The sequence below is a fragment of the Manacus vitellinus genome, unplaced genomic scaffold (assembly GCF_001715985.3).
Source record: "Manacus vitellinus isolate BGI_N305 unplaced genomic scaffold, ASM171598v3 scaffold_38_pilon, whole genome shotgun sequence".
Classification (NCBI taxonomy): domain Eukaryota; kingdom Metazoa; phylum Chordata; class Aves; order Passeriformes; family Pipridae; genus Manacus; species Manacus vitellinus.
In genome coordinates this window covers 2,422,994-2,545,762 of record NW_021940526.1, presented here as the reverse complement: position 1 = coordinate 2,545,762, position 122,769 = coordinate 2,422,994, and the positions used below count along the sequence as shown (strand labels likewise).

The 122,769-nt window shown below is 41.1% G+C and overlaps 2 protein-coding genes across 2 annotated transcripts; one reads left to right on the top strand and one right to left on the bottom strand.

Annotated features, from left to right (window-relative positions):
* Positions 1 to 1,102: 1,102 nt before the first annotated feature.
* SLX4IP (SLX4 interacting protein) lies at positions 1,103 to 69,997 on the top strand. The gene is given in 9 exon segments (XM_018077557.2): positions 1,103 to 1,181; positions 4,537 to 4,585; positions 34,742 to 34,831; positions 37,400 to 37,523; positions 52,664 to 52,741; positions 54,598 to 54,686; positions 66,994 to 67,103; positions 68,259 to 68,683; positions 68,686 to 69,997. Coding segments are annotated over 8 exon segments (1,332 nt in total). The 5' UTR covers positions 1,103 to 1,181; positions 4,537 to 4,558; the 3' UTR covers positions 69,075 to 69,997.
* Positions 69,998 to 75,961: 5,964 nt separating this feature from the next.
* Positions 75,962 to 112,168, bottom strand: JAG1 (jagged canonical Notch ligand 1). Its single transcript, XM_029961632.1, has 27 exons — positions 112,162 to 112,168; positions 111,590 to 111,741; positions 110,465 to 110,770; positions 99,683 to 99,734; positions 94,027 to 94,281; positions 92,963 to 93,023; positions 89,012 to 89,142; positions 88,627 to 88,746; positions 88,203 to 88,316; positions 87,539 to 87,652; positions 86,676 to 86,789; positions 86,237 to 86,283; positions 85,570 to 85,743; positions 84,937 to 85,087; positions 84,272 to 84,436; positions 83,656 to 83,769; positions 82,914 to 83,027; positions 82,702 to 82,815; positions 82,461 to 82,577; positions 81,921 to 81,948; positions 81,727 to 81,812; positions 80,825 to 80,938; positions 80,439 to 80,548; positions 80,121 to 80,357; positions 79,660 to 79,791; positions 79,062 to 79,212; positions 75,962 to 78,757 (listed from the first exon to the last, which is right to left on the bottom strand). Exons 1-27 carry the CDS (start codon positions 112,166 to 112,168, stop codon positions 78,300 to 78,302), a joined length of 3,738 nt encoding a protein of 1,245 aa, XP_029817492.1. The 3' UTR covers positions 75,962 to 78,299.
* Between the last annotated feature and the right edge of the window lie 10,601 nt (positions 112,169 to 122,769).

The following is a 122,769-nucleotide window of genomic DNA, read 5'->3' as shown; positions in this document are numbered from 1 at the left end:
GGGTCGCTCCGGCGCCGCCCCCCGCGGCTCATCCCTGCCCGACCGCTCTTAAAAATATGCATATATCTCTCAGAACTTCTTCCTTGCTTACCTCCTGTTGCAGTCACTCCGCTTTACACGAGCGCCCAGCCGTCTGAGCTTTCCTGTGGGCGGGCGAAGGTGCTCTGGCCAAAACAAGATCAAAAGAACTTCGTTCCCTGACCTCAGTGTTTCCTTAGCTCTTCCTTCTACTTCACTCTTCTACCACGCTTTTCTGGTATTCACTCCTATGGCTGCAGGAATACTTTTCCTGTATTCACTCTTCTCCTCACCATGCTCACTGCTGTCAAGAATCTCGTTTTATATTCACGTGTTAATGGATGAGTTTGTTTTCAATTTTGTTTATAGTTGTAGAGTTTATAACTGTAGCCAAAAGACAAGTATTTAATGCCTAATCTCCACGCGAAAGGGAGAATCATGATTTTTTTTTCATTGTATGATAATTTTTTTCATTGTTCATTGCATTCAACTGTTCACAAAAGTTAAAAAAAGAGGTATTTATCAGTGCAAAAAGGTAACAGCCAGCACCTGTCTGTGACAGCCCTCTGATGTTCCTCAGAACCTCTCCTTCCTCTAATTCTGTGCAGTGGTGGGTGAGGTGAGTGGGTAATGTCTTTGAAATTGTTGAACTTTAGAGGTGAATGGGCAGTTCCCGAATGAAGGAGTGTGGATAACGATGAGGTAAAAAGATGCTGACTTGTTGGAAGAGTAGTTTTCAAGGGTTAAGTGGAGCAATTGGCCACAGCGGGCATAAAAAGCCTGAAATGGCAAAATTGTGAAGATTGTGATATGTCTTTTCAGGACTACAAATGCTTTACTAGATATGTGAGTAGCTGAGTATTGCACTGCTCATCCTAAGCTTCTGATCTGCTCCTAAAACTGATGAGTGCTGGACAGTGTTTGACTACAATACCTATGGACTAAGGAAAAGTTCAGGAAACTCCTTTGTGATAGTTCATCTTGAACTACAAAAACGAACTACAGAAATAGTTAATATCAAATTGTGTCACAGACTTCCTTATTCAGCATTTATGTGTTTGTTTGTGCTGTTTTTTCAGGTGTCCACCTCGCCCCACTCGAGGCAAAGGCACCCAGAGATGGGCAGTGTGTGAATAGTTTGCTGCTGTATCTTCAAGCATCTGGTACGAGTTTTCAGTTCCTCGTTCCCTTTGAGTTCCAAATTCCCTCGCCACGGGAAGCTGCTTCTTTTCTAGGGTAAGATGCTGTTCCTCAGCTGGCAGAGAACACTTCCACTCACTCTGTGGGAGGCCATGAGGCACTGCCTTCTCCTGAGTGTCTACATTCCCCTTGGCATCAAATTTAGAAAAGAAAGATATCGTGCCACATTATTTTTTCAGTGTGTCTCACTCTAGCCACAGGCAACCTACGTGTTTAACTCTGAATCATGTTTTCTTGTACACACTGTCTATGAAAACTTTCACGTTCAAAGTTTTTTTTTTTACAAACACCACATCAAGACTTAAAAATATTTTTTTAATAGATACAGTTTCTGAGAGGAGTTTTTCTGCCTTATTTTATCTTTACGTTTCCTTATTTAGAGTTTCCTTTAGAGGTTTGCAACAGAAACGTTATTCCATGAGAAACAGTCTTGTTGCCAAACAGTAGCAAGTGTAATAATATCTGTGATTTTGGTGGGGTTTTTTTTCAACACAGAAAATGGCAAAGTGTTTTGGGGCTAGTTGGCTTTTTCTTGTACAGTTGCTGGATGCTTTGGCCCATTTTGTGATGTCTCAGTATTGGGTCCTTTTTCACCTGTGTCACTCCAGTGACCTTCCTGATGGCTCACACATGAGGTGTGTTCTTTCTTGTTTTCTGAGGATTTGCTTACATTTATTCTGTCTGCTGTATTTCCTTTCCTTTATCTATATGGTCAGTGCAAAGAACGGGATAGCTGGCAAACTCCAGGAAGAGCAAATTGAACCAAAGTTACCTTTTTTTTTTGCCATCTTTTTCCTTTTAATGTTTTTCTTCTATTATTTTGTAAATTAGATTTGGAGGGGATTTCAGCCTGTGGGCAGTTCCTCTCACAACAGTAGTAGCAGGATTGTTGTAACAATATTGTTCTGGAAGGCAAATGGTTACAAAAAGGTGCTGGCAGGGTCAGTTCAGCTGATTCGCTCATGTGCTTTGTTTGCTCTCAAGGAGAACATGAGCATTTGGACAAAGAGGTGATGCTCTGGCACGTTTTGTTGCAACTCTTCTTTGTATTATTCCTCCTGTAAAAATTAATGAGAAGACGTTACCAGTCCAAATATTGTTCTTCAGGAGCAATGTTATAAGGAGCTGAGAAGCTCAGATGGTTTTCACTTGGTGGCTGCCATTTCCCTTCAGCATCTCTTCTGAACTAGTTCTGGCAGCTGCTCTTTCAGTGATTTCTGAGTTCCATCTCCTGCTGGGATTCTTCTTATAGTTTCTCTTCTATGTTTACTTCTATAGAGTGGCACTTACTGCCTGGCTGAACTGAAATACGGTGTCTCAGGTGGTGCAGAGCACTGTCCCTTGCATTGTGCTTCTCAAAATCAGTAAAGGTGTCAGGGTTTACTCTGATAAGATTGGAAAGCTTCCAGGGCTGTTTTGTGCAAGAGAGAATGATAGTGGTGTGGCACAAGCCATGATGGTATTCCAATGGTTTTTTTCTGTTATTTTAAAATTTAATTTATTTTATGCATCTTTCTGCTTACTATTACTGTACAGCTGATAAAAGCTCTAATTTTGACCTTTTTTTCAGGACAGAGCTGAAACATTTTATTAACTATATTAAAGGTTATTTTCAGTAGTTACTTGGAGAGTGGTTCTCAGTTCAAACTCATTTTAACCTGGTTACTGTAATGGCCACTTTACTTCTCACTGTTTGCCATCCTTTTACTGATTTTATATCTTACTGCTTGGATATTAATATGATATTTAGAAAAAAAATCATGTAAGTAATTGGGAGTTTTCCTTCAGCCAGTACATGGAATTGTGCCCTCATTACTTTCACATTTTCTCATAGTTATTTTGAAATCTTCGGTCTCAGCATTTGAATATTTGGAATGGAAGCCCTGTGTTTATTGAGTTCAACATGGTTACTATTGAATCTTAAGATCAAGATTACCTGTGCTATGTTGTGTAGCTGTAAAGTGGGTGTTTGTCTTGTTTTGCACTTATTTGAAGCTAAATAGGCATAATGACTGCATTTTGAAACATTTAAGTTGTAGTGCCTGATAGAGACACATATCCCCAACCTGCCTTTTGTCCTGAAATTTTGACAGCTCTGTCTCAGTACTTACCAATAACTTGAAGTATGCAGTGACAAATGTGTAGGTCTTCCTCAGTTTTTAGTATTTTCCTACACCTCTCGTACAAAATTGACCAGATTTGTCCATCTTAAGAGACTAATGCTTTAGGAAACTTTAGGACATAAAAGGCAGCTCTATTCTCCGTGTGGTTTCTGTTGCAGTTCATCTATTGCAGGCAGAAGCTCCTGACACTGGTTTTCTGTTTTGATTTGGAAGCTTGAACTGTGTTGTTTGGGTGCTCTGTCTCCTGCCATCACACTGAGACCCCATTTCACCTGACTTCTGCCCAGTCCAAGTCTCTTCTTTGTCTGTTCCCTCTCTTCCTGTCCTGTGTGAAGATGGAATGTATTTTATTTTTTTTATTCCTAGTTTTTTGTAGGTATTAATTTGGTATCTTAGGACCCACTGCGTGTCTTCTGAATCCCAACTCTGTGTGGTTGGCTGGAAAGACTTTCATGAGTTTAACCTAATTTTCTACTTTTGACAAGTGAATGTTTAGCTCCTGTTTGTGTGGAGGATGATGAGCTTCCCAAGTAGCTTCAGTGCTTTGACATTAATTGTTGTCAGTTTGGAAAAAAATCTTGGCAATTAATTGAACGTTTCTTCTTGAGCCCAAGGGAGGGTGTGTTTAATTTCCAGCATGAATTAATGCTTCCTGAGTTCCTTGGAATGGTCTGAGGCAGGGTCAGGGGCTGTGCAGCTGAATGCACTTCACTCAGGGTCCCAAATTAAGCAACCTAGTTCATATTTGGGATAAGCAAGAGAAGAGGATCTCTGAAGTTCACTTTACTTTTGTGCAACCACAATAAGGCTCAGGTTATGTTGCTTTAAGTGTGTTGTAGTCTAAAATTTTAAGTATACATGTGTATGTGTTTATATAATTATATATATATATATGTATGCATCTTCTGTGCGCCAAAAGCCGTAGTTTGTTACTTAAGAGTTCTAACTTTGTATTTCATATGGTAGATGTGAAGTGCCCGAACAGTTATGAAGTTCACTAAAAGAAATCAACACAGGTAGCTAAGTAATTCTCCTTTAAATACGAATTTTCCTTGGATTTCTTAAAGCAAAGAGTAGGGTTTGAAGAACAGCAGTGCTGAAAAAAATGAGTAATAGATGTAAAAATCCTTCTTGATTGGTGTAGAGATCTGAGTGTTTCTCCAGTGCTGATCACTGTTAATTGATATTTTTATAGGACCAGCTTACTTTGACCTATCATGGCATCCAACAAATTTGTCATTAAGGTAAGTAGAATGTCATAGCTTTAAAAAAAAAATCTGTAATATTCCTTAGAATATATATGTTGATTTTAAAAGTTAATGATGAAGAGATGCATCCTTCAGGCTTCTGGTCATAGTAACGTGCTCTGTATCACCTTTTCTCTCTGGAAGCAAAGTTTGAATCATTTCTGTGTCATGGCAGAGTGTGTCTGAGGTCAGCTGAAGATTAAAATCATGTAACCAAAAGTGATTAGTTGTGTGGTTAAAATTAGAAACTGCGTGAATTTTCAGTGAAACAGTACTTGCTACCTGAAATAAAATTCTTTTCTTACTGTAGTGTTGTTTTTTGTGTACTTCCCAGGTAATCTAAGTTCCTGGTTTTAAGGTGTAGCAATGTTCTGAAACTATTTATCATGCTTGACACTTTATTTGCCTCTTTTTTTTGCCTCTTTTCCCATTTTCAGGGATTAGTTGTTTCACATCCAGTAAAATGCCATTGAAGTTTATTTTGCAAACAGTCCCAGACTCTTGATTACGTATCTGAAGCCTAATGCTTTTCAAAACATTCTGTTATAAACATAGCACTTCATAATTCCTCTCCTGTAACTGTATCAGTTTATCAATAAATAACACTAATTGGGATTAGCACAATATATTATTCTCTTGGAAATGTTTTTTCAAGGAATTTTCTGAACAGAAGAGGCTTTTTCCTTTGTGGATAAGCTTGGGGTTTTTTGGAGGGCAGCTACAAAATCCTTGCTGAGTGATGAGGGTGTGGAAGCTGTTGAAGCTTGGTTTTGTGGGTAACCAACCTGTTCAACACGCAGACCAAGCGCTTAATTTTTTGTGTGCTGCGTGTTCTTTTCCAAGGAAAACTACTGTCATTTAGTGAGATTTTACTGCTTAACAGGATGGTAAACCTTTCATTGACAGTATCATGTCTATGTTATTCAGTGCTGCTGAGCTGATAGAGGAGTTAGGAGAAATATCTTTGATTTAGAGCACATTTTAGCTGATACTCTGAGTCTGTAGACCACTGGTGGGGGAACAACAGGAGCTGCAGGCTGAGGGGATTTGCTTTTCTCAGCTGAGAACCCTTGATGTCATCAAAATGAATGTAAATGCCCAAGAAAACAAGTGGTGTGAGTTGAAATGTCCTCACTGGGTAAAAAGCATTAAGATACTTTGTTGCTGACCTGCATCATTACAAGTTCATTAATGAGCACAGACATGTTACTTTTCAATCACCCAGCGTTTCAACATCCCTGCCTGCCTGAGCAATGGGCAGTGCTCACTGAGCAGGTGTTTGTGGGTAAGCAGCACCACAGACACAGCTTTTGAGACTGCCAATGAGACACAACTTTTGCTTTCTGGTGGTATTTGAGAAATAAGGGTAAGTTTTTGCATTTTTCAGCAAATGTTGAAAATTAGCTTCGCCTTGACCTGATTGACATTCACTTTGTACACAGGTGTGTAACATTCTACTTGTTAGAGCAGGGATTTTGTGTGTCAGGTTTTGCTTCTTTACATTCACTGGATTTGTATTTAATGTGAATATTCTCTTTTTTAAGACTGTCCAACTTTCACATAAGTTTTATGAGGAATATCCATGTGTAGAAGATCCTCCATTAAAACCCAAAAAATTCTCACCCTTCTCTGCAGTGGGAGTACAGAAAATATTCTTAATTTTATGTGTTTGAAATTGATAGGATCATTTTACTGAGTCTGAAAATGTTCAGGACAGACCTGTTAGAGGTGAGTCTACAGGAGGGCCATGAAGATGATACAGGGATGGAGCACCTCTCCTATGAGGAAAGGCTGAGAGGACTGGGATTGTTCAGCCTGGAAAAGAGAAGGCTTTGGGGTCACCTAATTACTGCCTTCCATTACCTGAAGGGGGCCAACAAAAAAGATGGAGAGGAACTATTTACAAGGGCCTGGAGTGACAGGACAAGGGAGAATGGCTTCAAACTGAGAGCAGGTTTGGATTAGGTATCAGGAAGAAATTCTTCTCTGTGAGGGTGGTGAGTCACTGGCACAGGTTGCCCAGAGAAGCTGTGGCTGCCCCATCCCTGGAAGTGTTCAAGGCCAGGTTGGATGGGGCTCTGAGCAACCTGATCTAGTGGGAGGTGTCCCTGCCCATGGTACAGGGGTTGGAATAAGGTCTCTTCCAACCCAAACCATTCTGGATTCTATGTCTCACACACACCTCGCCTCATTTTCTACAGTCTGTATCTTTTAAGTTTTTAGAATCTGTAAATGTGTGTATGTTAATCTTTTTGGTAAGAAAGCGAAAATTACAACTTATCAATCTTTCAGGTCTTAGCTGACTGGCAAGTAATTAAGTGGGAAACCCCTCTAATGTGTTTAATGAGTTGTTACCAATTTTATCTGGGAATCTCCGTACCCCGGTGTGATGGCCCCTTATTACCAGTAGAGGGAGCAGTTGGCCTGTTTTTGAGAGGCGATCTAAGCTTGGCTTTATGGGCAATTAAGAGGGATTGAAATAAACTAATTGATGCAGTAAAATACCTTTAAACCTTAGTACAAAAACTACAGTTAGGTCCTAAACACACTTTCTTCACCTTCCAAGTGGCTGCATTCTGCAGTGTTGTGATTTGCAGTAGGTAATATTTTATGCAAATTAATTTGATCAGCAATTGTCAATTTTAGGAAATATTGATACATATATAAAGCATTGCGTGGTAAAATACCCCCAACATATGAATTTAATTAAGCTTTCTTTTTGTGTTGCTAAAATATTTTACTGCTGTTCTGGGAAATAAATCTTAACTTTAATTGGTTAGGCTTAAAGCAAAATCATGAACCCTATATGGATTTCAAAAATAATATCACTAGGGCCCTGTTTAAACCTTTGGACAAAGTAGAAAGAGTTGCTCTTCCAGAATTGTGTAAATTGACTTTATTCATGCCAAGCTGCAGAACTAAATATAGTAATTTTTATGGCTGCAATAGAAAAATTTCATTTACTGTTTTCTGCAATTTGTTCATTTGCCAAACACAGAAGACTTTAAGTTGTTACTACATTTTAATAACTCAGCTCAAAGGGAAGCTTTTTTTATTCTACTGTTTCCTACTTTGAGAAATGTGGAGCTCTGTTCTGTCTCAGATTTGTAGGCTCTTGCAAGCACATAGATAAGCTAATTATAGTTTCAGTGTTCTCTCTGGTCATCCAGCTCACTCTGCAATTGATTTTTCAGCAGTGTTGCTCCTCGTTATCAATCTAAATTATTGCATGCTGGACATATATACGTAACTTTTTTGATCCTTTCTCCTTCAAACTTCTTGCTTGCTTTAAATGGCAAGTTCATTTGAAACAGCAAGCACAGTTTTCTGTTTTATATTGGGAACACAGATGAGATGACTGGACAGCAAAATGACAGTGGGAGTGTAATGGGATCACTTTTCCCCTTCATTTTGCCTCTGTGTGTGTGTGTGTCATGTTCTTTATTTTATGTTGATTTATCTTAATGTAATTGTTAAGATACTGACTTATAACCAAAGGCATCTTAACATCTGTCTTTGGATATGTTAGAAGTGCTCCATGAAAGGAAGTGTGTGTAGCAAGAACACTGATTATAGGCCCTAACATTAGGAAGAAGGAACTGTCCCATCAGACAACGCTCCAGTATGGATTCAGTGCTGTCCAGGTCATTTTAGGGCCTTTTCACAGACCTGTAGATGGTCTTGGGTCTGGAATGAGAAAATGAGAAGTTTATTTTGAAGTTTATTTTGATATTTCAAGTGCTTTCTTTTTTTAGCTAATGGTAGAAATGTAATACTGTGACAGCGTGATCAGCTCTGCCTGTCTGGATGATTCTTGGGTGATGTCTAGGCTTGACAGGTTAAATTTCTCATTTCTGTGAAGTGTGTCCATTGATTCAACTGATCAATATTTCTGTAAATATTTGCTATTAAACACAACAAATATTTTTGTAAGAAAGTGATGTGTTTGCTTCTTCTTGGGAGTTGTTTGGAGAGTAAGAAACTAGGGAGATGAGTAGGTTTTCTTACCTGATTTTGTTATTTATCTCTGATCCCATATAATGAGTGATGAGGGACAATAGATATGTTTACTGCTTAGATTAAGTCCATGGACACATGACTGCAGTGCTCTCAGGTGGAGAATAAGGAATGGTGTTTGTATTTAAGATAATTTTTTGTGTGTTGTGGCTGCTCTGTTATTAGACTGATAGCACAGCTGCTTGTTCTACATACAGAGCTGGGAACTTGTTAGCATTCTGATTTCTGGTTTTAGCTAGATAAGGTTTTGGGTTTCTTTGAGAGTACTTACTTAAATTAACTAATAAATACAATGTTTTCTGATGTTCATTTCTTTTCCCCATTCAAAACCAAGACATTTGTATGTGAAATTCGTCTGGTTGGAGTACTGACAAATATTTCAAAGGAAACAAGCTAAGATTAGGTTTCTGTGATTAGATAAAATTTGTAGAAATATTTTAAATTTTAAAACTAAGGTACCGGTTCTCCAAACTGATTAAAGGTTACTGAATTTTATATGTGCTGTGTGTCTTTAAAAATGAATAAATAGCCATATTAACCATTAAATAATGATTTTTCTAGAGCAGGGGTTTCCCTAAAGCAGCATTGCTCAGAATAGGAGTGGTTGGGTGGTTGGAATTGATACTATCAAGGAACATCTCACACTTCACTCAGCTGTCAGGTTTGTTTCTGTGTGAATGCATAAAGTATAATAATTATCTAAAAGGGCTTAAAAGTCTTAAGGGAGATGATGAAAAAGAGGCAGGGAGGGATATGATTTAAAATAGGAAGTACAAACAATAATAATGGATGGAGGGACATCTATTTAGTTCTCTTTCTTAATGCTCCACTTAATTCCCAATTTCATGGGACCAGATATGGAATGGCTAAAGTGATGAGTAAATAAGTTCCAGAAGAAAGAAAAGAGGAAGTTGGGAAGTAGAGGAGGGAGGAAAATTAAGTGTACAATCTAATTCTAAATCTCCTGGAGTCAATGGAAGTTTCCTCACTGACCTCAGAGGATTAATTTTCAAGCCTAGGGAAATGATGAGTGGATGAAGAGTTGAGAGATTAAAGTGTTAGCTGAAGGAGAAAGGAGTAGGAAGCCAGAGGGATAAACATCAATAGTGAAAACACTGCTTTCATGGGGATCACTTCAAATAAGGAATAAAAGGATGGTTCAACTTGCATTACTTTTTTTGGTAATTCAAATCTGATTAGTTTTGAAAGGACCACTTGTGCCTGAAAATTAGGTTTTCGCTAATTCTGAGCACTACACTATTGTGGCAGTGATATGGGATTCTAAATACACACCATACTAAGTAATACTATTTTTTGAAATGTAATTATTTCCATGCTATTTGCCATGTGCCTAATTTCTGCCCAGCACTTACCAGAGTTTACACCTCTGCTGTTGTGCTGCACAGAGATCTTGGTGGTACAGCCTGCTTGACCCCACAGTCCAGCCCTGGAGCAGGAAGGGATGGGAAACTTAGAAGGAGACTTGAATCTCTCTTGAGTCCAGCAAAACATCAGGGCTTAGCAAAGATACTGTGTGGGGTCACCAAGTGTCTTTAGGTCCTGGGAGAGGCTTCAGCTTGTGCTGTAGGTGAAATTCTTCAATTCTTTCCAGTGGGTTCAGAAGGAGGTTAGTAAGCTGGGAGGTAAAGGAGTCCACATTTTGTGTAGTACCTGGGACAGTTTAATGATGCAGTTTTTGCTCTTGATGTTATGATCATGAAAATTTAATATAAATTTTTTTGGGCATTGTTTTATGTGGCCTCTCCCCACTTTGGGCAATGTAGGTGGATTCTAATATGTGGAAGTTATCTGAGTATTTGATGTATGACTGTGTTCTGACAGGATTATGGAGTAAAAGGGAGAAGAATGACTGACAACACATTTTTATTCTTTCCTGATGTTTCATCCGTGTAGTTCACAACTTCCTTAAAAGGCATCTGTTTTTAAAAGCAAAATTATCACTTAGTTTCAATTCTCAAATAAAAGCTTTGTTTCTGGACATTGTGTGTTCCAGTTTCGGGACACTTTGTGTTCCCTGCAGCACTTATTCAACCATGACTTCGCAGTATTTTTCTTGAGTCAGTGGCCAAACTTTTCCTTCAAGAAATGGTACCACAGGACATGGCAGAAAATAATGTTTACTTCTTGTGCTGCAGTCAGTGCTGAGCGCGAGCCCCGATGACGCTCAGCTATTGTGAAAACCCTCTAAACTGCTGATAAAATGATGACTCATGGTCACCTGATGAAAACACATTCATTACCATGACTCCAGAAAGTTTAGCTCCCATGGAAGTGTTTCACTTCCCACACTAGTTCTTCTAAAAGAGATGATGATGCAGTTATTTTCTAACAGTTGACAGCTGCTCAATTAAGCTGTGACAGTGTGGTTGGCAAAAACTGTGAATTCCAGACTTTTTAAAATAATAGTTTAAGGAACTAAAATCTGTATGAGCTGTGAAGGAGTCACTAACTTTCTTCACAGTGTTACTTGGAGTGATTTCTAATCAAATTATATACTTTAGATTTCATTTACCACTACTGATTGAAGTTCTTTTTACAGTGGATCTGACTCAAACCTCACTGATGTCAATGGGCTTTGGATCAGAGCCTGTAGGAGTATATTGGTAGCACTGTAGCTTAACTAAGGACATACTAATTTATCCTTAGATCAGTTTATCTATGTTTTTAATGTATTATGTTTGTCTATAATGTTTAAAGAAGTTAGTTTGGAAAAATATGGACAAGTGATACAGCCAAATAATAAAATATAAATCAATTGTAATTCCAGTATGAGAAGAGTAAAATTAAATCCCATGTACTGCTTACTTGTGATTATCCAGAGACTGTGAAAAGATGGATTAAAGATGGAAAAAAGAACTATGAAAAAACATTGCATTAGACTTTAGATGTGTATGTTTTTATGTTATAAAGAAGAAAAAGGTTCTCAGCAAGTAATTGAATGTAAGGTAGTGCAAGATGGTCCATTCACTCTTGAACGATCAGCAGTTTGCCTGGTGATTTTTGTCTTGCACTAATTTCCCTCTTTTCACTGGAAATATTTTTAAGTCACAGTGCTTAAGAAAGGCAACATATTAAGGGATTTAAATTGTGAATGATTGAAACTTTTTTTAGAATGGATAGTGAGAAATATAAAAAGTACTACTTTCTTTTTAAACAGGTGTTGACTAAGTAAAATTCATGCTTTAAAATTTAGCATGCAGAATCCTACAATTTTTTTTAAATTATATCTTCACTTCTATTTGTTTTTTTTCCGTTTATTTTCTAACTGACTCATTTTAAACTGAAATGAACATTATGTATTTGTTCTGTGCCAAAAACTGGGACTTGTCCAGTTTGAAAAATAATAATGTCATCAGAGTTGAAAATTAACTTCAGATATTAAGGAAAAAAAGGTAGAAACAAGACAGGGTTCCTAAATGTTGTAATATCAGTCATCCAAACTTTGTCAACAAATTACATATGGAAAAGTCATGGCTTGTTTGTGTGGTGGTGTTTTTTTCCCTGAAAATCTCTCCACTGTTTTTATTACCACAAGCAGTGTCGTAATGAAAAGGCAAAGTGTTGCAGATTTAATAACGAAATTAAGTAATAATGTTTGAAAATCCTTTGAAACACCTCTTCAATCCATATTGTGGCTTGTATCTTCAGTGACAAAAGAGAACTTTGAATGAGGCCTGCACAGGAGACAACTCTCCCTTCTTGCAACAAAACAGTGTTTGTAGGAGTGTTTCACTTGGGAAAGTGGGAAAAGAATAGTTTGTGGTCTTGATCATGTGCAGATGTTGTTGAACCAAAGTCTTCACATCAGTGATTTGAGTGTTTCAAGGTGATCTTTTCCTGTGCCTGTTAACACTTTGCTAGGGAAGTACAGCCCATTTGTGAAGCCTTAAGGGCAAGTTTCATCTTTCTTGGGTTTGTAGCTTCACTGAGGGTTCTTTGCTGTTTCTGGTGCTGGTGTGTTTTACAGACAGATCCTCAATCTCCAAGCTTCAGCAAAACAGATTTTATTCCTTGCTCTGTGTACCTTCTGTGTGCGTATGAAACAGCATTCGAGTGGGGAATCACTGTAAAAGGGTTGCATCAAAGCTGGTTGGACAGTTGTCAGTTGTGAGTCTCGAGGGAGAGCGAGGAAAAGAACAGAGATAAGGAAGAATGACACAGTGGTTTCCACACAAGAAAATGTGTCATAGCCACAGAACGTTTTCTCAGCATTTTTGTATCATTGATGACTGAGGTTTGTAAAGTTACTTCAACAATTCTATCCTCATTTTACTCCAAAAGGTTGTGCAATAACTAAGCTAAACTAAGCTCTGTCTCATGTGCAAGGTCCTCTTTGCAAGGTCCTGCTTAGTTTCCAGGAACTAGTAAGGTGCCTGGCATATCTGGCACCACTCAGCTGGTGAAATAATAGTTTATGTAAGATATAGTTGAATGCAACCTTTCAAGCTCAAGCCAATATTCTCCTGTTTTAAACTCAGAGGGTTGTCTTTGTTCCTTGTGAATATACCAGTGATTTCATAACACTCATAATGGACCAAATATACATGGTTGTGGTTTATCCTGCTTTGTATCATACAGATAAAGGCTGATAGAAAAGCAACATATAGCTCTGAACAGAAAATATTTGCTGAACTAAAGAGGTGGGAAAGAGCTGAGTCTTGGGCCCTTAAAGAGGATCTGTTCAATGCCAAGATCCTAGGATTTGACAGTTGGTAGGGTCATGTAGAATATAACTGTCCCTCTTTTCTTTTTACATTCCTATAGCAAAAAAAATAAGAAGGAGAGTAATTTAAGTAGCTCTAACAGAGTGTGTTCTCCTGCCATAATAAGGTAAGTTTTCCAGTTCAGCAGTGGAAAACAAACTTAGAGTTTTTCCCTTTGTGGCATTGTCTGCAAGTCTCTGGTTCTCATTTGGCTGGGTGTTAAACTGACACAGTCACAGTCCATGGCTCAGGGAATGTACAAACAGCTTGGATGATAGGAGTAAGCCTGACACATCAAAAGTTGAAAATGAAACCCATAATTTAAAAAAGCAATCAAACAACAACATATTCTCATCCCTACCAGTGAGCACTGAGTGTCTGTAGTACAACATTAAATAGCTGAGTAGCAGTGAGTGGTGATTAAATAATTGTTGGCTGCCATGGATGGAATAAAAGACCAACATTGGTTTATAGATTTCTTCAGCAAATTGATAGAACTTGTCATTAGTTTTAAATGTTTGTCAATTTATGCATGTTTCAGTAAATTGAATAGAATATTTAATTTCGCTTTTATTGTGTGGTGAAAACAAAGTGGTGTCTAGAGATGACCTCAAAAGACAGAAAAGTGTTAAGGAAAATGTGTCTTTGTCTATATCCCTTCACCCTGATAATTGCAGGAATTTTGATTTGTGGAATATTTGGAGGGTACAACTGGGGTACTTGCTGATTATGAACTGGAAAGAGATTTAATTACAGATGCTCAGCATATTCTACATAGTTCAGAAAACTCTTTGCTAATTTGAAGCCATTTTCTGTAGGGCTATTAGAGATGGTTCATTTGTTGTTGCTATTTTGGAGAGGCCTACATTACTGAGCAGGAACTGCTGGGATTTAACCTGATTTTGTAAATTCCTATTTGAACTACGATACAAATTTTAGGAAGGAAAAACCCAGTGATGAAGAATACAATACAAATACTGGAATTTCAGAAGTGAAATGATACTCAGATATTTAGAACCTGCCTCTTTGAATCTTTTGCAAGCATCAAGGGATCTCATAGTATTTCAAGCTGTACACCTAGAAAATCACTTAAAGCTTGCAAGGTGAGGTAAATTATTCAAGTACCATTATGAGGCAGCATTCACACTCCAGGCAGAGAAAATTCAGGTGGCAAAATACAATTTCCAGATTTGTAAGTAGGCCAGGCCATTTGTTACAAAGTGTTATGAATAGCACTGGTGAGCACAGATTCTCAAAACATAAGAGAAAGTTTGATCTTCACCGTGGACCACAAATTCAAAACTAGTTGAGAAGGAGAAAACACTTCTAGGATTTTATCTGCAGAGATCCTGGTGACTTTGGGTTGACACAAATGACAGTTTCAGAATAGGCAACATAATGGTGCTTGAAAAGGGAAGCTCATTCCCCATGAGCATCTACTCTGTAGTAATGCCCAAATCAAAATCATCCCTGTTGCTGCTGGCTGTCGTCATGTTGGTGCTTGGTGTTTGAAATCCTACATTTGACCATCTGCAAGTCAGTTCAGTGACCCTCAAGATGTTTAGATTAGTTTCCTTGTGTTTTCAGTAGTGCTTTGGATCTTCTCAAAAATGTCAGTATGCTACATGTTTAGATATCAAAGCAGTGAGACATTAGTCCAAATCTGTTAAAATATAGTTTAAATGCTGTGTTATCCATTACATTACTAGTGTGGTAAAATCCAGCAAGGTTTCGCAGTTTTCTTGTGAGCTGCATGATGGAGGTTCCCATGTATTTAGGGTGAAGATTCCAGGCTTTTCCACAAAGTGAAAACACTATGAAAATTCCTTTCTGTGGGAGCTCATTCTCAGCAGCAAAGATCTCCTTTGCTTTTAGGTTCGTGTTTACAGCAGCTGTATAGACCTTACAAATCAGACAGAAATAGGAAAAGGAGTAAAGTAACAAGTGGCAGGGTTGTGGAACAGGCTGAGGAGGGTCAGTGTCCTATTGGGGTGGGAGCCACTTTGGCATAAGCTCTTACTTGTATAACTGTTATAGAATAGCAGGGGGAATGTGTTTAACTTTTTTAATTGCAGCTAAATGCAGATTACAAGGATGAAAATGCAAAAATGTACCATTTATTTTCTGAGGAACAGATTGCACAAGAACAGGTGATGGGATTGGAATGATTATGCTGCTACCTAAAGAGAAAGGCAACCTGGCACTGAATATTTGTGCACTCTGGAGTTTCCCTCTGTGACTTCCACAGGAAGGTTTTGCAGTCTGCCATTGTACAAAATAAATTCTCAGCCTTTCTTTGTTGTTTGCAGCTGTCTTCAACCAATCCCTTAATGTTTCTGGACTAGAGCAAAAGCTGAATGTTTACAAATAATTCCCCACAGAAGAAATGCATAGCATAATGCTTTATTTAGCTGAAAAAACCCAGGCTCAAATAGCCTGGTAGAGCCATGGATATCCAGTGAGGCTGCTTGGGATGTGCCTCTCTGGGACACTTCAGATAAAGAGCCCCCTCTTCCAAGGAAGAGATGTGGAAAGTGGTGTTAGTGCACTGAAGTTCTGCCTGGTTACAGAGCCTTTCTGCTTCCTCCAGGAAACTCAGAAGGACCCCTTTCAAGGGTCATTTACTGTTTGTTTTTGTAGTGAATTACCCTTCATACAGATTTCTTTTCGATTGGCTCCTTGGTCATTTCTCTAATTTGGGAAGTGTACTTTTAAAGACTTTGGGTGACATGTTTATTTTTCCTAAATGCCTATGGAACAGAAATGCAGCCTCATGAGGCAAGTGTGTCCCAAGTGGAATTAGAATGGTCCCACAGTGTTAATTCTGTTCATCCATTATGTTCCTTAATTTTTCCCTTCTAATTTTAATCCTGTAATTTTAGAGAAGAAACTCTTTTGAGGACTTTGCTTTCTGTGCACACATTAAAAATATCAATAGGATATAAGCATGTGGAAAACTTAATAGGCAGTTTCTCCTTCCCCCTTCACCTTCTCACATGTGCAAATTAACAATGGGGGGAAGGCAAATAGGACCAGGAATCTGTCTCTAACCTTTCTGCACCTTGATAACAACCTTGTACTTTCCATTTGTCTTTTTTTTTCACTGAAATCTCAGGAATTTAAGCCATGGGTAGTGAGGTTCTCAGATAGATGCTGAAAGGGTGGTGGCCTCTGCTTTTTATTGCTGGCTGTGGCAGGAAGTCTCAATTAGTGTGAAAATACTGACAGTTCTTAAATTAAGCAATTGAGGAAAATATTTTTATTTATGCTGCACACTTGCCTTTTAAAATTCCATGTTTGATTGCTAGACAGAGAATGGGAAGCCATATGAGCCAGCTTGATATACTTTACCTATGGCAATCTTTAGCTGTGTGTGAGTGCTAAAGCTACTAATTGATCTCTCTCTGTTACAAATATCTGCAATCTTCTTTTCCCCAATGATTTCACAGTGCTCTCTCCTTGGTAAAGCATGAGAGGAGTAAGGCTTTGTTTTCTCTTAAAAAAAAGAAAAAAAAAAAGTAGTTACAGGAGATTTTCCCAGTGGTTTCTAAGTAGATTAGCAACATCAATTTGCAGCAAAAATTAGCTAAGAACTAGCAAGTTAGAGATTTAAGACATTTATGTACTAGAGCTGTGATATAATAGTTACACTTGTATCAAAATTAAAGAAATTTAATACCTTGGTGTGATTAAAGAATACAAGCAAAATTACCATAGTTTCAGAATGTCTTGGCTTTTAGCGATGACAATGTTTGTTATTTTTAATTTATTGATTTTTTTTTCTCCTTTCTAAACAATGTAAAGGGAAGAAAAATTAACTTTTCTGCAACGCAAATCCTCTGTTTACTTTTAGAAAAGCTTTGTTTCAATTCATTTATTAATTACTTTTAGAAAAGGAAGCAAAGACGTAGGTATAATATGTTGTAATGCTCATTTTCAGAACCTTAAATCTCAATGCTTCTAATATTTGCAGTCTGGCATTGATTGTAAGTATAATAGGTTATTTCATGCTGCTTGTCTTTATATTCATGGTTATGATACTGAAATGTTAAGACCACACACAGACAACAAGATCTCCAGCCACTTACACATGTAAACAGTCTGGCTTTTTACAAAGTGGAAAAATATTTCTTGTGCAGTATTTTAACATGATCAGCATGTTAAGGCTCAATCTGCAACTGTGTCAACATTTCTTTGGCTGTAACCATTAATTCTGTAGCCTCTTGATAATATGTAAAATGTGAGACTGGTTTGTTTACTACTGGGATTTGTCAGCAATTACTGTCTGCATTTAGCTTAGTGCTTTCAAATATATAATAGATCAAAGACTTATTTTGCATCATCACTGTGGTTTTAGTAAAACAAAGGATTTTTTTTTTTCCCCCCAGCTGGCTTTGGGCTCTTCAAAGGGCCATGGAGCAATAACTTTCATAAACATTGTTCTTATACCTGTTTGATATTAGGAGGCACAGGTACAATACATTAAATAACCTTCTATAACTGCTGGTGCACATGAATTTAGCTCTAGAGACAGGAACATGCATCCCTTTCTTGAGTTATCTTGAGACCTGGCATGGCCTCAACAGAGCTGGGAATCTTTGTTTTGTTTATTTTTGTGTAATCAATGCATGTTTTCAGCATTCTTATTACCATCAGGAACTGCAAGTGCTGTGGTCATGTGCGATATTATCTAAGCCCCACTTAATTTCCAGCACAAAGAGTTGTGAGGATTGCAAGTTCTCATTTGGTTATAGCTAATAAGAGTAAGATGGCACAGAAGCATTTTAATGGACATCAGATCTGTTCAAATAATAAGTATTTGGGTTTCTTATATCTCTGTTATCAAAGTCTTTATAATATATTTATGAATTTAGTTTCAGGGTATTTTTGAGGTTTTACAGGTATCAAAAAACCCTCAAAAATCCCAAACTTATTAGACAAATCTGCAGAACTCTGGTAAGGATTTTTTCTTTAGTTAAAAGCAGGCTGTGAAATCACTAAAACTTGCCACTGCTCCTGAGAAGGTTGCCATTAATTAATTCCATTATCTCAGGGGCACTAGGTTAAAATATTTCACCTGAACTTTTCTTATAATTTTGTACAACTCAGAAGTTGCTGGTTTTTTAATGAGTATTTTCTTTAAGACATAAAAATAATGACACACCAATCCATAAGGCTGACCCTTTAAAAATTCCAAAATGCAGATATTGCAATATGGATGAGGTGAATTACTGGGGGGAAGTTCAGTCTTAGAAGTAGCTGACAGAATAAAACTTTTAAAAGGCAAACTTGCATTTTTAAATTCACTATTATAAAGTGTTTAATAAATGTGTCACTGTCAGTATGGGAGATTAGGAAAGCTTTCAGTTTGGAGATCACTGTCTGTTAGTTTTTAAGACTTGAATGCTTTTTGCTGCTTAAATTCTGTTGCCATTACTGAACACCACTCAAATCAGATGTTTTTCTGAAATTTGAATGAATCTTTTGTCCAGTAAAACCCAAACACACTGTTCTCCCAAAAAGCATATGAACAAAGAGAATGGATGTATTTCATCATTCCTGCTCTGCTGTCTGGCCCAGCTTCATTTCCTTGGATGGAAAAACAATAAATATAAATTTAAGTGAGGCAGCAAGTGGTCTTTATCAGTTAGTTAAAACTAAGTTCTCGATACTAGTTTTGTTTTCGAAGATTTTAAACATTGAACTTTTATTGTGAATTTTGTGTGAAGAATTGGTTTAATACAATAATTGGAACAGAATTTTTTACTAGGTTTTTTTCCCTGCAAAGGTTTTATTTTGGACATACCTACCAGGTACGTATCCAAGTCTTTTGAATGGTAACAAATCCCAGGCTTTAAGAAGCAGCAGTAATTGTAATTTGAGTTTTGTGATGAGCCCTTTGCCCTTGGCTCAGAAATCTCCCCACTAAGTTGTACACATCTGGGAAAAACAGTTTACATTTATTCAGTAGATTCAATTTTTAGTTGGGAAAACCCTCTACTGAGAGGGAATCTCCAGTGAACTGAGTGGCCCCTGCTGCACTGGAGGTGAGAGGGGGGAAGAGGGAGCCCGTCCAATCTGAAAGTAAAGAAAAGAAAGGATGTGATGACTTGAACAAAAAACCCCAACAACAACAAAAAGCAAACAAACCAGAAACTGCTGAAGGTCCCTGTTATTTATGGGGCAGGGACTGGGGGTGGCTGGTGTCAGAAGGGCTCCAGGGATTTGGTAATTTGGGCAAGGAATGGAGACTGGTAGGAGAGCAGTGGAGCAGGAATGAGGAGAAAATTCCTGTTGGATGTCAGTGCTGGAGCAGGGGTGTGCAGGTGGTGTCAAGCTGAGAGCTGAACTAAGAGGTGATGTGGAGAGAAGGGTAGGAACAGGACAATAGTGTCCTGCTTACCCTCTCTTTTCCCAAGGTGTGGAGCAGCAGGACTAAACAGGAATTACCGATGGCTTGATAATGAGATGAGGATTAGGAGCAGTAAATTATATTCAAACTGATGGGAAATCTTGAGTGGCAAGATTAAGTGTTTTTGGCAGCTTGAAATAGGGAAGTGATTAGGAATATCCAGATGCTGGGAAGCATAAATTTTGCGGGATGATGAGCACAATTGTCTGCTTTATGTTTTGTGTTCCCCTTTGCACCCTGGGAGGAGAACCTGCAGCCCCTGAGGTGACGCAGAGACACAAAATGTTTTATCCTTCCCAGTGCTAATCCAAAGAAAGGCTGATGGTTTACTGCAGGTTAATTGTATTGATTCAGTGGGGGCAGATGTCTGTGGTGCTTCCCATCCAGCTGATTTCCCTGTGGGAGTCAGCGTGTCACCATATGGGAGATTTTCCTTAATCAGTTTTCCACCTGCCCTTACCAAGGTCGTGTTCAGAAACTGTTTAACTTCCCAAATGTTCCTGCGGTTTCCAGGAGCGTGTGTGGTGTCCGGGACCTTTTCTGGAGTCTTTCTGTAGTATTTTGTGGTTTGTGTTTTGTTATGTCACTGCTTCACTCTGTGCATTTTTATACAGTTAGATAAAATATTTTATATGAAGAGGGTGTATTTCTCATAATGGCTTGTAAACACCTGATTTTTTCAGAAATACTTGGTTGATAAAAATCAAAGATTTTTTTGTAAGTTTATTTTTTTTTTGGTGTTTCTTTGAAAACCTAATGAAGGGAGGTTGGAGGCCATATTGAAAGACTTTAAAGCCAGCAAGATTTGGAGCATCAAATACTCTTATCATGTTACAGTAATTAATATTAATGAATTAAAATGTTTACACACCCTGATCTCCAGTGCTCTCTTTGATGTTAATTACTTTTCAGTAGATCATGAGTTCATTCTTCATATCAGGCAAGTAAGGAAATATTTCCTCTTCATTTATCTGTGTCCCTTAGCAACACAATAGGTGTTAGTAGTTGATGAATAACATATATTTTTGCTGTATTTGTTATATGGAAATGCTTGTTTTCTCTCTTTTTAAAAAACTCTGAGTGGAACTTTGTTACTAAATTCAAGCAAAATATAATATAAAGATACAAATACTTGGCCATGGGTAAATATAATGAAGCTTAACAGTGTTCTTGGATGTGTTAAAACCAAGTTGGTTTGTTTTCTTGCTCATGTGAATCAGATAAAAAGGACTTCACTCGTTCCTGTCGCTGTGGTTCCTGATGTCCAGGAGCTGTGATCTGTCATGTGCTGCCATCTCTGTTCCTTTTAGCAGACAGTTGTGCAGCTATCATGCTATCAATTTTTTTAATTAAAAAATGAGCTGTTGCTTTCCAAAGCATAATTCCCTCTCAGTCTGTAAAAGGGCAATTGCCTCTCAATCTGTAAAGTAGATGTGTTGTTTTTTTTCCTGTTGAAATCCATGGAGGAAAAAGTAGTTTTTAACTTAATTTATAGAGTGGAGTCCTTCCTGTGTGGCTCTTGATAAAGATGCAGACTTGTAGGAAGTGAAAACTCAGCCACAGCTGTTCCAGCTCTGCAGGTATTGTTGAAGTTCCTTAGTTGGCACAGTCCTGTCTTTGGCAGGTGATTCTCGCAGCATGTGAGGGTTCATCCTTTGGTTTTGTTCCTGTGATTTTCACACTTAATTGTATGACAGTGTTGGGTTTTTGACCAGTGAAATCACATTATATCAGTAGCATCTGTTATCATGTATTTCAGTGTAAGATTTGTGACTTCTAGTAGACATTGCTTGGGTTCTATCAGAAATGTTCTTGCTGTGTACAAAGGGACCTTTCTGTCTTGTCAACTTGTCTTTTTGAACTCTGTGGATTTCCAGTAGTTTGGGCACAGGTGAGTATTGTAACTGGGAGAAAAGAGACTTTCTGCCCTGCAATATGATCTGTCTGTTGGAAGGATGGTTCATAGATCTGTTTATCTGCTCCGAATTTGACCTCGTCTTTTAAAATATGTTCTTTTCCATTGCTACTCCTATTGGTGATACCCTTAATTTCTGCAGCTGAGATGGACATTTTAAAAATACAATTTTTTCTTAAGCAACTGTAACCAGAAATACATCCAGGAATCTTTCCTGTTTTAAAAGGGATTGTGAAAACAAGGTAATTAAACATAATGCAGCATTGTAAAGACCGTAGTCTTAAAAAACTGCTTCTGTATTATGCAAAATTGATTTTTAGTTCTGCTTTCTGTGTGAGTAAAGGTGCTATTGGCAGATATGGTTTTCAGCTCTGGATTCCTTTTCTTCTAAAATTCCAACACTTTCTTGTAATATTGAACTGTAAGGATATTTAAAGCAGTTATTATTTAATTTCCCATGCATATGAAGTGAGAGTGCTTTTTAAAAACCCTTGGAAAGCAGACCTAAATACGAATCTTGTAACATTAAAACTTCAATGGGCTCTGGCAGGTTACATTTCTTTCATACTTTTGTGTTTCCTTTGAAAGAAAAACTTTCCCAGATGGTCAATGCAGGGTACTGAGTGTGACCAGTAATTTCGTGTAAGTTCATAGCCCTGTCAGAATTCCTTATTTGGATACTGAATTCTTTGCAGAGGCTTTTTCATTTTTATCTTTACACTATTAAATGAAGGCAAGTTGAGGGTAAGATTATCTGCAAGGTCACAGAGAAACTCAAAGCATGATGGACAAAGTATCCTCACCGAGTTGGAACTAGAAATAAACACACAGAAGAAAGTATATGGCCATACTGATAGTTATAAATGAAGTGTCAAGGTTTCAAATCTGGGAAAGTATCATCAGAATTTATAAAGTTCTACTTAAATAGTCCATTCTCCTCACTTCAGACATCTGTTACTGGTTATTGTTTGAGTGACCACCATGTACATTATACAAAAAGGAATGTGTTCTTTGTAAGATCTCTGCTAATGTGGCAGATAGAATCCCAGTGTTTGATAGCAGTGCCAAAGGGCAAAGAGGTGCTGAACAATATTCCTCATCTTTACCATAACTTTCCTTCCTGGAAAAACAGGCTTTGACAGTGGGAAAATGAAGAGTGAGATAAGGAGAGGTGGAAAGAGGCTTGGGAACTGAGAGTGATACAGACCAGAAGCAGGGGAAAAGTCTCCTCTTAGGCCGATGCACCAATAATTATTTTTCTTGTTGATTACAAATAGGAGTTATATCTCCATGCTATGGCCATAAGTTAAAAGGACTAGCAAGTTAAGGAAGACTTGTTTTTGTTGGCATGTAGTGTAATCTGGGCCTAGTTTTTGCATCTCTAGCAACTGGTTGTTGCCTTTTTTTAAAGCAAAATACACTGTTTTGATTAATGCAAAATGCTGCATCAGTCTCAAAATTTCATTTTTCAGAGAATCAAATTATAATGATGGAACTGATGGAAATGATTTACTCCTTGTGAGATATGAAGCAGTTGGCATTGAAGGTTCTCTTGTTTTTATTGATTATGGGTGTTAAATGACAGTGCAGCTGGTGGGGATGTTGTTATCTGTAAACTTTATTTCTTTCCCCCTTGCAGAGCTAAGCAGGTGGATACAGGTTATGGAAAATTAGATTTTATTGCAGACATGTTAAGTAATTCAGTTTTAATTTTCCATTTTAACATCTTGCTGGGTAGACACAAACATTGCAATTAAGCAAGATTTAATTCAGCCAGGTGACATCTTAGATGCCCCATAATAGATGGCAAAAGCTCAAGTTATTGAGCTGCTTTCTGCTGTCAGTAAAACTGACAGCACTTGCCTGTTTAGAAGATGCATTAAGGAGGAACTGTGACCTTGGCAGGTGTGGAGAAAGTTTTGAATGATGAATTTAAATTCAGGAAAAATGTCATGAAGAATTAGGAGACTTGTGGCAGGGTTTCTGAGATAGATTTACTGATAGAGCAAGGAGAAAAAGAATGGTAAATATAGAAATACATGTAATTTTGGATAGAAAATTATAAAAATAGAAGAATTTTAAGAGACTGTTTTATACAGTTGTTAGCTTATGTACAGAAGGTGGGTTTTTTTTCCAGCAGTTTGGTTGAGTATGGGGGGAATCTGGGAGACAAGTGAAGTAGAACGAGTTACCTAAGGGAGAAGGCACTGGCTTGAGCAAGATTCTCTGTATTTGCACACAATGGGAGAGGGTGCCAAGATGCATTTGCAGAGTTTTGCTATTTACTGATGTGTTAAAAAGCTGAAATTTTTGAAACAGATGCATTAACAGATGCATTAACTAATTGTCCAGTTTCATAGTGTTCTTAGCTGCAAAAGAAACAATAGATATTAATGTAGTTGTTTGTTTTAGTCAGTCTGTACTCTGCACTGGAAGAAGAACACAGCCAGATTTTACCATATGTGAGAATAATAAACTTTGGCAGATGTTGCTCTTATTAAACTGCCCTAGTTCCATGTATGTGTGAGTGCCTGCTGTGATAGGACTAAGAAAATTGTCAGATCAATGTCTAAATCTGTATTGGCCAATTAACACAAACTCCATTGGGGCAGAATTAATGGATACCTGGATTTGGGTAGTACAGTGGGGGAAAAGTCAAAATACCCATTGCAAGGAGAAGTCATGCACCATGACCTTGTGGAGTCTTTACAGGAATTAGTGAGTGTAAGGAACAGGGAGATCTGGCTGCTGTAACTCATTCAGATTCTCCACAAGGTGCTTCACCAAAGGCTCTTTAAATGGGCTGATAAAGAAGGTCCTTACACAGATTCCCTGGCTGAAGGATAAAGGGGGGTAGAGGCAAAACTGGAGTTGGACAGGGAACTCTGGGGCAGACACTGTGTTTTAAAGGACCTGAGAAACAGAGCTTACAGTGCAGGTTGGCAAAAAAATCAGAGTATTGAGTGACTGTACAATTAAATGACAGAGAATTGATCAAATGCAATGTATGTGTGGGTGAGGGAGAACAGCTTCAAACTGAAGGGTGTGATTGATGGGTTCTGAACACAGGACCAGCACACAGGAATGACTTCTTGAAGTTCATGGTATTTTCTGGAAGCGTCAGCTCCATTCACAGCAGCATTTAAAAAAAAATAATCAAAATCAATTTTGGGAATTAGGAACTGAGTGAAGCAAACACAAGTAAAATCATCACTGTGCCATGGTACAAATGAGGGCACAACCTCTTTTCAAACACTACCTTTGCTGATAGTTCTCCATAGTGGAATTAAGAGCAATAATGTGAGGTAGGGAACTTCTTCAGTATAAGGAGCAATTTAACACTCTTAGGCTTGGAAGAGAGAAAGCTGGAGGTGAGTGGATAGGGAATAACAGTGGCCTGTTAAATTGTGGATGAGAGGAATAGATAAATAAGAAATGTCTGTTTGTTCTAATTTAACAACCAAGAGTATTTAATTAAATCAACATGATGGTTTGAAATGAACTAGAACATACAATTCCTGATGAGTGTGTTATTGGTTTTGGGGGACTGCTTGCCACAGGATTTTGTGGATACAAGAATTCAAGCAGTTTTATAAACCAGTTTAACAAATTCTGGGAGAAGACAGTTGCTGGTGACTTCCAAATACAGATGCAGCCTCTAAAACCTCAGAATCTCATGTTGACAAATGTCTAATACATCTACTGAGTAAACTATCATTATTTGCTTATGTTTTTTAAGCTTTTCCTGTAGACTTCTAATACTTGTTACTGTCAGAGCAGAGGGGTCATTATGGATCTATGGATCTTTGGACTGACCCAATGTACCTTTTTATATATTTAATGTCTGCATTTTGTTGCATAAAGTCAACACTATTTATAATTTTCAATGATTTTAATGTTTTCCACGTGTGTTAGGATTGCTGCTAATTATCACTGGAATTTTTATAAACATAAATGTGGGAAATATTTCCCACATATTCCCAATTAGTAACATAATCCACAGGAAATTTGGAAAAAAAAAAAAAAAGAAAAAAAGAAAAAGGCTTTGAAATGTAAAACTTCTCTGAAATCTTGGGAGCCTGTTGTTTCTATTATTCTTCATAATAGGTGAAAATGAGCAATAGTGTCTGTACATTGTGTTTTTCACAAGTGTTTTTCCTTGGGTTTTCATTTTGTGATTGACCACATGTGAATATGATACCTATCAGTGCACTTGGTGTGAAAAAGAATTATAGAAACCCACAAAACCACAGCTGTAGGTTAAGCTGTATGTATGTAAAATACTGAGTTTATTTCTTTGAATATTTGTTTTATGTTAGAAAGAATCACAATTAGTTTGGATCCTTCCTCTGTTAGAAGAGACTGGAGTCAATTAGCTAATTTTTATAAAACTTTAGGAGCAAAATGGTTGGCACTTCACCTCTCCCAACCTGAGAAGCTGAGTTGTGGGAAGAGAAATATTTGCAGAAGAAATCACTGTGTTACAACTTTTGGCTGTGCTTGCAGGGTGCATGTAAATACTGATTAATGTCACACCTGCCTTCCCTGTAGGTCAGGGAGATGTTCCTGGTGCCTCCTGAAGGGCTGCTCTTGGAACACAGTCAGGTGCACTTTTCCAGCTGCATCTGATTCCAGTTAAGGTCTTGTCATCCCCACCTGCTTTTCATTGATTGCCCTGTTCTCCTCCCAGAGGTTACCATTTTGGTGTGCCAGGAGAGATATAGGAATAGTCTCTTCCTATTTATTTCTGTCAGACTCAGTAGTTTTTAGGATGCATTTTAAAACAGATGTTGAACCGATGCTGGTTTAGGTGGGGGACAGTTATACCTGTTCAGTTCTGGAAGAAGTAAGATGGAGGCAGACTGGAGCAAGGACAGGAAACCTTCCTTAGCAGGTTAAGTTTTAGTCCAAGCAGCCTTTCTGGTGACAAACACACCACCAGGAATCAGTGATACTTTTCACAACTTGTTGTTGCTTGTCGCCAACCCTTCAGTGTTCAACTGTGTTAATATTTTACATATTTTTATAAATGGCTTGTTTCTCCTATTCCTTTTGTATCCATTTTTCTTTATGCACAAAGTCTATTTATTATATACTCTGTTCAATGCCAGATGAAAAGAATTCTTTTCCATGGATATCAAAAAAACCCTTATATTCCTTTACTTGCCAGCTGGTAATTGCTTGGGGTTTGTGCTGATCATTTTGAAATGTGATGTATTCTCTGTCATCTGATTCTGCTTTTTCAGCAACAAGATTTAGAGCATTACTTATTCACTTGAAAGACTCATCTGTTTCTCTCCCTGTACTTTTGTAGATAAAGCATTGAATATTTTGTGGAACTCTCCTCTCCCTCTGCCCTGTGTTGACATATATACTCCCACTTAATAGAGGGATTTTGTGCAAAGGGTGTCACTTTTGTAATGTGCCTTTTTCAGCAGTGAATCACTTTTTTCTTATGGTTTTTCTGAAAAAGCTTTCTTGCAGTTCTGTAACTTTCCTGGCTTAGCTTAGACAAATTAGTTAAAGCACAGAGTTAAAAAGTACTTCTTTTATGTACTTGGAAAATGCAACATTTCAACCACTTAAGCAAGTTTAGCACTATTAAGAAGTTTGGCTTGATAATACTTTGGGTTTTTTTGCAAATAAAAACCACTTTTGCTTTATGTATTTGTGTTAAAGTATGAGCATCTGTAATCAATGCATCTTCAATCTGTTAAGTTATTTTGGCATAAAGATTTAGCATCTGCAAATATTTTATATTGAAACGTGCTGCAGATGTTGGGTTTGGTTTTCAGTTGCAGTAGCTGCATGTGGTAGGTAATGTTTTCATGAGAGGGAGGGCAGGGAGTGAATTTCTGAGCAGGTGAGACCTTGTCTTTTAGAATTAAAAGGAATCCAAAACAATTGCAAAGTTGGGGGACAGGGAACAGTTTCCTGTGCTGGACCTGCCCTCACTTCCCCGTTCTGTTTTTGGGAGAGGGAAGTCAGCCCATCCCTGCAGCTGTTGTACAATAAACTTGGGAAATATCTTCCTGGTGCATCATGTGCTGGGGAACTGCTGCTCCCTTCATCAGAAGATACTGAGGGTGGTGTCTTTTTGCCTTAATTTTATTTCACTTAATTTTCTAGTCATGACCAGCATATGCAGAAACATAAAATCAGAAGGTACATTACTAAGCTCCTCAGCCCTTCTGTATGGTGGCTCTTTTCATGCTGAACATATCCCTCAGTAGCTTCCAGTACATACTTGATGACCTTTTGTTGATACTTTAAAGTTTGGCTCATTAATATTAAAATGTAGCGTGTACAGCATGTATGTGAAAACCTGTGAAAATTGTTTAACAAGTTAAAGGTCTGAAAAAAACCCTCAAGCCTTTTTATTACTGGCTGTGATTTCTTCAGAAAATTATATTGTTGTGTTACTGGTGGTGATCCTTAGATTTTTGGAAGCTTTAGTCATCACTGATTTTTCTTAGCAGGCCTCAAGCAAGCCCTTGTATGTATTATGAACCTCTAATCATTCTAATTGTTTTGATACCTGTTACAGTTGCATTTGATAATTACAAAATAAGTAATTCAGATGTGCAGAGTGTTTTGCATAGGCTGTGTGCTAGTTCCTTTGTCTTTCCACCAGGGCAAGAAATTAAATCCCAGCACTGACTTTCTGCAACCACAGAGAATGTCCCGTGTTCCAGTTTAGTACAGCACCTCCAAGGCAATTCTTCTCCTCATGAATCACTCTCATAATCCCTAACTTTTGTTGTTTATAGCTCAGGGGGAGGGCCAGGGAAGGAAATAATCTTTACTTGCCCCCACTTACCGGTGATCAGGTGATGCACTACAATGTGTTAACCTGTGTCTGAGCCCTAGGAAATGTCCTTAACATTTACAATTACAAATTAATGGCATTCAGGTAGGTTGTGAATATGCTCAGCTCTCCAGTGAATATGGCTGCTCACCCTTCCCAGCCCCAAGTGCCATGAAAGCAGGTTGCTGCAGAGAAGGGTGTTTCATCATCGCTTCCTAGCTATGATTGAAAAAATACCATCGTTTTTACAATAATATTTTATAACAAAAGGCTGAAAGCAGCTTGTTGGAATCTCAGCTTATCTTTTTTTATTATCTTGAACAAATACTGTGCTGCTATTTCTGTTTTTCTGGATCAGTCCTGACACAGGCAGGGACATGGTGAATATCCTTTCAAAACAATGGTGAGATTGCACTGTTACTTGGAGACTTTGCCCCAAGGAAAAACTTGCTTTTTGCAATTGTTTGAGCTCCAGCTCCACGGCTCCTTTCAATACGTGGGCTACAAAACCTCCTACGGAACTGGGATCAGACCAGCACAGATTGACAACCGAAATTAAGCTTAATTCTCTCATGCAATTTAGGCCTCTTTTTCAACATTGTACCTGATAGAGCAGTTCTCCAAGCCCAGTTCAGATGTTTAGATTAAGTAATTGCTGCTTAGCCTGACTGTGGGTGATGAACTGAAGGGCTCTGTTTGCACTGCAGGATTCTTACGTTGCTAAAAACATTCAGGTCCTTTACCTGGGCACATACTGAGGGTTTTCTGAAGGAGTTGTCTTCGTTAATTTATTTTAATCTGTTGATTTGGGTGGATCTCTTGCAATTATGTGCTTTAACAACAGCATATTAGTCCTTAATTTGGAAGTCTCCACTATCATACACAGCTCCCTCAGGTTTCAAACTCCTTAGATTTTTTTTTTTTATGTTTTCCTAAGGGTTGAATCATTCACAAGTATTTCTTGTTTTCTTTTTCCCATCATTTCTTAAGTTTAATATCCTGTCCATCTGCATCTGTTAAGAGTCTAAAATGCTGCCTTGATGTTGCATCCGAGTTTCATGTGTTGTCAGAGCACATTTATCAAAGGTTTGTTCTAAAGGCTTGTTCTCTGCTTACACCTCTTTGCTTGGCATGGGAACCTCTCAGTGTGATCTTAATGTGCCTATAGCTTATTGATTCAATTTTCAGATAACTACTTCTTTTCTTCCATTCAGATACCAGAAAATTAAACACTCCTCCTTTTAGGAATTTCTCATTCATAAACTCTACTCCTAAAAAAAAAAGCAAGCCAAACACTTGTGAAAGATTAGTTAGATATAACCCATATTCAGGTTATAAAAGGGGGAATTTCCTCCCTGCTTTTGGAAAGTCTGAATGCATTTTAGGTTGTCCAATTCCTGCTGAATCTATGTATAATTTAGTACAGCTATTTTTAAGGATTGATCTGCAAGTTACCCTTGCCCTTGATTTGCTGCTCCCTCTTTACTGTTGCAGAGTGACCCCATAGATCTTTGAAAGCAGGGAATTTAAAAGATCTAGGTGATGTTAGCTGATGGCTATAACCCTTTAACAAGAAGGATTTATTTGTCAAAATTATTCTACAACTTTCATAAATTAATTTCTGACAAAGTACAAGCCTTGTACAATTTCCAGAACCAAGCAGTTCTTATCCAGAAGAGAGAAAAGGTCAAAAGTGGAATATACCTTTTTTTTTTCCCCTGGCATTTGCATCATATTTCTTGAGCATTCTGAAGAATGGGCTTGTGTCATAAATAATTCCTAGAGGGATCTTGCTTGTGGCTCCTTCTGGAGCCTTCTCTCTGATCTGTTATGCTCTGCTTCTGAATCAGCTGGTGAGGAATCCTTTTACAATTACCAGTTCCTCTCATTAGGTGACCTTCTGATTAATCTCATGGCAGTAAAACCACTCACTGGTGACCTGATGGTTTCTAAACACCCTTGAAATAGAGAGTTGAAAAAACACCTTGCTTTGAGCAGTAACCAGGGAAACACTGTTTCTGTGCAGCTTGACTGTATGGTGACAAATAAAAGGTCAATTATTGCTGTAGAACAGAAAAAGTCAAAATATTGAAAGTCATTGGTGGTAAAAGTACAACCAGAAGGAAGACACATCATTTTCTTTGGGGTCAGAAAGATTAAGGAGGAGAACAAACTTTTTTTTCCTGAAAAACCTGGAAAAAGTGAATTTTGTCATATTATAGTTGGCACAGTGCATAGGCCAGTGACAATACAGAGTTATACTTAATGCTGTAGATGTTTGAACTCACTTGACTCAGTGTAGAACATTTACTGATTTTCAGAAAGAAAAAGGATGGAAAATATTTAAATTTTCCTCTTTGTTTTAAGTCAAGATATTTCACATAAGGTCCTTGTGTATGTTTTATTTTAATTTTTTTTCCCCAAAATCTCTTGGCTGTGCTTTTGCCACCTGGAGATTGATGCTGCCTCCTATCAGTTATGTCACAACACCAAAAAAGGGCTTCCAAAGACATTTTTGAGTGGTCACTGGGATCTAGTCTATTTTTTTTTTTAACTGTTGACATCATCTGAGACTGTAACTAATTACCACTGTGATTAATTAGCCCACTTCTCAGGGAAGAGGAAACAGTAGAAAGAAACAGTCCCTACATGTTTATCCTGAAGAACTCAAGTTGTGCAGTGTAGGACACGCTTCTCTCCCAGTAGAACTGGGAAACGTGGTTCAAAATTGACTTTATTCAAATTGATTGTAAGCAAAGCAAGGCTTATAAACAAAGTCCCCAAGCTTTTGGTACCACAAAGACCATTCTGAGATGAAGCAGAGATGGCAAACTTTGGGCCAACTCCTGCTGCCACCCTGGGGGTGTCACCTGTGTCTGCAGCTCTCCTGGGGGGAAGGAAAAGCAGGGTGACACTTCCAGCTCGGCTCCTTCCCGCCCAGCCCCAAATCCAGCCAAACCATCAGATGTTTCTGTTTTAGCTAAGCTACAATTAATTCTGACCCTGCAGCCCACATCTGCAGAGTAATCCCAGAAGTGGGAAACACTAATATGTGTCATGGGAAGCTGTTTCTCCAGCCCTGTCTGCTTTAATGATGCAGCACATTTGGAGTGGTGTCACCGAACACAAACTCACCGTGTTTATCCCCAGCAGCCCAAGTATTTTTTGTTTATAAGGGCTGGTTTTATGCTGTTTGAAGTGATGCAGTTTAAAGAAATGAGAGCACCACGTAGGAGCCCACTGATTGTAAAAATCAGTATAGCAATAAAAAGTCCTTATTTGGGTGATTTGCAAAAATAGTTCACCATCTAATATGTGTTTGTTTCAAGGTTTGAACAGGTTATGAGCAGATGACTTCCCTTGACTGACTTAGCCCTGTGTTGGTTTTTATTCTGTTTATGTTACATGACTGGTTATCCTTTCAACATGCAGAATCTATGAAGTGTTTGATGTATTTGTATAAACAATTTGATTTCTGAAAGCATGTTCTGAATTAGATGCCGTTACTGTACAACAATACACTGACAACATTCTGAGAGCATTTAAAGCCCTTTGTTTAGTGACACAATGAATGTCATCAGACTGTTTCAGTAAGAATGCAGACATTAAAAACAGCTTGTAAAAATGAAGAGTTTTTGAATTCTAGAATTATGGGGGATATCAAATGAGCGCATCTGTTTCTATCTTTAATTTTTCAGTGAAATGTTTTCCTATTGATTTTTGACAAATGTTTTTTTCCCATCAAATCAGGCACTCTCAGGTTTCAGTTTTGACCATCACACCTCTAAAAACAATATTCAGTGCAAATTTTGAGATTGATGTTTGAAAGCATGAAATGAAAGGTTGCTGTTCTTTTTGTTTGCCTTTCGGTTGTGGTACTTACGAATCACGAGTTGCTTCTTGCAGCCACACTGACTGGAAACACTTCATTTCCTCTCAAAGAAAAGCTACTATTTGCATGGAACGAAATGTCATCAGAATAAAAATAAAAATTGCTTAGAAACTTCTATAAGATCATCAAATCTATTAATATAAACAATGTACATTTTTCTTCCACTTTCTTCTGTTCCTCTCAATTATTTCTGTTGGCATTTGGTCTGTACTGTTTGAAGTGTGACAAGTGTTTGGTGTGTTTGTAGTATCTTAATTTTAACTGTTCCATTATATAATTTCAAATATGGTTCGTTATTTTCTTTTTTTCCATTTGTTTCAAGATTGGCAACTGAGACAAGCGTTGCCATTCAGAAGAAAATAATTACAAACTTTATCTCTTCTTGAAAAACAGGTCTGTACTTTGCATCTGTATCTATATATAAAGTTTCTGGAGTCAATAGAAAATGATGCCAGTTAACATGTAGCATTTGATAATTTGAATTTTCTTGATGTATCAAATACTTGTTGGTTGTTATAAGTGCTGAGCCATGAATAATTTACTGGCTTTCACTTTATAATCTGCAGCGTCTGCTGACTTTGAAGTTCAGTAGTCAACTTAAAGTTTGCTGGAGCTGACTAATGATTCACCAGAGATTTTGGAGAGATATTTTGTCATCCATTTAAAGCTTGGAAAGGTTTGCTGTTGCAGCCATCTGGTAATTCTTGGTTCTCTGGAGGAAAGAGAAGCCTTTTGATACAATAGATCAAAGCATTCTGCTCTTTCAGTGACTGATACCTATAAGTAACTTAGAAGTTTCTCAAAATGATTTCCCAATGCCTGTCTCATTTGCCAAACTTTTGCATTCTAGCTACGTTCCAATATTGGTCATGAATTAGATTTCAACTGTATTTGAATCATTATTTTAATACCTTTGCTCATAATTTACAGATCTAAGTGTTTTGTAAACCCAGAGGTTTTTAATTTACCAAATATGCTGTCGTGGTTAATAAAGTTGATGGTAAATCTTGTTCTTTGTGCTAATTGCACACCAACAACTGTACTTGTGTTATACCATAAACCTGACTTAGAGACTGTGGGTGATGTACAACTAAAACTGTATATCACACCATTTTTAGAGCTAATTCTGTTAGCAGTTGGAATTCTGAGGTTGGGGTGTGCAGATGTTTGGCAGGGAAGGGCAAACATGGAGAGACTGAGTGAGGACAGGAAGGGAGCCCTGCAATGGCCACTTGAAAGGAGCCAAATCTCCCTCTGGATGGTTGGGGCACATTTGAGGTCTGTCTGGAATCAGGATGTTGTTTCTGTTCCATCAGACATTCTGGATGTGCAATTGCCATGACCACACATGTCCAGTCTTCTCGAAGAGGGAGTTTATTGCATCACAGGCAGCCAAACCAGAATGATGAAATTCTCTTTTCCCTTCCCTCTTGTTTGATTCAGGGGTGTCTGACTGAGATTTGGTGCTGAGTTAGAGTAGGAAAAAGGACCCATTAGTTTGAAATGCTCCCTATCCCTGTGCAGGGAAAGAGGCAGGGATGAGTTAGTGCCCAGTGGAACTGGGATGTGTTTGTGCCATTCACTCTTCCTTGTATTAGTTCATTGTAATGACTGATGTACTGAAGAAAGAAAAGAATTAAACCTCATGTGTCACATTGTCCTCAATGAAAGTTAATCAAGGAACTTCAGAAATAGCTGATATGCCTTGGGATGTCACCTATATCATCCTAATAACTATAACTATATATATAACTACATATAACTATAGTAACTATAACATCCTAACAACTCTATATAGTGTATATAGGGGGAGCCTTATTATTTAACCATTCAAAGGATAGCATTGCCTAAATGACAGATGTGGTAACTGCCTAATATTCATTGATAAATCCTTCAAAGTTACTGTTCTTTACATTAGGTAGGTTAGAGAGGAAAAGACCTCCAATAGGCCGAATTTTTAAAGAATTAGTACAATTAAAATGCAAACTAGATGACTAATATGGTACCAGATTTTCAGAAAATAGAGTGATGGGAGTTTGGTGAAGGAAATTAAACAAAATTAAAATTTGCTTGAACTCAGATTTAAAAATGTCATTTAGATAGCAGGAGAAAATTCCATGTTCTTATGCTTGTTGCTATTGTTTAAAGTTTTCAGTGAGCTCTGGTGCTCTTGTTTCTTACGAAGTCCACAAACAATGATAAAGTTGTAATTCCATACTTCATAAACTTCCACAGTTGAATGTTCTGCCTGCTGTATCTTGGAATCAGATGGGTATGCTTACCTGCTTGTTTATCTCCTTGTCTGTGTCTGTTCCACATGTGCTTCCTGGCAGCTCCAGTTCAACTTTTTTTTTGTCTGTTTTTTTTTTGTTTTTTTTTTTCTAGTGTGGGAACTTTGCTGTCCTGGTGGATGTTCATATTTTGCCTCAAGGCTCCAGTAAAGACACCAGCTGGTTTTCAGATCATGAGAAAGAGGTACAACAAGTATCAGTTCTACTTCAAAAGCATGTGGCTGCAGGGAAAAAGTTGGATTGCCTTGAACTGTTCAGAATTTTCCAAGGCTTTGAGAATATTGTTACTTATACCTTGCCATCAACGATTGCTGTGGGACCCCTTAGTCAGCCATATGTGCTTTTTGAGCCACTCATGACCACTTTAAATTTGCTTTTTAATTTTTAAACTCTGTGGGTGTACACATACATGTGTATGCTGTTTGAATTCTTGTGACTTCTCATTTTAAAAGCACATTTTTCATGAATGTTTATAAATTATCCTGAGTGATATAAAGCAGATTGTGACAACATGACAGGTATCGTTTGTTGGCGAAATATCTTTATATTAATTGTTTTTTTCTCATTCTGAGAAGTGTGAATGGGTGCAAGAAAACCCAGTAAGTATGAATGATAAACTATAGTAGAACCATTGCATCACATGAAAAGAAACTTTTTAAGTGTATCATTTGTGTATCCTGACGAAACGGTGGAAAATCACAATTCTGACTGTAACTTTCATCAGGCTGTGTGTGATTTCTGCTCCAGTCTTGTGATGAGTTACTGGCAGGAGTTTTCCCCCATGTCAGCCTGTGTGGGAACTTGAGAAGTTCCCTATTGAAAACGAAGGCAGGACATGTTTGGGATGCCTGTGGACTTTCCCGCAAGTCTCCGTTACGGTAATTTTCAGCAGATACTTTTCCTAATAATGCCGTAATTAACCTGTCACTGCAGAGCGTCCCTGGACCTCTCTAAGTTTAAATAAAATTAAAAGAAACAATAAATTAATATCCTGAGGGAGCAGAATATTTAGCAGCATGTGGGTCATCAGATTTGTGCTTTATTAAGCAGAGAAATAAGAAAATAGGGGGGAATCTTTTAGACTTCTTTTTTTCTGCCTAAACGAAGGCTCGTTACGCCTTCTATTTATAACCAGTTTTGCTCTCTGAGTTTTAAACGTTTTCAAAATGTATTTTGTAAGGCTGCCAAGACAAAAGATATGAATTTCAGGAAATTAGATCATGATTGATTTAATAAAGAGGCATGACAGGGCAGCCTTCATCGCGTTTCTGGGGCCGCACGTTTCGAGAGAAGCACAAAGGTTGCATATTTTCAGCAACTGAGAAGTGGGAGTCCAATAGCTTTGCATTTGCTTCCTCCAAGTCCCAGGCAGGATCTTAATGTAAGTGGGGCAAAAAGGTCTTAAAGAAGAAATATGCCTTTATATATATATATTTTTTTTTTTTTAATGAGAGCTTCCATGTGCTCATCACAAGTGGTTTTGAAAGATCTTTGCGCTCTTAGGTCTGTGTAGTTCTTTGTGGAGAACCATTTAAATAATGTTTCCATGAGCATAAAAGCTAAAATATGTTCCATGTAAATGAAGGAAGTGCATGGTGATGTTTATTGGTGCAGAAGGAACCAAATACACACCATGTTTCTGCTGCTTTCTAGGCCTTTTCATTCTAACCTGAACACAGAGTCCTGTGCAGGAATGTGTAATGGGATCACTTTAATGAGTTAAACAGAAGAATAAGTAAATATAGTATTTTATAATTAGACTCTACAAGCAGAAAGGAAAATGTATTTCTTACTGTAAGGAGAAAATACTGGCTGTGGTTGACCAATATATTGCCCTGCTTTCATTAAGAGCAATGCATTAAAAATTTGTTACTCTGCATACTTTCTACATTAACCAAAAGGAAATTTCAGGCCAAGATATTTAATTTAGATACTGCTAATATAATTTTGTCATTACCCAAACACAATAAAAAGGTAAAATTGTAGTTTTGTGTGCCACCAAGTATCATTTCTGTGAGGAAATAGTTATGAAGAATGGAAAATGAGAATACTGAGGGAAAAGTCTCAAATATGCGTGTGAGTATCAAACTGAAAACTTATTCTGGTATTCGAGAGATTAATTTTTGTTTTTACTCCAAGTTATTCTTTTTTTATGGTTATTCTGGCTGAAGAGTTTGTTCTCCCTGAGTTGTATGTGGTTTCACTGTGCTTTCTTGAAGAAGGTATGAGAAATATGAACAGTTATGTTTAGGAGCAGAAAAATCAAAATGAATTAGAGAAATTAAGTTGCTGTGACCTAATTTGCTCCAAGTCTTCCTCCCCCCAAATTACACTGAATTGAAGCAAAATATCTGTTGTGGATTGTAAGGATTCTTGCAGAGAAATAGTGTCTTGACAATTCCTGGGAGGATTTTAGTAATATTTTTCTCAAATACCTAATGTTGTGATACATTTTAACGTGTATTTTTTCCTACATTGGCTGCATGTGAAACCAATTTCTGATTAAAAAACTAATAGTACTGTAATATAATGTATTTCATCTGCCAAGTGAGAATTTCATCGTGTACTTCCTCTCTTGTTTTATAGAGAAATGGTTTCATTCCCTCCTTGTTCCCATTTGTTTCCTAATTTATGTGCTTCTCCCCTCAGTACTGACTTGCAGATGATGTTTTTCCTTTTAATGTGAAAGAGGGTGATTTTGTATCGATTTCTGTAAATTTAGATCTAAGCAGGCCACTGGTTACTCTTCCAGGAGCTCTGCAAGCTGCTGGAAGAAGTTGTTGCTTCAAGAGTCCAACTCTACTTGGAAGCACGAAAACAACGTGGTCAGTGGAAATCAGTGGAACGTGGAGCATCTGCTCCTTTGTTTCTCACAGGTGAAAGAAATTATTTGACTTGTCATGAAATAAAGGAAGGTAAAGTATAGTGGAAAGTACTGCTCTTTATTTTTTCTAGGAGAAATTTGCCATCAGGAAGATTTTAATTTAGAAATAATATCTTTGCTTCTCCCTCTTGTGGCAACGTATCCAGTCTCGAAGAGTTGCTGTGATGTGATAAATGACCTTCTGACTTCACCAGTGGAACTGCAGCCCCAATGACCTTGGGAGTGCAGGAGAGAACAGGATTAAGAACTTTTACCCAAATGGAACTGATTTTTTTGTGTGTGTGAGGGTGGTGAGACTAATAAGTGCAATTTCAGTATATCCACCTTTCAAACCAAAGATAATGATCACTGGAGCTTGTGCTCTGTTACATCAGCTTGGGGGCTAAATGACTTGCCAATTTTTGTTTAATATCATTTCATTGCAGTCATAATGGTAGGTTTTACAGTTGATAGGCTTATCTGTTGGTCTTATATCATAAAAGCAATTTATTTTTAAGTAGTTCTTTGGAAAAAAATGACTTTTTTTTTTTATTACTAGCACGAAGCATGTTATAAACTTGTCACAGAAAAAAGGGCTGGCCACGGTTTGTCACATTCCTTAAATATATTGAGATGGATCACTACTGAGCTATGGCTTCTGCAGTGAATATTGTTACATACTTACAATATCTGATCACTATACTCATAAATGGTAAACTCGATGTATGTTATATTACCAATTTTAATTCTGAACAAATTGTTTGCTTCTCATAATGTTTTCCATTATTGAAAAGGTATATTCCTATGGAATTCCAGTTGGTGGTTGCAGCTTTAAATGCTATTGTCAACAATAATGGGTGGTTTTAATGAAGAAAATGTGGGTTGCATACTGTATGGTTGGCTTATTATTGCAAAATTTTAGGCATATATGGGAGCCAGATTGTTATGGCACAACAGGAGGGCCTTTTCCCACCCCCAGGAACACAAAACTGCATGAGCAAAAGATGCTTCTGATCACTAAAGAATTTCTAAACCCTTTTTTCCTTTCAAGTTGTAACTACATTTTATCCCTTTAAAATATTATTGATGTTTGTCAAACACAGGAACTTTCAGACCTTTTCTGGTTTTTAGTGAACAAATAGAATTTTCTTGCAGTGAAAGCAGAGGGACGTTACAGAAGGTGGGATCAGAATTTCTAAGACTTGTTGAGGTTTTTCTGTGTTTTCTTTTATTGAGGGATGTTTTTTATTCTTTGTTTTTTAAAGTTTCCTGCCTCAGTAAAAAGTAGGTTTTTCAAACCAGTGGTTTTATAAGGTAAAACTACCAGCCACAATAATTGTTTTTATATATGCAGACAGATGCAACACTGATTTGTGGGTGTTTGTGAAACTTTAGGGTCTTACATTTTCTTTTATGTCATGAACTTTTCAGTAAAAATACTGGTATGCTGTCCCAGGGTTGTGAACTGATCTTCTGCTCGACTCTTCCCCTTGTTTCCTGAAAATGAAAAACTTAAGGATATGCATTTGAGGAGGTCATCAGTAATATCAGTGACAGTTTTAGATTAAAGATATTTACTTTGGATGAGGCAGAATTACTGTTCCATCAGTTTTCTGCTGTTAACCTCCCCGTCATTAATTAACAATAAAGAACCATAGGAAGAAAACAGGCTGTGATAACGAACGTTCATGTTCAACTTCATTTCCAAATCCAGCTCTTTCCTCTTCTCTCAGCCTGCTTTGCTCAGGGCTGTAATTTGTAAGAAAGGAGTGCTTTGTTCAGGTCCAAGAGTCAAGTTTATTCAAGTTCCGCTCAAGTCTGTTCTTACCTGGGAAGGAAATAACAGAAGAGGTGGGTGTTCACTGGGACCTCCCTCTGGGGACTGTTTCAGGTGAGCCCGTTGCCTTCACTCAAACATCCCCAAACCTCTTGTGTTCCCCCTTCCTCTCTGGGGTCAGGGGTTCTCTTTGTGGAGGACAGTGAGATGGGTTTGTGTTTGTCACGGAGAGGTGAATCCCAGCTCCCAGGCCAGCCTTTGCCTGGGGTTTTGTAGCATCCCAAGAAGTGTGTGTGGCTCACCGGGGGCACACGCTGAAGGTGCTGCTGGGGAGATGTTTGAGCTGCAGCTTTTGCTGCATTTGGAGGTTATTAAAACTTCTTGAGCTCCTCAAGCCGAATATGGTTTCTTTTTGCTCAAAGTTATGCAAGTCTGTGTTGAGTTTCCCTGCTGTAAAACCCCTGCTATTGCCAGGAAGTTTGTTTCTGGAGGAGGAACCTTAGGATGGCTATTAACTGGTTATTTACTATTTTGAGTATCCCAGGCCAGCATTCCACCCCCATTTGAAGTCACATCTTTTCAGGTCAGTTTTAATGTGCACATTGCAGGATGTATTCAAAATTTAGTTGAAAGAGAATTATTGGACCCGTATTAATAAGATTTTAGACTACCTTTTATGTCAAGGCATGATGTATTAGGATTCATTTCAGAACTAGAAGCCAAGCTATCTTACTTCAATGAGCAGATCTTATCCTTCTAGATCTGTTGAGCAGAGGAGACTTGTTATACTATTTTGAAGAGAAAATTTTCACCTATCACAATTTATTTTTAACATTAGTGTCTGTAATATTATAATATTACGTTTAATGTTAATGCTATTTAATACCACTTTTCAGTTTTGTGGCACTTAATATAAATATCCATGCAAGTTACTTGTTAATTTAGGTTTCTTTTTCATTTAAGTTACACCCACACTGCAGTGTGTGGTGGGTCTCATACTGTCTCATTAGGAAATCTGTGGGTGTTACACACAGGAGAAGAAAGAAAGAAGGAAAGAATGGAAAAATGAGAGAAGTAGCCAAGACAAGCAAGTTCTTCCTATTCTTCCTTCTGTCTGAACAATTTCCCCACCCCTCCCAAATGGCCAGTATGAACAATTTGCCAAAGTAAGCTTTAATTTAGTCTTTGGACATAGATTTTGGTATAAACTCTCTGTTTCCTGTGTTTAATTAATGCCCAAACGTGTTTGACTTTGGTTTATTTTTATTTTTAAGAGAAACTTAAAATGGGGAGGATTTTCACAGGTTGGATTTTGCCTGGATGGCCAAAATCATGCAAGAAGGGCTTTGGCCAGGTATGGTTTGTGGTTGCATTATTTCAAATTTCCTTACAAAATGGCTGGTTTTGCTCAGGAGCAATGAGAATGAAGAGGAGACTATAAAGAGGCTTGAGTATTAAATACAGGAGAATGGCAGAGGGAGGGCTGTGAAAAATAAGGAAGGAACAAGGTTTACATGGGCACAGAGGAAACAGAAAGGAGAAGTGGAAAGAAAATATGGCTGGTACAAATGGTAAGGTTAGAAATGGAAGGAAGGAAGAAGGGATATTGTAAACTGACCTTCTTCCCCCTCTTGAGGGAGGAAAAAGTTAACTGTGTTTATCATACAAGTAATTTTCAGATCTATTCTCATTCCTTCCCGAGCATCCCTGTTGTTTTTCTTGGCTTGGGGGTGGAACATTTTTGCTCTGATTTCAGATCTTTTTATTGTACAGTCTCTTCTGCAGTGAAAATAATTAGAGAGCTGTCACAGGGCACAAGGAGCTCCCAGCTTGATTTTATCTGCTTTCCCTGGGATTGTGGATATTGGTTTTTTATATTTTTAACTTTCATTTCTAAGGGAACGGGGCTTATTGTGATCATGTTTTCTCTGTCCATCTTTTCTCCCAGTTGCTTTTTGCAAAAGTGATTGTACTTTATTAACAGGTAGAAGTCTCAAATGTTAATTTTTCAGACATTAATTTTTGACAAACTTACTAAAATGAAAAACTGAAGAAAGTACAGAGCTATTTTGAGTAGTTCAGCCTTACAAAGATCTGGAGTCAAAGTTCATGTCTTATTTAGTATAAAGAAAAATGCATAAGATGCAGTTTCATAAGAAAATACATTTCTCTTGCTTATGAAAGGATTTTTTTGGCTCCTGCAAGCGCACAAAAAATATACAATAAATCATGGTGGTAAATATTCCAAACTCTTTTGGCCTTGCATTTTAGTTTGAACATTATGATGTTTTTAAGGGAAACACCCTTTTCAGGCTGCCCCAGTTTGCTTTAGGAGTGTTCACTGTTACTGTAGGACATGAGATGTGTAAAATATTCGTAGGGTTTGTTCCACATTTCAATCCTGTAGCAGCAAAACTGATTTATTCCCACCCTCCCTGCTGTTAACTCTCACTCCTCTGCTGGGAAACAGTGATTTGTTTGGGTTTAACCTGCATCTTTTCACCTGTCTTGCTTAAAGAGCAGCTCTACAACAATTTGATGGGTGCAAGTAGAGGGAGAAGATAAGCACAGGGCACTGAGGAGGAGTCTCTTAAATGACCTTTGATATTTGCAGTTGCACACTGTAATATCTGTCTCTCAAAAGAAATATACTGCAGCTTCTCTGCAGTGCACTCACTTATGATTTGTGGCCAAGTCCTGCAGATCTGTGTGAACTTTAAACTTACATTCATCTGTCTGTGACAGCAGAGCCTCATAGCTCTCTGAAGTATGCAGTAACTTATGCAATAACTTAGGAAAAATGTTTTAATTTTAATTACTTTTTTTCCCATTTTTTTACAGGCAGTTAATGGGGACTAAGGGCATCTTCTTTCACCGAAGCTTTTCTTTCTAGAAGATCAAGGTTATAATCTGACTTCTTATTCTTGTTTTTGTTCTCAAGGTAGAGGATATTTGGCAAGAACAAAAAAATCTCCCCATACTTATGTGCTGTTTGGGTGTTTTCTTTTTTGTGAGGTGTTTTTTTTTCCTTGCTTTAGATTGTAATACAATAGAATTGGGAAAAACTCCAAGAAGGACAACAGAGATGATCTCAAATGAGGAAATGCAATAGAGGGAACAGTTAAGTGTGCAGGGACTCTTCAGCCTGGAAAAGTATTTTTATATAGTTAGTATTGTATTGAAAACAACCCGAGAATTGTTTAATTTGTTGTATTCTTGTGAAAAAGGAAGAATTTGATGTTGGTTTTGAAAACAGCCTTGACCTGTAACCTTTAATTATTATCTGCCTTAATGCATTGTGTTGCTTTTTCTTGTTTCCATCTTGTTGCCATCTTTTGTCTCTTGCTTCCATATAATTTTTTTTCAGTTTATGAAAAGAAAAAAACAGTATGAAAATTACTCCTGAGTATGTGTGTGCAAAAAAACCCTGTGTTTACATGCACAAACAGCTATTATCTTACACATCTATATAACCTATAAAGGTCTTTCTTTATCATCCAAGTAGTTCTGCATAGGAATTTTGCTGTTAGTACTTGAGTTTATGCAAAGACATGTATATTTATGCAAATTTAAAGTTTATCTTTGGGGTTTTCCTTCTATAGTTAGGCAAAAAATCAGCATCCATTAATCATGTGTCTTTACAAAGGGGAATTATGGCTCAGTTTCTCAAAGCTGGCTTGAAGTTAATAGGCAATTAATCTCTATCAGTTAAAAATGAAGTTTAGGGGACTGCTTTGATTCAGGTGCTGCCAGTTAGGCAAGATGAACCCCACCTTTAATTTCTGATTTGATACTCACCTGAGAATATCAAAGTGATTCCCATCTAGGCCAAGGAACATACCTTTTGAGAGAGCCCTTGGCATCCTTGTCCCAGGTGGGAATTCAGCAATTTTGGAGTGCACATGAAGTGAATTTGAAGATCTGTCCCTAAGCACTTGCTATTCCTTGTTTGACTGCCTGATTCTTTGCAACATCTGTTCCTCCTGGAGATGCTCTTTCACGTGTTCTCTATGTAGATTTTAAAGCTTCTGGATTTCCTTGGAAGCAGGAATGCAGAGGATATCACTGTGGAAGTGTTTTAGCACTAGGCACAACTGGAATAGGAAGCAGATATGTTTGTGAGTAATTTTTGAGTGCTCACTGTTTGTGATGAAATTTTCTGATCAATAAATTTGGCTTTAATCTATCTTCTCTCATCCTCTGTGAACATGGCAGGTAGGATTCCTGCCAGAAGCATTTTAGAGATTCTGTGGTCTGAACTCAGTGTTCAAACCCCTTGTGCTGGAATGTCTCAAATCCCAGAGAAGAACTGATGTGGTCACTTTGATAGACCTGACTTTCCTCAGCTGCCTGACCTTTACAAATATGTGTGTGGGATATCTGGAACACTCTCCTGCCTTGGAACATCCACAGATAAATAGTGAGGGCAGTTTAGCATCATAGCTGCATTCTGCTGAAGGAAAGCATTTGTGAATAATGTCTGAATCTGGTCAGACCTTTTGTGTTTGGCTAAAATTTTAATGCAGTATGAATTCACCTGTAGGGTTTCATTTTTTCCAACTTGGGTGCAAAGGCTTGCACATATAACATATAAGTACAGTGGGTTGCATTGTTTAGGTGTGTGCCAGGTCTGTCACAGAATCACAGAATATTCTGAGTTTAGAGAGACCCACAAGGATCATCAAACTCCAAATCCTGGCCCTGCACAGGACAAGCCCAAAATCACACCATGAGCCCAAGAGCATTGTCCAAACACTCCTTGAGCACTGGCAGCCTTGGGAAAAGGGAAATATGATTTCTAAAAGAAAAGAAAAACTGTATCTATTTTCCAAAATTTGACTAGGCTTAATAGCTTTTTTTGCCTTTACTTGAACTAGAAAATAGATGGAAAAAAACTAAGGGTTGATTCTTATTTTGAACTTAAATGTCAGGTTCCTTTAAGAAAAAAAAAAAGTGCTCTTTATTAAATGTTTCTAAAGAGAGCAATATTGTTTTGGTTAAAATGTAAACCAGAAAGAATAGGGATTTGAAATAAAACCTAAAAGAATTATGATTTCCCTAGAAATGTTTAGAGGAATTTGCTTAATTGCAACCAGAAGTTTGACCTGGAAGTGTAACGTTTTGACCTTGTAGCTGTCTGGCTTCCTAAATGTGTTGTTTTGCTCTCTTTAAACTGTGAGAAAATCTGTTTTACACATCTTTAACCCTTGCATTCCATGGAAGTCTCAGTGTAAAAGTCCCCAAACTATCAGCAGCAAAGGAAAACAAAAATCATCATGATACTTTAAGGGAAAAAAAAACCCACTCATTGCAGCTTCATGTTGAACATTGAAGTCCTTTCTATTTTCATTTTAACTGGAAGTAATTGCAGGTGTAATTTTAGTGTTAAATATGAATGGGAATTTCTTTTAAACTTTCCATCTTACACAATAATACTCTCCTTTGTTCTTTTGTTCTCAACTTTCATTCTCATATGACCAAGGTAGAAATTACAGCTTTTTAAATTGCAAACATTTTTGTGGTTTTATTCGTATTTGGAAAATTTTTAGAAGACTACAGAAATCTGTCCAGATAGAAATGGAGGGCAAATTCCTGAAAAAATTATGCATATTTTCTCCATGTAAGTAGTTCAGTGAGAGCAGTTCTGGATGTTTGATTCACCACTGAAGGCACCAGGTGTGTTGTGGTTATTACACACTGAGAATTTCTGTGGACTACAAAGGCACAAGTGTCAGACCACAAACAACACTAAAACAGCAGAGCTTTGCAGGGCCATGCCTTAATTTATTAAAAAATTAGATAATGACATCAAAAATTAGTAGTGTAGCAAATAAGAAAAACTTTTACTTGAAAATAGGAGGCAAAGAGTTCAATGTCATTTTGACTGTGTGTTGTGGGCTTAGAAATTGATGTTTTCCATCAACTTCAAACAGATCAGAGGTGTTCTAATGCAGGGCAAATGACACATATTCAGGGAGAAACATTCTCCCTGGGAAATATTCACTATACAAACCCATGTCTAAATGTCAAAACTTGCTTTAAAGAGGATAGAAAGTGGCTATCCTGTATTTGTTTACTGAATATTTCTCTTATTCTTTTAATTAAGATGTTTAGTTTGTTGAAGGGTTTTTTATGTGCACACATGGGTCGTAGGGTATGGGCAATGCCTCTCTGTTCTCTTCTATGGCATGAGACAGGATTGTGTGATTTGGTCTGTTGTATAAAAGACCTTAAATTTGGTATTTTGTACTGAGAAAGGGGATGTTCTATGTACTTTTTTTTGCCCTCGGCATCTGTTACACTGATGTCAGAAATGCAGGCTGCTGACCTGTGGGATTCAGGTGGTCCCTTACAACACAGTGTTCTCAGTGAGCCAAAATGAGTGGGTTTTTTCCAGACCATTTTGCAGTCAGTCTCCAGCTCTTTGCACCACAGCCAGAGCTGAGCTGGTGGCGCTGAGCAGATAATCACAGTCATGGTTGTTCTTGGTGATGTTCTCTTTGCATCAGAGCTTGTGAGAGCAGAAAGAGGTAGAGACTTACTTGGAAACAGAGCCTTTCAGCAGCTGACTTAATTGTGGACTATTTGCCAGCATTTAAAGAGAGAAAATAATACACAAGGCTCCATTGTGGTGACTTTCCACCTATTTGCTGTGCCCCAGAGTTTCCTTCTCTTCTGAGTTGTTACAAATCTAACAAGAGTCTGTTGTGTGAAAAGACAAAACCCCACAAACTCTGGCACAAATTGCTTTATTCAGAAACCAGCATGAAAGTGCTGGTTCAAGTCCACACTTGTCTCTAAGAACTGACTCTCTTTTGAAGTGTCCTCTAGATGATAGGCTAGAAGAGGAGTCATGACCATCCATGTCCACGTCTTAGCTCCACTGGGCTCTGCTAACAGGAGTCCTCAAAAAAAAAATTAAAAATAAAAAAAAGACAGACAAGGACACTTATGGTTACCATATATCAAGATCAGCTTTGAAGAAACCACCTTTTCATGTTCATGCCACATGTTCTGCTGAAGAACCTACTACTGACTTTTTATTCCGTCTCGTTCTCTCCCATCATGTCTCCGATGGGGCTTTTTTCACCAGGCCCAGAGGTTTTGTAGCCCTGTGACACAATACATTCCTGACACTTTTAGGGACCCTTGTTAGTGGTAGAGTCATGACAGCTGTGGGAGCTTTAGGGTTAAAACCTTTTTTCTCTCTTGCAGAAGTTATTTCTTATTGCCAGGGGGGAAAAAAAATAGAGTTGGAGACCTGTAAAAGGGCTGATTGACTTTATTTGAAAATCTATCAGCATCATGGTGTTGGAACCCACAATTATGTTGTTCTAATGAACCAGTCACATTTGGTAAATTCTGAGAGGCTCATTTCCCCAGTTTGGTTGAGTTTTTGTGCTCTAAGAGACTTTGCTTTGTAGAGATTCCTGACACTTAAAATACAAAGTCCTCCATTTCAAGTATTTCATGGCATCAAAAAAAATTCCTGGAGCTCATTGGTTTCCTCAAGGAAAAATGACAGAGACAGTTAGGCTGAAAGGACATACTTTTTGGAAGATGGATGTGCTGTATTCTGCTTTTCCTAATGCCCTGTGAGTCAAACTTGGGACTGTCACAGTGTCTATGTCTCGTTCTAGGTAGAATCTGCTTTACTTTTATCACTGTGAGGAATTCAGTGATTGTTCCATTTGGGTACAGCTTTGTCTGGCCAGTTTTTGGGAGATAATTGGCTTGATGTGCAAATGTGCCATCAGGCAGTTTAATTGAGCTGCTCCATCACAGTACAGACACTTGGAAGAGACTTTGGCTTCTCCTGTGCTGCTGACTTGTCAGACAGTGTTTACCACAGGCTTTGTTTTCCCATTCTCTCTGCCTTTTGGCTGGAAACAACAGATGCCTTTCTCAGCCTTTCTCTTGGTTGTTGTGCTCATTCCAGTGGTTAAAGAAGTCCAGGCACGTGGCTTTCTCTGGAATACAGTTTATATGTTCAAAACAGGGAGGGTTTCTAAATAGCTTTCAGTTCCTGTGTTAAAGCCCGTCACATGCAATTAATAATGTGGTTATTGAGTCTGAGATCAACAAAAGGGTGAAATCAGATTTTGTCTCCTGTTAGAGAACAGTTGTCTGTGGTAAAGGTGCTCTGACCATCAAATCTGCTGCTCTACATTGGTCTCCCTGGATGCAGTAGCAGGTGGTGCTGGCTCTTACTGCTTGTGTGTTAGGAATGGCTATGGACAGGCTGGGTTTTCCAGGGCTGGATCAGCCTGCCTCTCCATCCTCAAGTGTCAGTGAGGGGAAGATGGTATTTTTCCTCCAGAGCTGGTGTGTTCTCAGGACCTCCATCAGGGGCATTTGTCATCTTGCAGCCAGATGGTCTCAGACGTGCTTTTCTCCTCCGTTCTCTCCTCCAGAACAGTGATGACAGCCAGGCTAAGAAATGCCTTATCCTGGATCCAGTTTGGCCAGTATAGTTCTGATTTTGCAGTGAATTCCTCACCTCTCCTACTAGAGGAGAGCCCTACAACCCTACTCTTGGATTTCACGGAATGGTTCAGCCCAGTTTTCCTTTTAAAGGCTCATATTCTCAGTGGTTTAGATTGTGTGCTGTGTCCAGCTCCCAAGGCTCTGGTAGCAGAGAGGATTCTGCTGGGCTTATCCCATCCCATCCTCTCCTGATCAGACTCCTTGAAAGGTTTGTTTTCTTGTCAGGGACCTTAGTCCCTGGTAGACACTTAATCTCATCCCCAGGTCCTTGGTGGGATGGATTTCTCCCCTATTTGTGCTGGTGACTGGCCTGTATTCGGAAGATTTAGCAGACAGAACAGCAGCACTGATACTAAAAGATATGGAAGAGTAAGGTGAAAAAAAAATCAGTAATCTGGTTTTGTCTGCTCTTGGTTTAAGCTACTGGAAGGCACCCTGGAAAAAGAGGCAAATTATATCACTGAATTTATTTGCAGGTATAAGAGTTTGCAAGGCCAGACCCTGCAGCAATACCCACTCAATACTACACCCAAGGACTGTTTTTTGTTCATTCTTTATGTATATAAATTTGATGGCCTGGATTTTTTTTCTTAGTTTTTTAAAAAAATATTTATGGGCTTCATTTTATGATGATCAGTACACATTTCCCTGTGTACTTGTGTTAATTGCTTTCTTTGAACTGAAGGCAGACTGGATGGAAAGGATGGATGCCATCCTGAGATGTTTCAGATGTTCTGAAACCCACTCTTTGGTGTGTATAAAACCTTGAACTGGGTGAAGATGCTTCTCGTTATTAAATATGAAGTGGATCCCAGAAAAGGCTGAGAAAGACTCAACAACTTTTTATGTCTGATGTCTTGCATCTGCTGTCCTGGTCTATACTAGACTTGGCCTTAAAATTATGTGCCAACGTTTGCTTTTGAATCTCTTCTAAAATAGAAATGGCAACCTCCTCTGGAGCACGTGGACATTTTGTTTTGGGGAAGAAAAGCTACAGGATCAACAGTAGGTTTAGAATAAGATGTTTGGGTTTTGTTTTGTTTACAAATGATCAGGACTTTTGATTTTGTGGTGAATAATTCTAAGTGGAGAAATGTAAGTGCTAAAAAGCAGTGTAATAATACGTCTGTGGAGTACTTTGAAGATGAAAAGCTCTATATACTGTAAACATTATTACTAGTATAGCCTAATCTGTGTGGAAAAATTAATCTAGCATGAGCTAAGTGTAGATTTTTTTTTTTAATGTACAATATAGTGTTTCAGAAAGTCTAATACAGCCGTGTATTTACATTCACATGGTAACATAAGAAATTTATCCTTTTATATTTTTAATATGTGGGTTGCAGTGGTTGATTTTGTTGTTACTTTCCAAATGTGGAGTCAGTCCTAATCCACTGCAACCTGTCAGAAACGTGAAACGTCTGGGCTGGGAGAGAAAATTGCTGTATTTTTAAAGAGGGTGTAAAAATCCTGTGCGATGAGAAATAGGTGCCTGGGAGATATGGGAATGTTTGGGGGGGTCAGCCATCCTTCTCAGGCTTGTGCTGTGGCTTGGGAGAAGACTTGAGAGAACTCCAGAGCCAGGCAGGTGCCAGACCGTGGTGGGGAGGGAACACCTGCCAGGCTGCTCCAGATCCCTCAGCACTCTGAGGCGTTTTCCCAGGCTCCCAGAGGAATGGTCCGTAACAGCCGTGGGAGAGGGCTTCCCACCGCTCCACACTGCACCACAGCAGCCTCTTGGCAGCTTCTGGAAGCTCCAGTCAGCTTGGCTGGGATTCCTTTGGAAAACAAGTGCTGCTGGATAGTCTCACAGTAAAGAGCTGGTGTCTGATGTTTCCTCTTGGTGTCGTGGGACCACGAAACACAACAAACAGGGCAAATTCCTGTTCCTGCACAAGGCAGCGCTCACAGGGGCCTGTTGCAGCTGGAACTCAACTGTGGCTTCTCTAGAACCTCCTCTGTCCAGTCATATTTTGGATTTTGGGGTCTGTTTATTTCATAGGGTTTGAGGGTTTTTGGTTGTTTTGTTGTGTTGCTGTTTTTGTTTTCCTTGTTTCTTTTTGGACCCTGAATCTGATCATTTAGGTGCACAGTTTTGAAGTAAGAAAGAAAAAAACCTTCCACATCACTAAATACAATTTTATTTCCTTTTCTGGTAATCCACAAATGGAGGTTTGTCGATGTTGCATGGTGAGGAGGAAGTTAAAGATTGAGCCAACTGGGTTTGCTGAGCCCAAGATCTGTGAACTTTCTACGCTACTGGAAGCAAAATTGTCTGTAGCTTGAGGTTCAAACTCCTTCTTAAAAGGAGTTAGTGATGGATCATTTGGTGTGTGTCACTTGGTCCCTCCTTCCATGATATCACGGACAGCAGGTTTTGGTCCTTGCTGAGATCACACTGGCCCTGGAGCATAACCCACTGCTTGCTCAAAGCCAAGATTAGGATCCATGGTGGACCAGTCAGGAATGAAACTCATGCTGAGTGACTGTGTAGAAGCTTTAAAAAGCTGCAAGTTGCATGGGGTTGTTCTTGCAGGGCTTATTTTTTTATTTTTTATTTCATGAAGCAGAGTGGTTAATCGGATAATATATTTCTCCTAAGGGAAGCTGAAAGAGGATATCACTGTTTTTATTGTTCTGCAGTAACTCTGACAACTTGAAAACTAGGTTTTGTGAACTCCAGCTGACTATGGATTAAATCAGGTGTCACATACAAGAGGGTTTCACAACATTTTATGAGCTTTGTGATACTTTCAAAATACAAGTATCTTGAATACAATGCATCTTAATATTTTCTCATGGTTAGCAACAAGTAACAGCAAATCGTCTGTTCGGGCCTTTTCAGCCAAGTAGTAAATATTCATGCAAACTAAAATGATTTTCTAGTGTTAGTCCCTCTGGGCTGAGCTTATTAGCTCAGGTGCAACTGCCTGTGAAGGCTTTATAAGACTTTCAGACTTGAGCTGATGCTGCAAAAATAATGTGTATGGGTGTCTTGATCTCTTAGGTAATTATTTATTTGTCAGATTTGAGGTGGGTGATCTTCCACAGAACAGTGGCTGACTCAATCAAGGGCCTTTAAGAAGAATTTGAAACTTTGCTCAGTCAATCAGATATGATTAAACACTTAACCTTTCAGAGAAAACCAGGATAGCAAGAAAACTGAACAGATATACCTGTTACTGATTCATAAAAGAATTGCCAGAGTGAAGTATGCTGCTTTTCCCTGTGAAAAGCAAAGATTCACATTTTTTCCAAATTCCTCTCAAGAAAAATACATTTGGAGTATTACAGACAAATGGAGGTGGGAAGAAAAACTTTCAATATTTATTCTCTGTTTGAAGATTTGTTTTCCAAGTTGTACTTTTAGGATTGTTACTTTTTCAGCATTCCAAGGCCACAGTGGAGGATGCTTTTATCACACTAATAACTTGTTTATATATAGGGCAAATTCTTTGATTTGACTTAACAGTGTTAAAGAATTGTAGATGCCAAACTGGAAATAGCTAAAAGTAATTTTCCTTAATTGTTCTCATAAATATACAGTTAATAAAGCTGATGGATTCCATCCAAATTTTTCTCTAGTGCTCATCATTTTCAAGGGATGGTTCAACTTGTCACATCTTGACTTGATCTCTTAAGGGAAGTCAAATTTTGGGTATCTTCCTGAGGGGAAGGGAAAAAAGATGGCTGATAAATTTCAAAGGGATTGATTGTGATCAATAACTGTGGTTCTTAAGGAGGGGTGATGCTGAAAACAGCACTCCATGGGGAGCTCCAGAGGATGGTGCAGACCCTGCAGCAGAGGACGTGCATTTTGGGGCTTATACTTATTATTAAGACCTGCTTGGCACTTGCTCAGTAGAGATTGAGCCTGGAACAAGCTTTCTTTCTTTTTAAATGGTTGGGTTAGAAGAACAGCAGTAGCACTTAATATTCTACTTTTTGTGTGGTAATCACACCAAGGGCAGCTGCCTGCCTTAGAAGCAGCAATAATTTAAGTCTTGTAAACCCCATCCAAGTTAAGGGAAACACCTCTAACCCTCTTTTGCACTTTCCTTTCAATGAGGTGCACAGAGAGAAGGGGAGGACGAGTCCCAGTTGCCGGTTTTTTCCCCTTTCAGCGGGAGTCAGGTTGCTAAATACCTTGATGAATCAAGTGCTAACTGATTTACCCAGGGTCATTTGGGAGTTTAAGTGGAACAAAAGTAAAAGCTGAATTTCCTCAGCCACAGTCCGATAGTCTCTCCTCTGTAACATAATCCTTTCTGCCCTTTCCTTACGCTCCTGGTGCCCAAGGATTTCTGTCATTCTTGGGAACAGAAGCTGAGGAAGCCTCTGTGGAGCTTACAGGTATCTGCTGCATCAGCCAGGCCAGCCCTGTCCACTTGGAGATACTGAGGGCTTCAAATATCTGCATTTCTCACATAATTCAGTGGAGCTGGAGATAATTAAGCCCTTCCATGTTTGGGTTTTTTTAGAGCTTTGAGTTTGTCACCTTCCTCCAGAAGGCAGTTGAGTAAATGGGCATCTGTAATACTGGTGGAGAATATGTATGAAAACAGGACAGTGGCCATGACACAGGGCTATTAAGCAGATGACAACTCTTATAATTCATTGACTTAAATTTATTTATGTGGTTGGATTCCAGAACTCGATGGTTAATAATTTCTGTAGAGTTTTGCCTTGTATCAGATATTATTTTCTTGAGACTCCAATATGAGAATTCAGCAGTTTTTTTAAAATCATTCCATTAAAGTTACGTTTTCCTTTGTGTTCTTGAGCTGCTGCTTTCTCTCAATCCTGTCTTAACAGATGTGCAACACTGTGAGACCAGAATGCCCAAGATACCCTTACACTTAATATTATCCCTTTGCTTTATGTTGCAGCCAACAGTCTCCACATCACTGCCTACTTCATGAAGAGATGGGTTAATCTCCGTTGCGCTTTAGGGAAACGTTATCGTGGTAAGAAATCGGTTTCTTACAGAGTTACTTAGAATTTTGTATTCCTGGGAGGAAGAAAGAGAGCATAAACTAATACTTCATGATATTTCGGTCTACTTAATCAAAATCCAGGGTTTTTTTCAGAGAACATCTCCTAAAAACAACAGCAACAAAAAAGGGAAGTGTTTCTTAAGATAAGCTGGATTTTTTTTTTTAATTCCATTTCAGATCTGTTGTATGCCTTGCCCCAGGGTAATCAGCTCAACCACACCAAATTCTGTGAATACGATGAGACTCAGCGTTTTACTGAGTCTCTGCAGGGTGAATCAAGCAGAGGTTGCAGCATGAATCACTTCATTATTGCTGGAGTGTCTTGTGACATCAGTGGTGCAGTACAAGTGGATGCAAGAAAGGCTCTTGTTCACCTCAGAGCTATAAAATCTCTGTGTAGGTGATGTCATTGGACCAGATTTTTTTCCATGTTTTCTCAAGCCAGGATGCTCTGTAAGGAAGTGATATCAGTCCCGTCCTGCCAACAGCAGTGCAAAGGAGCTAAAACCATCATTGCCCTTTGTGTTGACCCTTTTGTGTTAAAAGAAAGCAAAATACATTAAGTGTCCTTAAAAATATTGAATACTCAAGTGGATAATTTTAAATGATTTCTTGTTTTTATAGAAATTCATTATATTCACAAATGTTTAAATCAGTCTTCAACTAGTTGTTTTCTAAGTCCATATTGGTTGAAAAGATTGGAGTGTTGACTTTAAATAATTCATCTATTCTCGTGTTAGAATAGAATAGCAGAGTGTCTGCATTGGAATATCTACATTGTTTGCTGTGTATTAAATTTGAACTGTTTTAAAACATCAATGAATACCCAAAGATACTTTCATTTTGTTAGCCAGCAGGTGAGATTGTTATAAAATGTAACAACAAAAATGTCTAACTGGAATGAACTTGCCCTACTCTTCAATCCTACCAAAAAAATCTATGAGATCAACCTCATGGTTTTTTTCTGCAAGCCTTGTTTCTTTCTTGTCCCACAAAATAGGGTGTTATGGCTTGGGTTTGAAGTATAACAAACTTTCAAAATTTTTAACTCCCTTTGTATGAAAACAAAACAAAAACCAGCAACCAAAAAAAAAATAAAAAAAGCAGAGCTGAAAATATAAAATCTGAAGATGTTAATCTGGAAACAGTTTCACATGTCAGACAGCAAAATACCCAGCTGTGCTCTTCCCATAGCATTGCCAGGTACTGAATAAAGCTTTGCCTGTCAGTTGGAATCTGAGAGCCCTTCAATTGCTAATTCTTTGTAAATAGAAACTTTGTTGTGTTCAGAACAAACCGTGTGATCCCGAGGAAAACACCTAATTTGGTGATAGTTCCCTAATTTGTTTAATGACTTCAAAGATCTCTGCAGTCAGAGTGTGGAACGCTGGAGCTGGGATGCCAAGTCCCGACTGAATATGTTGTGCTGTGTTACAAAAACAATTTACAGCTTTTGTGATGAAAACAGGCATCACCAGAACAGAAAGAAAACCATCATTAAACTGTTTGTCTGTTGGTTCTGCCTGTTTTTTCTGTTCAGAGGTGCAGGTGGACTAATTTGCAGCCTTGACTGTCCTCTTGGGAACTCAATTTTCTCTTCTTATTGATTTTTTTTAAAATGGTTTAAAAAAACAAAATAAAAGGGGGGATGGCATGTTGAAGAGAGCAGGTGAAAAGCTAAAGGGGTGCATGAAATGAGTTAATGTGCAATTTAAAAATATAAATAATTTCGTTTACTAAAGTAACATGTCTATATGATGTCATTGTGTGTGGTTTTGAAAATGATTATAATTTCTGTAATCTTCTTTTCCATTCTTTTTGTGTAGAGCTGCGTGTGTTTCCAGAGAAATTTATAGTTTGTGTCAGTAAACTTGACTTTGATCCAAGTGCTTGGACAGGTGAAAATGATGTATTGGTACGTACAGAACGGTTCTGTAAATTTTCTGTGTTTTTTTTTTAAAGGGATAAGATGATTGTTCATATATATATGTATTTATTCACCTATTTGTGACTGTCATCTTAGAACCAGAAAGCCACATTAACAGTTGGGCCAGATTATTCAAGGGGACAACCTGCAGTGAGCCTAAGGCAGAGAAAAATTGGAATTTTTGAAAGCTTTAGCTTAGAAAGGTTTATTTTTTTTATAAGGCTCAGAGATGTATTTAGAAAGCTAAATGATTTAGGTATAATATTAGCACCTTGATTTAAGGATCTTTTTTTTTTTTTTCCTTTGTACTTTGTCCTGGTAATATTTTACTCTCCAGAATTATAATGAAGTGGTTTGTAATGTCCATGGGTTTCTTGTATGTTTTCTTAGCACTTGTTCTGCAGAACAACTCAAGCGGATCAGTGCTGGCCCTGCTGGGAGCAAAAATCCCCAAACATTTATGGAGGAAAAGGCACTGGTGTGTGGTTAAATACCATAAACAATTCTCCTTAAATATTTCATCCTGAAGGCTTTGTCAGGGTCAAAGGCTTGGGAATGTTATGCTGCAGTTAAGTGCTGGCTGTGTCAGGAGTGCTCACATGGACCCAGGTGCTGCTCCTGTGGCTCACACCGAGGGTCACAGTTACACCCTGAGCTCTGGCTGTGCTTTAGGAGTTTATCTGACATGTATTAAAGTATAGTTGACCCTTGGAGAGAAAAAAAAAAAAAAGGGTTTATTCTACTCATTCTACTTACTCTACTCATTCAACTTCATTTTTTTCTAACACCAGGCAGGGTGTTGGTATTTCTAACACTAAATGCAGATTTTATTGTCTTGATTCCTAGATTGGTACATATCCTTCCATGCCAAAGAATCAAGTGTTTTTCACACTCTCAGAAAATAATTATCTACTTGCTCTAGAAGTATTTTGCTATTTTGAAAAGTGTTACTTTTTCAGTATTGTCTTGAAAACTATTTAATGCTTGAAGTAGGAAATTCTGTCTCTGCATTTTGACTGAGAAATAATTATGGGGTTTTTTTTCTTTCTCAGGTATCTCCTATGAGATATCCAATTCCCCCATTTGGTATTTTTAATCTTTCCATAAAATAAAAGCTGAGGAGTTTTCTTTAATTTCTTTCATGTGATTTTCTATAGGAAGGAGAAGGAGAATGAAAAATATTATGTGCTTTAGCTTTACTATTTCAAAACTTGATCTTGATCTACGAAAAACTCCTTGTTGTTTAAAAAATCAGTTTTAAGACTTTTATATTAAAAAAAAAAATAAATCTCTTAGTGGGATCACAACCTAATCAATGAGACAGTCTGGGAGTTTGCTTTACTTGCAGATGCAGTATGTGTGCACAGACCTGGCTAGGACGGTCAGTGCAGTGTGTTGGGAGGAGGGAGTAAGATAAAATTATCCCTAAGCCTCTTCCCTGATTTGAAGAACCTGATTAGTAAGATGGGAACAGACCCTCAGCAAATGTTTTGGAGGATCTGGTTGATTCTTACCACTCTTCCTTGAAGGGTCCACTCCAGACTGTTCTGTAGGTCCAGAATTCCTGCAGCATGGTAGGACCAAATTTGTCATATACTCCTGTTCAGTTCTTTGCCAAACTGGAGGAGTGTTGGATTGCCACTGAGAGGCAGTTTCAAGTTTTTGGCTCTCCAGAAGTAAAGGCAAAGGATCTGCACTTTGTGTGTGTGCTCTTCCAAGTGCAGTTTGCAGTGAGTAGGCTGGAACTCCAAACTCTGCACTCCAAAAGACCACCCAGAAGACCTTTCCGCTGATCCACTCCAGCCTATTCTGTCATGGGCTAAAAATGAGGCTGTGTTTTGTTTTCTTCTCTATGCTGTTTGGGTTTGAATAATGTCACAGTGTTGGATGCAAGTTCTTTTAAATGTTTAATCAGCTCACACTCTTGCTTTTGAAGGCCAGTTCTATTCTATGAAAGCAGTTAACTGTACATTAACAGGGACTTTGTCACTTTTTTGTGTTGCCTAATGTCAGTGCAGGTGACTTACTCAAGACTTAACAATTATTTATATTTTTAGACTTTAGGCTGTTTTGTGGCATGGGTCAAGCTTTCATTCCTGAGCTGTGTTAAGTCAAGCTCAATGCTCCACTTTCCCATTACTTGAAACCAGTTTTATGTCAGCCTGAGACACTGACCATAATTGTCTTCCTTCACCTATCTTCAACCCTTTATTCTTTGCTTTTTCACTGCTTTTTAGGCTATTCTCTGAAACAGACTGTGCTTAAACCATAAGTTGCAGGGGATGTAACCAGATATGAAATGTAATTTTTATGTCTTGCGCCGTAGAAAAGATCATAATTAGATTGCTTTTGAGATATTCATGAGCACAAACCTCAGCATCAGTAGCTGAGAGAAGCAATTTGAATCCTTCTGTGATACCTCCTGTAAGACTAAGGTTAAGGTAGATTAGACAGTCTCTGTCAAATTAGCTTTGAGCATAAACTAATAAAATATGTGAGAGCACTTCTAAGCAGCAGAGCTGAAATAAAGTCGAAGAAAATCTATTGATATGTAATTTTCCAGAATCTATTTATAAATGGGCGTATCTGGGGTTATATTTAAAAATCAGACTGCAGGCAGTAATAAGCATTTTGGAAGGAGGGAAATCTCTATTAAAGAAACAATATGGCAAGTTATTGAAATTACATAAGCAAATTGGAAGTCTCAAGGAAAAGATGGAAGAATAGGCTGGCTGATTAATGCTGGGTTTAAACATAAACCCATTGTTACCTGTTTTACCAAACTGTGCTTGTAATCTTAAATAGTTTTTATCTTGAGAAAGAAGACAGTTTTGGGAACATGGCACAAGAGGAAATCCAGGGAAATATATAAGAGCTCTGGAGAGTTTAGTCATCTTTGTCAATGACGACATTTTCTCGAGGATTATTATGTAGAGAGCTAAAATGGAAAATTGGAAATGGGTTATCTGGAGAAACAGTGGAAATGGAAATGGGTGGAATGGCTTATGAGCATTTGAAAATGTGCTAACAATGGAGTATTCATTGATAACCACATTGGCTTTATAGCAGAATCTATGAGAGGAAGCACTAAAGGGAAAGCATGAAGGAGGTTAAACTAAAGATGAGATGAAATGGAAATTTGAAATTACCATTCATGTGAAATCAGAAAAGAAAGGGGGGAGTAGGAGATCCTGTCTTTATTAAAGAGATCTCAATGTTTCCACTGAGCCTTGTTAAGTTGCAGAGAATATTATACAAAAATAAAGATTCTTTTCCAACAGAATATTGCTCTTAAAAAACCCAAACTAAACCAAACAAAAAACCCCACATAGGTACACAAGGAAAAGAAAATTGCTAAAGATGTACCCAATGCCTTTTAAATGCCCAGGAGAGAAAAAAAAGAAAAATAAAAGAGAAAATGTTCTTCATACATGTCTGATTTTATAAACTGCGTCATTGTAATGTACTTCAGGAGCATTGGACAATTCTCTTTCTTAAAACTTTTAAGACCATAAATGACAGGATTTTCTGGGGTTTTGGTTATGCTGGTAAGAGGCTTCTGGTTCTTTCATGAAAACATGAACTCTTCACTGTAATTAACAGGAGACTTGTAACACTGGAGTTTATGCTGCTGGAATAGTGTGGCTATTGGAAGGTAAAATGAAAGCTCTTTTTCAGATAGCAGCAATTTGTAAAGATTAGTACAAGACTTTATGTGGAATTTAGTTATCTTAAATACTTTAAAGACTTATTGTGAAGTGATATCAGATTGGGTAGGGGAAGAAGGAAATGCTGTGCAATAGAATTGCACAATTCACACTGGAAGTACTAATCTTGGCATGGAACTGTGTGTGTGTGTGTGTGTCTAAAATATCACAGTGAAGCTGCTGTAATGGTGGGCTACTACTGAAAAGGTCAGTCCACATCCCCTCTAGTTCCAGCTCCATATTCCTTTCCTTTCTGGTTACAATGGACCAAGTGACTCTTCAGTGGAGAATGAATTAATTCATTGACTGGATCTAGCAGAAAATTATTTATTTGTGAAGTTCCTCTGGTTTTTATTGGAGGATTAGTTTTCCATCTTGTCTCTTCAGTGAACCAACTCATCCTGTACCCACACAGCTGCCAACTGTGATGCAAAAAAATGTTGGAGGAGCACACAGAGAGGATTTGGATGAGGGGAGCAGGACCATCACTTTAGGTAGCAGCTGATAGTCACCCTGGTTTGGAAAAACATCCACAACACACATTAATGTTACACTTGTTGTAATATTTGTCTTGTTGCTGGTCTTTTTATGTCATTATCCTTTTAACTTTTATAAGTGTTTCCTTGTGATTTCAGATAATATTCTGAGTTCTTTTCAGTCATTAGAGGAAACATAGAGGAAAACAGTATTAAGCTGTAGTTTGGTAACTATAAACAGGGTTTATTCCTTTTTTTGAAAAGGTAGAGAGGGGAAACTGCAGACTAATGAACTCTACCCAAATACCACAGAGTGGAACAGGCAAGGAATTGGTTTGGTGAGTTTTCACTTTTGACACTTCAAGCTTCTGTCATGTTTTTTTTACTCATCCCTCATGTTCTACTCAAGCTGCTGCAAGACTGATGATAGTGAAACATGCAGTCCTTCCTGCCTTCTCTCCTCTTCCCCAGGCATTCTTGTCCTCAGTGTCTGTCAGTACTGGTAGGTGTGGGGAAATAGGTTAATAGGTTCATTCAATAATCCCTCTGAAAACAAGGGGAGTTTTGTTTGGGTTTTTTGTTGTTGTTTGCCTGGCTCGCTTTCAGCCGGTCTCTGCAGTGTTGATCCCTTCAGTGTTGATCCTTGGCAGGACCATGTACTGGGTAAGGGTGAGACTTCCCTTTCACTGTCAGTGTAGCTTTAAACTGTCTTGAATCACCAGGCTGCTCTCTTTGAGAAACTGCATCTCAAAGTGATGATCCTGAACTCTTCCACTCATAAAGAAGCTACAGCAGCTTTACAGTATTCCCTTTTGTCCCAGCTGTCTGCCTCTCCTTGGAGATTACCACTCCTACAGCAGGCTTTGCCAAAAGGGCTGTGTGCCTGCATCTCATCTTGCTGTGTATCACAGTCCTGTGGATTCATGCACACCAAACTTCCCTGGATTTTAAGCTGGTGCACTGAATTCAGGTGGGAGCAGCTGGGGCATGTGTGTGCTCCCTCTGCCAGCTGTGCAGTGGGGCAGGAACCTCCTGCAGAAGGGGAGGGAGGATACCTGAGAGTGGTGATGCTGTGAATTGCCTCAGTGAGATTTGTCTGAACTTGCCTGAGTTTCTTCTTATAGCTTCCAAACTGATGTATTTTCTGCATGGCAGAAGTCTAAGGGCTGTCTGCTGTTTGCTGTGCTAATGATCCAGAGAAGTGGACAGATGATGGAATGAAATCTGACACAATTATTTCAATTAGCCAAGGCTGGAGAAGGCTGTGGAGAGTTTCAGAGAAACCTCCCAGAGCGGGGTAGAGGGGCATTAGGGCTGTAAATGAAAATCATCTGTTGATAAATGCACAGTATTCTTACTGAAAAGAGCAATTGCAGTGCACAACAACTGCTGAGTGAATTAACTGTGTGATCACAGGGAAAAAGGCCAAGATATTGCTGCAAGGAATTGATTTGCAAACTTTTGTTCTGTAGCATTATTTATTGGAAAAGCAGACAGAATATTAGAGTATATATGGAATGAAATAAAAAGTAATACTCATTGTCTTAAAGCCAACAAGTAAGTGGAATACATCTTCAATAAAAGATTATGTACCTCATTATGCAAAATCCAGGTGAAGGAGAGCAGGAATACAGATGGTCCCTGTAGCTGCAGTATAAAAGATTAAGCACATGAAATGATTTCCATATGAAGCAATCTTCAAAAAGCAGGGACAAATTGAGTAATCTTTGCCTGATTTTGGTAGTTGCTTCTTATATGAGTGCTTCAGTTGATTTAAATGCAACTACTTAGCTGCGTTCACAAGGCCTCATTTGTCAAAGCCTTGTGCTTATTTAAGATATTATCATCTGTCATCATCCTTCCACCTCCCTCATTTTCCTCCCCCCTCTCAGTCTCTTGCTGTCACAGCTTTAAGCTGGTGGTTCATGTGGATTTGAGCTGATTCTGTGCTTTGCACTGAGTGATGCTCCTTCCCCTGCAGACTTGGAGAGGACAGAGGGGCAGGGGCAAGGCTGGCAGGGATCGTGTTTAAAGCTGCAGTGAGCTAAAGGTTTTATTTAGCTGTACTGCATCTGCAAGACTGTGATGGCTGTAGGACTTGGAAAGGTTTAAAATACTTCAGGCTTTGATAATAATTCGTTATATTCCTGTTGAACAAAGAATATTTGAGAGAATTTTTTTAAAGTGTTTTAAAGAGCAATCTGTTCCTCAGCCTTCAGCAGAAACCTCTTAGAACTAAGAGGAAGGTCATAACTTGACTAACTAGGAAGCTGAAATATATGATGGTAAAGTTTATGGCAGGATTTTTGAACATTTGTAGTGATTTAAGTTATTTGGAGGGACAGATCACCTCAGAAATCTTGAGGGTCTTGGGGGTAGTGGTGGTAGTGGTGTTTGTTTTGGAAACCAAGTTAAAACATTAAATTATTGAACATTATTTGTCTCCTGAGCTGTGCAGTTCTGCCTGTTTTATCTATTTTGCTTCTGTATAACCAGCAAGATCAAGAGCATTAGTTATTCATTCCAAGATCTGTGTTATTGCACACTGTCATTGCATAAAAAGATATTTGTTTTTAAAATTCGTACATTTTTTCCAGATTTTTTTTTCCGTCAGTAATGAAGTTTGAAGTATATGAATCATGTTCCTGTGTACATCATGTACTCTAGGTAGTATTCTCTTATGTCATATAACCCTTATGTCATATAACCCTTACTGTATCTGGAAAGGCAAATGCAAAGTTTAATTCAGTTAAGTTGCCTGCCTATGAGACATTGATTTTCTCTTAAAAAAATAAAATTGCACCATTAATATGCTTTAGATTTCTCTTCAGTGTCATTCAGAGAAGTTATTTTGGTTGAAAAGCTGTTGTCTGTTCCTCCATTTCTTATCAGTGGACACTTTCTCTGAAGATAGAATCTGAGTCTTGTAGCATCAGCATATAAAATCAGAATGATTAATAGCTCAATTACTTAACATTAATTTTAGCACTTCTTGCCTTCAAGCAAATGCACACAGCATGTGTCACGTGCTCCTTGGTATGTAAATAAATTGGTTGTTTCGGGAGCACCTTCTGTGCCTTTAGAAAGTGGGATGGGTGTTTTTGCTCTCTGTGATACAGATAGGTCTGATTTTTTAAAAAGGCCCCCCCTGCAGCTTTAGGTTTTGTGGAGTATCAGATTTTGTTTGTTCTATGCCATTTACAGCAGGAATTTTTCTATTTTCTATTCTCTTGCAACTGCTCAAATGCAAATCTAGAGAACTCTGAATTTCTTACATTCAGGATAGTGTGGGATTCCTGCTGTATGTAATATACAATTAAAATCTGAACCAAATACTTCAAAAGGAAGGAGGCATTTTCCTCATAGAAGTCACATGCTTTGAGCTAATCTGATGATGCTTTGGGGACCTTTGGAATGTTTGGAGTTGCCAGGACTTATGTATCAAGTGAGAAACTTGGGTTCACACCTTGGAGGTTGAGAAAGTGGAATGTGTATCACAGGGGCTTGTAACAGATGGGGCCAACTCTTGGACTAAACAGTGCAGACAAGCAAAAACTTAATTAAAATGAAATCTGGTAGTAGATAATGAGGACTGCACGGATCCAGGTGTTTGATTTTGCTTTCTATGCTAGGCCATGGGTAAGTTGAATAGTTCTGCTCCTCCAGAGAAATGCAGTTTGCTCTGCTTGTTACATTCTTTTCCAGATTGAAATTGGAGAATTTTTGAAAACCACCAGCATTCCTTAAAAATACCTATTTCAAAGAAGAAAAACTAAGTACTCCAGTGTGTAACATGGAATGATCCTTCATGGTTTTTACTGGAACTTACTGACATTTAGAGCAGGACAGTCAACTTTAAAATGCAGAGCAATATTCCGCAAGTCCGATCAAAGAACTGGATTTCAGGTTCAAAATAGGATCCATTTCTGTACTTGGAAAACTTGTGTGAATGTTTTATGATGTGGTTGCAGTTCATCTGCCAGGACAGATGCATCACTACATTGGAAATGCAAAAAATTTGCATTGTGAAACTGTGGGAAGCTTTTCCTTCATGTGGGATGGGAGAGGGCAGGAGACGAGACCCAAAGTCCTGTCTCTGTCACTTTTTTATCAGTTAGATTAGAGTATCTGATTCATCCTTCACTCACAAGCCTCCTCACTTGCTTTAGGAGCCCTTTTTTGCTTATCAGATTGGCAGGAGTCCTGTCTGACCTCTCTGATCTACCAGTCATCTGCTAGGACACCTCTGAAACCTAAAGGTTGTCTTTGATGGGTGGCTCTGGATATGGCTTAGAGCGGCATTAAAGAAATCATGCAATTGCCAGCTTACATAAAGCTCCCCTAAATAAGGGTTTCTGTCTTATTAATTTCACTGATTTTAGTTTTACTGTGTGTGCCTGGGATAATACTTGAGTTCATAGTTTTGTCTACATTATTACATTTTTAGTCCCCTCCCATTTGCCACTCTGATACAAAATTTGATTTCTTGAACCCATTGATGTTTTCTACCGAGTATTTTTGATGAACCACATTGATAAATGCATTTTAAAAACAGTGTAGTTTGTTTTGGGGTTTTTTTTTTTGTTAACCAGGCATTAAATTTATTTATCCCTTAGTGTTACTTCATTGGTACAGAAGTGTGTACCACTGAGGAGAGTAAGAGACAACTAGAAAGTATGACACCAAATGAGAAGGCAGGAAAGGGGGGCAGCATTGTTCAGTTTGGAAGGTTTTCTTTCAACCCAGCCTTAGACTGGAAAAAAAAATAATCAGTATTTGTATGAGTTTATTGTCAGGCTGAAAAGGCCAAAACCTTTCACTCTTCTTCAGGGTAGTGAGTTGTGAGGGTTCCTCACAAGTGCCCATCCATGAGGAGTTCTTTAACAGGTATTTAATGCTGAGTTCAGCTGCCCTGGAGAAAGCTGAAGATGGCAGTGACCCCTTTTACATTTTTGAGAATTTCTTTTTCAGTGTGAGTGAGTAGTAAGTTGAGTGAGATAGCCAAAAAAAAAAGAAAAAGAATTTTCAATTTGATAAACCTTAAATGAAGTACGTTGTGTGCCTAACAGACGTGTTTCTCTCTAGGTCTCAGTACAGGGTTTTTCCTCCCAGACTTCTCTTTGGATAAGTACTAAGGATTTTAAAAATCAGGTTTGGGGAGGCCAGTGTTATGAGCAGGATGGCTGGTAAGACTTGGTCAGCCTCACTTCTGCAGGCCCTTCTCTGCCGAGTTTTAGCGACAAAAAGGAGTGAGCTTACCCCGGGGTTTTAAGAGCACATATTTCTAATAGAACTTGGCAGTTCAAGGGCTAGAGAAGCATTTTAATCTTTTGTGCCCACCCAGTCTCTATACAAATGTAAATATGTCTGTCTTTAACAATTTGCCAAGAAATGTGGTTTTAATTTGTTAGCAGCAATCCCACTCCCTGCAGCTCTTTCAGAGTCGAGTCGCAAGTCTGGCGGTGCTTTGACGTTTTTCTCTGTCGTGGTGTCATTGTTTATGTGATGTCTGCTTCTGCTGTCCTCCCTTTTATGCCTGGAATATTTTTCTTTAATTATTTCACTGCCTAAAAGGAATTTGGGATTACTAGACAGGATGAGAGCAGATTAGCTTTTTTTTATTTCTCTAACAAGTCCTGAAGTTCCCATAGGAAATAAATAGTATTCCCAAAACAGAGAGAGATTTTTTTCTTTTTTTAATTAACTAAAATTATTAAGTCTAATAAAGAAAATAAAGGAAGTATCACCAATAATGGCTGAGTGTCTTAGTAGTATATGGAGTGCCCATTGTTGTTATTTATGACTCTCTCTGCCTTCTATTGTGGACTTATTCCAGCCTTAGGGAGTTTACATCACTCCTAATAGCAAAAGGCTCTCTGGTTCCCACAGAGTCTTTCAAAGACTGACTCATATGCCTTATGTTAATTGTTCAGCTCTCAAAATACAGCACTTACAGGGTGTGGTTCCGAGGGGAAAATCTACTGTACTTAGAGGGCATGTTCAGAAGTGTTTCACATATAAATCATTCTGATTTTTAATTTTTTTTGATGCCTTAACCCTTTTCTGTCACAGCTTTGTGCGATAAGGTATTTGAAAGCAAAACAAAAGGTTGCTGATAGCATGGTAAGGGAATGTGTTAGTCCTTTACCTCTGGAGTGTAAACTCCAGCCTGACTTAACTCACAGGTGACACAACTTGGTCACCTTTGCCTGTCTCCAGAGTCTGCTCTTCCCACTCTGCTTCAGATCAGGTACAAGTTAGAACTGAGGTTTGTTGCTGATCTGCAGGAGTGAGCGTGGACAGGAATTGCCCCCAGTTCTCCCCTGGAGAACTTTGGAGCAAGTGCCACTTTCCACATGTGCAAGGATTCCCTTAGTGGGCTGGGGATCCTGGCACAGTTGGCTGTGTTGAGGACTGAAGAAGGTTTAACAGAATTCACCTTACAGCAGAAACTCAAATGCTTCTACCTGGGCTCCTGCTCCCTGGCCAAGTGTCAGTGCTCTCCAGCTGCTTTGATGCAGGAGGATTGTGCAAGAGCCTTCAGTCCAAGTTGTGTGACTGTTACTGGAAATCAGAATAGTTTCTTCAGGCTTTGCAGTCTGTCTTAAAATTAGCAAAACTCTTGAGTATCTTAATAATATTCCAGTCTTTAATAGTTTACAAAGTACAAAAACGTATTTAGTCAAATTAGGGGAATCTACCTGTAACAAGAATAGAAGCAGCAATTAATGCCTCAGATTAAACTAGTTAAGCTTGATTTCTGGGGTTGAAATCACGTTGCAGGTAAGTCCCATGCGTTTTCTGCCTGCTGTAAACACACTCCTTGCACCATTAGTGGACAGCACTTGATGCAGCTCTCAGTACACACACACATTTTCGTGATTTGCCTCTGAAAGGAGCCTCGGAACAGCTGTAGTTTTAAGTGCCGAAATGGCTTTATTTCTTTGCCTGACTACCCTCCTGTTTACAAAAGAGGAAGCTGTTTTCACTGGCTATTTCTTCTGGAAAGAGCACGGAGGTTTCCCCCATCTCCTTTAAAACAGAAATAAAAATGAGCAGGGCTTAATCTCCCCTAAGTGACAGGTTCCTTGAGGCGTTTTCCAGGCTGGAGTGGTGTACAGGCTTTGGCTTTGTGCCTCCACAGGTTCTTCCATACCACCTGGTTCCAGTGTGTTCTTTTCATGGCACAGAGCAAGGAATGGGCTAAATAAGCCCTCCCTGTGTTTGCTGAGCCCCTGTCAGAGGCTGCCTCATTCAGGCTGATGGAGAAAAGTGCTGTCAAAGCCAAGGAGATGCACAAAGCCTCTTCTCTTCTTGCCTTTACCACTTTTTTTTCCCTCTCCTCCATAGCCTGGGAGATAATACTTTTTTGGAGTATGTGGTAGTTAATAGTGAAGTCAGCAAATGGCCCTTCTCTGATGGAGATTGTTTCATTGTGAAAGGAAATGCTCACAGCTTGAAGAAAAAGAGCATTTTCCTTCCCTCCCGCTCGCCCCAACCTCGTATTATGTAAAACCATGGTGCTGCTGTTAGCTGAGACCAGAAAGAATTCCCCTGTTGTCCTGTAGTAGCCAAACACTACAATCTGGGAGTTTAAATGTTAGAATTAAAAGTTTTAACCCTTGCCTTCTTCAGGGAGCAAATACCACTCTGTGTGTTTTTCCTAAGTATGGAAAGCTCTGGGAATTCCTCAGAGAATAAGCGTAGAGACCACTGCGCCAGTCAGTCTCTTCAGAAAAAAATCTGACTGACAAACATGCTCCTGTCTGCAAGAGAGATTCCTGGCATTTGTCACAGTTTGAGCCACAAAGATGTCAAATATTTGCCAGCAGTTTCCTCAGGCTGGTTTGGAAAGCTCCATCCTTTACATTGCAGTCCTGTTTGTTTGTGGTGTATTTTAGCATATGAAATATGTTGGTCGGGAGTCTGAAAGGGGAGGGAGCTGACTAGACTCCCAAATATTAAAAGATTAAAAATAATTGTTTCTCTTAGACTGCTCAGATCAAAATAATAAAGAACAGCTGTAAGTCTTAGTATTAGAAGTGGAGTTTTCTGTTGAATAATCATAGCTTGATGTGTCATGTTTGAAACCTGTGTTTTCTTTTGGAGCAGAAAGAAGAACTTTCCAGTGGGGCATCTGAATATTTTACTGAATCTACTGAGAACAAGGAGCTTAAGATCAGTCTGAATGAACAAATAAAGCAAGACATCCTGAAAAGAATGTATGTCACTATTCTTTCTAAGCTTTTGAATTTATAATGGGTAGAATTTGGGTTGGTAGGATCTAGCCTATGTAATAAAATTTCAAATAATACAAACTGTTTTACAAAAGATTGTTTTAAATTACCAAGAGACTACTACTCTAGTGGGGATAAGCACATAAAATGATTGTTGCAGTTTTTACAGCATGGAGAAAGCTCTTACAACCCACATAGATATCTCACATAGCGCTGGGCAGAATCAAAACAGGCTGTTTTTTTCCTTGAATGAAACTCTGAGCCAAAATAAATATGTGATGCTTGAATCTGGTGAAAAACACTTTGCAGATGTATTGTTTTGTTCATTTTGAGAAACTGGACCATTGGTCACAGTTAAAGTGACATTTTTAGACTCAAAATGCAGCCTCAGTGCTTGGGCTTAAAGTTGATCTTATGGCCTGTGTGAAATCTGGGTTTGTAGGTAACACACTGCCAAGGGGTGCTTATGTACTGACACTCCATCAGGTCCCTTGTGATCCCATTTTCCTGTATAATTCCTTTTAGAATATCATCTACTTGCATTAACTAAGTCCTTCCCAGATGAGCGACCTTGATACTAGATGAGTAGTGGTTAGCTCCGAAGTAACGCTTTGAAATGGCCTGGGAAAAATTCCAGAGGAACATTCTAAAAGAGAGATTAGAAGCTCTCACACAGAGACACACTCACTGCCTCTCCCTGCCAGCCCCCTCTGTCCTGTAGCTATACATTATGCATGTGGATGTATGGGAATGGTTTGGAATCATTTAGGCACTTATGAAATGCTATTTTATCAAGCCAGTTCAGGAAGGAATTCAATATACTTATGCTGTGTTGACCTTTAACATCTGTAATGAATCCAGTTCTGCCTCTTGGAATAGAATGTGAACTCACTCCTTCATGGCTTAGTCATTAATAAATAGGGTTCTCCCCTAGTGCAGTGGAAAATCAGATGGATAACACTTGATATTATGCACACTAGACAAACATTGCTGCTTGTCAAGATGATATACAGGGATTTTTCCCATGTTCAGAAAGAGGGTGGCCCTAGTGGTGTTCCAGGGTTTGGAAGAAGGGCAAATTGAGGCAGCAAAGATTCTTTTTTTTTTTAATTTAAAAAACAAAATTCCTTTTTATTGCAGTGTGAAAAGGACAAAACCAAGGAAGAGTAGTGCAAGCCAACCTCAAATCAACAAGGGCTCCAAGAAAGTGTATCTTGGCTCGGTGGACTCGCAGGCAGAGAACAGAAAGAGCGACTGTCAAACTGCTCTCAGTCCTCACTCTGATGTGAAACGTCGCAGTCCAGGCCTGCTGAAGGACTGCACAAATACAGCTGGGAGCAGCTTGGAGCTTCCTGTTTTAGAGCTGGAAAATTATGTTAATCAGAGACAGGCAGATGATGTTAGCAGCCAGCAAAAACCTCACGCTCTGGAGTGGTTGGAGTCGAGTCTTTTAAGTGAGAACCCTCCTTGCAGCTCTGAGTCAGCACTGCTGGGTCCAAAACAAAGTCACAAAGTGACCAAAACACAGGCTCAACTAAAGAGCTGTGGTTCAGAGGAGAAGTTAGAGCAATGCAAAAAGTGTCCTCTGAAGGGACTCCTTTAATTTCTGTCCATCCAGAAATGAGTAAGTGCAATGCTGATTGTTTGGGTCCATTCCTGGGGGAGAAGACCCCCCGTAATTCCAGCTTGTTTTCTAAGCAAGACAGGGCAAAGACTGCAGCTGACAAGCAATCATTGACTTGGACAAAAGAACCCTCTCAGCCTCTTGCTGTGAGGAACAGTAGAGTGCAGACAAGCCAACATGAGCCAAGCACAGCCACTGAGGGATTGCCTGCAGTGCCATCACCGAGTCTAGAACTGCAAGCTGTGTCTGCAGAGAAGCTTCCCCAAAAAAGAAAAAAAGAAGCTGAAAATGGTCTCAGGAAGTTAAAACTTCGAAGGCTTAAGAAGTCATAAAATCTGGAGTATTACCTTGGTGGCACAAGTGGTCACCCAAATCTGTGTGTAAGCAAAAAGTAGGAAGCAATTCAAAATTATGGAAAATCATAAAAATATGAAATCAAAATCAGAGAAGACATTTTAAGAAATTTTAGTTAACTATGTATGTTAGTCATTTGGAACCATAATGAGGATAATCCTTTGAAGTCTTTACAAATAAGATATTAATATTGCATGAACCAGTGTCATATTTATAGAAAGAAAAATCTTAATATTTAACTAGCAAAATTTTAGTTCTAGGTATGTTTCAGTGTTATTAGAAAGTCATATCAGCTGATGACAGCAAAATAAAACCCCTTTCCTGGTCTGTTAGCAGCTGCAGTTATTCAGTGTTTTGCTTGTTTCTGAACACATAGTTTATTTTACTAAAAATTTATCCTTTGTGCTAGAAAGTTCATGGTTTATTCACATGATCTTTACATCAATAAGGCAAATTGAGCTTATTTCAAATAAATCTTTAACCAAAATTAATAGCTGATAATTTGAGGCCCACCTTTTCAGCCAGTTTTCAAAATAACTGCAGTTTTCTGCTTGTGCAGTTTTGATATGAACATTTATTTCTAGCCCACTTTGTGGGTACAAGTGATCATGCATTAAGTCTTTGGAAAAATGAAGGTTGGGTTTATGTATTTAGATTTATATAGTTACACCTGGGTGTGCAAACATTGCTCTGGGGTGAAGTTCAGACATAAACATATAGACATGCATTTATTTTTCAAAATCAGACCCTGTTTAATGCAAGGACAACATTGTGGTTTTCATGTGTTAGTGATACCCCAGTTAGTTCTTTCTTTAAGACAGAGGTCATTTTTCATTGCACGGTGCCTTTTCATGCTGCTTTTTAAATTTATATGCTAATGAGCTAAGGAAACGTAACTTTATTTCATATCTGTCTTTTATAGATGTGTAAAATAAATTTATGAGCAATTTTCTTTCATAATTCTCTTCAAATGAGTGTGACCACGGACACTGAGTCAGCAGTGCCCTGGTAGTCAGGAGGGGCAACCGTGTCCTGGGGGGCATCAGGCAGAGCATCACTGGGCAAGGAGGGGATTGTCCTGCTCTGCTCTGCAGTGGGGTGGCCTCACCTTGAATATTGTGCCAGTTTTGGGTGCTACAATGTATAAAAAGATATTAAGCTATTAGAGAGTGTCCAAAGGAGGGTCATGATGGCGGTGAAGGGCCTTGGGGGGAAGTTGTGTGAGGGGTGGCTGAGGGCACTTGGTGAAGAGGAGATGAGGAGGTGAAGAGGAGATGAGGGGAGACCTCACTGCAGTTACAACTTCCTCGTGAGGGAAGAGGAGGGACAGGCACTGATCTCTGCTCTGTGGGGACCAGGGACAGGACCTGAGGGAGTGGCATGAAACTCTATCAGGGGAGGTTTAGGATGAGTGTTAAGAAAAGGTTCTTCCCCCAGAGGGTGGTTGGGCACTGGAACAGGCTCCCCTGAGAAGTGGTCGTGGGCCCCTGTCTGAGTTCAAGAAGCGTTTGGACAATGCTCTCAGGCACAGAGTGGGATTCTTAGGGCTGTCTTTGATGATCCTTGTGGATCCCTTCCCACTCAGCATATTCTACGATTCTGTGATTTTATCTGAAGCAATTTAGAAAAATCTCACTGCCATTTCCTTGGGACTGTGGATCTCCTCATTGGGGTTAAGAAGATGATTCACATCCATGAGCATTAGAGCTGGTGGTGTAACACCGGTCCTCATGAGAGCTGGCAGCTCAGCAGTTGACAGCAAGGCACTGTTGATTGTACAGCTTCCTTCTACAAGAAATAATGTCTGTTCTTGCTGTAAAGAGAGAAAGATTCTGCATCTGTCTGGAGGACGTGTTCTCTTTTTTCTTTCAGCCGTTTGTGTGACATTTCTCGGTGCTTTGCAGTCAGGTTGCTAATCCTTACCCAGCTTCAGGCTCTGCTAAGAGATCTTTCCTAGTAACAGCAAAACCAAGGCTGCCAAAAACCTGGTTTGGAGGAAGAAGAGCTTGAGGTATGTTTACTGTTGTCTTTTTTATGGACTGGAGATACTGGGCCAGGAAGGGAGTAAAAAACACCTTTTTGATGGACTTGAGAGAGGTATAAGGACGTTTAATGAAGTATTTATCAGAAAAATAAGAGTAATTAAAATAGTTGGATAGTTTATATTAAAGTTTTAGCATAGATAACTCAAGTGTCAGAAACCAGAGGGCAACCACATATAGTTTTTATTATCTCATAACGTTATTAAATGTGGTTTAACCTTATAATTACAATTTATTTGTAATCTTAACTGGATAAGATACCTGCCTGCACCCTTACAAAGGAATGCCATAGATTATAGGGAGCTTGGATACATCAAACTTTCCCACAAGTGCCAAGTTGCACCATTTCTGCTGCCCTCACTGACTCACTGGGTTCGAGGCTCTTTGGAGCTGTGTATTTAGAGCTTCATTCCTTGAAAAAGTCGTGTCTTGGATCCTCTCAGAAATGCAGTTATTCAGGGAAAAAGCTTTGAATCGATGGTCATTTCTGGATTTTAGGTGGTGTTGCTGCTCAAAACTGTTGTTTCTGTTGTCTGTGCAACAGGACTTTTGTAACAGCTTCCCTTTTGCAAACCTGGTGGGTGCTTTGGGTGGTGCTGGGACATTCAGGCTGTGTCATTGTCATGTCTGTTATCTCTTTATTTTAAGCCAAGGGTCTCTTCTCAGACTTTGCTTTTTCTTTATCAGCTGCACCCAGAGGACTGGCAGAGGTGTGGTCTGACATGCTTTTGAACCACAAACCTGATTTCCTAAATCACGTTTAGGGAGAAAAAAGAAGCTGGAAACTGAGCTGTTTCCAAATCTTGGCTGTGGCTTTCTATTACCAGTTTGCTTCTGAGCAGCACAAGCACACCTTTCTGTTAAAAGTAAGGAATGTTTTAAGGCTCTCTTCTGTTCTGAAACTGCCACTGAAGCACAGAAACAGTATCTGTGGTTCAGTTTTTTCTCTCAAACCAGCCAGCTTTGGTGGGTTTTTATTTTTGACGAATCATCTGGTTCATTTGGTCTGTGCTCTTTGCTGATAGTGAAACAGCCCTTTCCTAGAGAAACACTTTCTATGGGTGCAGACGATTGTTTCCATTATTCTTTACATCAAAGGAGTTAAAAATATTTGTTTAGTGAACTTTTGTGTTTAAACACACATCAAAAGCTAGACCAGCCTTTTACGTAATCATTTGTAAAGAGGAAGCAGCTGATGTAAAATCTCCCTTGCCCAGTGTTGATCCATAGGAAGGTTAAAAGCATCCTAAGAGTTATTGTGAGCACTAAGCTTTGTGTTAATTATGGTGTTATCTGCCAGGTAAGAACCCAAACTTGTCCAAGCGAGGTGTTAAGGAGCCATTTATTTGGTCAGGGAGTTCCTTCTCTCTTGCCTTGGCTGAGATTTAATTGACATTTTCATGCCATTGTTTTTTGACTGGAAAATGGATTCTTTCTAAAGAAAAAATTAACAGAGGAAATATTTTTCTGTTTGCAGTGGGAATAAGAAAGATGTAAAATACAGACTTTCCCAGATTGCATGTTATGAATAGTTATCTCCTGGCTGTATCAGTACCAGTGAGAGGTTTTGTTCTGTATTCAAACAGGCTGCAGCAAACAGAGGCAATAATGCCGAGTCTCTTTGCCAGCAGTGGGAAGTGTGGGTTGGCCTCAGAAATTAGCTTTAATAAAAGGCACTCCTCACTTCTTTGCTTTGTGCTTTTTTTTTCTTCTCTAATGAGCACTAACTGGCTTCCCCTCAGCTGTGTGAAGGAGAAGATGTGGGCTGGGGGAACAGCAGCACAGGAGCCTTTCATCAGAGGGATATCAAAGCAGCTGAACTGAGAGGGAGGTGCCTGTGCTTATCCTGATGGCTGGGGCAGCACTGAGGGAAGTTTTCCGAGGGAAAGCCAGCTGGTTAAGGAACTTGTACTGCAAATTCTTGAATCAACGCATTCAAGTGTTTCTGTCCACCTTTTTTCCCCCAGATAATTAAAATGGAACCCTGATAGTGTGTGGCCTTGTCCTTTCCACGGTGGCAATAAGGTGACGTTTTTAGATGGGGACTCTTTGTTTGGTGTTGGCTTTTGCTGAGAAATCCTAAAAGAGTTGTGGAAATGATGTAGTGTCACAGGGCATGTCAGCTGTAACCTGGAAATTGCCCAGGGAATTAACCACAACTGTCCTACCTTCTTTACTATCCACATAAATTATTCCAGAGCTGGGGATCTGCTCCTGTGAGAGCTGACAGTGCACCTTGTGAGGATTTCAGTGATTTGTTCCCATTCTGTCCCAGTTAAATCCTTTAGTACAGTAATAGGAATTGGTGCTCTAGAGCTCCATAACTGCTTTACTTGCTGCCACCATAATTATCTTTTTTATTTATGCATCAGATCTTTAAGGAAAAGTGTCTTAAGCTCTCATTCTAGAGCCGGGCATGCCCCTTTTTAATATTAATATGATCTCACAGCTCTGGAATAAAAGGAATAGAGATTTATTTCTCCACCCTGTAGAGAAACTGGTTGAAACAATTTGCACATCACAGGGAAGGTGCTCACTGGCAGATCTGGGCTGGAGCTCTGGTCTGACGCCCATGTCTGATCCCACATGGCTCTGCTGCTGCCCCAGTGCTGGGGAAGCAGCTCCTGAACCATTCAGATCCTGCACCCCTTTCCTCCTCCTCTCCCCCCCAAATTGGAATTAATCGTTGCATGGTTGTTTTCCTGTTTTCCCCTCTTTTGGGAGCAATCACTGACCTTTGCAGGCAAACTCTGTGTGCACGGGCAAACAATAATCATGAAAAAAGGGGAAGCCAAAAAAATCTTAGATATACTTAAATATTCTTGCTTCCTTTAGGAGGAGAGGGGGAGGTTACGCAATCACTTCCATCTTCTGGGGCGGAAAAGGCTGAATTTGGTACTTCCCTTGTCAGAACTTCTCATCTTTGCGTGCACTCCCAAAAACATGAAGGCTCTGCCTTGTGACTCTGCAGATGGCAGGGGCAGTGCCCTGGGCCCCAGAGAGCTGGGGAGGCAGGGCTGGATTCAGCCTCAGGGCTGGGGATAAGGAGCAGTCAGGAATCCTGAAGGATCCACCGAGAGCATAACCTTGTACCTTTCCTAGCATAACCTTGTACCTTTCCTAGCATAACCTTGTACCTTTCCTAGCTCGGCAGGGAACCTGAACTCTTGGTGTGCAGGTGGTGTGTCTGTGGAAGGGAAAACGGCTTCATCAGCGCCATGGCTTGAAGGTGCAGGTCTCGTGTTTGGGGCCCAAACTGGTTCACATTTGAGGCTTCAGCTGTCCCAGTGCTCTTGGCTGCCCTTGGCTCCTGTTAGTAGTGCAGAGGGAGCCGTTCCCAAGGCTGGTGTTCCCCTGGTGACAGGAATATATTGGCATTGAGGCTGATGTAACATGCACCATCAGCACCTTTCCCAGTTACCTCTACGTAAGACGGGCCCTTTCCATGCGGAGGTGCAGAGCTTTGATGTGGCCGTGCTTGAGCTGAACCAAACCCAGATCTGGCACGTCCAATTAGCTGTAGGTAGAGCAAAGCTGAGTGTGCTAAGGGGAGTAATTTTATTTTATTTAATTTATTTTATTTTAGTGCCTAACTGGCAGCTGAGGAAAGACATATTTTTCGGTCCTTAAATGAAGAAGGATCCAAAGAACAAAGAGTAGCAGTGGGAAACTTCTCCTGCCTAGACAGAGTGTGTCTTCCCTGAGTAGTAAAGTATGAACTGGCAAAGAGTGATTTCCACAAAAATAAATGTGCCTTGGTATTTTAACAGGGAAGCCTTAAACTTCATGTTTCTATTTATTTTCATGGCAACGGAAACCACTTCCTAGACCAGCCCCCAGCGTGGTGGTGGATCTGGCCTTTGGAGGACTGGTTTTGTGTTACATTCACCAGTGCAAGTTTTGGAGCTACCATTGAGATATGAGGATTAATTAATAAATATCATTACAGCAATTGCACAGAATTTTCTTCCCTCCCTCTGTACAACTCATGCAGTTCTAATTTTCTAACGCCATGAGGTAGCAATGAAATGAACTCTGTGGGAAAAGCAAGTTGTGTGTGGAGGAGCTCTGCAGTAACAAACCCTCTGCCTGATCCATAGAGCACAGGAAAGGCTGGAAGTAAATAAATGAACGCTGTGCTCAGGGTTCTGACTTATTTTGAAGCTTGAGGAACTCAGGTTTTTCTTTCACTGAGTCTTCAGAGACCTAAACAGCTTTGTCACTATGTGCAACGATTAAGTCTGTGATTAGAATTTGCCTCGGTAGGTTTTTAAGAAGCCTGGCAAATGTAGGTTCCAAGGAATTGCAACTGCTCTGTTTTCTTAAATTATTTTTTGCTTAATGGAAGGCAGGTTCAAATTCCTACCAATTCAGGTATGTTTCAGCCATTTGGAAGGAGGTAGTTGTTTCTGTGTCACTGAATTTGAGACCCACACGAACAGCAGACATCAGGGGGATGGTTAATTCAACATTCAAAGCATGGGAAAGCATTCAGGGAATAGCCTGGCTTTGCACTTCGGAGGCAGGTGGAAGATTCTGTCATCCTTAAGTGGCTTTTTTTGGACATGCCGTGTTTGCTTTACTGCAGATTTAGAAGCCAGGGAACAAAGGGAAATAAATACTCGTGGGATTTGTTTGATGGGGAATTATTGAAGTGGTCAGATGAAGCTAATCTTGTTGACTTCCCATTCAGCAGGCACTAACTACACTGACAAGGCTCCAGGCATGTGATTGGGAAGAGTAAGAGCAGCCCCCCACCAAGGTAGCACAGCCACGGTGGAAACCTCCTTCTGAAGTGAGTTTAAAATAAAAAGTAACACTAATTAGATTTTATCATTTTTTTAGACAGCTGTAAAGAAGGTACATAACAAAGTATTTCTCAGCGTCAGATTTTGTCAGCGTTCATTGTATTCATATTGCAGCAATCTTTATAGAAAATATCCATTTATTTACCACAAACAAATACGAATGCAAAGGCCTAACCTTGCAGTGGGTTGGTTTAACTCTTTTTCAGTTAATTTGTTACACAGTTAATTGTTCCCTCAGCTCTTAGCCCCTTCCCAAAACAACTTTGCAGCTTCATCAGAACATGCCAAATTCAGAGCAGACCATGAGCCAGCCAACCCCTGCACCTCCCCAGGCATCCCCTTTGGGTGGGAGGGGCAGCATTAGTTCAGCATTCAAAGCCGTCGTGTTGAATATTTTAAGAGTTTATTTTATGCTTTACAAAGCACTTTTTGCCCATCAGAAATCAGCAGGATCTATGGATCCCTTCCCATCCAGGTCAGCACTTTGGATCTTGCCTAGCTACTTAGATTTGGTTACATCTGGGGGCAGCTCATTGGCCCGAGCAGAGTAAACTCGTTGCACAATTCCAGTCACACCATCATCCTCTCGGGAATACACAGAGGGACATTGGCCAAGAGACAGTGAGAACGAGGGACATGCTGCTTTCAAACCCCTTCAATCCCATTGGGAGCCAGAGGGGAACATGTAATCATCTCACAAAAAACTGACTCCACCAAAGGCAGGGGCAGGTCTTGGAAAACCTACAGCAGCACCTGCCCCTGGATTTGCACAACTGAGTGGCCGGGAGCACCTCCAAGCTCAATAATCTCCACGCTCTTTTATGTTTTCATACAAAAAATTTAATAAATATTACTTTTCAAGATTTATTGCCAGGAACAACACATCAAAGATGCATTTTCATATAACACTAATATCACAATACAAGGTATCTTCATGATCTCAATGGTTAACCACCGAGATGACTATGTTTATAAGCCTTTTGATCTTAAACATCGTAATAGCACTTTGATTTCCTCACTTGTTAAGGCGGGCAGTGTAATCTATGGCAAACCTACACAGTGATCTTACTGGACATTCTACTGTTCAAGTATTCAACAACTAGCTTATTAGAATACTCCCTAAATGCAGTAGATTACAAAAAAAAGTCAAATCTACAAGTGGTTCAGTATTACATATTTCATGGTGAGAAAAAAAATAATTAGAATTTACAAAATAAGATTGCTGTGTTTCCAACTTCACACGCTAATTTGATATTTTTAATTACATGCAACCACTCACATTTCATCTACATAAAGTAATAGCTCAGTTTTGTTCCCTTAAACTGCTCCTTAGCAGATTATCTGCCTGTCACTCGGTTTTCAAGTCTAAAGCAGCAAAAAAAATTTTCTAGTCTAATTCTCTAAACTGCCTCAGTCAGTACTTACAAAGAGTCTTAAAGTGATACTATGGAAGGTGTTTCAAACGTTTGACATTGTACAAAAACCAGCATCAAGGCATGAAAGCCCATCCTATTAAAAATAAACTATTTTAGAACACCTTAGTTTTGGCATATAGGCAACATGTAACAAGAAAATAAATTCAAAATAAAGAAGCCACGAGCTTACAATGCTATCAAAAACCTTCAACTCTAAACACATACATATAAATAAAAAGGAATGATATTTTAAGGCTCTTGATTATTAAGTTAATAAATCAAATATACACAGTGATTAATAAAAAAAGAATTATTTACATATCTATACAAACTTCTATTTTTGACACATTTTCCTCTTTAAATTCTTCATTTACCAGCAACTGCTGACAAGTTCCCCCCACCCGCCCCCAACAAAAATACAATAAAAAAATAAATAATAAACTTATTTTTGATAGTTGCTGTGGTTCCGAGCTGCAAAGGCACTTTCAAATACAGAACTAGTTGTACGTCACCATAAAACCAATATACAAAAAACTCAAATTCAATAAATATAAATAAAATGTATTATTCTAAAGAAACTGTATAAATCGGAACATCTGGCAGAAAAAGAAAAAAAAAATGAACACTAAGGAAGAGTAATAAGGCTATGTAATACCTTGTGGAACGTTTCCATGATGGATCAGCTGCAGCTGAATTTACGGGAGGGCACTTTTGACTAGTTTTGCATAGATGTGAAATGCAGCACTTGGTATTCCAGCCAACCACAGCAACTATCATTGCCAGTGTAAGCCAGCTTGTCCAAACTTAAATTAACACAGGGATTCTAAGTAAATAATAGCCTTAGACTCAAATATTACACAACAGTTTAAGAACTACAAGCTCTTGAGTGCCTTTATAATGATACTTAAAGGCCCTGCATGGCAGCACCCCACCGTCTGCTATACGATGTACTCCATCCGATTTAGGCTTTGTGCACTTTCCAAGTCTCTGTTGTCCTGTTTATTTGTCCAGTTTGGGTGTTTTGTAGGGGTGCTGTTGGGGGGCTTTTCATCTCTGTCTACCAAAGTGTAGGCTGGCTGCTTGGCAAATCGGGCCTTCTGCTGGTGCTTGTCCATGTCATCCTCCTCCACCTCAGAGTTGTGTGTCCTTATTTTGGCGATTTTGGAGTTTTTGTTTTCGTAGTCTTTAATGGGGACAGTGTTTGCTCCGTGTTTCTCAATGGGGTTTTTGATCTGGTTCAGCTGCTCCCTCACGTTGTTGGTGGTGTTGTCATCAGAGGCCGTGTGAGTGTGGCTGCTCTGCTTTCGGCGCTTCCGGATGCACCAGTAAAACACGGTGACCAGGCAACAGATCCAGGCTACTGACAGGACCGAGCTCAGCAACGGCACCAGGAAATCTGGAAGAGACAGGAGAGCAGTCAGTCCTGCTGTGAACCAAGGGGGCCAGCTCCAGGCTTTCTACAAAGAAAACCAATCTCAGTTCTTAAGCCTTGTTTTTTCACTTATTTCTCCACGAGGAGAGCGGCAGCTGCTTTACCAGGTTAGGCCACTGCTTTAGAGCGTTTTCAAAACCTTTGTGGTTTTCTTAAATAAAAAGATCCCAGTGAACAGGGCCAAGGAGCAGAGACTCCAGACTTCCCTTGGAAGGGCTGTTCTAGTCAGGGCAAGGGTACAGGAGTCTGGGGACAAGGACCAGCTCACCTGTTTTGCTCTTCACCGGCCGCCGCTGCACCCTGACTTCGGCCACCGCCGCGATGAGGGTGTTGTTCCCGTCGCGCTTACTGACCAGGTCGATGATCTTATCTGTGATGTCCTTGATGGGGTTTTCATCTTCCCCGATATCTTCTGCAGACTGCAGGACAAGGCACACAATTACCACCAAATGCCACAGCAGATGCATGGGGGAATCTGCTATTTATAAACTTTCACAGTCACTTAAGGCTCTTGGTGCTTTTAACACATAAAAAAACCCAACCAAAAAGGCTGACTATGGGCAGAAACTAATAATGCATATTTTTCATCCCCATCCCTACAAAGACCAAAAATCCCCCCCAGAAAGCAAGAATGGAGCACAGAAATGTTTTACTCCCCCTATTACAGTTGCCCCCAGATGGCAGCTCTCAGGTATGCACATGTAACCAGGATTCCTTCCCTGTTCTTAGAGGGAATCAGGGTGGAAACTAAACCACAAGAAGTACTGACAAAGCCAGGAATTAAGATTTTTATGAAATCCACATGTTGCACACATATCCAGACAATTAACTACTGAGACATTCAAAAATATTCCAGGAATACTTACAATAGCAACATGGATTTCATTATTTGCCAAGTGGGAAGGCTCACAGGTAATGTAGATGGAATATTCAACAGAAACATTCTTCAGAATATTCAGATTCCTCAATTCACTGCAAACATGCTCTGTGGTAAGGCCCTGGAGGACACAAAAAAGGTGTTGGGTTTTTTAAATATATATGTACATAAACACACAGATATAAGATTTGCTTGTTGTTTTTTTTTTCCTGCCCTGAAGTAAGAGTTCTCAAGGGAAAAGGAGGTGGAATTCCCTCAAAACCAGCTTTTGTTCTTCCCTAGACACAAAAGCATTTATGGTGGAAGGCTGTATTAATCCTTCTCTGATTTGTTTACTTTGATAAAAAGACAGTGCCACCTTTTATTGTGCTTTTCCTATGACAAAAGTCATTCCAAGCTCCGGGAAGCAAATCCACAGGTGCCACAGCACAGCGAGCTGCTGCTACTCACCGGTGACATCATTTCTTTGTTGAAGGTGAAGGTGATGTTGGCACAGTTGTCCTGGTAGTAAGAATCTGAGTTGCATTTGGTCCTCACAGGCTGCTGGTTGGAGGGCCAGCACTCGCCCACCGCGGCACACGGGTGGGTGAAGCAGTGGTCGTCCCGCACGGGGACACAGGCGTGGCCGGCGGGGCACTCGCCGTGACCTTTGCCGTGCAGGACACAGGGCCGAGGGCCACACCACACCTAGGAGAGAAGAAATGCTGGTAAGAACCCACTGGTTAGAGGACAGAGAACAGTATAACCCGAAGCACAGCCCAGCTGTACCTTAGAACAGGTGACTTTCCCATTCAGACACTGGCAGGTATTGCAGTCGTCGTCCCACTTCGCCCCATCTGGCATTACTCGAACGCTGGTAATGCAAGGCCGTCCTGTAACTGAAGAGTGAACAAGAATTAGAAGCTTAAAACAGGGAAAAAGTGAAAAAAAAAAAACCCAAAAACCAAAATCCAAACAAACACCAACCCTACCAAACCCTTTCCTAAGTTCACCTAAACTTATCGCTAAGTTTGCTTCTTCAATAAAGGTATTTGCTTTAAACAATAACAGATAACAGCCCTGAAAAAACAACCCCATAGAACCACAAAACCATCAAGATGCAATTACACAGATCTTGCTACAAACATTAGGACCAGCTCTGGCATCTGGAATACCTTCTTGGCATCCTGGACCACTGCGACCTGGGGGGCAAATGCAACGGTACCCGTTAATTTCATCCACACACGTCGCTCCGAAGGCGCAGGGCGAGGACTGGCACTCGTTGATATCTGTGATGGGAAGGAGAGGAAATAGCATCCTTTTGTTTTGGCAGAAAAAAGCAAACATAGGAAATATTTGCCTACTGGAGCTTTTATGTTCATTTTCTAGCGTCTGCTGGGAGATGGATTCCTGCTGGCAGCACCGGTGTAACCTCAAGACAAGTCCTTTGACATTTCTGCTGTGTGGCACTAGCAAAGATCAAAACCTGACCCCTGTGGCTACTTGAGCTTTCCAAGGGCAAGGACACATTCCTTCTCACACAGGCACACTTCCTCTCCTCTGATGTGCTCCAGTTTTGTCCCCCACTAGATTCTTCAACTGATGACAATGTTAAACCCCTTCCCAGTTGTATTGCTGCTGTGAGACTTCCATTTCCATGGCTGTTATTAAAAAAAGTGTTAGTGTCCTCCTACCTGTAATTATTATTAAATTACAGGGAAGCACATACATCACCTCAGGGCTTGGAGGTGGATTATTAATTGACAAGGTTTTTGGCTGGCACACTTTCATCTCAAGCAGAAGCCTGGGTCACACAAACACATATGAACTGGGAAAACTATCCTGAAGGCATTTTGACTGCTCATCTGAACCAAGAAGTTTCAGCTCCAGCTGAGTGACTTCAAAATTTCTTTCATTTTCAGTGGGATTCCTGCCCTCCCCAAATCTGCTACGAATAGAAAAGGCACAGGACACCTATCACTCATCTGATCTACCACTTAACCTAATTAAGATGATTGTCTTGCAACAAGATTCAAGTGAGACAAAAATCCAGGTGGAGCACCATTGGAACACTTACTGATCCTGCAGTCGGGCCCTGCGAAGCCTGGAGCACACTCACAGCGGTACCAGTTCTCTCCATCCACACAAGTGCCACTGTTGTAACTGTAGAGAAAAGTCATTGCAGACATTAAGAAACTGCTACAAAGAATCCAGAATTCTAAAACAACAACAACAACAACAAAAAGCCAAGGATAAACACAGCAAACTTACCAAGGATGAGGACTGCAGTCGTTTGTGTCTGCAAAGCAAAGACGGGAAGCATTAAACATGTAGGCTTTGGCTAATACAGCTCTACTGGCAGTAAAGAATGATCAAACTTCCCCTAATGCCCAAGTTATACTTAGCTCAACTTTTACAAAAATATGCTGAAATTCTCTACTAAATTGATTCCAGGCTTCTACCACAAAATTTGTTAACTACATTATGGAACACATGTACACAGGAAGAGATCCTTGTAAAGAATCTAATGGGGGGGGAAGAAAAAGTGGAAGCAGACAGAGCTGCTCGTAGAAAAAGAATGCAGGAGAAAACAAGACAACATCTGTCTCCACTTAGCTGATTTGCAACTTTCTCATGCCCAGGTCAAGGCTCTATCACACAAAGTCATGAAAAACAAAGATTCAGGTGATGCTAAAGCCTACATCAAACAAGCTTTCCCTTCTGGTTTCAATCTTGACTCCGAGGGCGACAGGATGAGCTCATGTTCTCATCAGGCAACACTCTGGAAAAGTTCAAGCAGAGCCAACTTACTCTGAGTGCATGTGGGTCCTTCCCAGCCCTCCTTGCAGACACAAGTGAAAGAGTCCCCGCTGACCACACAGGTACCACCGTTGTGGCAGGGGTTTGGCAGGCAGCTGCTGTTCCTCGCTGGAACACAAACAACATTCGCCGCTAAGTTGTTAGAAAGCCCTCGAATGCGAGCCAAGAGGAAAAACTGAGGTCACAGATCCACTGCTGCATCTGCTTCCTGGCGATTATGCAGGGTATTTACCTATGTTACAAGTGGCTCCTTCCCATCCTGCAGGACACATGCACTTGAAAGTGTCCCCCTCGTCGTAACACGTCCCGCCGTTGTTGCACGTCGCCTCATCGCACTGGCTGTCGCCTGTGAGAAACCCAAACCATCCTTAAGACCGGTGCTCTTTGCAAGTTCAAGCGGCCAATCAGAGCACGCCTGTTACGTTTTGGAAATGCTGAACTTACGGGAGTGGCAAGTTTTTCCTTTCCACCCATTTTTACATTCGCAGAAGAAGTCGTTGACCAAGTCTCGGCAAGTTCCTCCATTGTGGCAGGGGTTTTTACTGCAGTCATTAATATCTGGATAAGTTAAAGAGAGAAAGCCGGCTCAGGGCTGTTTACAGAATTGACAAACAGTGCTTGAAAGGAGCATAACCCATCCCTAATTTTGGCCTGTGTTTCAATCCTGGATTAAACACTTAAGTCAGTATTTTAAAGCTTTAAGCCCTGTCACAGAGATAAAGAATGTTTCAACACATTCCTGCTGTTTGTTTTCATTTTGTTTGTAATCTTGTTTCAGTAAACAAGCAGTGAAAAGGCCTATTACATAAACTCCCCTGTTAGGCAGGGGATGGGACCAGAGTGCTTGCTCCTCCTCTGCTCCAGAGATGGACAAAATACAGGTGTGATATGCAGACAGGCCATTCCTAAAGTGGCATCTACTAATGCAAAGGGTTTCTTCCTGAAGATAGAGCAGGAAACTGAACCGTGGGAGGGCCAGGTTCTACTCCCAGTCCAGATTTGTAACTTGGGTTTAGTTTCGATACAAAATCTTTGACTTGGTGGAAAGTAGAGGACACCTGGTCCCCAACGGCCTTTGAAGCAGTTTATTGGCACTGGTCATGTTTGTCTTCAGGACAGCACCAGCCATTCCTTCCCAATGTTTTCCCAAGAGATCTTTCTGTGTGCTGAAGAATGGATAACTTACTTGTTTCACAATATGTTCCTTCCCATCCATCACTGCAAATGCATTTGTAGGAGTTGATGCCGTCGATGCAAGTGCCACCATTTTTACAGGGGTTGCTCTCACAGTCATTGATATCTGCAACAGTTGGGAGGAGAAAAAAAAAAGAGGAAAAAAACCTCAAACTGGGAGTACAGCTACTGGAAGTCATCATCTTATTGCAGACTGTTTGGTGCTACTTCCATTTCTAAGACCCTTTTGAGGGGAAGGGTTATAACCAAGATGAGAAATGGGTGAAAAACTGGATGAAGTGATGAACCATCACTCAACAATTACTATTAAAAACAACAAAAAAATAAATCAGGAGTCCTTAAGATCCACGTTAAATCCCACTATTAACTCCCTCAGACCTTGTTTTTAAAAACATCCAATTCATGGCCAGAGGGTTCATTACTGTGAACTTTCCCCAAGGCCCAGCAAATTCCACTCTGCCTCACCCAAGGCGGGATATGAAAACTTAAAGCAGTTCCGAGGTTCACTGCGTTACAATAAAGAACCCTTAAAGCCTTAAAGTCTGGGAGGGAAGGATGGAATCTTTCTTCAAACAGAAAAGAGTGTATATCCTCCTTTCAGCTCTTACTCTCATGGCAGTAGGTGCCGGTGAACCCTTTGTTGCATTCACAGGTGAATTTCCCCCCCGCTTGGCTCTTGCACTTCCCGTGAGGACCACAGACGTTGGAAGAAATGTAGCGAACCCCCTCGGGTGTGCTGTTGGAAGCCACTGCCACGGTGCAGCTGTCGATTACTGTGAAAAAGCAGAACCTGCATGAGGATTGCCCATTGGACCTGATTCCTTAGGCTAAGAGCAACATTTTAATTCCCAGTGACGGATGTTTAGAGGACATGTGTTGGAAAAGACCTTTAAGACCCTCGAGTCCAACCACAAACCTAACAGTGCCAAATATGTTTGCTGCTTTAAAATGAAAGGACTGTGCCAACTGTGCATAAAATAATCACAGCATTTTATCTGATGGTTGCTGGACCACGTCCACGGCCTGGAATAGGCTGTTTGCTACCTGTGTTTTCTGTCCACGTGGACATAAGGCTGTCTTTCAATAGCTGATATTTACAAATATTACTCATCTGCTCATACAAATAAAGGCCTAAGGCAGAGGGCAAAATTCAGCCTCTTTATGCAAGAGCTACTCCAGTGACTCCATTGCTGGAGCTGCATTAGGGCTCCAGCCAGGGGAGGGGCAGGAACTGTTGCCAGACGTTCCCATTCACCCGCGAGGCAACACAAACCTTCACAGGGAGTTGTGCGGCAGTGATCCTTCAGGTGGGAGCAGTTCTTCCCTTCATAGTCCTCAGGGCAGTTACAGAAATAGTCCATGGCAAGATTGAAGCACTGGGCGCCGTTCTGGCAAGGATTGGGCTCGCAGTAATCTATGTCCAGCTGCAAGTAGCGCAGGCAGAGGGAAGGGGAACAGAAAGGGGAGGGGAGAAAGGAGCGAGGGAAGGCTGAGTGAAACAGAAGGTTTATCATAGCTTTTCCCTCACCATGACAGGCCGACATTGTGGAATCTGACCTTTTTATCTGCTCTCTCAAAGAGTCATTCATAACACGGAGTTTAGTTCGACTGGCGGCTGTTCGGGCAGACAGACTCTCGATATCGAGCAGCCAAAATTAATAGAGCGCAAAGCCGGACACGCAAACCCCGTTTAACAAAAAGAATCCTCCGCAGCCCGCCAGGGGTTTTGTTGGTTTCTTCCCCCCCCCAATATATATTAATCAAGCAGTTTCTTGGCAGACTGACAGCGATATCAAGTACAACTTTATCCTATGGTTCACTGGACTCCAGGCATTCCGTGCACAGATCCGGAGCGCCGGTACAAACGGCACTGGCTGAGAGCCTGCCTTTCACCCAGGCTTCTTACCTGACAGAGGTTTCCTGAGAAACCAGCGGGACACAGACATTGGAATCCATTGATTTCATCCTGGCAATGACCCCCATTCATGCAAGGGTTACTTGCACATTCATTGATGTCTTTCTCACAGTGATCTCCTGCATAGCCAGGTGAACAGATACACCGATAACCATTAACCAAGTCCTGGGAAAGAACAGAAAAGTTTAGAGTTAAAGGTTTCTCCTCCCTCTTGAGGTAGTCTTATTAAAGAAAAAAAAAAGTCAAAAAAAAAATCATCTTACTATGTCCAACAAGGCAAAAATATTTAGGGGGGGGGAAAACGAACACACACAGACCCAGTCCTGGCTTATGTTCTTAATTTCCAGGCAAGACACATTAATCCACATTTTGCAGTGGAGTGCCTACATTTACAGAAGGTAGTTTGCACAACCAGCCCATTCACTGGTGACACTGGCAGTGAAAATGAGTCATTTCTTGCAGTTATATTTTTTGTCTTTACTGTTGTACAGACATATCTTGACATGCTATAGCATGACATAGGCCTTCCCCCCAACTTAAAGAAAGGACAATTTATACCCCCTAATTGCTATTTTCCAAACTATTTGTGCTTAGACTCAAACGTTTTGGTTACTGTCGCAAGTCTTTGGGAAACCAAAGTAAACCAAGAATGGCTTACCCGACAGGATCCTCCATTCTGACATTGTCCACGACAGTCGTTAATATCTGTAATAAAATTAGCATGGTTAGAAGGCAAAAATATATTTACACTAGATAGAGAGTTCAGGTCTCTCTAAAACTGCAGCTAGATAAACCTTTTGTCAAGTTTCCTGCATGCCTTCCTTGAGATAAGGTTATTATAATGGGTGGGAAACCTTTCGTGATTTTGCTACGAGAGGCAGTGAAACTTCACATCATTGTTTCAGTCACTTTATCAGAATATAGCTATGGTACAGGCTAATGACTTTGATAAAATTGTGTATTTTCATTCTGCACCAACTACTCCCTTTCTAAAAACATCAACTGCTGGGGCTCTGCCCGATGTTTAAATCTGAGCTTAGAACATACATATCCCCACAGAACTGGCCTTTAATAAACCCGAGGATATGGACACTTACTGATATCACAGTTGTGGCCAGACCAGCCAGTAATGCAGTCACAGTAGTAGCTGCCAATCAGGTTCCTGCAGGAGTTGGCATTGACACAGGGTTTGCCCTCACATTCATTGGCATCTGAAAAACCAAGGGGAACAGCCCAATGCAGAGTTTGTAGGGCAGGGGGGAAGGGAAAAGCCCACAGCCCACTCTCCCAGCGATCAGCAGTTCCTTCAGAGCTAAGAGGAACTTGTACAGCACAGATTAGTGTGAGTGCAACAAACAGAAGTCAATCACACGTCACCCTCTGAAGGCTCTTTCAGTTTCTCTGCAATTAGAACATACAGGCTATGCTAATTATTTGATAATTACCCAGCCACTCATTAAGAGCAACTTCTCCCCCCCACACACATCTCAGCTGAGCATTTTGAAGGAGAAATGCTGCAGCCCGGTCAGTGGGATGAGTGTGTTGTGTAAGGAATGCAGCCAGCTCATTCTCCCTGAGATCATCCACATTGTGGAACCCAGCTGTGAACTCCTTGGTCTGGAGGAGGTGACATGGCTGGAGAGATACAGCAACTTTCTCACAGGCTAAAGGGAGAAACACATGTGGGGGCAGTGCTGGGAGGCACATCACGCACCCTCCCCACTCCAGGGCAGCTCTAGTTTGAAGGATGTCTCTTAGTTAACCATTTCCTTCGACTGCCAGCACACAGCAGCAACAAAGTGATGGAAGCCGTGCTTGGAGACTGTCCCAGACCATGGAAACACAAACATCCCTAATGCAAAGGGCACAACTGCCCTGGCCTGGCTGTACCACGGTCACTTTTGCGTTTCTCTCTCCCCACTCCAGAAAAGCATTGGATGAAGGGAAAAGCAGTTCTCACCTAGCTGGCACGTTTTGCCAGTCCACTGAGGTGGGCAAATACACTTAAATCCATCAACTAGATCTTGGCAAGTTCCTCCATGACCACAGGGATTTGGAGAACAGTCATCAATATCTGTAATGCAGAGTAAGGAGAGGCTTAGCTCCACTGCCCGACAGGCAATGGCACTAACTGACACATTTGATAAATGGTTGCTGCTACTTGGGTTTTCCCCGAGGATCAGAAGGACAACAGGACTTCTGCTTGGAATTCTAGGTCATCTCTGATTTCAGCAAAAGCCTCCTTTAAAAATAAGAGTAGTGTGAATGGGGGTTCAAAGCACAGGGGAAAGAGTTTACCCCTATGGCCTTTTTGCAAGTCATATTTTGATCCAGCAACTCCCTCTAAACAGCATTTTAAACAATTTGCCAGAATGCTACAAAAATTCAGCATTCTGCTTCTTTTGAGAAGCCTTTGGCCATTCTTTCCCCTGGCAGTTAACAAACAAAAAACTCAGCACCAGCAAAGGGGAAGAGAGTGCTGAGGGGAATACAGGGCTGCCAGGAACCAATGCTCAAGCTGGGAAAGGTTAAATAGGCTGCCCTATAAGTTTATCAGTGATCACAAAGAGTGATCTAAACCAGCAAACTAGCATCTTTTTTCATACAAATTTGAAAGAACTCACTGTCAGTGCAAGTTGGTCCGGCCCAGCCAGGTGCACACACACACTCAAATCCCGTGGATGTCTCCAGGCAGCTTCCTCCGTTGTGACAGGGATCGGAGAGGCAGGCGTGCTCCGCTGCACCGGACACAGGCACGTCACGGAGGGAATACAGCAATGCCACCAGGAGCCACCCCCTACACCCACCCTGTGCTTCTGCCCTGGACACATCATGGTCACATTGCTGCACTGCACTCCTGCAAGGACCAGGAGGCTGCTGTTCACAGGCACCAAAAGCTCACGAGGAAGCCTGAGCAGGCAAGGCTGGATCTGTACCCAGTCCTGACCGGGTGCATTAGAAACGGAGTTTTCCTCCATCTCATCGAGTGCATCCAAACCCAGGTAAGAATTAACTGTCAGTGGCAGCTCAGTGGCTGCAAACACTCACCAATTTCACAGTTCTGTCCCGAGTAGCCCTCAGGGCAGGAACACTGGTATTTGTCAGGGCCGGTGTTGCTGCAGGTGCCACCGTTCAGACAGGGAGGGTGGGTTCCACAGTAGTTCAGATCTGCAGGAGGGGAGGAGCTTTAGAGCCACGGTTGGAAAGCAACAGAAACACCCCCACGTGTGTGCTTTATTTGTTATTCCAGAGCCTTTACAGAATGCATCCACACACAAGAGTAGGACAGGGCAGGGAGAAGTTAAGGACATGCCAGAACAGCAGTGGAGACAACGCCAAGCAGCTGAGGGACAACACACTCCCAGCACTCTGAGCCTCACGTGCAAAGGCTCCCAGTGTTAACATTCAAGTGTTCCCCGTGGGATTAGCATACCTTTGTCACAGAGCTGACCACCCCAGTTGGTTTCACAGAGGCATTGCCATGGTTCAATGCAAGTGCCATGGACACATCCAGGGTGTGGAATGCACTTATCACAGTACTGGCCTTGCCATCCATACTGACACCTTCGGTTAAAGAGGGGGGGAAAAAAAAATCAGAACAGGGAAACAAACCAAAAGCCAGTCAGAACTGCTCTGTGTAGATACAAGTGTGGAAATCCAAAGCTTGGAAAAAGGCTGGGGAAGTGGGGGAGAAGGGTAGGATGAGGGGAGGGGAGAAGCTATTCAAGGATTGTTTGATGGTTTCTTGTAAACAAACATTTTGGTAGTTTTGCCAAGGTCTCTGTAGTCGGCCTCCTGACAAAAGAATAACTGTTCTGAGAGAACCAGCATGAGGCCATTCAGCACAATAATACTCTTTTGGAGCCTCATATAAATGTGGCAGAGAGGGTGGGTGTGCACTACAAATCAATCTCTGGGCTTTGACAGGGTGCTTTATAAATCGAGGGGGGGAGAAAGAGTCAGTGGGAACAACAGTTATCCAGAGATCCTCATGAATACAAGGTTCCAGGAGTTTCAGCCATGCTGGGGTCGCAGGAAGACAAACAAAACCATAACCACCAACTCTGAGCCCTGGGCAAGGCAGTAGCAAAGCATGAGGAGTTCCCTATTCCATCAGAAGCCAGCCTTATTCCCAGCAAGGAGACACACACAGCCAGTATGGAGCGGGCCACAGTCAAGGATGGAAGAAAACAGCACACGTCAGGATTCTACACGTGTGCAAAGATCAGCTGCTGGTGTGTTTCAGAGTGTGATTGATGCTAATAACCTCTTTTCAGGGAATAACTAAAACATCCAATTCTGGGAAACTTCAGCGTCTGAAGAATTTGTTATTATTTATTGCCACTATCAATTAGGTACCTGAATTCTCTACTGAAAAGGAAGATGTGCTTTTAAAGTAAAGCCCTCTGAAGGGAAAGCTCATTTTGGCATTCATTTAAGTTCTCACTAGCAAGACAGACCAAGGATTCTTCAAATTAAAGTGGATCTATAGTTAGAAACAAGCAAAACAAGTTGGAAATGAAAAGCAAGGGTTTGTTGAGGTACTGTAGTTCATTAACAGGTCTTGAGAGTAATTGATCAGCAGCAATTATGCACTAAGCTGTCACTAAATTATGAAAACAAACCTCAGCCCTACAGAAGTCAGCTAAGCTTTCTATTTGTAAAACCCCCCACCATTCTTCTGCTGGCAATTTCTTCTCATGGGAAAAAGGCAGAAGGACCTATCCAGTGGGTAATCACACAGCCAGTGGTAAAGCCCAACTTCCCTTCTAAAAATCTCAGGTGACAAACTGCATCCTAATTAACTTTTTTCTTTAATAGCTATTTCAACAGCAGCCTATTCAAAGCCAATGGGAAATTCTTATTAGTTTGTGTGTTAACAAAAAAAGCCAGTCCAACTTATGTGTCTTTGTGAGCAAAGAACATGAAAGAAAACCAGATAAGGCAAAACAACCTCTCTCAAGTGGCTCTTGGAAAATCCTTCTGGAGAGGGAATATAATAAGAATGCACAGAGATCAAAATTGAGGAACATACCCTTTTAATTTGTATTGCATTCAAAGCAACTTGCCTGTGAGCTTGCACACAAGCCAAACTAAGGGACCTCATCTGCAAAAACAGGTATCCACATTGAGAATTTTATTCCTTTCTGTCAAATCAAAGTGGTGGTGGGTTTTTTTTCTTTAAAACAAGTGTAAAAAGAAATGAAAAAATTATTAAAAAAAACCAAACAAACAAAAACCACACCACACAAGAAAAAATTCTGTGAGCTTTGCAGCCAAAGATATTACTTTATTCAAACATCAGCTTCAATACATAACAAACAAAACTGGATAAGGCTATGGGCATGTAGAAAACAAGAAGTTAGATAGCAATTCCAGAAAAAGATTCACAGTAATAATTCTTGTTTAATAATATGTATGCAGCAGTTTCTCATGAGAAATTTAAAGTTAACTTTCCTTGTATAGTGATTCATGAGTAAAAATGGTTTTGTTGGCTGGCCTGCATTGAAGAAAGTGACTCTCACCAAGAGGGAAAAGGATATTTTAGGAACGTTTGGAGTTGTCTGTTGTACCAGAATGCAGAGCAGTTTCTGCTGGGATGTTATTTTTAAACCCTGTTGCATTTGTAACATACAGGCTATATGACTCATCAAAACTTAAAAGAGAATAAAATCTTGTTTCTGTGTTCACTTTAAAGATAGTGGTCTGACTTGGCAAGCAGAAGTTATCTGAAAGCACCAGAAGGACAGCATTGTTTCAAGACTATGCAAATCAAGTGTGGGAAAGTTGCACCTTAAGTAAATAAGAGCACTAGTGCATGTCTGGGCAGTGAGTGGGAGGCAAGAGACTTAGAAAGAGAAAGGAAAGGAAAAAAAAAAATCTGGAAACAAAGCCTGTTGTTCTGACTAGGAGACAGCAACCCCTACAAGGCATGTTTATTCTGATGACAGAAGCACAAATCACTGGTAGCCCTGACTGACTCGCTCCTCTCACCATCTGCCCCCCCCCATACTTCCTACTACTTGCTAGGCTTTTTCTTTTTTTTTTTTTTTTTAATTAAAAAAAAATTTAGTTTCGGTGTTCTGGGGGTAAACCAGCTCATATCAGTGCTGCTACAGGTTAAAAATCACTGAAGGACCGACAGCAGTTCATCCTGCAGCTCCACTTTCACTTTGCCACAGCTCTTGTGAGGATGAGAAGTTCCTTCCTACCTCGCTGTCAGAATGTTCCTTGATGATTTTTGTTTGTTTGTTTGTTTGCTTTGAAGCATAAGTTACAGGGACAGAGAAAACAAATTAACCAGTGTGGCTATTTAGGCTGAATTCTTATATGACAGCCTGCCAGATACCCCAGATTTAGTTCCTGTTTGAACTCCAGTCCACTTCATGAAAAAATTTTCAGCAACAGAGAATCCACCAATATGCTTGTCAGGTAGAGAAATGACTTTCTATTCCTTCAGACTTCTGAGTCTTATTCATGAATACCCAAACTTTACTTTTAACCCTTCCTACACAGGATCAATATCAACCTTTTGTAACCTCAGAAGCCCTCAGCTGTAAACAGATGTGATAAAGGGTTACATGCAGCAGCTTGGAAGCTGCTTGTTGATAAAGAATATCCACATTTAATATCCACTAACCCTCTAAGGGTAAGGGATAGAACCTCCCCGTGCTGTAAATATTTTATTTATATTTTAAGGCATTCCAAATATTTACTTGTTGGGTTATGGGTAAAATCTGCTTTTCATTGTCCCCTTGCCAGGACAGAATGGACTTCAAAGCATGGCAGCAAAATTCAGCATTCATGGAGCCTACTGACAAGATTTCATCCCAGCCATTAACCTCTCAGCACTGGGAGCCTGGCTCACAACGGCAAAGGATCCGAGAGATTTAACTAATCCCATTCTAAAGAATGCTTGACTTTTGCCTACTGATGGAAGAAACCTGGGGGTGGGAGGGAAGAAGGGGGAAACAGTGAAAGGGAGAAGGGGAGAGAAAAGCCACACTGTACTTCAAGCTTGGAGTTGAAAAAGCCTGTTAATCAGGCTGGGGGGAAAAAACATACCCAGAAAACATTTGCACTATTTATGCAGAAACAATTAGTTAGTGCTCATTAGGCAGCATTCACAGGATTTATCCCATACACCCCCCCCCAGTGCCACCATTTCACAAACCAAAAGCTTCTTAAAATTATCAGTGCATTAAAAGCCTGCTCCCCCCTTATTCTGGGCAAGTCAGCATGAATAATGTGCCTTGGTCAAAAACACGACTCCCAAAACACCCTCCCTGCCCAATCCTGTTGTGTTTAGCATCACTTGTTTAATTAGTTGGGAAGGAGTGGGGGGGAGGGGGAGGAGAGGAAAGGAGGGATAGGAAGCATTTACCTGCACTCTCCTGGAATTGTGCAAGAACCATGCTTGGGGCTACATCCCTGACGACAAATAGCTGTTAAAACAACAAAAAAAAGAAGAGTATCAGTACAGTATCAGCAACTGCCACTTTCGGCACCTTCACATTGTGGGAATGTTTTAATCTCTAATCACCATTGTAATCCTACTAAATCCAAGGTTTTAACAAGTCTCTTGTATCAAATCTATGGGAAGGAGCCCCAAGGTGGGTGACTCTCTGTGACAGGAAATAGATCAGCTTTTTCTTTTTATAGGAAATTATTCCTCTGCCTTTTCAGAGGAACTGTACCTAGTGCTGCTCAAAGAGCTGTTTCTGTGCAGGAGAAACCATCCCACCCCAGAGAGCTCAGGGCACTTCTAGGCTACAGGTTTCCCTTCTCTGTCTGCTGCAGGTGAACTGGGCCACTCTCCCTGGCTTTGCACCTAATTCAAACCAGCTTCTGACTACTCTGGATTTAGCTTTGGCCATATATCTGAACACACAGGATATTAAGATGAGCATTGATTCAAATTGCAGGTAAACTCAAATCAGCAAGACAGGCTGATAAGTCTGTTCCTAAGTCCGGCTTTCTCCTTCTGAAACTACTTAGGAAGATGCCATTCCCTAATAAACATGTTAAACATGATCTCAGGTAGAAAAAACAGCCTGGGACTTTTTAAACACCAAAGCTTTACACTTGCCAGGTCAGCTCTAAAACAAGTCTCTCCTTCCTGCTTGTCTTGAAGTTCTGCACCAAAGGGGAAATCCTTTTTGAAGTCAGCAGCAGAATTCCCATTGAAGTCAGTGGGCTGGGTTTTCTTCCCAAGGGCAAAGATGTGGATAATCAGAGAAAGAACACATCTGCTAAGTGCCCAGTACTCGTCAGGCCTCTCAGAGATTTTAACACAAGGCAGAAACCAGTCTTCTCCTGCCCCTGGTTCTCTGTGTAAGAGCTGGTCGCTGTGCCACCAGTCCTTAGCCCTAATGCAACCTGGATACAATGCCCTCAAATGCCACCCAAGGCCAGCGGTCCCTTGGGGGCTGAGCATTTGTCACAAACCTTTGTTGCACTCTGGTCCCATCCAGCCTTCCAAGCAGGTCTTGTTGCCGTTCTGGTCGCAGGTGTGGTGGGTGAAGAAGTCATCCCTCGGTCGACAAAACTTGTTGCAGCCAAAGCCATAGTAATGCTCTGCACAAGTCACACGGATCTGATACTCAAAGTGGGCAACTCCTGCGTTGTGTTTCAGAGTCTGCCACTGGCGGCTGGGATTGATCATTCCAGAGTGGGAAGCCTTCTCAATGATGCGATCGGGATCTACGAGTCAGAGGAGATGTCAGAGTTAAAACTGCGTTTAGGGATCGTCATTAACTCCCACATCACAGCTCTGCAGCTTCACAGGCAAGACTCTCTGAGGCAGCCAGTTGGTTTTATTAATTTTCTGTTTTAGAGAATCAGATAAGGCTGCCCTGGAGCTACAAACCATTAAGTGAAACACGCACGCAGCGTTATCAAACCGAACAAAGCTGGAAATCAAAAGAGGCTGTTCAGTTCCTGCCAATCACTCGTCCCTTTTGCAGTGTAAGGGCATCCAGTGAGAATCACACAGTTGTGATTAGGGAAAATTCAGCTGCTTTTGCTTCTAGCTCCAATAGGTCGGTACAAAATGTGGTTTTCCCTGCTTCTCCATTAATGGCGCTGGTTTTGTTTTCGACTGGAATATTGACAAAACCATCACACTACAATAGCCTAATAAAGCCATGTCTACAAACTGAATGCAGGGACTGCAGAAGGTTTGCAGCCTCCTGTGCAAACACTGAATTGAAAACTGGCTACTCCAGCATTCAGATGTCATCAGCAATCTCACCAGGTTTTGGCTGAGGAACACCATGGAAGTTCTCTCTTCGGATGTCAGTTGACAGTAAAACATCAAGACCATCAGAGCTCAAAGCAGAAAACTCAAACTGCTGCATCTGTGTGCTATAGATTCCCTTTCCCTCCACAGGGCATTTCAAACTTTAGGCTTTGCACACGACATTTAGTTCCAGCAGAAGCCTTCTGGCTTTCAGAGCCCCACAACTGTCAAAATTATGGCTTGAAATAATAATATTTCACATTAGCTCGGAACATTGTATATATCTGCGGTATTTCACTTTGTAGTCCAGGTCTTGTGACTCAAACGATCTGACACTGCCTTACGACCTGCTGCGAGCCAGCACTTGACTGCTGACTGAAAGTTTATCATAAAACAGCCAAGATATCCTCACAGACATAGTTCAAACCCAACAATAAGTACACAGGAGCACAGTCCAGCGATGGAAGAATTTTAGGTAGAAGGGCACTTTGCCAGTGATGTGTTAGAAAGCAGCGTGTGAAGTGCTGGCACATCTGAGTGTTAAGAATTAAAATGTACTGGTGTGCAGCTCTTTCTTCCAACAACTACAAAAGAACATGGGGAATTTTACATAAGGCAGAGCTGAAGGCTAATGAAGTCGCTACACAAACCTTAAGATGACACATGGTCAGTTTTTAATCAAAAATAGTTTTAAATTCATTGCTAAGGACCTTTGATTTGCAGCTTTCAAAAAAAGAACTTCCCTACAGGCTCCTCAAGCCTCAGATACCCATTACTGATGCACCACTAGACCCTGCCTGCCTGTCTGCAGTTTTGAATGACATTAAGTCAAAGCACAAACTCATAAGAGAGTCAATAGCCAGACATCCTGAGTATTTGCCCATTTTTGGGGGTGTTCATGGCTTGAGACTACAGCATTCAAGTGTTTTACAGTGTGAAATTCAGGGCAACAACTTCTTATTCACCTTCTGGTATTTCTGGTTCTATAATATTTTCTATTTAAATCAGTTTTTATTATTCATTGGCACTAAGCCCCCAACCCCACATCTATGTGTCAGCCTTTCAGATGCGCACAGGCCTTTATTAATTTACATCCCATTCACAGGTTATGTAGATGCCTAAGGACTTTTCCATACTGGTACATCCAGAGCAATATCATGTCCTGCAAGTGCAGGTGTAAGGCTCTGAGATCTCATCAGCAAGACTATTGACTAACTCTAAGAGGCACTTAAGCAGATGCATATCTACTCCTCTCGAATGGGGCTAGCCTGGCAATTAGAGCTCCACTCAGGCGTGCTGGAGGTGGCTCTGCTGCACTTGCCAGGATACACCCCATCCACAGCACAGCTGGAGAGCAAATGCACTTCCCAAAATACCCAGTGTGCATAAAGACATCCTATCTCTTGGGAGTGAAACACCTCTTGGGAGTAAAACACCGCTCTCCTTCTTTCCCGTAAGAGGCAGGAGAAAGGGGGAATGACACTCAGTTCTGCAAAACAACCCCCCCCTCACACACACACACACTCACTCTTGCTTTTCCAGTCTTTTCCTGTTCCCCATTGGGAATATACCACTGACAGCTATTTCAGTCCTTGGCACCAGAAAGGCAGTCGCCTTGGAAAAGGGATCTTTCCTCTTGTCTCTGCTCTATCATTCTTCTCCAATCTGCCAGCTCATTAGGAAGCCTGTCCTTGCTGAACATCCATGGCATCTCACTCCAACCAGTCTCTTTGGAGACCTTAACCACAAGTTGAACTCAAATGGAAACACCCTTATAAGTCCTCTGGACTTCATTATTTTGTAAGGGCTCAGATGAAATCCAGCTGCAATTTCCCTTTGGATCATGGATAAAATGTCTTCCCTTTGATACACATTACAAAACTAAATTCATCCATCTAAATTCAAGCGAGGTCTCCCAGATTTAAGATCCTTTTCCATCAGCCATCACCCACAGTTTTCACAATGAAGCCTTGGCATGTTCCTTCTTGTACAAAACCTTCTCCACCCTTGCCTATTCCCACTTACACAAGGGTGCTGACCCAGACTCCAGGGCAGGCATTGCAACAACCCTGCCATTCTTAGCCTGCACCAACCTCGGTCTAAGTTTTATAGGAAGCAATCCCAAGGCAGCAGACTGGCTAAGTAAATAAAAAGCAGCAGTCAGCCAGGCTTAAGAGAAAGGGATCTTCTGAACTCCCCTGCCATCCTCTGACTCAGAACCCCATGCTTTGATAGGAAGGTTAGAGGAAGTATTAACCCATTAGGAATTGATGAAGTGGAAGGGAGAGGCTTTCTGTACATCTTGAGCTTCTGCTCTGCGCTGTCAGAGAGTCTGCTGGTTTCATTCACTCCTCGTGGCTACACTTCAAAGCTATTAATCTCTCTTTTTATTCAGTGGGCAACTGTATCAAAGGTTTTAGGCGCAAGGAAATGAGATTTTCACTGCCCACCTTTGCTTTTCAGTGCCCCATTGTCTGGAGATTATAACTATGCAGCATCAGGAAGCAAAAACGACAACAACAACAAAAAAACCCCCAGACTCCTCTGAGCAGTTTGGGTGGCCAAGGACACCACAGTTATTTTTGAAAGTCTTTGTTTCAGACAACTTCCAGCTATGGCTTGGTTTACATTGTGCTGGAGTCTCTTATGCCCGACTGGAATTCACATGCAACTGATACCAGTAATTTACCACAGCTCTTTGCCATAGTTTGAGTTGCAATGTCAGCCCCATTAGCTTTATGTAGGAAGTAACAGTAGCAAGATGGCAACTAGACAAGAACCAGAGTAAGAAAAACCATTTGAGTTGAATCTTGGCTCCAACAAAGCATGATTCTCATCAACTTCAACAGGGCCAGAATTTAACTGCAAGCCACTCTTGGAAGTGAGACAAGAGAGAGTATGTGGTAAAGGGAACGTAGGAGGAGTGGAATGTAGAGGGGGAAGGAAGCTTCCACTCCAGGATCTCCTAACAACTGCACTGATCAGAGGATGCTAGAGCTATTGAGAAGTTGCATAAAGCTTACTAAACCCACTTTTATTGCTGAGAGCTCTCACAGGGTCCTTACAATTCAGTGGCAATTACAGTAAAAGAAACTCCTGGACATCAAAAAAAAAAAACCCACTCATCACGTTACACGATGACAATTGTTTAGTTCTAATCATTTTCTTAACTAGTTCTTCAAGACTTATTCTTCAGCTCTGGGAAAGCTGACTGTAAGTCAAGCAAAGAGGCACAAAGGAACAGCTTTGTGCAGTGCAGTGACTGAAGTGACCTACAGATGGATGAGTGACAGCAAAGCTAGAGCAGGAATGCAGATCAGGAACATATGCAAGAACATGTCTGCACTTGGTCAAATGCACTGCTGAGAAATGAGGCAATTTTGTCTGAAGACAATTGTACTTCCAGAACATGAAAGCAAAGAAAGGGTTCATTGTGTAGCTTTGGAAATGCAGTTGTTTCATGAAAAAAGATGAGCTCTAATAATAGTAAAAGTGGCAGAGACCCAGTCTGAAGAAATTCTCAGATCCTACTATAAACACAACTTTCATTTTGAATTCAGGCATCTCCCATTTTTAATACAACATTGCTGCTGCAGCATCTATTTTCTTCTTCTCCATAAAACACTCCATGGCCAAGAAGTTTCCCAGCCACTGCTCCATGACTGGGGTAGAGCCTGGAATCACAGGTACTGCCACAGTGCTGAACGTGGCTGGCTGAGGCTACCCCTGACAGGTCACAGGAATCAACTGCAATGGACAACTGCTTTTCTGGAACTATAAACTAACAGGATATTCCATGTATATTAAAAAAAAAAAAAAATACAAAGAACTGCTCAGAAAGGGTCCCAGACTCAAAGACCACCGTGTATTTCAAAGACTACAAGGCCTTTCTCTTGGGAGGTGTGAAGCCCATTTCATTCCTGCCTGGCTCTCACCTGGTATTCCAAGGTGGACTACAAGGAGCTGCTATAAGATTTCTGTAAGATGGGCCACAGTGCTGCTGCTTCCTTGTTGAAGGGAAAGGCTTGTTGTGTCAACAAAAGCTTTATGAGTTCAGATTCACACTCTCTGCTGTGGCTTTTACCACACACTCTGTTCAAGCCTTAGAGTGAAGATACAGCTAATTTTGCCCACCTCCTTCAGAAACAACAGGCAAAAAGCAGAACAGCTCATATGCCAAGAGACCCTGTACAGCTTCCTCTGTCAACAGGAAGAGCTTTGCAGAACCTTTCTGAGACCAACCAAAGACATTCAAGCAAAAGATTCCCACCCTTGGTTTCCAGCCAGCTCTACCAGGTCGTGTTTGGTAAGTATTTTTCAGCCCCTGAGTATAAATCCCTAGACATCCAACTCCCAAGGAAGAGCTGGCAGTCACTCCTATTTGTCATCTACAGTTATTAGATGGATATCTAGACCAAATCTTATGGAGATTTTATGGTTTTCTATTATTTTTTTTTTTTAAGCTGCACGTTCAGTTTTCAGAAGTATAGAGAGAGGTCTCAAGTGAACAGGACTTAGGCTTCTAAATATTATACTTAATTAAAAAAAGAAAAAACTCCAAACAAAGAAACCTGAATAAATCCCTTGGCTTTTACTCTCCCTAAGGAGAGAGAAGGAATTAACAGCATCTATTTTTAGGCAAACTGTTGGTGCCTAGGTGAGTGAGCTACTCACCCTCTGCAGGCAAAAAGGGAGACAGGCTGCTGCAGAGCCTGGAGGAATTGCTCCAAACTGTTTGAGGGAGAACTTTTCCCTCCCTCTGTGCTCTAATTCACAACAAGCTGGTTAAACTACCAGAGGGCCTTTCAGTGCACGGGAAGCAGAGGTGTCCAAACGAAGTAAACCAGTGGAATGAATACTTACTTGTGGAGTTATCATTGTAATCCCATGCCTCCACAAGCAACGTGTAGGATCTCTGCAAAAGAGAAATAAGAGTTAGTTTCAAACCCACACATGACTTAGGAAAAAAAACCAAAACAAACCAAACCCCCAAAAAAACCAACAAAACCCCCATTTTAATTAAAAAGAAAAATTATGGTCTCTGCCCCAAAGCCGAACACTTGGAAACATAAATAGGTAAAAGATTATACTTGAGGCAAACGCGATCTTCTTGAGAGCCTGTAAGCTACCTTATCCAGTCTGACTTAGAAGACCTTTCACCTCGGATAGCTCATCTTTGCCATCGTCAAAGCATCTTATGTGCTCAGCCGGGGAGCGCAGCCTTTGACGCTGCGCCTGGAAGGCACGAAGCGCCGGGACAGCATCAAAAACAACCCCAAACCGAACCCCCGCTTCTCGAAAAACTGCTTCAAAAGGATTTCGGCTACAGAAAAGCGGTCTTGATGTCCCTTCCCCCCAGCCCTCCTGAAAGCAAGAAGTGTTGCTAAGATTACCGCGCCCTGCCTTGACAGCGCGATCTCCAGGGACTTGGCTTTTCAGCGCCCCCTTTGAAAGCTTTGTCTGCACGAGGGCCATCGCGGCTCCCACAAGTATCAGGTAACGGAGGGAAGGACTGATGGATACGGGAAGGGGGTGGGGTGAGAGAGAAGCCTTTGTAAAACAAAGGCTAAGAGCAGACTCTTTGGAAGAGCAGGGGAAGGGAAGCCGCGCTATCCACCCCGTGTCACAGCTACAGATGCTCCGAGCTGCCAATGAGCTCTCCAGCACTCCAATAATAATAATCATAAGCATAAACCGACTGAAGTGACTCCACGGGCTGGAAAAGTGCCAGCTATTACATCTAAGCCACCTTTATCTTCAATCCTAACTTGAGAACAAGGGCCATTAAAACATCTTCTCCTCCTCCAGCTCCACTCCGAGATATTATTATCCCAGCTGTATCTTTCAAAATTGCCATGTCCAAACTTACACAATGATTCAAAACCAAAACAAAACACCACCCTTCCAAAAAAAAAAAAATAAAATTGAAAAGTAAAAAGTGTAGTAATAACTACAGATAAGGCAATAAATGTAACATCTTTTTGGAGAGGACAACGGCAACAGAACAAAAACTCTCTGTGAAGGGTTTTGATGCTTTGCCATAGCAGCTGTGCATCGTAAGGTTTATTTCTTCTTAATTGTGTCTGTATCTGTGCTCAGTCACAGCCTTCTCTGCAACAGAAACCAAAGTGCAGATCCGAGAGTGAGCTGCTACAAGGTGCAAGGGCAAGGCAGACCTCAGATTCCTTAAGAGAAGAGGAAACAAAAAAGAAGGGAAAAAAAAAAAAAAGAGCTGCTTTCTCACGACTGGACACAGCATGCAGCCTCTGAATGGAACCCTAGTTTGTGATGGACACCGGCTTGCAATATAGCCTAAATATGTTTCATATTCAAAGCAGACCGGGATTCCATTCTGTTCACTGATAACTGTGGGAAAATGCTTCCAAAAGTAAGCAAAGCTGGGCAAGCCGAGACATGCACCCAAACTTCTATGCAGAGGCTCCATTGGCCCAAACCATTTTTGGTTAATATTTCATGAAAAGTGATTTGTTACTATTCTAGACCAAAAGTCTGACAACTTGAAAGAAACTCTGAAAAGACAGCACGATCATCCAACACTGTTTAAAAGAGATTTAAGAAGTCCTTACACAAGTCAGTGGTAAAAAAACAAAACAAAACAAAACACAAAACCAAAGCAAACAAACAAAACCAGAATAGAACTCCCCAGCCATATTACAGATGCAGATTGCACTATCTTGGGTGCTTCCTCAGTGGTTTAATTACCAACATTATGCAGTACAAGCACAACATGTTACTGCAAGCTTGAAAAAAAATATTATGATATAGAGAATGAATTATGGCAACCAGCACTACTTCCAATAAAGTTAAGGATGTTTTCCTTTCGGCCTTGCATAATTGTTTTGGAAGATATTTTGTCTAAACTCATAGCAACAGTTCCCTGCTGGTTCTCAGGACTGTTTACCAACACACCTAGCCCTTAAGGAAAGGAAAGGCTGAATCCTCGCTCTGAGTGCTACTGTTGCTAGATACTTGTGTGACCACTTTCCAACACCACACAGGAGTTCGTTTAAAAAGAGGAGATGCTTATCTGCATGAAAACAAAATGCAGGGGGAATAGCCCTACCCTGGCAATTCCCTTGTTTCCATTTGCCCCCTCTCACCTCGTCTGAGTATTTTAAATGAAGAATCTCTGTCCTGAGAAGGGATGATACAAAGAATGGCATTTGAGCTCTTGGCTCAGTCCTTCTCAGCATGGGGGGGAGGGGGGAAACCAAAAACCCGCAAGACTTTGTGTTCAAGATGGGACACTTTTAAACAAAGACACACAGACACCCAGAGCCTCCCTCAACAATCCAACTATCACATACCTCTAGTTAATTCCCTCACCCCCTCAAAAAATGCAGTTCTGTGCAAAGCTGCACTGTTGAGATTTTTTAAAAGTGCATATCATCCCCACTCTATAGATCAGCGATTCAGATATCTCAGGAATGACTGCTTACACCATGGAGGTTTAAGTTTTCCCATGCCCATAGATGACCTCTGCCCATCTTTGAATAAATATATATATCCAGACATGAGAATTCCACATCATGCACCTTATTCCATCAAAGCAATGTCCTTGGCAATAAGGCAGCAGTGAACTTTCCAGAGTCACACCCAATTAGCCACTGTAAACCTGAGCTTGACCAGAAGGCAGGGATTGTGGTTGGAGAGGAAAGGCAGCTTGAAAGGAACAGTCAGTTTGTACACTTTGCAGAACATCCACAGTCTGATCAGCCCAGAGGACTGAAAGGCAGCAAAACTCCTGTGAGTTAAGGTAGGAGAGGATGGAAACGGTCAAGTGCATACTCCAAAAAACAAAGCAAGCACCAACGCGTAAGAGTTATTTTCCTCAATGACAAGACACCACGATTTAGTCTTGATCCACTGATAACACAACCCAAAAAACTGTGAAGACCCTGAAATCCATCAGAAACCGTCCCTTTTAAGGGTCTGAAAGGGCAATGCAACCTCTGATGGTTATTTAAATGAAATGCTGGCAGCTCCCGGTAAGCAGGTGGTGTTTAAAGCTCTCTGTTTGATTACCTTCTTCCCTCCCCTCATCCAGACATCCACCCAAAAGAGGTGCTTTTGTACTTTGGCTTCTAAAGGCTCTCTGCAAGTCAGAGGGCCAGGGATAGATTAAAACATCCAGCACTTAGTGAAAGGACTGCCTCCTTTTCCAAAGAGGTTGCAACTAGTCCAACTTCTTTCCCTTCTCTCCTTGTGGTTAGAGCATGCAAAAGCTTTGCTGAGCATGTGAAACCATGACTAGACAAATGCAGTGGGAAGTTTGCATCCAGAGTGCTGTGCCTGCTCCTCCTCTGCCAAACAAGGAGAGCAGGTTAAGCCCAGTAACGTTCTCCTCACGCCCTGCCAGCCGTGCACAGCTGTGAAGAGTAGTTTGAGAAGGTGCTCACGCCCTGTCTGCATCCCAGGGACAGCCAGGGCACTGTCACAGCAGGACACAGCTCACTGCCAAGAGGGCTGGCAACCTCCTCCCTACAGCTGGAAGGGGGTGGGAGAGGGAAGAGGGAAACTGAGGCACGTTCCAAAGTGCCCAGGGGCATCTCTGAGCAGGGTTAAAGCCAGTCACAAACCCACTTCCTCTAAACATCAGCAGGACTTTCACTCGGTACCTCTGTCACACTGTGAGAAGTTACGATGACGCTCCACAGACACATCACAGCGTCACACCACCAGCCTGGACAACTGAATGTTCCTTCAAAGGAGCTAAAAGCAACTGGCTCCTCATCCAGATGACATGTGAACCATCCAGATGACACGGGGAAAAAAGCCCCCGAACACCCAAGGCTTTGGGTTCCAGATGGGACGCTTTTAAACAAAAGACACACAGACACCCAGAGTTTCAGAAGAGTAGCAACAAAACATATTTTGGAAAAGGAAGAAAACCACCTAACCCTCTTAACCTTTTGTCAAGTGGAACATCATCAGGAAGCTCCTCTTTGGGACAACCTACGTAAGGACGAGGCAACACCCTACAAAGCTGTTACTCTCCTGAGTCTGCCTACATAAACCCAGCCTAAGCCATGGCAATGTCATGGCCAAGAGCTCAGCTGAACCCCGAGCAGGCAGCCCGGCCAAGAGCCTCATCAGAATATGCCCACACAAAAACACAGCTCCTTTAGCCTTCCTTCAGTGCTGCCACTGCCAGTAAACACTGCACAGCCACGTAAAGGAGAGGACATGAAAACAAATTTAACTATAGCAGCGGCTTCCAGGAGAGATTTCCCCCATCCTGCCTTGGCTTGTGCCAAGGCAGTAAATGAAGTCAAGACCTTCACTGCAATACAACTGCCACCCTCCTGCCAGATGATGAAGGACACAAAAGTACCGCTATCCAAACTATGCATACGCTTAAGCATCCAGTAAACCAGGCTGATCTCTGATCTGGCAAGCCTGCTGGAATAATGAGTATCCTGTGAATACATAATGTGCTGAAGTTGCCATTGTGTGAAGTAAGTCCATGGTTTGTCTGGGAGCCGAGCAATGCTGAGTCTACTGCTGCTTCCTGTTGCTTGTCCTGTATTAGCATTATTTTTGGATAGGCCCCATTATGTTCTGTAATCCTCACTGCAGTCAGTATGGCCACTCTATTGTTCTTGGTTAATATTAGCAGTCAATGCCTCTGTCTGGGTGGCCGGACTACAATGTATTCCAATCATAAAACTAGCATGGCATTAATGGAACAATGTACTGGGGCAGAGGGGGGGGAGACTTGGGGTCCTCCCTCCTCCCCTCCTTTAAAAAAAAAAAAGAAAAGAAAAAAAAAGTATAGTAGCTTTTTTTTTCCTTTCTTTTTAAATTAATGATTTTAAGTGATCTCAGCTACCAGGGTGCTTCATACTAGAGCAGCATTTTAATCAGCACCTTATCTAGTTACAGAGTTATTTTCTCACGGAGCCCCACTTGTCAAAGAGCAACAGATAGGCCAAAATGTCAATGGTTGCTTTCAAGCTTCCCCAACAAGCAGATTACCTGCTCTTATCAGTCCCCCTACCTGTTTAAAGCATCCCACTGATAATTAAATGCACCAGTTACAAAAGGGTGGCAAGGTTAATAGAGAGAATACCTAGTAGCCAGCCAAGCAAAACAGTCAGGTTCACATGGAGCAAGCCTGAACAAGAAGCCTTTCTACTTATTTACCTAAGTGCCTAAGAACTGGGTCGAGCTGGTGAAGGACTCTGGATGTTTGACTATTTACAAACCACTTTAACCACTTCTATCCACTTTTTGCAGTTTCTTCTGAACACTACAAGAATAATGGGTGTAATTTATGCTGCAGAGCAGTGACCACAGAACCATGAGCTCCACAGACTAACAAGACACGAACTCAACAGCTTCTAGTTTTGATATCTTTCCCTGTGTTAAGGCATATGGGTTACCAATTAAATTATTAGAACTGAGTCCATTAAACTTCTACTCATCAACAGAAATTCAAAGGCAAGTTTAGTTTCAGTTTCAAAACCAATCCTGCCATTTGTATTATCTACAGGGATACCTTATCTACAGAGAAATGCTTTTCAGAACTGTAGCTTAAGGCTCTTGTTTTGCAGGGCATCAGAACTCCATTAAGAACTGAAGTTGGGATAAACAGCTCAGATCCAACTTCCCCAGCTTCAGAACCAGCTGACTTCTATTCCAGCCTCCAGCCCACAGTGAAGCAGTGTGTTCCCTGGGCTGAACTAGAACTTCAGGCATAAAGCATCAATTTTATGCAATTCACTTTCAGACACACTGACTTCCAGCTGCATAAACAAGCTGACAGTGCTGGATGTACGTAGTCTGAGAAAGTTTAGGAATAAGCCTCAGTGCCAGGCCCAATCCAGCTGCCACTGAAGTTAAACTGGAGCAGGCCTTTATTCTAACAAGAACAAAAATTCTGGGAGCAGGCAGGATGAGGATTTATTTTTAGACATATTATGGTAATATAGTCAAATGGATTTACCAGGGAGATGAAGTTCTGAACTGGCTGGAACATAAATAACTCCTAAGAACATGTAAGAAGCCCAAAAACTCCAAATGGATGCATCACTTCTCTGCAGTCCTGGGAAAAAACAGCCTTGTGATGCTAATTATGCTTCAGATGTCACTTAATACTCCCAGCTCTGCACTGGATAGTAATCCTAGGCAAAACACTGCACTTTGAGTGCTGAAGATTTAATCTTAAATTATTAATTCAGCAATAAATGACAGAGTGTGGATTTGATTAATATGCATTTTGTTATTATAAAAATTTCTTCTGATCTGCCCATGCTCCAAGATGACTTATCATGAATTCTTCAAGAAAAGCTCCAACAATATCTACCACTTGCTTCTACAAGTTTTCAAAAAGTTAACTGAAGGAAGAGAAAAACAAAATCAAACTCCAAATTTTATTCTTATGACTGTGACAAACTGGGTTGAAAAGGGAAAAAAAGAAAAGCAGCTGAATGAAGTGATATTTTTCTCTCAGATTCAAAAGTCTGTTACTTTAATATCAGCTGCAGATTAGTATTTTGGAAGCCAGGGGGAAAAAGTTCACAAAGCTTAAAAAATACTAAAGCTCTTTCATCATGTCTTTCTAGCCAGAAAAAACAATGCCTACCCAGAAAACATATTTTACATCTTCAGGAACCAGCAGCACTAAGGTTTGTCATTAAAAAGGGGAAAGGCTGACTATTGTATTTTTTAGCATAAGGTTGAAACAAGACATTCAAAACTCTTTTTAATTGTGTTTTATGCTAAACTCCTTCAGGTGCTGGAGGGTTTTTTTCCACCTCAGTTGTTTCCTGGTGTGTTGGTACAATTGGCCCCGATATTAAATAATTACAAGGATCATAATTTCAGGATAAACAAGCTGTTTGAAATTGGAGCTATGCATACCAAAGGAATTGCCAAGTTTGACCTTCTTACTCACAGTCTCGCCAAACCCCCAAAAGATCTTTCTTTACATAAAAGCAAAGTTTGGTGCTAAGTTTTGCTTAGTTAATTGATGCTCAGCTCCCTTAAGGTACAGCACACAGCACACTTTGGGTTCTTTAAGAAAGCCAGGAGATTTGATTGATGTCAGAGAAGAACATGTGTCTGCCACGAAACAAAACTTGTTGAGACAGACTTTGACAAGTGGAACATGGAAATTCTTTTGTTCCATGCTTTTTTATATGGCTTCATAAAGCCAAGCTTGCCTGTCAAGAAAGTCAGTGAAGTCTCAAAATGAATGCACGGAGGAAGCCTAAGTCCATTTTATTTTTTTTTTTTAAATCATCATCACTATTGTTTCAATTTACTGGAAGAATTACCAGCTACTGCAGGGGCAGCTTTTTGATCCACTCCAGTTCCTTTATGCTGCTCTGCTGCCCTGTTTCCTAGCAACTTCCTCAAACCTCCCATCACTTAAATTAATTCATGGCCCACCATCTCCACACCCATTACTCACAGGGGCACATATCAAAACTGACAAGAGCAAACCACATAATTTATTAATAAGACTCTGACACTTCAAATCTACATTACAACTACAAGCCCACTCTAACAATACAGTTAAAGCAGCCCATTCTCTCTCCTTCCTCTCCTACATGATGAATAAAGGCCTCTAATGCAATACACCTATTTTTCACAAACAGCATAAGGGGGCAGCTTGACATGGGAAGAGGGTTTTGTAAGTATTTTTTTTTTAAAGTAGTCAAGGCAACAAGACTTCTTAATGTTACTGACTCAAGCTGGAACATCCAAGAAAAGGCTCCCTCAGAGAGCAGAACACAAACAATACGTATTCAGAGATGGGCATGAATTTTCAAGAGCAATATGATTAACATTTTGGTCTTGGTCTTATTACCTTTACTACAATTTTCAGCTGAATGTATTCAAAGCCATCTCTCATGATTAGCCACATGGGTAGATGCAATGCTAACCTCAAGCTTTTACTAAAGTCCACAGTATTCACCCACCTAAAGAAATTTTCTTTTTTACATTCTGAAATTTCAGCATCAGATTAGAGTTGACTAATTAAGTTTCCTACTTTATCCTTACGGCTTTGAAAACGCCTCAAGTGATTTGTGTACACAATTTTAGGACAAATAAGAGCTTTGCCACATTAGATATTCTTTTGTTCAAATGCCATTTGGAAGTCACAATGGCCAGCATAAAAGCTGTGTCCTGTGGAAGCTAAAGCTGGGAAGGCAGGGTTGATAATTGCAAACAGACTCTCATCAGAGTCTCAAAAAGTGCATTTCTGCATGGGAATAAGCAAGAGTTTGGTTCATAAGCCTGGAATTTTTGGAATAGGGTGTCTGAAGTTGTTGAGTTTTACACGTTTCAAAGGCTGCACTGGGGTTTTGCTGCTGCTGCTGCTCCAGGATTCCAGTGCTGAATTAGACTCAGCAGGACAATAGAAGCATTTCTTTTACTAAGATGCAGACAAGCTTAGGAAACTTCTCCCAGGGTCACCACCCCCCCAAACCCACCCTCTACACACAGATTTCCCTTCCCAGCCCTATGAAGAGAGGGGCTGTTGGAAGCAACACGTTCGATTTTCACACCATTTTTATACACATATCTTCAGATTCAGGGCACTCGAATTACTGGGAGCAGAGAAGGGGGTTAGTTAAAAAAAAAAATCCTTGATGTACCTGACTTTTCAGAAAAAAAGTCAAAAATCTGCAACACAAGCACTACAGCCATTGGCAGAGCTTCAAATACCTCAGATTTTTACAAAGCCCTTTATCCCTTTGATGGCATATTTGATAACAGTTTTATCTCATTTCACGTTCAGAAAAAAAAAGAAAGAGAAAGAAAGGAAGGACTTGTACTTCCAACAGAGAATACTTTTGTTAACTCTGCTATTGTACTTTGTAATACTATCTCCTTAAAAACGGAGACTTAATTTCTCCCTTGTGCCTCTTCAGCCCTCGATATTCCAGAAGTCACAACTGACAGAGGAGGCAGGTAGGAGGCAGCACAGGACACTTCAAGAACACATGGCTGCCTGCAGCACTTGGCAGCAGGACTACAAAGTGGGTGTCTACACCACAACTGGAGCAGGAATGCTTTTGGGGCGGGCTTTCCCATCCCCCCCAAAAAAAAGTCTAGGCTCTCCCAGCAACCAGCCCTTATCCTAGGAAGAGCCAAGCTTTGGAGGGATTGGAGAGTCCACCTCGGCAGCAGGGATAGTGGCAGAGGACAGGAAACAAGATTCACCTCTCCCCTGGTGCAGGGAAGGGCCCTCCTCCCCTCGCAGAAATGACCTTAGGCATCTAGGTTAGGATGACTGGATTTACAAAACTGCTGAGCATCAACATATCCCAAGGCAGTCGGTGGGAAAGTGTCTGCTCAGCGCCTTTGGAGAAGGGGTGTGTGGGGGGAAACAGTTTGGTTTCCTAGGTGATCTCTAAATATTAAAAGTTTTAGGAGCAGAAATTTGGGAGCTTTCAGCGTTTGCACCGCAGAGACACCTCAAAAGCCAGACTGCTGTTGTGCACAGGACCCCCCCAGGATCAGTCACCCTCAGTTTTTGCTCGCCTGCTGGGCACGAAAACGGGGCACCTCCTGCCATCCCAGGCCATGGCACTCTTCCATGGCCACAAATCCCATGTCCCCGGAGCCTGCATGTGTGTCTCTGTCCCAGCTGATGGCCATTTTGGAAGGATGGTCCTCGCTTTCTGTGCAGGGAGTTGAGGGCTCCTCTGCAGAGCTGACCATCAGAGACTCAACCCTCCTGAGCACCCAAAAGAAACAGGCAGCACTGATGCCTAAGTGAGCGTTCCTTCCACAGCCAAAACCAAAGTAGGATCGCTGGAGGAGGACTGGGTCACCCATCCTCCATCTCTCTGCTCTACAGGGCTGACCAGCATTTACTGGAGTGGACAACACTGGAAAAGTGCCCGGCAAAGAGCCCCACCTCCTTGAGCCACGGAGTTTTGCACACAACTAGAGGGAAGCAGAACCCATGGACCACAGAGGCAGGTAGCCAGGAAAGGTGTGCTGTGGACCAAAAGCTAAGGCCAGGCTTTTCTCAGTCTTTACCTCCTGGAGGCTGCAAGTCCCTCAAAACGCAGCCAGCTTCCCAGGGAAGCTGGCAACTACTTCACCAAGAGCAGCTCCAGCAGCTCCCATCCACACCGAGCAGCGCAGGGAGATTTCCCCTTGGGAGAAGCAGGAAGCCATCCCAAAGACACTCCAGGGAAGGAGGCCAGCTATGACACACACTTTTCACACGGGATCCCTCTACAGCCCCTAACCCACTGCTCTTATGGCTTAAGCCCAAGACTTTACTGGTTAAGAAAAAAAAAAAAAAAGAAAAAAATGAACTTCTGACCTTCTAAATCTCAAGAGACTTATTCATGCTGTAAAGTGCAGAGATACTGGGTTTGCTTCCCTGACCCATTTAGATCCCCCTCGCTGCACATCTGACTTTCAAATTTAACAGGCTGTGCATTGTGAGCCCCGGGGAACAAAAACAAAAACACCACCACATTTTACTCATTTCTGTGCTGCGGATTCCCGATGCTCTTGCCAAGATGCCTTCTCCCTCCCCAATCCCGGTCCCTCTTCCCCTGGCACAAGGAGTTAGAGCTCGGCACACTAAGGACATCTCAAAGACCACCGTCCAACAGAGGCAGAGCCAGAGCAGGCCACGCAACTCACCGGCCAGGCGAAGCTGAAAGGGATAACGATCCGGTTCTTTTCATTATTCCGGTTGTACTTTAAATTGAAGGTATTCCCTCCGATGACGGGAGTGGATTTGGATCCGAAGCTGCAAGGACCGCCAGCAGTGACCCGCGATTGATACTCCTTCAGGCAAACTTTAAAGTAGGTGTCACACTCATCTCTGGTGCATTTTTTATCTCCTGGGTTTCGGGTGCCATCGCAGCAATTTCCATTTTGCAGTTCACCATTCACATTTTGCATGGATAAGATCTCCAACTCGAACTGTCCCGACGCTAAAGTCACCTGTTAATCCCAAGAAACAACCGGAGGGGAAAAAAAAGAAAAAAAAAGCAAACAAAAAAAAGAGAGAAACAAGAAACAGACAGTTACCTCACTTTTTTCTCCAGACTCAATCTACAACAATTCTACAGATAGGAGAAAGTAATTTTAAGCGTGCTTTCAGGAACCACACACACAACATTAAAAATAAAACAAAGCCAACCACTCCAAGCTTTTCCCTATCAGAAGGGCTCATAAATCATCCCAACTAAATAACGCCATTAATGCTAAAAAAGAACCTCAAGTGGCAACTCCGAAAAAAAAACCAAAAAAAACCAGCGTGAGGAAGGCTTCCAAATCGTTAGGAAATAAAATTAAACCAAGCCAAGGGTGCGTACGCGAGGGCAAACCCAACAAAACGATGTAGCTAATGCACACCCTGGAAAGGCAACCGAGCAAACCCTCTGCTCCTTCGGGGTGCAGCTGAGCCGGAGCTGCCCAGCTGAGACTCAGACCCCGCTCATTAGTCAGCCCAGCAGTGCTGCAATTGGGCTCATTAAAAATAAAAAAAAAATAAATAAATTGAAAAAGGATAAAAAAAGGGCGGTGAAATAAGTAATTTCGGAGGTAAAAAAAAAAATCAAAACGCAGTAATCGCATTTCTTATTCCCGCGGAATTAAGCCTCGCTGCAAGGCGCGCTCCTGCAGAGAAGTTACGGGGCAGCGGCTCCGCTCCGGCCGGAGTCACTCCGCAAGGAGCGCCCCGTCCGGGCTTCCCAACACCCGAATCCCGCAAGCACTCCTGAGAAGCGGCAGAGTTCCCGGGGGTGCCCAGGTACGTACCTTGTCCCGCAGCGCCAGGAGCAGGGTGAGGGTGAGGATTGGAGCACTGCGCCGCGGCTGCCTACAGCCGGGGCGCACGCCATGCCGCCCGCCGCCGCCGCCGCGCTGAGCCCGCCCGCCCCGCTCTGCACCGGCCGGCCGCCGCCTGCTCGCTCCGGGTCCGGGACGGGACGGGGAGGGCCAGGAGGGAGAGGAGAGGAGAAAGGTAGGAGGTGGAGGAGGAGGAGGCGCCGCCGCCAGCCGCTGCTGCTGCCGCCGCCGCCGCCGCCCCGCTCTAATATACCGCGGCGCACCCGCGCCGGACAACGCCGCTTTTCAAGCGCTTTCAATAGCGCCCCGCTCTTCAATGCAAAGCAGCCCGGCCTCCTTTTATCCGCCTTATTCTCTCGCCTCCCCTCTTTTCTTTCCCTTTTCTTTTCTCTCTCTCTCTCTTTTTTTTTTTTTTTTTGGACTCTTTTTTTTTTTTTTTATTGTTTTGTTTTATTACTGCGATATTATCCCATCCTTTTATTCCTTGCGGCGGAGTCCCCCTCGCCCCCCGAGAACGCACACGCCACGCACTACACACTCACTGCACATGAAGCGGGGGGGAGGGAGCCCGCCCCGTCTGGGAGCGCCGCAGCCGCTGCTTTATCTAGCCAGGGCGGGGAGGGCGCATGCGTCATACCATATGCAATGAGGGGAGAGGAGAGAGAGAGGAAGGAGGAGAGGAGGAGGGGAATGGCACGGCACGGTCAGGGGAAGGCAGGTACCGGCAGAGAGGAGGGGACGGAGGCGGAGGGGGAGGGGATGGCATCGGTCAGGCCATGGCTGGCATGGAGCGAGCTGCGGGCGGCGCCCTCTCCGCCATGGGGAGGGCGGGGCGGGTCAGGGGCCCGTCCCTCGGGCGCGGCGGAGACGATTAGCTCCAGCGCTACCCCTGGAAGCGGGATGAGCCGCGCCGAGGGTGGGAGGGGAGGGGGGCGTCCCTCAGCGTGCTCCCGCGCGGCGGGGTAGAGGCCGGGGGGATTATCCGCGCCCCCGAGCTCAGTGAGCGCGCGCGGCGCGGTCCTGCCCAGCCCCGAGCCCGGAGCCCCGGCCCTGTCCTCCTCTCCCTCCTGGGGCCGCTCGAAAAGAGGAATGAGAGAAAGGAGGCGCTTTTTGCGGTGTGACTTCTTGCCCCGGAGAGAGGGCGGCGGCCGCCCTTCCCTCCCCGTCAGTGCCCTGAGGCGCGACGGGGCGGGCGGGCGCTGCGCGGAGAGCGAGAGAGCTGGACGCTCCCCTGAGGGACGGAGGGGCGGCCGGCCCGGGGCTCCGAGGTAGCCCTGGCCAGGGGCTCTCCCGAGGGAAGCCGAGGCGGCAGTCGCCACCGTGCGACTCGTTGTCTCCTCCTCTGCACGAGGCCGCACCGCCGAGGGCCTCCCGGGGTCCAAGTGGGAGGAAAGATCCCTCAGCCGATCAGTCCCGGGAAGTGAGTGCTGGCTCAGACTCCATCGGGGACCCTGTTCCCCGCACTGCAGATGCTCGTCCCAGCTTCCAGGGGATTGCTGGGGTTTGTCTGCCTCACGCATCCTTTCAGGAGCAGGGTCCAGAGCCACACAAACAGGTGGTGGTCACCTGGGGGACTCCCTGCCACAGGGCGCTGAGAAGCCCAACAGTTTGCACAGAAAGCATTCAGAGTTGTTCCCAGAGGAAGAGCCACACATCAAAGGGCACTGAACAAAAAAAAAAAAAACAAACCCCAAAAACCCCACCCCTAACTTTGTCTCTGGTTTGGAAAGTCCCTGGGCTGCTGGTCTAGAAATCGGGTGACTCTGCTGGGAACTTGCTGCATCCCTGTCCCTTTTTTCCTGAGGCACTGGAGACAGGAACCTGGCCTACATGACGTTTGGTCTCACCCAGAACAGCTATTCTTGTGTTCTGATGTCCTATTCCACCCTGATCTAACACAGTAGATGTGTGAATGTCTATTTTATACACCAGAGTCAGTGGCACAGAGGAAAACAAGATTTCTGACCTAATTTTATATCCTTTGTTTTCATTTCCTATGGCAAAAGCAAAGCGCGTGCCTGTTCTTGGCTATGGTGTCCCATTCTGGAGTGCCTCAGGCGGGGAAGCTGGTGGTATTCGTGCCCCTCACCTTAGAGCTGTGCTCAGACCTCCATCCAACTCCTGCAGATCACTTCCCATTTGAGTTCACAAATCACATCCCAGCAATTTTGGCATTGCCCGTGAGGTGTGTGGTTGCCGAATACTCCTTCCAGCCTCATACAGCTCCCAAGTTCCAACAGTATTGGTTGTTTCTTTTTGGAGTAATTAACTTTTCTTAGGCTGGTAAACCTTCATTGTGTTTTATCCACAGCGTGGCTGCAGTTTGGTGATAGAAGAACCAGTGCCTCTCTTCTTTTTTTTTTCCAGTGGGTATTGGTTTAGCTTCCACAGCCTGTATAGATGTTACTCATTCCCAAGTGCCACACATCTCCTCCTCTGGGCCTTTAAATACCCTGCTGTTTGCTGCTACGCTCTGTACCTTTAGGGCAGGTCTGGAGTTGACCTTTCTGTAACAGGTTACTCTACCTGTTTGACTCCAGTGCTTAGGAAATCCAGAGTTCTGGTTCCCACAGTGCTTGTGACTCAGCAGTGTAGCTGCCCTCAAACACAATTACTCGTCCAACAACTTAAAATGCTTTGCAAGCATTAATGAATTAAGCCTCCCAGTGTCTTGAGATGGGGAGTATTACTGATAGGTAAAGCAAGGCAGAGCACGAGTCAGGTGGCAGAAGCGCGTTGCAAACCCTGTCCCTCGCAGAAGAAATTTTGACCTCATGGAAGTCAGCGGTGAAATCACTTCATTTAGTCCCAAATTTTACCCTTGAAGTCCCATCTCTTGCTTTTCTCCACCAGGCTCTCAAGGGCAGATCTTTAACCCCTGCCCAGCAGCACTGAAACCCGGCTGAGCATGGTGCCTGCAGCCCGGGCATCTTTTTAAGGTGCTGATTTCATTACAGATACAGCAATATACAAATTGCTTCGTGGGCACAGGGGGCCTGAACTGAGCCGCTTTGAGTGGCCAGAGACTGGTGCACATAAAGTTCCTGCTGCAGGGCTTGCACGTCCCACAAGTGTGGAGCCGACGTGTCTTCCTTTGTGGCTGGTGAAGAACTTTTCGACGTCTGGCACTCGGCTTCTTACACTGCGTAAAGTTACTTCCTGCTGATCTTCCTATTCCGACATAATTAGATCACATCCACATTAGAAGCCGTTAGTGGACATTTAGTTGTGCCAAAGTCCAGAATTACAGGCACTGCTTTGCTTTGGGCCTGAATCAGTTCCTTAATTTAGAGCTGTTCATTGAAGCCACTGGGAGATTGCCCAGGACTTTGGTGGGACGGGGATCACAGCCTTCAGAGGGAGTGCCTGGCTTACGAGGGTCAGGTGTCGTGAAGTCAATTCTTTGTGTTAGGAAAGTTGTAATTTCCTTTTAAAGCTCGGTGAGTCATTGAGTCGTGGCTGTGAACAATCCCACAGGATTTCCTTAGATTTGTGATACCTGAAGGTAAGCTTGGAATGGCGCCCCTGGAAAAACTCTTCGTTCAGGGACCTGATCCATCTCATTTTGAAGTCAGTGACTAAACTTTTGTTTACTACTGTAATGCAGATCAAGGCAGTTGCATAATCATGGGGGCCTGATCCTGCATCAGGCTCCAGTAAAACAGTTAAAGGGCTACCAGAAAAGATTCTGTTGACACGTGGAATACGTAGTCATAAAGAATTCATAAAGCTCGACGACCTCATTTCACAGCAAAGAGGATACAGAAGCCCTTTGTTTCTGTAGATTTTTATAAAAGCAGTTTTACTCCTCGAAATTACCCATTAAAATTAATTTGCTGTAGCTTTAGGTATAATTCTGGCCACACTGACTGAAAGAGGGAAAATTTCATCCACTTGGATAATCCTTTATCTGGGAGTTAAGCTTCCCTGTTGCAAGGAGAAGGACATATCGCTGCAGTCAATCACGGATGAGTGAGCTTTTAGATAAGGCCTTTCCTATAATACACCCACAACACTTCATTTTCCTCTTGCAGCACTGGGACTGACCTCCCCACTTGGATGAGTGTCGTGGAGGCAGAGATAGGGACCGTGCCGTGCTGCTTGGCTGACACGCATTTCGGAGCAACACATTCCAGCAGATGAACCCGTTTGCACAGTTGAGTGATCTAAACTTAGAAAGCTAATTTCTCTAATTACAAAGTGAGACTGAACTCCTGTAAAGCTTTTCATCACCTGAGTGGAATGGGAATTGCGCTTCCATAATCATTTAATGTTTAGAAACTAATTAGGAAGCCTTTCGTGGGGAGGCCACACCCCACGTTTGGCTATTTCACAAATGGATCAGGAGAGAAAACTATCTCTGCTGAGAAAGTTGAGCAAGTGGCAGAGGTGAGGAGAAAGAGCACAGTTTACCCAATGCTACTTCCATAAAAACTTCCATTTCTTCCAAGTCAGGCAATTTCTTAAAGCTGTATCTCCAGGCAAGCTTTTCAAATGTGATAAAAGATTTTGGAGAAGATGTTTTAGTGACCAGATACCCAAATCCAGTTTGCTGCTACAAGCACTTACCTCTTTCCCTGGAGTGTGTTGCTTGAACTAAAATTTCATAGCTGTGTTGTGTTTATTGTGCATGTGTGTTTTATCACTTAAGAATTCCCACCTTAGTTTTTCTGTATATTAGCTCCTAGGAATTAAAGTGAGGCACTAAATCTCTTTGAGAAGATACTCTGAGAACAATAATAGTAAAAAAAAGACTCTGGGGTACTCAGAAATTACTGCATTCAGAACCATTAAAGTCCCTGAAAGAGTTAAAGTTGTAGAGCCAAAAAATACATCTATTGTAGAGCTTTTAAGTTCTATCCAGCTGTAATTAAGTGAATCCATAACACTATTGCTTTCTGTCACAGCTTAAAATTGAGAGTTTACTCCATTCCAGAGAACAGTGCTGTTTCTCCTTCAGTTTCCTTTATTTGTATGCACATAAAACCTACTTTCTGCTTGTTTCTCTGTTAACCCTTCAAGGATTGGGTGCCTCCCCGTTAACCTGGCTTTGTCCTTCACTTATCCTCCCCAGTGGTGGGATTCCTGTGCACCGGTGATTTGATCTCAAATCCCTGCTTTCTAAAAACAGGGGAGAGCTGAGACTGCAGTTTAAGGTCTGAGCAGGGGTACAGCTTATCAAGCTGGAGTAGCTTCCAGTAGGTGCAAAGACTATGACACTGAGCAGTGCTGGCACTTCTGTCACAGACAAGATGACACTTTACTTTGATAAGCAGCAACCTCAGCTATTCCTGTCAGTCCTGGAAGAAGCTGCAGTGAAACCTGGGCTGAGCCCTGTCTCCAGTGAACAACGGGTGCTTCCAACAGAGGTCCAAGTTTCCAGCAGGGTTCCCCTCACAGCTTTCTGCAAAGGTGCTTCTTTGAGTCATTTTTTTTTTTTCAATAAGTGCTCAGACCAAGTTTCATTTTCTTGTTATGGCAGCATCAAAATGCCTGAAGTCCTCTTTTCATGCAGATCGTTTCCTTGTCATTAATTGCATGTGAGAGTATGTGTTCAATACATTCCCAATCACAAACTATCCTGAGGGTGCAAGACACAGGGGTGTCATTTAGCTAAGGAAATGACTAAAATGAACAGATTAGCACATTTAAATTTGAGTGTACAGTATATAACTTCTTGCCTTTGCCTGCCATTATTCCATGGCTGATCTAATATTCTGGGCCTTGATTTTACTTGTTCCTCTGGGGGAGATATAGAGGGAGTTGCTTCGTTTGGCCTGAAGAAACATTTGGAGACATTAAAGATGCTAAAATCCAGATTCAGCCCAAAATATAAATGTGCCTAAATCAAGGAACAAAGAACTTTCAGTTAGGGATGTGTATCAACATCCACAGTTAATCACTTGAGACTCTCCAAGTCCCACTCTGGAGGTAGCTGTGGAAAAAGTGCCTGCAGCTTCTAGCAGGGCAGTGGGAACAAGGGTAAATGAGAAGGAATGCAGTAGGAATAGGCTTGGGGCCCCATGGAGAGGTGGCAAATAGAGGGCCTTACTCTTGGGGGTATGAGCAAAACCCCCTGTCCCCCTGCCTCTCTGGTTAAAGGTTTGTCTTTGCTCTTTCCACAGTACCTGGAGGGTGTTACATTCCTGCCTCTCTGACACCTGTTTTGTCTCACAGCATTTTCAAAAATCCTGGAGGTGATTTTCTCTTCGATTGCTCCTGACGTCAGGCTGTGAGTCATGGACCACTCCACGTGTGGTGAAGGACACCCCCGATCTGTGGCACTGTGGCAGCTTGGTGAAGACCCAAAAGAGCCTGACTGTAGAACTGGACCCTTAAAACCAACTGATTTCTTTGAAGGTAATGGCATTACCCAGTGTGCATCAGCTTTATGTCTGAAAGGAGCAATAGGCTCTCGCAGATCCACAATTTGTGTGTTGCCTTGAATTGCTGGGGGGAGTTTATATATATTTAATGATGAGGTTTTTTTTACTGTGGCAGAGGGGAACGAATCGGGATCTGCCACAACTTGAATAGAAGCAATTCCACACCTGTCCCTTTAACTACACATTTGTGGTTGGGTGCCATTTATTGTCCTGCCTCCTCTGGGGCTCTGTGTGTGTGTGTGTGTGTTTGTGTGTGTGTAAGGATTTCCCAGCCTAGCGGGTGACCCCTCATCTTGCTGCTCCAAGCAGTGGCTTTCCTTCCCTCCTTTCTTTGCAATATTTATTGGAAGCACGTGCTAAGGAATCTGTGAGCCTGGGATGCTAATGAGTGCATGGCACAGAGCAGAGCAGGGCAGCAGATGCAAAGGGCCAGGCACGTTTCCTAATGAGGGAGTCTCGAGACCCATCTGTTGAGTCTCGTGGACCCTCAATGAAGTTTGCTGCACAAGGTTGCCAGTGGAGGGTTTTTTTTTTTCCCCCCCTAATGCTTTTAGTTCTCAGCAAGTGCAATCCTGTATAGAGCAGCGTGTCATGGGGTTAGGTTTTGTTGTTACTAGCAGATAATGTGACTTTGAAAAGAACGCCCCTGCCCCAGCTGAAAGGAGGATAACCCTCCTCTACCCCCTTCCTTCCCATCCTTCTTGCTCGGATCAATAACAGGTCCCCAGGCACAAAGCCTGCATTCTTTTATTCTCAAATTAGAGCAGCTGCAGCAGCAACACCACAGCTCATTGGAAACCTATTAGCTTTTGAAAGACTTAATCCAGTTTGAAAATAACTAGTGTTTCTCAATCCTTCACGCACCCATTCCTGTAAGAGGCAATAATCTTAGGATGCATTGAGGGTGGACTGGGCTTATTATTATAACCTGCATCTCTCTCGGTGTCCCAAAGGGGCAACAAAGAAGGCAAAATGTCCTTTTCCCAGCTTCACAGGGCCTAAGAACATTGGATTTACTCTGCCATATCACACCCTATCACTGAGGTCTGCCGCCTCCCATCCTGCCTTCAATGGTGACCGAAATCGTGGGATTCACTCTCCAATTTCATAGTTTTTAAGGCCAGAAGGGACTATTATGATAATCTATTTGACCTCCTGCACGACACAGACATTAGAATTTCATCCTAGGTGGGATAAAAGCTGGGAGCAGCTGCATTCTTTGATGCTGCTCTGCTGGGCAGCAGTGGAAATGTGGGGGATTTTGGGGGGTACTTTTTCTATAAGGGGAATTTGTTCTTTTTAAGCACATGAAGCACAGAGCTTTGCAAATGGGAGCCTTGTGCATACTCAGCAAATACCTTGCTTTGGACTTAGGAGACCTGATTTTAGGTAGAAAGGGTTTTCTCCCCTGTCTGTGTTTCTTGTTTAGCTTTTCTGTCACCCCTTTACTGAGGCTCTCCCTGCAGCAGTCCTGTGAGCTAATTACTCCCATTTTAAAGGTGAGAGTCTGAACTTCAGCAATTGCTCTGCCCTTCAGGGACTTTTAGGTCATAAATGCCTTGTGAAGACCACAGCAATGGGGAAATAAAGTTTTCAGGAGCAGGATCCTGTCTCCTGCCCCAAGTCACACTGGAAATCTGCAGATGATCAGGGAGCTTTTTTTCCCATTTTTTTTGGAGTTCCAGCCTACTGTGTTTGCTGGGACATCTTTCTCTGCTCAGACTTTTCCTGTACTGTGCCAGTCCTAAACCTTTCCTTCATGTGCTGCCAACTGCTATTGTTAGTTTTGGTACAAATATTTTGCCAGAGGTAAGTGGGGTGGGACCACCAGCTGACTTCCCAAAGGCCACTGAACAGCAACAGCTTTTGATTTCTGCTGACCTGGACCAGATTCAGTGTGGTGACCTAGAGCTAAGGGGCTCAGGATCTCATTACTAATCCCTTGAGCTAGCCAATTCCTTCCACCAAGTCAATGTTTTCTAAAGTGTTAAAAGACTTTTCCTGCCTGCCTGCCCATTAAATCCTGCTCTCCTGTCCGTGTCCTTGGATCAGCCTAATCACTGAAGTGGATCAGTTTGAAGTCTTAAGGGTGCAAGCTGTGGGCCTGGCAGTGCAGAAGATGGCAGGCAGCACAGCTGAGGCAGCCACTGCTTTGGGGTGCCCCTCATGTGCTGCTTTTGTAGTGCATTGCCAGCTGGGATATGGGGTGTTTTGCTGCTTTTAGCTAATTTATCTGAGGTTTACAATTTGTATATGTTTCTAGATACTTTTAAGTATAGAAAAAAAAGAAACCAAGTGTTTTCCTGGATCATCCATTGGCATTGCTTTTTGGATGCCTCAAGTAATAATAATTCTTTTCTGGGTTATTTTAATCTTCTCACTTCCTTAGATGGATCACAGAAAGAAACACATAGAGCACCGTCACTGTGTTCTAATGTATCTTTACTATTAAAACCTTATATTTTAAAGATAGAGAGAAATGTGTTTCAAGAGAGCATGTGGAGAAAACCACTGTGTTTTACATTAAAAGCTGCACTGGCCTCATCCACATGCACTTAGCAGGAAACAGCTTCCATTTGCTTTATTTTAGATTGAATACAGAGTAGTTTACAAGTTCTATATATATAAAATATACATATATTTTACATATATATATATATATGTATATGTAAATATGAAGGAGCTTCCAGCAAAGCTTCTTCATAATTAATATCTGCTTACAAGGGTGGGTATATACATTGCACATGCACATATATTGCTCCATGTATTTGCTTTTATCCCCCCTTACACATATGCATATTTATATGGAAAAGGGAAGTTATTCTCAGATGTTTCAGTTACTCATCCTTGATAACTGTTTCCTTAATATTTGTTCTGGTAAAGTGGCCGTAGCTGTGTTTTTGTGAGGAATGTTTTTCTCCTTGCAAAGTGGGAACACTTGCCCCCATTCATTGTGCAGCTCTGCGTGTGGCAGTGCCTGTGTGTGCACGTGCACTCAAATACTAATTTCCCTCACCATTTTTTTCTAAAAACAAAACTTAATCATAGAGAGCACGTCTGCCTTTGACTGCATTTGATAGGCCAGGCTGCAGATGAGAAGAGGATGAATCTCCAGGTTCTGCCCTCTTATAAAAGCAGTTGGGTATCTATTGAGCACTAAGCACGTTTGCCCTTACTTTTGGTCAGTGGATGAGGATGCTCTAATTCTAGGCTGTCTCGTTAAGAATCGTCTCACAACAGGTAATTAGCCTCCAGAATCATAGGTTGCTTCATTCCAATACTGGTGATGTCAGTTCATGCTCTGCTACCACTTGAAACTAAGTTCTTAATGTGGAGCTTGACATGAAGGCCCGTGTCTGGCAAAGACACAGGAGCAAAATCTCACAGTGTCCTTCCTCTTGCCAGTGCTTTGTTTATCTGAATTGTTTCCCAAGTTAACTCCTGTGGCCTAACCCCACAGAAGAGAAGATCTAATCTCTAATTGTCCTCTGGGACCATTCCTGCAAGGTCCTTGAAGAATATATCCTGTTTCCCAGTCAAAGAGTCAATCCAAGGATGTGTCCCGTCTTCTCTTCTCATTTGAAGATTGTTTACCTGTTATTTATGAACTGTGTTTTGTCTATGGACTATTCCTACTGTGGGGGCATTGTGATGCTTCTTAGAGAAGGAGGAAGGATTAAAATGGCTCAGACTTTACGTTCAACATCACATATTGCCTGCAGAAGGATTTACAGTCATATACACAAACACCCCAAAGCCCAGCCAACCCTTGGAGGATGCAGGAATTCTGCCATGAAGATAGATTGAGTCTGTAATAAAGAAATACTGAGAGAATTCTTAATTACGTGCTCTGATGGTGTTTTAGAGCAGCGTGGTACATGTTGTTGGGTATCAGATGTAGAATAAAATATCGACCGTTTCAGGATGGTGCTAAAATCAAAGCAATTCAAGGATCAAATTATGCCTGAGTGTCAATATTCCAACTCAGCTGTAGCAAACCGAATGCTCTCGTTTATGCCAGCTAGAATTACAGTTTGAGCATTTTATTAAAGCATGAAGAGGTCACTTATTGTTCAAAGAGGGTTTTCCTGAAAGGAGGGCAACCAGTGCTGAAGAGCTGAAAGCACTGAGCTGTGTTCATTTGGATTAAAAATAGGTGTTTTGGGCCAGCAGAGCTTCAAAATAAGCAAATTCTCAAACCAAACAGTTTTCCTTTTGGTAGCCGAAAAGGAAACCGCACATCCAGGAGGAATGTAGATCAAAGCAAGCTCTGCAAATGATGCAGAAACACATAAAATAACAAACAAGGCTGGTGGGAAGAGGGGAGCTTTTGTAAGTAGATAGGTCTGTTCATGTTACACTGAAACCAAAGGCAAGATTGCTAAAGAAGATACTGGAGAGGGGTATATAAGGCTATACATTTTTCTCCTCAGAGGAATTTTTCCAGCCTGTTTTTGCATTTCCATTGTGTTTGCAAAGTAACATATAAGGGGCATACTCAGCACCAGATCTCACTGATACCAACTTTTGCCTCTTATCTCTTACTTTCCTTCTCTCTCTGGTTTCCCTGAGCCTCCCTCTGCCTAAGTTGCAGCAAAACATGTTTGTTTTACTGCTTGCCCATAATGCTGTTAAAGCACATCATCCAGTCATTTTCCATAACTAAACTTTCAGTAGTTAGGTAGTTTAACTTTCATACTTTGTTCATACTTGTAGAACAAAACAATTCAGAATGTTTATAGTATTAGCTGTTTGAATTGGAAT

Bases quoted from the DNA above. Each gene is read 5' to 3' on its own strand.
- JAG1 (XM_029961632.1), bottom strand. The intron at 82,816-82,913 runs GTAAGTTCAGCA...GGTTTCTCACAG, and splicing joins AGGAAAAACTTGCCACTCCC to GCGACAGCCAGTGCGATGAG. The intron at 79,792-80,120 runs GTGAGTAGCAGC...TGTGTCCTCCAG, and splicing joins ACAAAGAAATGATGTCACCG to GGCCTTACCACAGAGCATGT.